The sequence below is a fragment of the Girardinichthys multiradiatus genome, chromosome 8 (assembly GCF_021462225.1).
Source record: "Girardinichthys multiradiatus isolate DD_20200921_A chromosome 8, DD_fGirMul_XY1, whole genome shotgun sequence".
NCBI classification, from domain to species: domain Eukaryota; kingdom Metazoa; phylum Chordata; class Actinopteri; order Cyprinodontiformes; family Goodeidae; genus Girardinichthys; species Girardinichthys multiradiatus.
In genome coordinates this window covers 39,185,009-39,306,904 of record NC_061801.1, presented here as the reverse complement: position 1 = coordinate 39,306,904, position 121,896 = coordinate 39,185,009, and the positions used below count along the sequence as shown (strand labels likewise).

Below are 121,896 nucleotides of genomic sequence, written 5' to 3'. Positions count from 1 at the left end.
GAAATGTATGACTAGCATGCAGAAAACCAAATCAAATAGGACCAACAAACTAAGAATACACATGCATCTTGGATAAATAATCCCCCCAAAAACAAATTTTTTCATTAATAGATTTTATTTCGAAGGAAGACTTATTATGATGTGTAGCTGCAGTATTTATACCATGTCTTCAAATTCATACAGCACCAGTTAAAAGAAAACACCTAGCAATTCCAACTAGTAGATGTTTTCAAATGTTTAAGTTGTACTGTATAGTTACATCACAATGAAGACATGGTCTATGTACATTGGAACACAATAATAAATAAATCCAAAAAAGTAACAAAGCTAAATTACACTTACACTTTGCTTATGTGTGGCAACAATTCCTTGTTTTCAGCAACAGCAGTGTTAAATTAGGAAACACAGACCCATTACAGAGATTAGTCTTTCTGTTGTGACCTGAACACTTTACAGAGTGGATCCACAGGTTTAAATATTAAGGTGGAAAAGTAGTTTTTAGCCATTTAATTCATGTTATATGCAGCCTGGGGCCATTATATTACCAGTTTAGCATTGGTTAGCAGAGTTTAGCAGCTGAAAAAAAGCATGCTTGTAGCACTACTTAAAAATTTGGGAAATGCTCCTTTGGCTTGATTGATGAATGAAGGGGCCCCAGCCATGAATAAAAAAAAGATACATTCCAACCAACATTTAAAACATAAATATCTTTGCTAACATCTTAAGAAAATTCTCATTTCACTCAACATATCGAAAAATAAGAGGTGGCCAAACACACATCCTTTCTAATCCAGTGGAAGAACAATAGCAGGTAATTTTGTGCGTATAGAAGCATCAACAAACGTATTGTAAAACACTGATAATGCTTAGAAGTAACTATCAGGGATTTAAAAATATGCATTTATGGGGATTTGTCATAAATGGCAACTGTGAAAAGCACTCACAGCTGTGAAATAATGTTCCATCTTTCCCAGAAATAAAGATTTTTAAACAAAGGCAACTAATATAAAAAGGTAACACGTTACCTTATTGATAATTTAAAAAAAACAATAAATGTTTTTTCTTAAGTGTTAAAGGCTAATTTATTAGAATTTGTATTCGAAATAGCCATGTAATTACTATGAATACTCTGTATAAGTAATTCTCTTGAGCTAATGCTTTGCTAAGACTTTTCAGTTTGCCAACAGTAAACTAATGGTTTGCTTTTTATCAGTTAGCTAAACTTTTTCCATTAGTCCACATTTGATTAGCCTTTTAAATGACCTTAAAATGCTTGCTGTTTTAAAGCTATATAAAATCTTTTTAGTTAGCTTGTAGACACATAAATCATTGTAGCCAACGCGTTATTTTAACTTTTTCAGCTTGCTGACTATTAGCCATTTCAGTAAGCTTCTTGCAAGCTACACATTTTTGGCTACTATGATGTTAGCTTGCTTTTCAACTTGCTAGCACCCATCTAAAATTGTTTCAGCCAGCTTTTTAGTTAACTTAGTAAGCAAAGCCTTCTCAGTTATCTTACAGTAAGTCAAACTCTTTTTAGTTTTCTTTATGTTAGCTAAAATCTTCCAGTTAGCCAAGTCTTACTGCCAACTGAACCTTTTTTAAGTCAGCTGAATGCTAGTTAAACCTTTTCAGTTAGGTCGTAACCAGCTAAATCTTATCAGCCAGCTTACTGTTAGATTTTTTTTAGTTAGCTTATAGCAGTGACATGCAGTCAGGGTAGGCAGCAATAAGAGAAACTCAATTTGTACATTTGACTGTTCTATACATGTTTTTTTCTGTATGATTTCAATAATTTCATGGTCAAATTTGCAAAATGCATGCATTGCTGATTCAAATATATGGGAAAAAGGTAAGGTGAGGCAGTGAATAACTGTGAGTCACCACCGAATGGATCTTCACTCGAAACAGGAGGTTTTAGAGAGAGGAAGACCAACTCCAGAGCTGGAAGATCTGCTTAAAATAAGTGGGAGAAAGGTGACCCACTCTTTTCAACTAGAGTTGTACACCTGAAAACAGGGTGGAGTCCACAGATTTGACTTGGCATTGAATGGGCAGCAGACTTTATACAAGAATCCACAACGCGAAGGTGAATGCAACCTGCTTCCATGAACTTCATATACAAATAAAGATAAGATCAAGCACAAGTTTCAATTTTAGTTAAAAAGCCAAAACAAAAGAATAATTTTAAATAAAACATTCTTTTTTTCTTGCTATGGAACTGTTGAACATTGTGGAATTGATTAAAGCATAATCAGAAGCTTTTCAAATAAATGTTTCAATTAAGGTCAAAATTGAAATATCAGTCTCTATTTTTGGTTCATTTATTTGTAAATCTGACTCCAAAGGAGTCTGTGCCTCACCATTCCTTAACTTTACTGCACGTCACTGGCTTATAGATAGCTGAACCTATTAGTTAGCTTGCTGCTAGCTAAAGATCTACTATAAGCTGAATCTGTTAGCTTCAACCAAGACTTTGGGGCTACATAAAACCTTTCAGTTTGTCTGCTGTGAGCTAAATCTTTGCAGTTAACTTACTGTTAGGTATTTTCATTTATGTTGCAGCTAGCTGAGGTTGTTACATTAGCTTACCATCAGGGAAGTTTTTCAACTGGCTTTCTGCTGTCTAAACATTTTAAGTTAGCTTTTTGTCAGCTAGATCTTTTCAGTTAGCTTGCAAGAGTTTTATTGTTAGCTAAACCTTTACAGTTTGTCCACCCCATCTGAAGATTTTCAGTTCATAATTTCGAGCAAGAGTATCAAACTGCTGGGTTCTTTATTCCTTAATTTAAATACTGAGAAGAACAAGTATCAGGACCACTGCGGTGGGTCAATTTACACTAATCAATTGATGTCAATAACGCACGCTGGTCTTGTGGAAGTTTGCTAAGACAAAACAGATGACTGGACTTCAGCCGATAGGTTTATAAGCAGACTAAAGTCAAGAATAGGTTTTAAAAGGAACCGCTGAGAGCTGCGCCTCGGAGCACCAGCTGGCTGACTGTTTAAAATAAAATAAAAAGGGCATATTGTTGACAAGCATCATATTTCAATTATATGTTGCTATTCAAGCTCTCAAAGGCTCAAGTCACAGCAGGAACAAGTAAATCCTGATGTCGATTTGACTTAAGCAAAGTCAGATTTCTGTTATCCAGTGTATAAAAGGCACAACGTTATGTCCTAAAGAAAAAAGTATGGAGCCCATGTTTTTACACGCTGGATCAGGGAACAATACCTGTAAGGTGTCTTAGAGCTGCAGCAAATCATGCCAATATTATGCATGACATCTTCAAATTAGTTTAATGGAAAGATCAAGCATCAAGCTAGCTAGTTAGCTGGGTGAGGCTTCTCAGTTACCCTCCACAGTAGAAACTGTTGTTGATGGATGGAACGGATAAATCTCTCTGGGACCTGTGAAGAAGATGTAGGCATGGCCGACTTAAACAAAAAGAAACTCAAAGAAATAAAAGTGTCAGAGTCAATTCTTTTTTTTATCTACACAGACTTCAACGAAAGGGAATCTGTAGAACCCTACAAATCAATGTTTAAATGAATTTGCAGAAACCATGCAGTCACTATTTCTGCTTATTCCAGCTGGGTCAACTGTGCTTGTTGATGAATAAAAGGCATTTTGTGTCTCCAGAATTTGCTTAATTGTAAAAAAAAAGGGCTTCAGCGTGTTTACGGGAGTTTCTGGTTGGCAAAAAAGGCCTTGGTCTCTCCACAGGTGGGGTTGGTGCACAGCGGGCAGCGAAGGGTCAGCTGCCGGGAACACGACTCGTTGGACCTCAGGTGGGACTGGACCAGATCTGCCAGGGCCTGGAAACAACAAATGACAGAGGGGTCGGGTTTTGTACAAATATTTCATATTTTAGACAAATTGAAGCAGCCTAATGTCTCCGAGCTTTTGATTCCAAAATTTTGGTACGTGTATGACTGATATTGCACTCTACTGCCTCCTGGTGCCCACGTGAGAAACACCAAGTAGTGAACCTTCAAAGCGTTCCTGCAGCTAGTTGTACATCTACAAATATTTGTAATTTTAGGTGCTCGCTGGTGGTACACTGAAATGTTTAGCTGAATAAGGTAGCAATGTTGTGAACGGTACATAGAGTTAAAAGGAATTATTGAAATTGCAAAGCAAATATGCTGAAATTGTGTAGTTATGTTTGTGTATGAAGATGTCCCAACTCGCTTTATTCTTTGTTTTGCAATGAGGGAAAAATACAACATTTTAAATAAAATGATTTCAGTCAAGTAATTTCCTTTTTTACAGATAATGTAAAAATAAAAGATGGATATTATGACACAAAATTATGTCAGTCATATTTATTTTACTATTTGTGTCATTCAGGTGGGAAAGTTCTATGCAGATATTGGAGTCAATCACATCTGCTAAAGCTAATCCCTCCTGTCACCTTATTTTTATAAAACCATTGCTCGGCATTTTTGGCCAATTAGGGAAGACCTAAAGAGCCAAAGCAGCTCTGGAGCCACAGCTTTTAGAACCTTGGCACAGACATATGAAGAATAAGAGTTTGTCATCTCACCTCTGCAGCTCCTATAATGTTGCTGTAGGCCTCCAGGCAACCTGTCTGAACAGTTTTCTTCTTCTCTTTATCAATTCTGGAGGAATGTCAAAGTTCTTGATAATGTAATTGTGCCACTGTAAGGGCTGTCGTCAATGCTAAATCTGACACCTTGGAAATTGATTTGTACTCTTCTCCTGACTGATACCTTTAGTATCAGTCAAAAGGTTCTCTGAAGCTTTTGGGAGGAAATGTGACTAAGCCAGCGTGAAGAAAAGGTCGACTAGAACAGCTGAACCTAATTTGGGGTTAATCAGAGGCCCTGTGAGTAATGAGCGATGGGAACTGACTCCTGTTTGAGTTCGAATAAGGTGGTTAGTTTGTAAACACAGCCACATCCCAGTTACAAGAGATGGCTTCTGATATATTACTGTATTTTTTTCCCTAAAGGATTTCAGTTTATTTTTCAGCTGAGTGGTAAAGGTCATAGGTCACATTCGAGGTTTAAAAGGTTCTGAAACGATCCATCTTGGTTGCATCATATAAACCTCACATTTTGACAGGGCTGGGAGGACTTTTTTTTTATATCTACTGTATTTGAAATCAGGTAGTTTTGTTCCAAAAACTATTAAAAAATATATATTACCTGTGGAAATTTAGTGGTTAATAACCCCTGGAACAGTTAAACTTGAACAAGGTTGGAATCTGAAGGAGGTTTTATAACAATATGAGCCCCCATCATCCAGCAGTCCTTACTGTGCAGACCCTGATGAACGCATTTTTCTTTATTTTCCAGCAGCAGCAGCAGCAGCAGCAGCTCACAAAGCAACTAAAAGCGCACCGAGGAAACCATCCTTCAGTAACTACCGACTAATCATCCTCTGGATATTGATTTACTCACAGGCCAACACTCGGAGACTTGGTGAGGGGTCTCTGAGCGCAGCGGGTCTGAGCAACCAGCCAGCCGGGTCGTTCAGTTCTACTGTAGTCAGCTTAAAAGGTTCCCATTGATCTGAACCCTTTCTTTAATAAAGCCTGGCCGCTGCAGCTGGATGAGCCGCCTGCTGTAAGGAAAGCTTCAGGGCTGACGATGGACCAGCGGAAGTGTTGCTCATCCTGCTGTTTCCTTCCTTTATGTTTCAGCTAAAACTCTTCGCTACCGATTAATTATCCAGCTGATTAAAAAGATGCGAGACCAATTTCAAATAAGGAAATACGACAGTTCATATGACCTAAAATTACTATGTTCTGTCAAATTCTGTTTATTTTTCCTCATAATGTATTTTGTTTCACAGTTTTTAGAGTTAGAATAATAGATTTTTCTGTCAAAATATTTTTCTGTACATTTTGTGAAAAAACAACAACATAAAAGCTATTTTTAACCAGTCAATTTAATAAAAACAGGAAAAATGTCTTGTAGAGAATCAGGTCTGTCCCCAAGTATTCCAACCTGAACACAAACCTCTCAAGAAATCAGAATATCATCGAAATATAAAACTCCTTCCATACAGAGTAATATATGTCAAACATTTATTTGTTATTTTAATTACGACTTGGAGAAAATTAAAAGTGAAAAATTAGAACTAAGAAATGTCATGTGTCCTACACAATCATAGGGAAGACTGCTGGTTGGACAGATGTCCAGAAGACAGTCACTGACACCCTCCACACGAGAGCAAGTCATTAAAAGGTCACTGATAAAGAAGCTGGCTGTTCACAGAACCCTGCATCCAAGCATATTAATTGAAAGTTGAGTGGAAGGAAAAACTGTGGGAGAAAAGCGGCCTTCAGCTCGTCTGCATTTTTGGGTCCGGTGTCTCTTGTCTTCCCCTAGGCAATGCTCCATCGAGTCTCTGTGAGGTTTAAGTCAGGCCAGTTTGCTGGCCAATCCACCTCAGCTATAACATCTACTGGTGCTGTTGGCCATGTGAGCTAATACCAAGACCTGCTAGAAAATGAAATCACCATCTCTATAAAGCTTGTCAGAAGAGGGAAGCATGAAGTGCTTCAAGTTTTTCTGGTAGATGGCTGCGTTGACTGTGGACCAACAAGTGTAGATGACATGGCATCCCAAATCATCATCAAATTAACTGTAGAAACTTCACAATGGATCCTGTGCCTCTCCACTATACCTTCAGACTCTGGGAACTTAATTTCCAAATACAAAAATTACCTTAGTCTGAAAAGAGAACTTTGGACCACTGAGCAACGGTCCAGTCCTTTTTCTCCTTAGCCAACCAGGTAAGATGCGTCTGATGGTTCTGGTTCAGGAGTGGCTTAACAAAAGGAATATGATAGTTGTACCCCATATCCTAAATATGTCCGTCTGTGGTGGCTCTTAAACCTCTGATCCCAGCTGAAATCCACGTCAAGGCTGCAGTTATACCAGGTGATTATGCAGTTTTTTCCTTCCACCTAACTTTCTAATAGTTTGCTTAAATATGATCCCTTTGTGTGCAATACAGAAGTTTCACTTTATTTGTTTAGATGCACTGGATTTTCATCACCTTTACCGAACGCCTCCATTATTGTCAAAACCTGATGATAGCAAGACTACAGTAATGTCCGCTCCTGGCCTTTGTTGTTCCATTTCTTGTAAAGCTTTGAGCAACGATTGGCCTCTGCCTGCAAGAATTAGGTTTTGTTCCTATTGCAGAAATAAAAGTTCTGCATTTTAATTCTGCCTTACTTTCTCCCCATGACGTTTATGTAATTTTGCTGATGTCAGCAGGATTCTTCCCATCATGGAAGTTTCTGGATCATTCCATCACTGATGTTTTTCCTACTAAATCTGTGTGTGTCGTTTCTCATCTTCACTTTAATTTCCTTCACACTGCATTTAACGAATATGCTAAATGTTGAGCAGTTTGAAGGTTACAGACCATCAAAGAATAATATGTAAGAAGATAAGAAGGTACCTTCATGAAGAGCGGGTTTCCATTCAGTGACTCTGCTCTCCTGATGTTCTCCACCCCGCACTGGAGAAACAACAAACAGCAGAAACACATGTTAATATATTTAGATTAAATCCCCTTTTTAATGTTTCTCATATTTTCAAAAGCCAATGAGCTGTTCCACTCAGTCTTCAGTAGCATCCTGATTGGTTCCAGACCGGTACCGATTCATAAGGTTGGTTTACTCCTTAATGCATAGCATCTCAAGTTATCTTTTCATTCTCTTTGGTCTTAACTGATTGTAAGTTTCTTATCTGCTGATTATGCATCTCTGGAGGTCCATCTGGCTGTTTGCGTTTCTTTTAAGGCTTGATTTTATTCCACAGCCTAACAGCAGCAGGTTTTATTTGAGGTGAAGTGGAGCTCTTATTGACCGCGAACCAACTGCTCACTGTTTCTGCACGTGGTCCGTCTTATCTGAGGTTCTGAAAAGTTCTAAACGACCACTTACACAGTTAAAGACAGAATTTGACCCTATAAACAGACAACACTCATTATTACCTTATAAATATTTCCACATGGACATGCTGAATGTCTCCTGGAGAAAGGTTTGATGGTCGGGGGGACAAAGATGGAGCTGACCAGCCACAATGACAGGTATGTTTACAGAGGTCAAAGAGAGTTTGTCAAAGATAAGAACACTGCACCAACTGTCAGGCATGGTGGTGGCAGCATCATGCTGTACTGGAGAACCTCCACTTCACCTTAAATCAACAGCTGGAAGGTTGAAGGTTGGACACAGTTGGATGTTCCAACAGGAGTATGGGGTAGACAAATCAGGCTAACATCAAGCTTCTGGAATGGCCTTCACCAACCTCAGATCTCAAAAACCAACCAGTTTAAATAAACTAGCTGGTCCCATATCCACACACAAAGTGATGCCAGAAGCTTGAAAGTGTCTACAGAAAGTGGGAGGTTAAAGTTCAGCTAGCTAAGACAGGTTCAACCAAACATGTAAGTATTTCTGACCCTGTGCAGATCTGAGAAAAGCAACAACAACGACGCCCCATACTGGAAATAAATCAGCAAAATGATGCTCATGAAGAGTTGGTGGAAACATCTGACCAGAGCAGCACACACAATATCCTGAATAATGAAACCACTGCACTATTCCTAGCTCTTTTACATTTTAATATGCATGATGACATCGGCTGTTTATAAATGACTCGAGAAGAAAAGGACAAAACACCTGAACACCGAGTGAAGCTAAAAACCAGCAGATCAGGAGCTGATCTTCAAAACTCAAAGTCCCTGTTTGTCTAAATTTAAAGTACTGATGATTCTTAAGTAACTTGAGTAATTATGTGCTGATTTTCCTGACTTATTATCAATGTTTGTCTACTTTTATTATTATTAGACATCAGGATCGCAGGTTTCTGGTGATCATTTCGTGGGTAAGAAGATGAAGCGTTTGGGTCGCTAATGTGGCTGTTGAAGCAGACAGAACAGGAAACTGAAGACCTTCAGAGAGTCTTTATTTGGTCCTCACCTCTTCGGCCAACACCTGAGCGTACTCGATGTCCAGCTCATGTAGCGTCTCTATGTGATCCGATGTGAAGGCGATGGGCACCAGCAGGAGGTTCTTCTTCCCTCGCTCACTCAGACCTTTAATCACCTCGTCCGTCTGGGGGCCGAGCCACGCCATGGGTCCTACCTGAAACACAGGAGACATGTAAGGTGCTGGAGGCATCAGGTCTGCCCTGGTTATAGGATGGCAGAGTTCGGTAAACATTTGGCGCCATCTTGTGGAGAACAATTGTTAAAGCATGACTGAGCAGCTCTGAGACGTAGAACATGAAATCTGGAAAGAAGGAACCAGTCAGCAGAGGCATAAGAAGAATCTCAGAGCCAAGATTTCTCCTCAATCCTGACAGGACGGAACCGTCCCAGTTTACCCACCCTGGACTGCCACACCAGTCTGTAGGGGTTACAGTGTCCCAGTCTCTCCATGACCCTTTGCACGGTGGCTCCCACTTCCTGAGGATACGGATCGCCTCTGTTTACAACCTGAACGAGAAAAACGAAGGAAAACAGGAGGTGTGTCAGAAACAGCGGCGGGATTTATTACAGGAAATACAGTTAGAGGAAGAGAACAACTGAGGCTGTAGTGCATGTTAGTATCAGAACCTGCATTACCTCTCTGAAATGTAAAGGGTACTTTTCAAGAACTTAAACATTTCTTTCCTGAAACTTGCAGGATACTTTTTCAAAACATAGAGGGTACTTTTCTCAACTTACATGTTGCTTTTTCATAATTCACAAATTACTTACAAATTACTTTCTTGGAACCAACACAGTTTTTCCCAGCACTTGCGACATACTTTTCCAGAAAATACAGGGTTACTATCTAGAGCTTACATATCACTCTTTCATAACGTGTAGCTTTCTTAAAACTTACAGCATAATATTTCAGAACTTATCCAGTATTTTACTGAATTGTAAAGTGTTCTTATCCAGAAACTTAAAGGTTGTTTTTTTTTTTTTTTTAGAACATACTTTACTTTTCGGTGCTTTTTTAGACCTTACAGTAGAGCTGAAACAATTAATGAGATTAATCATTATTAATCAATTATTGAAATAATCTTCAACTAATTTAGTTATCGAATAATCGTGAACTGGAGCACACAGACTCTAAAACGTGCCATTTGCTGAAAGAACAAACCACTCAGAGCATCAGTTAGGCCAAAATTGTCCAAAGAAATATACAAATTTTGCATTTAAGATGAAAAACCTTCTTTTTCTGTAAATATGCTCCATCCAGAACTCTTCCAGTGGCCTAGCTGTAGCTTCACCTGGTTCAGAATCCGTAAAAAATCTCCTATTAGGCACCTTTTGATATCAGATTATTAATCGAATAATCGATAAAATAGTCCACAGATGAATCGATTAGCACTAGCAGTTAGTTGAAGCCCTACCTTACAGGTTACTTTCCAGGAACTTACAGGGAACTTTGCTAGAAATTACACCTTTGATGGTACTTCTCTTAAACTTATAGGGTACCTTTGTGTAAGTTTGAATTATCTAAAACATACATGTTACGTTTTTTTTTTTTTTTTTCCTTACGGGTTACTTTCCTTACAGGGGACTTTTCTAGAGCTTCCACTTTAACTTCTAAAAAATACACTTAACTTCAACAGAAATTACAGGTAACTTTCCTGAAACATGCCGCATACCTTTCCCAAATATTACTTAAAGTTACCTTTCTAGAACTTTATTTTCTTAAATTGTACATGTTAGGTTTTCTAGTTAGTTTCCATGGAATTACAGGGAACTTAAATCTCTCCATAGGGCCCAGTTTAAGTTTTGATTGTAATGTGAATCACAACCAGTTCATTAAAAACCAAAGTTCTTACAGATCAGGATGTAATTAATAACCACCAAATATATTCGACTATTGCTTAAAGCGTTTTTATCGTTAGTATAACTAATCACACGTGGCTCTGTTTGACGCATCGGTTGCAGCTGGTAGACATGTTGATACCTACAGCCATGGGCAGCGAATGTGCCGAGAACAAAATGACAACATCTTCTCTCTTATCTTCTGGAAACTTCAGCAGCTCGTTTCTGATGTGTTCTGCAAAACACTGAACACAGAAAAAAAAAAACATTTAAAATCACATTTGACTAATTATTTCGCCTGATTTCCTTGTGATTTACAGTCCAGTTTTCTCCCGTTGTCATTGTTGCTGTGACAACGGCTCCCCTCAGGCCTTTATTACAAAGCAGCTTTAGAGGCCAACAAATTAAATCTAAATCTACTCCCTGACTCAAATCCAACACAATCACTTGTTCTCTTTATTTTCGTGCTCATTTGTTGACTCGTGATTAATGAAAACTTCAGATTCAGTCGATTTTCTGACGCAACAGACTAGCAGCTGTCGTTTCTAACCTCCACCAGCAGGGGGTGTGTGGGCCAGCGGTCGATGACGCTCCAGCGCATCTTTGGTCGCTCTCCTCTGTTTCTATAGTAACGGTAGATGGCGTTCAGACTGCTGCCTGTGGACAAAGAAAACCTGTTACTGCTTTGAACATCATACCAATGGTCCTGCTCCTGTTTGGAAAACTGGGAAAATTGTTGCGCTAAAACAAAATGAACATGGATTAGTTTAGATGCATTAAAGTCCAGTAGAACCGAACTGGTGCGGCTCTCAGAGCGAACTAACAGTACAGATGTTTGCCATGATCCACCAACCTGTGGTGGAGCAGCTGTACTGAGGATACTGAGTGAAGGCCACGGCTCGCTCCACTCCGTCCTTCTCCATCTCCTCGATGGCTTCCTCCGTTAGCGGGTTCACGTACCGGAAGCCGATGTAGAACTTGTGAGGAGCTGAGAAATGTTTTGAATTAAAGAGTTAATCCACAGCATGAACCCTTTTCTGGACCTGATCAACCGTACTTCAGGCTTTTGTAGCTGAATTGGAGTTTCTCTATGGACTCTGGCTGCTTTTTCACCTTTTTTCAGTCAAGTACCTGAACATATAAATGCTGAACAGACTCATTTTGAAGAGATTCCTAATGGTCAAGCAGATTCCTGATGCGGATCACAATCCCGATGGAGTGACCAGTCTGCACTGATTGACCATGCTCAACTCATTCTCAAATGAACATATTTAAGACTCTGAACAGGTTCTTAAAAGTAAAAGGATTTGTATTTTTGAACAGATTAATTATTTGGAACAGATTCCCCGTTGTCAACTGATCCAATCAGATTCCCAAATTCCAGACTCAACAAATTAGAGATAAAGACACCATTTATTTCCAGTCTGAACCCATTCTTAAAGTTGAACTGACTCACTAATCTGAACAGAGTGATTTTTTTCAAGAAAGTCTCCACTAAATATCTCTAACCAGGTCCTGGTCAGCAGTTCTCCAAGCTGTGGTCTTTCTCTGGGTTTTTCTTGGCTGCTTTTCTCTTCGTTTCGACCCAGTTCCTGAACTCCTGCAGAAACTGTTCTCATTTAACTCTTATCTAAAAATCATTCAGGCACTAAAAGGCTCCTAAACCAAAAAGACAAACCGGTGTTGTGTCACAGAGACCAACTTTTCTTCCCATCTAAGAAAAACCCCAAAGTTAACCAGAGTTTTATTCGACTCCCACATAGCAGGTAGCTAAAGACTTGTTCCTTTGTCCTTCACTCGTTCAGTTTTGTCCAACTTTTTAACAACGTCCCACAGATCAGACTGAAACATGTCAGGTTTTTGGAACCACATTGGTGCAAAACTGGACATTTCTGCTTGGAATCTGTTCTCTTTGACTGAAAAAGCAACAATAGTCTGAGAACATCAGAAAACCCGGTTGATAATGACCACTTCAGTTATTAAAGGAGAGTCTGGATGACAGGGATATAAATGTGTGCTGCTGTTTGAATGTCAGTTAATCTGGAGATATCTCGGTGCCCACGCTGAGCCCCCTGGCTGCAGCAGACTGAGTTGATATCAGTGAGGAGTATTTCAGGGTGTGAGCAGAACCTCCTTCATTATCTTCCCTCACAGCGCCTGCAGCGAGGTTATCTGACTGCACTGTTAACCGTTTCCAGCCCGAGACTTCGGGGTGTGGTGGTGGCTGCTGACCTGTGTTGGGGCTCGTTTCATCCAGCAGCTTCACCATGCCCTCTCCCTGCATGGAGGTCCAGTGTTTGATGGGAGAACCTCCTCCGATCTTACTGTACTGCTCCTGGATCTTCGGGGTGCGGCGCTTAGCGATGAATGGGCCGAGTTTACTGCCGAGTAAAGAACGTTACAGTGTTACGCCAGAATCACACAACTCTATAAACCTGAACAAAACAGTCCAGTTTTAACGTTCCAACCTGAACCACAGCAATGGGATTAAAGGTGCTTTTAGGAAGCTCCAATAAGCTGAAGAGAACCTGCACGGTTCTGTCTGTTGTTGTTGCAGGAGCAGCTGACATCACAAGTTGCTCCTGCAAACAACAACATGCTCAGTGCTGCGTGTCGGTGCTCACTTCTGAACGGGGAGCTTCATCAGATCTGTGTCCATGAAGAGCCTCAACAGGAAGTCATGAACATCTTCCAGTTTCTCTGGTCCTCCCATGTTCAGCATCAGGATTCCTGTTTTAGGTTTCCTGCAGAAAAAAATACATCCTTCAGCAGAAGATAGAAGATTCTGCAAAGTTTTCTATTCATCAGCCCATCCATTGGTGTCTCCAGCCACCTGTTGAATCTACAGTGCACTGGTGCATCCACCTGTTCTTACATCCATCCATTGTTTCAACAATTACAATAATTTATCCAGCCATCAATGTATCATCTATTCATTCATCAAACTGGTAAAATCCATAATGTTTTAGGTTTCTGAGGAGACTTCTGAAACAAAACTTGAGGTCTTAACGTGTCAACAGAAGAAGAAGGTGATGCCATCCTCTTTCTGTCTGTTTGGACATCAGAGGAGTTTCTCTTTGCAACTTTTTAACACAGAAAACAGGAAGCATTTAGAAAACAAGTAACAGGCAGATCCTCAGATCAGCAGATGAACCTGCAGCAGTTGAAGGTTTTAGATTTGAAGCTCTGGAGAAAATCCACATCAGAAAACTGTTAATCAGCATGTGGAGGTCCTGAAGAAACAGTGTTCAACTGGAATCCTATGATCTGCCCACTCTGTTTCCATCCAGTCAGGTTGGTTCAGATACCTGTTCTCCTGGGATTCTGGAGGTGCATTCTGGGCTAAAGCTGCAGCCGTGGATCGTCTCCTTAAAGTCAGACCGATGCTGCTCCTGGCAACTGCAACAGAGCATGAAAAACTCTTACTCAGATATGTTTCTTATCATTTATTATTCGAGTTTACGTTTAAGGTCTGAGTTTAATCAGTCGGCGCAGTATTTGTCCAAGAAAAGCAAGATTTTAACAGGGTTAGGGTTAAATCCAAACCAAATGTTCTAGTAAGAAAATTTGATTTAAAGCCAAGATTTTACTCAGGGGCTTTAAAGGCACTTGAATAAAAAAACGCTAATATTATTTGTTTAAAAATTAAATTGTTTATAACAAGAAAGTAAAAAGACTATTAAATATGTCCATTCATAGCATGTTTAAAGATTTCAGAAATGTTCTTGTTTAAAAGTTTATAAAATCTGAACAGTTTCTTGCAAGAAGAAAAATCCCCAATAAAAAGCAAATCTGAGGACATAGATTTATATTACAACTATCTGTGTCTCACGTGGTTATTTTGTTTTTTCTAAATGTTTAATTAAAAAAAATTTATATATATATATATAAATATTTTCAGCAGTCAAAACATTCACTGGTTCACCAATTATACACAGCTCCAAAAAATAAAGGGAACACTCAAATGTGGAAAAAGTGTAAAAACACACTAGAGGCTGATCCAACTTTGATGTAATGTCCTTAAAACAAGTCAAAATGAGGCTCAGTATTGTGTGTGACCTCCACATGCCTGTATGACCTCCCTACAACACCTGGAGATGCTCCTGATGAGACGGAGGATGGTCTCCTGAGGGATCTCCTCCCAGACCTGGACTAAAGCATCCGCCAACTCCTGGACAGTCTGTGGTGCAACATGACGTTGGTGGATGAGCGAGACATGATGTTCCAGATGTGCTCAATCAGATTCAGGTCTGGGGAACGGGCGGGCCAGTCCATAGCTTCAATGTCTTCATCTTGCAGGAACTGCTGACACACTCCAGCCACTTGAGGTCTAGCATTGTCCTGCATTAGGAGGAACCCAGGACCAACCACACCAGCATATGGTCTCACAAGGGGTCTGAGGATCTCATCTCGGTACCTAATGGCAGTCAGGCTACCTCTGGCGAGCACATGGAGGGCCGTGCTGCCCTCCAAAGAAATAGCACCCCACACCATTACTGACCCACTGCCAAACTGGTCATGCTGAAGGATGTTTCAGGCAGCAGATCTCTCTCCACGGTGTCTCCAGACTCTGTCACGTCTGTCACATGTGCTCAGTGTAAACCTGCTTTCATCTGTGAAGAGCACAGGGCGCCAGTGGTGAATTTGCCAACCCTGGTGTTCTCTGGCAAATGCCAAAGCGTCCTGCACGGTGTTGGGCTGTGAGCACAACCCCCATTTGTGGACATCAGGCCCTCATACCATCCTCATGGAGTTGGTTTCTAACCATTTGTGCAGACACATGCACATTTGTGGCCTGCTGGAGGTCATCTTGCAGGGCTCTGGCAGTGCTCCTCCTGTTCCTCCTTGCACAAAGGTGGAGGTAGTGGTCCTGCTGCTGGGTTGTTGCCCTCCTACGGCCTCCTCCACGTCTCCTGGTGTACTGGCCTGTCTCCTGGTAGTGCCTCCAGGATCTGGACACTACGCTGACAGACACAGCACACCTTCTTGCCACAGCTCACATTGATGTGCCATCCTGGATGAGCTGCACTACCTGAGCCACTTGTGTGGGTTGTAGAGTCCGTCTCATGCTACCACGAGTGTGAAAGCACCACCAACATTCAAAAGTGACCAAAACATCATCCAGAAAGCATCGGTACTGAGAAGTGGTCTGTGGTCCCCACCTGCAGAACCTCTTCTTTATTGAGTGTCTTGCTAATCACCAAAGATTTCCCCCTGTTGTCTTTTTCATTTGAACAACAGGATGTGAAATTAATTGTCAATCAGTGTTGCTTCCTAAGTGGACAGTTTGATTTAACAGAAGTTTGATTTACTTGGAGTTTTATTGTGTTGTTTAAGTGTATCCTTTATTTTTCTGAGCAGTCTGTACACACACAAGTTTTACATGGGCTACAAAAGCTGTATTATTTCAATGCAAACATGTGTTTTATAGATATAGATAAATCCCTGCGTTTAATTGCATAATAAATGCAAATATAGTTTATGATCCCCACGGTTACAGTACATCGCTTGGCCGCCAGGGGGCTTCTAAGGTTACGCAAGTTGAAAAGTGTGCAGTTGTGTAACAACCTGTAACATTTTATCGTGTTACTTCATTTCCCGCCGCGAGAACATGTTAACAGAACCGCGCTGCGTTCAATGAGCAGCTTATTGTCGCTAAATGCGGGATAAGGTCGTTATGTAACACTGAGATTAAAATGAAACACAGACTGGAAACTTCGACAAGGCAGAGAAAATCACCACCGGAAACAGTTTCTGTCCGAGGAGGGAACAAGAGCGGAACCGTTGAGCTCATTTTAAAACTTTTAAAACACACCAAAGTATTAAGAACGATAGCAGACTCGTTCTTTAGGCATCTGAAATGCTAAATAATGAACTGCTGATTTACATAGAGTTTTAACAGCTCAACAAGACAGGTTAAAGCGCTTTAAAGTGAAAGTGCAGCATTATTTTGAAAAACTCTCGATAGGAAGTTGTTTCATGTTTCTGACAGCTTGATGCTCTCACATGTAACGTCAATGTCAGCGTCCACAAAAAGCCCCAAATGGCAAAATAAAACAATTCAGAACAACGAGACACAGAATGCTGCACTTTGTTTTATCATATTATAAATCAGAGCTCAATTTAAAACACCGGAGCGCAGTTTTAGTTTGGTTACAATTCCTGAACATTCAAAGACTCACAGAGAAACAAGCGACCGGCGCTGCCCAACGCTGCCATCCTGCTGCAGTTCCTGTATCCCTGCTGAAATACGCTCCAGATAACTGCGCCCTCTCCGCTGGATCCCACGCGTGTCCCCAACCCACAGGACAAATTGAATCGTGGGTCAGTCCCGGTGTGAAACCCAGATTCCTTCAGCTGCGCCCGGCTGAAGGCGCGGACTTCCGGCAAGTTTAATACGATGACGATCACACTTCCGTTTGGAGACCTAAAAAATAAATTCGTAATCTAGCATGACGCCTCTTATTTATTTTAACTTTTTATTTAACTTACAGTCTTTAAATATGTCACAGCAGTGTAAATATAATGTTTGATTTATGTTTTATATTCAGCCCCTATTAGTCCCTGTAGGTATTTCATATTTTCAGCAGTCAAAACATTCACTGGTTCACCAATTATACACTGCTCAAAAAAATTAAAGGGAACACTCAAATAACACATCCTAGATCTGAATGAATGAAATATTCTCATTGAATACTTTGTTTGGTACAAAGTTGAATGTGCTGACAACAAAATCAGACAAAAATCATGAATGGAAATCAAATTTATTAACCAATGGAGGCCTGGATTTGGAGTCACACACAAAATTAAAGTGGAAAAACACACTACAGGCTGATCCAACTTTGATGTAATGTCCTTAAAACAAGTCAAAATGAGGCTCAGTATTGTGTGTGACCTCCATGTGCCTGTATGACCTCCCTACAACGCCTGGAGATGCTCCTGATGAGACGGAGGATGGTCTCCTGAGGGATCTCCTCCCAGACCTGGACTAAAGCATCCGCCAACTCCTGGACAGTCTGTGGTACAACGTGACGTTGGTGGATGGAGCGAGACATGATGTCCCAGATGTGCTCAATCAGATTCAGGTCTGGGGAACAGGCGGGCCAGTCCATAGCTTCAATGTCTTCATCTTGCAGGAACTGCTGACAAACTCCAGCCACATGAGGTCTAGCATCGTCCTGCATTAGGAGGAACCCAGGGCCAACCACACCAGCATATGGTCTCACAAGGGGTCTGAGGATCTCATCTCGGTACCTAATGGCAGTCAGGCTTCCACTGGCGAGCACATGGAGGGCCATGCTGCCCTCCAAAGAAATACCACCCCACACCATTACTGACCCACTGCCAAACTGGTCATGATGAAGGATGTTTCAGGCAGCAGATCTCTCTCCACGGTGTCTCCAGACTCTGTCATGTCTGTCACACGTGCTCAGTGTGAACCTGCTTTCATCTGTGAAGATCACAGGGTGCCAGTGGAGAATTTGCCAATCCTGGTGTTCTCTGGCAAATGTCAAGCGTCCTGCACGGTGTTGGACTGTGAGCACAACCCCCATTTGTGGACGTCGGGCCCTCATACCATCCTCATGGAGTTGGTTTCTAACCGTTTGTGCAGACACATGCACATTTGTGGCCAGCTGGAGGTCATTTTGCAGGGCTCTGGCAGTGCTCCTGTTCCTCCTTGCACAAAGGTGGAGGTAGCGGTCCTGCTGCTGGGTTGTTGCCCTCCTACGGCCTCCTCCACGACTCCTGGTGTACTGGCCTGTCTCCTGGTAGCGCCTCCAGGTTCTGGACACTACGCTGACAGACACAGCAAACCTTCTTGCCACAGCTCACATTGATGTGCCATCCTGGATGAGCTGCACTACCTGAGCCACTTGTGTGGGTTGTAGAGTTCGTCTCATGCTACCATGAGTGTGAAAACACCACCAACATTCAAAAGTGACCAAAACATCATCCAGAAAGCATCGGTACTGAGAAGTTGTCTGTGGTCCCCACCTGCTGAACCACTCCTTTATTGAGTGTCTTGATAATCACCAAAGATTTCCCCCTGTTGTCTTTTCCATTTGAACAACAGGATGTGAAATTGATTGTCAATCACTGTTGCTTCCTAAGTGGACAGTTTGATTTCACAGAAGTTTGATTTACTTGGAGTTTTATTGTGTTGTTTAAGTGTATCCTTTAATGTTTTGAACAGTGTATTAATCAACCCCTCAAACCAAAAAAACATCCAGCCAATAATAGAACGAAAACTATTTGCCTATTTTTTTTAAACAGAATGAACACATTTTATTTTGTTATTGAATCATATTTTTATCTGTAAGCTGCTATCGTCATTATGTTGCAATAAAATACATTGGAAGAATTGGAGCAAACTTCTAATAATAATAATGAGAATCATAACAAATGTTTAAAAGAATATATTTAAAAGTGTTTGCTTTTAATATGAAAATCATTTCGGCCATTTCCGGTTTAAACTCTGCTTGTTTGATGTTTACTTGTCATCAGTGTGGCGTCAGATGTACGTTTGTCTCTGTTCCTGTAGCCACGCCCACCTAGCTTGGTGAAGGTTTTTAAAACAAAGATCATCCGTTTTATTTTTTATTTTAGGAACAACACATGGAATCCCCGTTTTTATTAAACCCAAGAAATACGATACAAAACAGTTTTATTTAAAAGCTGAACAGCCTGATTTTCTAAAAAATACATAAAACACTTAATTAAACTAAAAATAACATAAATGCAAACAGGAAAATAAAGACATCAAAGTGTCAGGACAAAAATAAAAAAAAGGCCTTGGCTTTTAAATTGGAAAATCAAATATATATATATATCAACAAAGTCCAGAGACTCAGCCTTAAATTCACATTTTAGACACATAATCACAGTTTCCCAACTCGTCAGAGCAAACTTAAGAGGTAAACATTTCTGCTGTATTAATTTTTCTCATGTGTAAATTTTGGTTGATTTCTTAGGCAGGCATTTAAAAACAAAAGAACTGTAAAGACAAAATCAGAAGCATTCATGGACTGTGGATAGTTGCTTCACTGGAACGGATCAATTGTTCCACACATTTTGCACTTCTTCTGGTAATACTTCCTCCAACCTCCTTTAGTCAACATGACAACTCTGTCTTCTCCTAAAACCTTTCACAAAGTTGGAGCAACCGGGTCAAACTCCTACCACCTGAGCTACAGTCGCCCCTTTAGAGTCAGGGATCCTGCTACTGTGATAAAATATAATTTATTTTAAGGTTTATTAGAGTTGTGAAGGGAGCAGTTGAAAACACGTGTCTGCAGTCATGCTGAAGGTGGATTTTATCTCCTTTATCTGTTTTATGTTCAAGTCTAAACTAGACCACAAGATGCAAAGAAGCTATCCCAGTAGCTGTCAGGCAGGGCTTTTGTCTTCATCAGGAAGCTGCTTTTAACTCACTGACTACCTGGAACCGTCCACATTCCTTCACACACAGTGATGTATTTCCTTCTTCCTTTTAGGCTCTCTTCTTGTTCAGGCTGAAGCCTAAAGAGGAGCAAAAATAAACCAGCAGCTCCCCAAGAAGGAAGTTCTCACAAAAGAACCTGTTTCTTTGCTGGAGGACCATAAAGAAGTTGTGGTTTCTCTCATGAGCTTTGAGAAGATGTAATCAGCAGCATCTAGTGGCCGTTAGAGGAACATCAACTGAAGTACACAGAAAGTGAAATTTAAGACATTTCTCAAATATATATATTTTTTTCAGTCAACTCTAATTCTTCTCCCCCAGGATTACCTATATGTATTTCCATTTGAACTAATAAATATTATTTAAGGCGTCATATGATTCCTTTGCCGAGAACAAAGACCAGTTAAATTCAGTCCAGTTTAACCAGTTTTAGTCCAGTTAAGTCTTGCAGAGAGGTTTTAATCCAATTCAGTCCCATTTAAATTCTACCTCAGCAAACTGACGGGCTGCTTTAAATACATGGTATTTATGAACTATTTCAAGGCAAATATCTTTATAGCAGCACCTTCTGAGAACATTTAAAAATGTTGGACTTAATTCTACACTAGAGGGCGATATGCTGCTGCGAGTGTTGTTTTGAACTGAGGTTTACCAGTGGCAGTTGAGGAAAATTCAGAAATGGCCTTGGTTTATGACCTAATAAAAGTATTCTTCTTTGTTCTCCTGCAGCAGGCTTGATCTATGGCATGGTTCAGGTCAGATAGCTCTGTTTAGTTTAAGTAGAAGATACGTTTATGCCACACTGTACAGGGTTCAAATTAAAGTCAACATGTCTAGGAAGGAATTACAACAGGTTTCACCTCGGTCCTTCCTCTGCTGAGTCTCGGTCTCATGGAAATTTCCTTGAAGCTGTTGCTCTCTTACTTTGTCTAGTCAGAACGGTTTGGCAGGGCTGGTAAACACGACAACAATTACAAAGCTATTTCTAAGGCTTTGGGACTCCAGATACCGCAGATGGAGAAACATGGTTATCACAGTGGAGAACCTCGCAAGGAGTGGCTGACCTACCATTATTTCTCCAAGAGGGCATCACTAAGTCATACAGGAGGTCACAGAAGAACCCAAAACAACATCTAAAGCTCTGCAGGTCTCAGTGCCTCACTTAAGGTCAGATAATAAGAAGACTTGGAAAAAACAGCCTCAATGGGAGAGTTCCAGGGTCAGAACTACTGCTGACCCAAAACAAACCCGACAAAGGACCGTCTTACATTTACCAAAGCATTCCAGGAACTTGTAAAGATTCAAGCTGGCGATCTGCCTGCTGGGCTTTACTGCCTGACGCACCTCTGGTGCCATTATTCTTCCGATGGACAAGACACACTGAGGGTTTTTTGGAAGGTGTGCGTTGCGTTACTTCTCGAGTTAAACTAACCGCATTGCAGAAAAACAACTGACAATCATACTGGTGGTAGTAGGATGACCTGGGCTTGAGTTGCTGCTTAAGAACCTGGACAACTTGTTGGAACTTATGGAACCATGAACTCTGCAAAAAATCCTAAAGCAGAATGTCCAGGCAAGTTTCTGACCCACACTTGGGTGATCAGCAGGGTACTCATCCAAAGTACACCAGCAAGTCCACTTCTGAATGTCTCAAAGAAACAAAGATTTTGGAGTGGGCTAGTCAAAGTCCAGACTGAATCCGTAATTAACTTAGAACAACACGGTCCCGGTATGAGTCAATATATTGTGATTTTCATGCTTGTCTTTATCAAAGCTGGTCCTGAAGGTAAAACGGCTTCAACGGTTCTGTTTGTGCATTTTCACATTTACATGTAAAGGGTTTAAAAACCTCAATCTGTGTTTAACAATATATCTGCTCAGTGTAGAAAACCCCAGTTTAGACATGACCAGTTAAAGTGTTTTTAGATTTTAAGCTAGAGATGAAAACGAAAACTGTGAAATGGCTCTTTAGTTCAGCTCAGGTTCATAAAAGCTGCGGCGCACGGCCATGTTTCTGTACTCTGTTTAAAGGGGAGGTCCAATCCTCACTGGCTGGGCATGCAAGGCGCAGCGAATCTAAACTTTTTTGTCTTTTCAGGTGCTGGTGCCGTCCTCTGGTAGAAAGGCGCCCTGGGTGGAGAACCATATCACAAAAATTGCTGCTGGCTCCTGAATTAAAACAAGGTAGAGTTGACCTCTTGGGCCAACCAAGAAAAGACCTGAAATACTTTGAGGATCTCTCTGTTAGGAATCATTCTCTTTCTGGTCAAAACGTTTTTTCACCAATACGCCGTTTTTAAAAAAGTTTTTATAAATACTGCTCTACATGCAGCATTTATTTCACCAACTTCACCCAAACACCAGCTGTTCTTTTTTTCTGCAGCTTTGATGGGGTCTCATCTCTTTGCAAAAGTCTGTTTTGAAAAGCTGACGAAATGCAAATAAAAACATTTGAGTTGCGTAAAGAAAGCTTGAACATTACTGCTGTAATCTGCACTAACAGGCGGGTAAAGTTCCTCGTTAGGTATAACAGTCCACCAGAGAAGCAGCAGGCGATGCTCGTCACAAGTCACATAAACTCACTAACAGCTGACAGATTTTACATTATATTTATTGCAAAACATTCATTAAACCTAAATGTAGCACAGCAGCAGCACCTCTCCTCTTTATTTATCTGCTTGTTAAATTACTTTTGTTGAATTTTCTAAGCATTATCTTTGCATGTTTCTCCGTGTTACCGTTTCTCTTTTATGGATCATCTCAACTCTTCTTGTGCTTAACTCTTCCAGCTTCAGTAAAGAGACCTTTGAGAGCACCAAGTTGGATGTTTTTGGGAGGCCACTGCCTTCTGAGCTTCAGCTTTTCTAAACAAAACCTCAGCTCATATTTCTCAGAAAACAGTATCAATAATTTATCTGATTAATGTGGGCTGAGCTTTTGATCACAAATCCTTTCAGTCCCAAACCACACACCAAATTTATCCAACTTATTAACCATGCAGCTTTCAGATTAGTTTACGGATCTCTCTCTGCTGTAATCGGAGCAGAAAACAACAGTTGATGTAGTATACATTGATACTTTTTTTATCAAAGTTTATTCAGTTATAAAACTGTAACATCACATTCCACCAGGACTCAAACCAGGACACAGAGTCTGTTTATGTGACACTGCTGCAGTTTTCTGCAAGTAGCTCAACTCTGTCATGGACGACATGAGAGAACAGCACAACTTACAATTTTATGTCATTTTCTACACTCAAATCAACTCCAGAGGAAATAACAGAGCAGTTTCACTGCAGACATGCTGAGTTGAAGAAGCTCAGGTATAATGATATGTTTTAATGGGAGATGGTTCGGCATCTTCTCAGGACCCAGATCATTTGGTTCCGCTCGCTAAAAAGAGCCTAATCTTTAGCTTTTATAGTCAGACTGAATCCAACAAAGGTTTGACCTGTAGTTACATTGAGGAGAGCAGTCACGATTATGCAGGATTTCAAAATTTATCAAAATAAAAATCTAACTGAAACTTTAGTTTTTGGTTTATCATAATTGTTTTAATTTAAAATATGATCATAAAAGCATAAAACATAATTACCCAGAGGTCTGTGCTCTCATCTCCCTACAGGTGGCTTTACTTTCTTTTTAACCTGAATCCTGTCTTTGTTAATTTGATGGTTTGTTACTGGTCTGACTGGTGAGGTGAGATTTACTGGGAACTTTTGATAATTGCTGGAGAAATATAATAAAAACATTGGTTCTCCTGAAGGACCAGATCAACTGGTGCTAGAACCAGATCGACTGGTGCTAGAGCCAGATCGACTGGTGCTAGAACCAGATCGACTGGTGCTAGAACCAGATCGACTGGTGCTAGAACCAGATCGGCTGGTGCTAGAACCAGATCAGCTGGTGCTAGAACCAGATCAACTGGTGCTAGAGCCAGATCAACTGGTGCTAGAGCCAGATCAACTGGTGCTAGAACCAGATCAACTGGTGCTAGAACCAGATCAACTGGTGCTAGAACCAGATCAACTGGTGCTAGAGCCAGATCAACTGGTGCTAGAACCAGATCAACTGGTGCTAGAACCAGATCAACTGGTGCTAGAGCCAGATCAACTGGTGCTAGAACCAGATCAACTGGTGCTAGAGCCAGATCAACTGGTGCTAGAGCCAGATCAACTGGTGCTAGAACCAGATCAACTGGTGCTAGAACCAGATCAACTGGTGCTAGAGCCAGATCAACTGGTGCTAGAGCCAGATCAACTGGTGCTAGAACCAGATCAACTGGTGCTAGAGCCAGATCAACTGGTGCTAGAACCAGATCAACTGGTGCTAGAGCCAGATCAACTGGTGCTAGAACCAGATCAACTGGTGCTAGAGCCAGATCAACTGGTGCTAGAGCCAGATCAACTGGTGCTAGAGCCAGATCAACTGGTGCTAGAACCAGATCAACTGGTGCTAGAGCCAGATCAACTGGTGCTAGAGCCAGATCAACTGGTGCTAGAACCAGATCAACTGGTGCTAGAGCCAGATCAACTGGTGCTAGAGCCAGATCGACTGGTGCTAGAGCCAGATCGACTGGTGCTAGAGCCAGATCGACTGGTGCTAGAACCAGATCGACTGGTGCTAGAACCAGATCGACTGGTGCTAGAGCCAGATCGACTGGTGCTAGAACCAGATCGACTGGTGCTAGAGCCAGATCGACTGGTGCTAGAGCCAGATCGACTGGTGCTAGAGCCAGATCGACTGGTGCTAGAGCCAGATCAACTGGTGCTAGAACCAGATCAACTGGTGCTAGAACCAGATCAACTGGTGCTAGAACCAGATCGACTGGTGCTAGAACCAGATCGACTGGTGCTAGAGCCAGATCAGCTGGTGCTAGAACCAGATCGACTGGTGCTAGAACCAGATCGACTGGTGCTAGAGCCAGATCGACTGGTGCTAGAACCAGATCGACTGGTGCTAGAACCAGATCGACTGGTGCTAGAACCAGATCAGCTGGTGCTAGAACCAGATCAGCTGGTGCTAGAACCAGATCAACTGGTGCTAGAGCCAGATCAACTGGTGCTAGAACCAGATCAGCTGGTGCTAGAACCAGATCAACTGGTGCTAGAGCCAGATCAACTGGTGCTAGAGCCAGATAACCCGCTCAGAACCACATCTTTCTGTACCTAAAACTGCAGTAAATAATCTTTCTCTGTTGGGTCTGACTTTCTGTTAAGAATCAAAGTTCAGCGATTCGTCTCATTATTTCTGCAAACAGATGTCTGAATATAATCAACTGAATTTATAAACGCTGATTTCAAAACATTCATTGTAAGGGCTTTCTACAATGTCGATCAGCCTATATTTATGAAACAGCTATGTGAAACAGGAGTTACACACAGCATTTCAGGATTTATAAGAACCAGCTGGTTTATAAACAGAATCCCAATCAAGATTTATATATTCAGTTGAAGACATTGACTCCAGAGCTACTCTGCCCTTTTATTACCATGGAATCATAAAGTTTTTATCGTTTTTTATGTTTTTAAATTGGGCTTATTAGAAGCAAAAGGGAGGAATTTCAAATGTAGCACACAACATTTATGATTGGTTGCATCCATGACCTTACCTCCAGGACCCAGTGAAAACAGTTATATCTTCTAGACCAGCAAAGAACCGGTAATTTTTTGGTGCTGGGACTGAAAACACTGGCCCCAGTATGGACACCAGTTTAGTTACCCCTTCTTAAAAACAAGGCACCCCCTGTTAGTGCTTTTCCTTCTGTCAGAAGTCAAAATGTCTGCAGTGAAAAAGGTCTGCTGCCATCTTGTCACTTTGACCCCCACATTGCATAGCTTCGTAATCAGATGGACTTCACTAGCAGTCAAATCTCCACCAGGTTGTCAAACAATGATGTAAAGAGCCGTCTGAACAACTCAGAGAAGCATCACTACACACCACAGTGACGCATCATCGCCCCTGGAGGTTCGCTGTGGTATTGCAAGAAAGGACAATCTCCACTGTCTAGCATTGTTTCTTTAGACGTTGCTGGCAAAAAACATTCTTTTTATAAACAATTTGGGCTAAAATTGAAACAATTATCATCAGTTCAACCACTTCATCAGCAGCATAAGTTTGGTTGTTGCTGCATTTTTAAAGGACACTTATATTTCAGCCATAAAAACCGATTGTTGACCTGCTTTTACCAGCAGGACCAAACTAAAAGGTGTGGAGGAAAGAGAATAACATAAAAATCTCAAGTTTCATTTAATCTTAAATATAGACTTGATTTTTTTTTTGGGTGGGTGGGGCGGGATGTAAAAAATGTTTGGAGAATACAGAAATATGTCAAGCTTCAGCTCGCAGTCAGTCCTTCTGAGGCCTGTGTTTGTGAAAATATCTCTAATTACTGAAAATAACCAGCTTTGAGTTTGTCCACACAGCACAGCGTGCGTTGTCCCTGTGAGCCGGCACTGAGGCAGATGTGTTCGTTCTGGACAGGTCGCGCAGCCGTCACTCATCTATGAATGTCAGCCGGCCAGGTCCCTCGTTCTTCATCCAGCGGCGGTACCTCTTCATCTTTGGGTCGGTCGCCAGCTTTGCCTTCATCTCCTCCTCCCGCTCTTTCCTGTAAGCCTGGAAGAGGCACCAAGAAACTTTTCACCCACTGAATGAAAACAAGATTCAACAATAAGAAACAGAGACTGAGCAAGAATAGTCTCAATGGGAGAGCTGCAAGGCCAGAACCACGACTGGCCCAAAGGAACACAAACCATCTGCTGATGGTCCTCAGGACTTTTGGGAAAATATTTTCTGGACCGACAAGACAGAAGTGGACCGTTTAGGAAGGTCCACTTCTCCTAGATCTAGTTTCAGAAACAGAGCATCATATCTAGTCAAACATGGTGGTGGCAGCGTGATGGTCTGGGGTTGATTTGCTGCTTCAGGACCTGGAAGACCTGCTATAGCAGAAGATCCAGAATGAAAATGTCCAGCCATCTGTTTATGACCTTAAGGTCTGGCTCATTTGGATTATACAGCAGGAAAATGATCCGAAGGACACCAGCAAGTTCACCTCTAAATGGTCTAGTTAAAGTCTTAACATAAATCGGATTGAGGTGCTGTGGCATGGCCTTAAACAGGTCATTCATGCGGGAAATCTCTCCAATATGGCAGAATTAAAATAATTCAGCAAAGCAGAGTGAGAAACGTTTGACTGAGACAAATAATTTAAAAAAAGGAAATCTGCAGGGGGGGGCAAATACTTTTACACACCAGTGAACTTGGTCAAAAAGGTCACAGACATCCCATAATATGAGGGATGTTAAAGAAGGTTGGATTTGAAGCTCAGAAGGTAAAAAGATCTGGTTCTAGTGGTCATAAAACAATAATCCCTGATTTAATGAGTTAAAATGTGTCTGTAATTATGGATGAAGTAGATTTGTCACGGAGGACATTTTAAACCGTAAGGTAAGCAAGGAAACACAAGCAGACTTATGTTTAAGGAGAAAAGGTGCAACTTCAATGAGGACCTACCTCATAGTTCTCTTTGATCCAGAGCTGTTTCTCCAGGAACGTCTGCTTGGTGTTTTCCTCCAGGCTGTCAAACTGAGCCTGGGACATCTTCATGTACCTCCTGATGGAATCACAACACTGAGGTCAGAATCACGCTGAACCCAAGCAGCCGGGGCGGCGTCAGCCTCTACTGACCTGATGAGGTAGAGCTTCTCCTCTTCTCCGTAATCCTCCCTGCAGATGGTGAAGCGGTACATCCAGCAGACGCACCACGCCACGTAGCTGCTCAGGTAGTATGGAAACAGCACGATCTGGCACAGCAGGATGTCCGACAGACTCGGCTTCTGGTAGCCTCCCTTGATGTCGATCTTGTTCTTGATGATGTCACGGATAACCTCCTCCTCCTGCTCCCGGATCTCCTCCTTGGAGCGCCGGTTCTTGCCCTTCTCCTTGGTGCGGTTGAGGAGGCCCTGCTGTTTGGCGATCTCCGTGGCCTGGATCCGGTACTTGGGGACAGTTACCAGGTAGTTGATGGCTTTGTTGTAGCTGCTGCACCAGCTGACGTACTGAAGAGGAGACCAAACATGGGTTATCCTGGTCACGTAAGAAACTGGGATGAGATGTCCTGGAGGAAACACTGTTGGTTTCATGGATTTACCGGAACTGAGGAAAATCCTGAAATTATTGTAATCTGTTAAAGTGGTCCTGATCTGCAGTTCTCCAGGGCTTCTGGAGGAGTTTCAGAGCTTTTTCTCTGTAAACTGTTTGTTTACAGTATGAAAAGGAAGCAGAAAGAGATAAAATGGCAACGCAGGTACAAACTGACCCAGATTCAACCATAAATGTTCAAACTCATCTGTGAAAACGTTGTTTTACGTCATCAACTTAGTACCACGACCACTGAGCAGAAAGACAAGAACATGCTGCAGGTTCCTGGGTGGAGGCGGTAGCTGTTAATCCGACAGATAATGAAGGAAATACGAGATTATTTGGGATGCTGGATCAAAGCATCCGTCCCTGACCGCCATCTCAGTGCTACTGAAAATAGTAGATTTCCATTTTAATAAATCTGATTTACAGGAAGGAAAAAAAATAATCGGGCATTTCCATATCTGACCTGCAGATCATTCGTCATAGTGGATAGAAAAAACGATACACTGCTGGGGGCTGCATTATACACTGCTCAAAAAAATAAAGGGAACACTTAAACAACTCAATAAAACTCCAAGTAAATCAAACTTCTGTGAAATCAAACTGTCCACTTAGGAAGCAACACTGATTGACAATCAATTTCACATCCTGTTGTTCAAATGAAAAAGACAACAGAGGGAAATCTTTGGTGATTAGCAAGACACTCAATAAAGGAGTGGTTCTGCAGGTGGGGACCACAGACCACGTCTCAGTACCGATGCTTTCTGGCTGATGTTTTGGTCTGGAGACACCATGGAGAGAGATCTGCTGCCTGAAACATCCTTCAGCATGACCGGTTTGGCAGTGGGTCAGTAATGGTGTGGGGTGGCATTTCTTTCCATGTGCTCGCCAGAGGTAGCCTGACTGCCATTAGGTACCGAGATGAGATCCTCAGACCCCTTGTGAGACCATATGCTGGTGTGGTTGGTCCTGGGTTCCTCCTAATGCAGGACAATGCTAGACCTCATGTGGCTGGAGTGTGTCAGCAGTTCCTGCAAGATGAAGACATTGAAGCTATGGACTGGCCCGCCTGTTCCCCAGACCTGAATCTGATTGAGCACATCTGGGACATCATGTCTCCATCCATCCACCAACGTCACGTTGCACCACAGACTGTCCAGGAGTTGGTGGATGCTTTAGTCCAGGTCAGGGAGGAGATCCCTCAGGAGACCATCCACCGTCTCATCAGGAGCATCTCCAGGCGTTGTAGGGAGGTCATACAGACACACAATACTGAGCCTCATTTTGACTTGTTTTAAGGACATTACATCAAAGTTGGATCAGCCTCTAGTGTGTTTTTTCCACTTTAATTTTGTGTGTGACTCCAAATCCAGGCCTCCATTGGTTCATAACTTTGATTTCCATTGATAATTTTTGTCTGATTTTGTTGTCAGCACATTTAACTTTATACAGAACAAAGTATTCAATGAGAATATTTCATTCATTCAGATCTAGGATGTGTTATTTGAGTGTTCCCTTTATTTTTTGGAGCAGTGTATTTTATGTATGAATTTATCAAGATTTCCAAAGTGTTTTATAGTCAGAATGAAAACTATTAATATGCATGAAAAGAGATTTGTATTTTTAACCTTCACTGAAACCAATCAGGGAATAAAGTCTACCAGAATAAATGTTTCTCCAAACCTTCTCAGGCCTGGAAACACCTGAGAGCAGATTCCAGAGCCCTCAACATTTCGAAGGAATATTGATTATTCCACGTTTTCCGCTAACGGCTCTTTGGAAATCACTTTGTTTCCTGTCCGTCAAATGGTGTTTTCGGTGGTATTTTCTGTGACAGCCTGCTGCTACCAAAGAGGTTCAAAAGTCCCAGTTAAAAAAGGGTTTGTTCCTAAGCAGCCGGTTCATCTAGTTTACGTCCAAGAACTGGACAAGAACTAAAGGACGAGGCAGCCAAAGTCTGCAGAAAACCTTGGGAAGACCTCCAGAATACCTGAAGAACTGTCGATCAAGAGCACAAGAAAATCTGTATCTCATGAAGAAAATCTAAAGGAACGAGGAGCTGGATCCGGACGTCTGATTTGCTCATCAGATCCTAACTGGACAAAAGAAGCTGCCGCTTCCAACGCAGCGGTTCTACCTGGACGGCAGAGATGGCACAGATGGTGACGAGGATGACGATGCGGACGTCCACTTTGGGCGCAAGCCGCCTGCGGTAGTAGGCGTAATAGTGCTGGTAGTACTCCTCAGGATGGTCCAGCATGTAGTCGTAGTCACGCCGCGTGTCCTCATCCTGTTGGCAAACCAAACATAAATCACTTCAATCAGAACCAGTAAGCTGGAGCCAGTTTAACCACTTTAAAGAAAAATGAAGAACAAAAAAAATGTTGCCTGAGGTTTTACGGCACTAATTGATCTGAAAACCTTCAAATAGAAAGAATATAATGTAATCACCATGAGTGGCTTTATTTTAACTTTAATTGTTCACTTTTTTGCTCAGATGAGATCTTTGACTGATGGAGAGTAGCTCCATAAATTAATTTGTAGAGGGGTCCTCCAACACGGCTTCATCATCAGTGTGAGGACCTCAATAAAACAGGAGTTTTGGCAGTTTGCTGCTCAGAAGCAGACAGGTGTGTATTAGCACTATGCCAGGGTGGACAGAGAACAGCAATGGCATCAGAGAAGCAACTGCTGCTGCCAATTAAATCTAAAATGGGTTATAAGACCATTTCCAAACTATTTGAAGTCCATCATTCTACTTAGAGAAAGATTAACCTCAAGTGATAAACATTTCAGACAACTGCCAATGTTCTAAGAACAGGACGTCCCAGCAGATTCAGCCCGAGGTCAGAGATATGACAAACAACCCAAGAGAACCATCTCAGACTCTACAAGCCTCAGTTAGCAGGTTAAAGGTTAAAGATCATGACAGGACAGTATAAGACTGAACAAGTATAATTTATTTGGAAGGGTTGAAGGAGAAAGACTTTCCTCTCTAAAACCAATATGCCACCACAACCTATATGAATGAAGCAGCTGATATCTGGAACAATGTTTTTTGGACAGATCAGACCAAAGTAGGGATGTTTGGCTATAATGCTCAGCACCAAAGCATATCATCACAAACATACCAACTCTAAAGCACGGTGGTGGAGGGCTGATGACTTGGGCTTAGGCAGCACCTGAGTCAATAATAAACTCCTCTGTATTTTAAAGTATTGAAGAGTCAAATGTGAGGCTATCTGATTGTTGAAGTCCGGTCCAAAGTGGGTCATCAACAGGATAATGATCCCAAACCCAGCAGCAAATCTACAACATACTGCTGAAACAGAAAAGAATAAAAGGTGTTGCAGTGGTCCAATCAAAGACCACACCTCAAGCTGACTAAAATGATGTGGTAGGACCTTCAGACAGCTGTGCAGGACTCTCAATGACCTGAAGCAGCCTGAAGAATGGGCCAAAAGTCTCCCAGAAACATGCTGGACCATGGAGGTAACTGTTACAGACCTTTAACGTCTCATAAGCTGTAGCTATCAGCAGGAACTTGTTGTGAGCGGGTTCCTCCTCTCCAGGCTCTTCGGGTCGGTATCGGTCCGGGTGGTACCGGCGTGCCAGCTGTCGGTAAGCCCGGGCGATCTCTGCCTTGGAGGCCTCCCGGGTGACTCCCAGCACATCGTAGCAGACCTCCGTCCCGCAGTACAGCCCCTCCAGCAGCGCCGTGGCCGTGGGCAGCGAGGACACGGAGAGCAGGAGTACCGTGAGCCGCCACAGGCAGGCCCCGACCCCGCCGCGGTTCCGCTCCGGGAACAGATCCATTTCTGCCCGTTCCTGCTGCTGCTCCCACACGGAGCTCCAGGTGCCGTCGCACGCTGTTTACGTCACAGAAGCGCCGGAACAGGAAGTTGAATCCGATCAAATGAAAGTTTCCTGTTTGGCCTTGTCCCAATACTCGCACTTCCACCCTTGTTTCCCTGAATTGTTCCAGTTGATGGTTCGAGTCCGTAGTGTGACCCAATTCTCCAGAGTGGTCCTTAGTCCCGCCCCCTTTGTGTCCCACATCCGCCCTTCGGCGAAGCCCGCATCGAAGCGGACTTCGCCGAAGTATATTACCCACAATTCACTGCTGCAGATGACGTTCTGAGCAAAAACCAATCACAACCGTCAACGTAACCAGCCATCAAATCAGAATAATAAGAACTGTGTAAACTTTAGACAGCATGCCGACAAATATATATTTTCACTGGTTTTCCAGCCTCAACATTGTAAGAAACCAGTGGGTTCAGAGTGAGTCTGGGCAGCCAGTAGGTCATAACACTGACGTTAACTTTCAAACAAACACTGACGCAGCGAGAGTCTGGTGTAAAAACCTCCTTCGCTTCCTGCACTTTATTCTCCTCAAAACAATTGCTTGTTGCAGTTTTAAATTATTTTTTTTTAGCAACAAGACTGTGAAAACAGCGCTGGTTCCCGCCCTTTTTGATGGTGCAGAGGTGCAAGTCGATGACGTAACTCCTACTGTCCCAATTCTCCAATTTTGCACGCTTGTAACCTGCGCACTTCAACCCCTACATGCACTTGTACAAAGTACACACTTCATAGAGGGGCGTAGGGTGTAGTGTGGGTATTGGGACAGGGCCCTGATGTATGTAAATTACTCCACTAACCGTGTCTCCTGGTCCGGTCTGGTTCACTAGAACTCACTGATACCATTGCTGTAGTTCGGGTCTAAACAACAAAACATTTGCAATTACAACAAAACAGTGTGTGAGCACACAGCTCTGAATAGACGATCTTTGATTTCAGGGTTAAACGATGTCGATGCATCCTCTCTCTCGCCACCTTCAGTTTATTTATATAGCGCCAATTCACAACAATGTCGTCTCAAGGTTCTTCACAAAGGTTCCCACTGATGGTCATTGTTATACTAAAAACCACAATGATTGGGATACCTTTCTCTGTCATATTGATTATAACCATTAGAAAAGAGAAGGGGTCATACAGGTAGCAGAAATGGAGGGTGTGTTTGCACCTCAACCATAACTGAGCCGGTTTAGGCTAAACCTTACTCCCCCTTACTCCATCCAACAGGGAGGGAAGAAGACGGAGGTAAAAAATAAGGAAGATAGCTCAGGATAAACTAAGCCACTCTAACTATAAGCTTTATCAAAAAGGAAAGTTTTAAGCCTAGCCTTAAAAGTAGACAGGGTGTCTGCCTCACGGACTAAAACTGGGAGCTGGTTCCACAGGAGAGGAGCCTGATAACTAAAGGATCTGCCTCCCATTCTACTTCTAGAGACTCTAGGAACCACCAGTAAACCTGCAGTCTGAGAACAAAGTGCTCTGTTAGGAACATATGGAACAATCAGATCTCTGATGTATGTTGGAGCTAGATCATTAAGGGCTTTATATGTGAGGAGGAGAATTTTAAATTCTATTCTGGACTTAACAGGGAGCCAATGAAGGGAAGCTAATACTTATACAGGTCTAGGGTCAAGAAAAGAGCTGCCGAAATCTCTGCAGACCCCACACACCCTGCACATAAACTGTTCAGAGCTTTACCTTGAGGCCGCCGCTACAGAGCACTGTTCACTAAAACCAGCCGCCACAGAGACAGTTTCTTCCCCTAGGCTGTTTCTCTGTTGAACATTTAATAGAGTACAAAACAACAGCATACAGATGTTGCAAATGCACCTTTTTATTATATATGTGTATATTGTACATTGTAAATTTGTATATTCTGTAATGCAAAAACAAAACAAAAGAGCAAAGTGTACCGGAGTCAAATTCCTTGTTTGTATGTACGAACTTGGCAATAAAGCTGATTCTGATTCTGATCAGTAAGATTATTGAAAAAGCTGTGTTTCAGCAGTTAAACAACTTCCTAACAACGACCAACCGCTTCGATGTCTTCCAGTCAGGCTTCCTGCTCACCACAGTACAGAGACTGCTCTTGTCAAGGTGTTCAATGACATCCGTATAAATGCAGACGGTGGAAGAACCACAGTGCTGGTATTATTGGACCTTAGTGCAGCATTCGACACTGTTGATCACTCCATTTTATTAGAGCGTCTGGAAAACTGGGTCGGCCTTTCTGGTACAGCGATCAACTGGTTTAAATCCTACTTGAAGGACAGGGACTTTTTTTGTCAGTAGGTAATTTTACATCAGAGACCACAAAAATAACATGTGGCGTTCCCAAAGGGTCCATCTTAGGTCACACGCACAGGAGGAGGAAGAGAAGGAGAAGCAGCACTGTGACGTTCACCTATGATCATCCTAAACTTAGCTTTTCTACAAAGATCAGCCATAGTGCAGCAAGAGAGAACACCTACCACAAGGAAATCAAAGCCGCATATACCACACTTTGAACTGGTGACATGTCCAGAGTCTGTCATAGGCATCTTGCCCTATGACCTCTGGAGATTGACAACAGCCCCTCCGTGACTCCGCAAGGAAAAACGAGTCGGATACGGCATGGATCGATGGATGAAATAATATTTTTAATTGTATTCCAGTCTTTGAGATGCATCTATATGTATGAGTGTGTGTTGCATTCATTGACATCAAGTTAAAGTCAAAGACTGATTCAGAAGGATTTCTTCTGAATGCAGCTGTATTTTTTATCTGTTCATGTTGGATGGGAAACAACATAACTATTAGATGCCAAAGTTTGCTCAGTTACCTGTGTGATATTTTTTAAATTACTGCTCCTCTATGTTATAGATTCTGATGTGGTTCTGACTGCAGCAGCGGCCCAGTTTTTATGTCACAGATGACATATGTGGATACAGTCTGTGTGGCTCTATTTTTACCTCCGGTACCTGACAGAGAATCTGCGTCTCATCCAAATATCAGCACTGTAAATCATTCATAGGATATACCGGCTGAACGTATTGTTCAGTCTCTTCTGTTTACTCACTTTCTGGAAATCACAACTTATTTAAAGAGTCAGAAGAAGATGCTGATGTTTTCTAAATTATTAAACTGAAAAGGCTGCATAAGTCTGTACAACTTGTTTTAAAATAGGAAGCACAATTAAAAACATGTCGAAGTGAAAGAAATTAGAAAGAAACTGTCCGAGATTAGAGAATAGTAAAGATATTTCAGCTACTTAACTTTAGCCTTGTGTTGGAAAGTCCACAGATCAACTCCAGATTCTTCCTGGATTGTTGGAAGAAGTTGCTCTTGGAAAACATATTAATCCCGCTCTTTATCCATGGCAATGTTTTTGGGCAACTGTGGGAAATGACTTAATTTGCAGACATAGACTACTTTGTGTCCTTTGGTAATTATAAACCTTGGAAAACAGATATTAATTATGGGGTTCCTCAGGTGTCCATTCTCAGGCCACTTTTATTTAACATCTAGATGCTTCCCCTCATCAGTCATCAGTATACAGTGACTGTATACTGATGACTCACAACTTTACATCTATGAGTCACCAGATAACCACATCCCACTACAGGCATTGAGTCAGGATGTTCCTAATATCAGTGAGTGGATGGGTCTGAGTTTCTCCCAGTTTAATGTTGAAAAGTCCAGTTTTTGTCCAAAAATGCAAGGATGGAGATCAGTGTTTAACTAGAATCTATGGGGATAAAGACCACGGAGCATTTAAGCAATATGGGTGTGGTTTTGGACTCAGATCTAAATTTAGACAATCACATAAAATCCATTACTAAATCAGTTTAGTATCTTCTTAAAAATATTGCCAGAATAAAGGGTTTCCTGTGAAAACAGAACAAAGAAAACTGGGGCATGTCTTTATTTTTATTAGATTAGATTACTACAACAGGGTCTTTACCGGTCTCTGGAAAAAAATCAACCAGGCAGCTGCAGCTCATCAAAAATGCTGCTGCCAGAGTCCTGACCAACAACACGAAAATGTATTATGTCACACCAGTTCTTATATCACTGCACTGACTCCCAGCTTGTCAAGGAATACATTTTAAAATTTAGGCACTAAATGGTCTTGGGTTGAAATACATTTATGTGTTGCTTATCAGTTATGAACCATGTAGACCCCTCAGGTCTTAAGAGACCTGCTTGCTCCGTGTGTCCAGGACCAGAACTAAACCAGGTGAGGCAGCATGTCGTTTCTATCCTCCTGGGCTCTAGAAGAAACTCCCTAAAAACCTGAGATGTGTAGAAACTGTTGGTTCCTTTAAATCAGGACAGAAAAAAATGTATTTGATGCAGCTTTTGATCAGAACATTTTTTAAGTTTTGAGCTCTACATTTGAGCAAAGCTTAAAGATTTCTGTTATTTTAATGTTTTTCCTTTGATTTCCTGAAAAGCATTTTCTATTGTCTTGTGTATTCAAGCTTGAGCTTGAATGAGAAGCAGCATCACTCATGGGTTTGAACAGGATGTTTCACTGGTGGAACCACGTAGAACTCATGGTGGATGTTAGTCTTTCTCTGCAGATATCCCAGTCAACCAAAGTAAGGAATCATCAGAGAAAATAACTCTGCTTCAGTCTCCTGATGTGCTTCCTTTTACTTCCTGAAGAATTTCAGACTCTCCTGGCTGAATTTCTGAGACAGAGGTGGCTTTTTTGTTGTTCTTCTTGCCCAAACGTGTTCACTTCACCGATCGTACAGATGCACTCACACCTACCTGCTGCCAGTGTTCAGCAAGCTCTGCACCTTAAAGTTCCCTTCAGTTTCTTCAATTTAAAAAATAAAGCTGTGTTAATTCTCATTTGTTCCCTTCAGTTTAAGGCTCAGTCTTTCAATTAAGGAAGTCAAATATCACAGTGTGTGTTTTACAGTGTGGAGTCACCGTGCTGAAATGAGTGTAGGTCCTGGGCACCACTAACCACCCTTTGGATCTGCTCCTGTCTAGTCAAAGAGTTTCTCTGTTGCAGTTTTCAGTTTTTTTCAGGAGATCATGTGATCAAACATTGAGTTTTCAGAGGGTAATTCTTGTGATGTATCATCATAATGAACATGAGTAATGGGTTCATTTATCTGAACACCAGAAAGACGGTCAAAGCAGTGAACAAGTGGAGTAAAGGTCAGATATCTGGAACATATTGACTACAGAGATTCCTTCAGAGAAAAGCTCTCATATTTTATATTTTTTATATTTTATACATCCAATTGTGCATATGTGGGATCAGCTGTGGGCCTCATACTGTAAGGTGCGTACATGCTTGTAAAACTTAAATAACACATGAGGAATGTGATCATATTCAGGCTCAGCAACAAGCTGCAGACCCCTGACAGAGACTTTCATGAGAGCTCAAAAAACATACTGAGGGATAAATGTGTCCAAACCAGGGTTTGCTCCTGGCTTTAATTCTTAAATTAAACAGACAAAAATAGAGACCCCTTCTTAAAATGGCACAACCTACATTTATATGGGGTAATACACCTTTATTTAGAGGAAAGATGCCAACAAACACAGAGTAAATTCATGACGCTTATTTCGTGCAAATGTGTGCAAAGACTTTGCACATCGCTTTAAGTTTAAAATTGCGCACACAGTAAGATCTCGTAAAATAACAAAACCTTTTAAATAAGGTAGTCCATCCATCTGTTTCTTCAACCTGGATGGATCCATCCAGGGCTGGATGGATGGATGTCATGTTTTTGCACTGTTGGAGGAAGGATTGGGACACCCAGAGCGAACCCACGTACCATCTAGTGGAAGAAAAACCTCACCCAGGGATTTGAACCCAGGACCTTCTTCCTACAGGGCAATGGTGCTACAAGCTGCACCACTGTGCAAGCCCCTGATGTATAATGCATTTATATTAATATCTTTGATTTTTTCTCTTTGATGAATAAGCCTAAAACGGACTGGGTCTGCAAGTAAACTAGTGCCTAGAACGGCTGTGTTCAGGGCAAGGTTACTATGTTACACCATGAGGTCACATGACCAAACAAACGTGAATGAATTATTTTGCAGCTGGGTCTTCTCTGTTGGTCGTGTCCATCTCAGTGTCTCCACTGGACAGAGCCACTGGTGTTTCAACTGTTTCAGTTCACGACAGGCTAAAGCTTTGGTGGATTTTGGGAAAGTTCTTAGGATCCTGACCGATTTCCATCCAGTTTCATCTACAGTGGCAGCATCATGCTGCGGGACTGATTTACTACTTAAGTCTTACCTGTCCATTAAAAATTTAGGATTTTTAATTGATCATCACATGACTTTTAATTATTATATTTATTATATTTTAACCAAACTGAAACGTTTACTGGGATTTTCCTTGTTTTTCTTTTACTGTAAAACAGAAACTGGTGTAAAACAACTTTTTGACTATGGTGATGTTCACTGTCTCCAGATGCTAATAGTGTGTACCATGGCTCACTGAAACTCATTACTAACTCAGCCCCCTAACTCATCACCGTACCCTCTATGCTAATGTTAACATGATGGCCCTGTGTGTCCATCATCACAAAACCATCTTGTGCATCACCCTATCTCAGCTGTCTTGTATTTTAATACAGACAATGGATGTTCATGCTGTTCCCAAAGTTCGAACTGAACTAGGCAAGTAATCATCGTGGTTCTCAGCTCCCAAAACTTGGAATCAACCACAAACTGATCTTCAACATAAAGCTCTGGAGACACTCAATGAGTTTAAATCGTTGCAGTCTATGTTACGTAGGCCTTCTTGACCAGGTCTCTCTTGTAAATGTTCTCTCCGTGCATGTATGGGTTCTCTCTGGGTACTCCGGCTTCCTCCCACAGTCCAAAAACATGACTGTTGATTGGTCACTCTAAATTGTCCTTAGGTATGAATGGGTGTGGGCATGGTTGTGTGTCTCTGTCTTGCCCTGCGATAGACTGGCGACCTGTCCAGGGCATACCCTGCCTCTCGCCTGTAGAACGTTGGAGATAAGCACCAGCTCCGTGACCCTGTACGGAAGAAGTGGAAATAAAAAATGGATGGATGGATAAAGCAGGATAACATTAAGCTTATGGGATGGCCTTCTAAAAGCTCTGACCTCAACCCTGTTGAAAATCTGTGAGCAGAGAAAGTGCTGATGAAGGTGCAACTTGTAGAGACATTTAGGTGAACATTAGTGAGCCAGTGTATAAAATGTGCGTGTGCTGTAGTTAGGGGTTGGGGTGTATTTTTAGTTAGTGCAGCCCCTCACATCTATCAGCTGATTATTGGCTCTCAGAGTGTCGGTATAAATTAGCAGAACTGTCAGCAGCGTCTCCACACAGATTTTCACCGGTGGAAAGTGCCGCAGCTCCGTCCCTGCAGGAGGTCTCACATTTAGATTTCATTATGATCTAACTCACAGACTCAGTGTGGATGTGATTGCAACAATAACCCCTCTGTGGGTCTATTCCTTGCAGGAGGTCTGAACCTGGCTGAAGATGTCCAGTGAAAAGAGTCTAGAGGTGGTGGGGTGCGACGCCTCCATCATGAAGAATGTTTGGGAGATCAGAATGAGGGAATATGGACTGAGGATGCGTCTGGAGCAGGAGCGTCTGGAGAAGAGCGCTCTGCCCATGTGAGAAATATTTCATCTGTGAAACTCTGGTACAAAAAGCTAAAGGAGATAAAACTAATTTTAGATTTGGATTAAATATTTTTAGCTGTAAAATATGAAAAACAACATCATACAGACGCACACTGTTGTGCTTCTGCTGATATTTTCTGACACATTTTAAAAGATAATTGATGTTAAAACATTTATCATCATCAAACTTCTTCATTGTTCTGATGGTGATGCCCAAATTATTACTCACAATCAACCTTGACTGAATATTTCTCACTATGCAGCATTTTTAAGCTGAACTGCAGCCTTCATCCTATTTAACCGCTGAGATGATCGTCTCACAGCCTCCGTAAAGAAACTGGGCCCAAACAGCACCAATCTGTCGACATCAGCATGTTTTCAATGCAGTTCTGAAAAAACTGCCCAGAACATTCTGCTGTTAGCTATGTGTCAGCTCTGATATCCAAATGTTCATCCAAACTGCTTTGACATTTGCAGCTCTGATATCCAAACTGTGAGGTTGTAGTTTCATCCTTCAAACTTCGTCGTATCAGATTGTTTCTGACAAAACCTGCAGTTGACCTTCTCTTCACATGGAAATTTATGCCCACCTAAATTAGTTCTCTTGTTGAAAAAGTACTAATTCAGACAGGAAACTCCTAAATCATAGTTTGTTGGTATTTGGTGATCTTCCAGTGCTTGTTTTTTATTAGCTTAGAGATTATAAAAATTTTAACAGCTACAGTTCTTTGCAAAAGTTTCCTAATTTCTTTTGTATGCCCTTCCAAACAGTCAGATGTTCCTCTAATCTTTATAAATGGTCTTCATCAACAGTTCTCTGGGCTTTCTGAAGGTCTTCCAGTGGAGTTTAGATGCTTTCCCCCTTAAGTTTTGTCCCTTTCTTGTATCTTAACATTCCCGGTCCTGAACATATTTTCATTACTGAGGACATTCCCGACACTGAACAGATTCTTGACACTTCTCAAAGTGAGCTTGGTCATCAGTTCTCCAATAGTTCTAAAGGTCTTTCAAAGTTTTCTTTGGACATTCACCACTTTTTACATTTATTTACAGTCCATTTCTTGAATCTGACAATTTTTTAAATGCTGAACAGATTCCTGGTGCTGAACAAAATCCTAATTCTAAAGAGACTCGTTGTTTTTGAATAGATTCTCGACTCTAAACAGATTTCCTGACTCCATTTATTGTGGTGAAAAGGGCTCCAGGCTTTCTAAACATCTTTCAAAACGTTTTTTGGCTTTTTTCTTGACCCAGTTTCAGTCCAACACCTTATTATCTTATTAATTAATCTTAAACTCAAGGGATGAACCAGTGTTTGGTAAAGATTCTGATCTTTATGATTTTTCAGCAGTCTGGCAGAAATGCACAATTTGTTCCCATTTCCTAAGTAAAATCTGTGACAAATCACAAAATTAACACAGTTTACATACTAAACTCGGGATTTTTGCTCCAACCATTCCCAAAAAACTGTCAGGTGAAAACATGGCATATAGTAGCTAATCTGAAGGAAGATGCATCTCTCAAGTCCAGCGTCAGGTCTTTGCTTCATTATTTTCCTGTTTCTTGATCATATAACTTTTAAATGCTGTTTATCTGCTGGAGACTTCAATACTTTTTATGACACACACTGCTCACTGTCACCACATGCTGCTATGGTCAACTACTGGACTGAAGCTGCGTACCAAAGCAGCAAAAGTCCAGAGAAAAGCTTTAAAGGGCATTTAATTAGCCTGGAAGACTGCTACAATCAAAAACCATTAAAGATGACCTTATTTCTACTGAAATTGATTTATTATTTGCATTAAATGTTTTTACTATCATTTTGTATTTCTTTCTTTACGACCCTGGTTATCAGGGTGTACTTATTATTATCCCAGTCCCAGTGGGTCTAGATCAGGTCTCTTGTTTAAAGGCAGCTGTATTTTATCCACCTCTAATAGAGATCAGACCTGTTAGTAAAAGCTGTAGACAGTAATTTATCCATATTAATGTTTTATGAAGTGTGAGGAACCTTCTGCCTTAAAATAGGTATTTATTGAAATTATTCTTTAAGGGCTGATTTCTCAGGAACATCATGATGATAAAGAAATCAGGATCTCCAGAGCAGGAAACCTGATCCACCAGAACACTAAAGGTCACCAGTTAGCTTTGCCACCAGATCTCCATAGAAGGTTCCTGTCCAAGAATGCATTGCATGTCTCGACTTCCAGAGCAGCCTGAAGAGCCGAACACATTTAGGTGTAATGAATACTTGGACACAGTGACACAATGATTTATGGTGAAGACTGTGAGGCTGCAGGTAATGTACTGTTTCAAGACTATTTTTGCAGGTTTTAAACCGTACATTTCCTGCACTGACTGTAATCGGTATGCAGTGGGGATGCAGAAGGAAGTAGTCTCCTCAACACGCTGACACACATTGACTCTGTCCTGAGTTCGCCTCCTATTTTTTTAGTTATTTGTCCCATATACTGACAACCGGTACTTGTGATCATTGGTAGTCTAAAGGTGTTGACCCCAAAATATAAAAAAAACAAAAAACTCTGGCCCATTTAAAGTGCCCTAAACCAATGTCTCCAACCCTGCAATCCAGCGGAGGCTAATAAGATAACTAGCTAATAAGCTAACGGCTAATGACTAGCTTTTTCACAAAGCTTAAAGTGTCTGTGCATGCCTTTGCAGAAATTGAAAGAAAAAATCTTGATATTGAAGAAATTGGGCAGTTATTGACATTATATTAGGATTAAAGACGTGATAAAAGACAATTGTTACACAAAATAAGCATATTTCGATGATAAAATTTGCAAGTCCAAAGTCACCTGGAAATGACGTTCAAGGAGAATTCTCTGTTCATTGATTGTGTGAGTGTCAATGATAAACAGTTCAGTTAGAAGCCAAGTAGCATTAAAAACAGCATAAATATGGTGAAACAGTGCATTGCTGGTGGTGGCAGCAATACTGCGACAGCAGTCGTTAGTCTGCACTACTTTCCTGAAGCAAACAGGATAAGAGCTGCTTGGATCAGAGCTGGAAAACTGACGAGGGACAGATGGGCTGGTTCCACCAAGCACAGCCAGTTGTGATCGGAGAGATCCACTATATATCCAGAGAGTGGTGGATTTTCAGCAGGTCAAATATAACATAAACTCTGCTAATTGGTAACCTGTGTCTGAATTGGTCCGTTATTAAAAGCTGAAGGCCTGTACAGTAATACCACAAAAAGCTGAAACCGGTGTAAAGAGATCACAGAGCAAGGGTCGACACAGATCACTCAAAACATCAAGTCCTGACATCTAGAAGATATTACTCCATCCAATCAAGAACATTCAGAGTATGTCACAGCTTAAATCTTTAGCATAAAGACTTCTGAAGTGCCAATAACACCTGTGACAAGACAACTGCAGCCTTGTTTTAATACAATTAAAATAGCAAAAAATATATAGTTGTTAATTATCAAGGCATTTGAAAATATGCAAAGACATAAAAACAGTTCGGCTGTAGGACAAACCTGGAACTCAAACACCAATCATTTGTTCCCTCGTTTAATTAGATCTGAAGATAAATATAATTGTATTTTTGCTTGTGTTGAGTGTGATCTCTGTAGTCTAATCACCTAACAGCAGGACTGTGGGCTGTCAGATGGCATGCTTACTGTAGCTTCAGTTTACCCCTCAGTAACGTTACCTCACCATACAAAGGCTGTCATCATGAGCCTGGATATTAACAGAACAGCCATACTCTGCTGTGTTCACATCTCTATGTTTTACTCCAGAACAAGAAATCCAGCATTATCTCTACACCGTACAGATGTTCTGGAGTACAGACTTCCTTTGTGTTGATTGGAGAAAGAATCCCCTTTGAAAACAGACAGTCCACCAACCTAATCAGCACAGCTGGCAAATAGATCTCAGAAATGTCCAAGATGCCCTAGGAAGGACCGTTTTCAGGAAAAATGCTCCAAACAAGAACTAAACCACTCTATAATAATTAGAAAAAGGTGTTTAAAAGGTTGACTTATCGAAATATTCCCAGAAAATTTAGGCTGGGAACAGAAAGTTTCAAACCAAGGTGTTGGACCATTTGTTTGCTGAATATTGGACCATTTGTACGTTGCTGGTCGCCACTGTGCCTTCCGGCGTCATCAGCCATTTTTGTACCCCAGGATAGTCCGCTACTACAAATACCAGCGGGCACCGCGGCTGATAGGACGGGGGCGTCGGAGGGTTCAAGGAGACGGAATTGGCATCCTTGTTTTTGTTCCAGTCGACTGTTGACGATCCGTCATATCGTTCCTTTTCGTCAAGGAGGCCAGAGGACAAAACGGACCGCTCTCCTGAGTTATCCACGGATGCGTGGAAACTTTTACCCCTCCTTTTCCTCTCTCTTCCTCCAGAAGACTATGACCAAGTAATCCCGTTTTGTTGTTTATTTCTATGAGAAATAGCTTGGGCAGGATAGAGTAGGATTTTAGGGCGATTTAGAATTGCCACTTATAGTCTAATGTGTTCTAAATTGTATGTCCATGCAATATTTTATTGAAACTTTGATTGTTGTTGGACATCTGAAAGCCGCTGTGATTTTCAAGCTGTGTATGTTTTGCTGTGTTGTTTTAACACCTGAGAGCAAGATCAGGGTACATTTTATAGTTGGACCGTTAGAATTTCATGGTGGAAACTCAACATCTCTTTGTCTACATCCTGCGTGTTGTTTTCACTGGTTTGCAGCCAAAAGTTTTATCATCCTTTGTTCGCTGAGCTTCCAACTTTGGGGGAAGTTTTTGGCTTCAGAACCTTTGGGGGTTGTGTTACACTGAGCTACATTTCGGCGAGGCCGCTCCCAAAGCTCCGCTCAACACCATATTATCAGTGGTTTGCCATAACTGCTGGTTTGATTTTCATACACACTCAATGGTGTTTTGTTCTGTTTTGTTTTGTTTAGTTAGATATTTTACCCTTTTATGTAAAGCTTTGCATGTTTGATTAGGTGAAGATTATTGAATCGGAAGAGCAAGTTGTATCATGGCTGTTGATTTAATAAATATTCACATAGATAAAGAGAGGGCGTTTGTGTTTATTTTGTGCGAGAGTGATTTGTCAGTCAAAATAAGGTCAAAGATCCTCCACCTAGGTGAAATGGTTGATTAAACAGTGACATCTATTAATAGTTATCAATTATTACTGATAATTTAACAGTTGTAATTATCAAGGGCTTTGGGCCACAAATTACAACACCAGAGGACATCTCTGATTTCGATTAATAAATAAGGATTTTTGATTAAGGAATTAATTTTTCACAAATTATGATTTTAAATTATAATTCTTGATAAACATTAATTAATCAATAATCATAATCCTAACAAAGGTTTAAAATTGCATTCTAAATCAGTCAGAGAAACCAGCATTGCAAAAATATTTGTTTTATTAACTTTTTTGCATATTTTTCCTTTTTTTTTGTTTGCACAGCATCAACAAGGACTGGGCGGATCGCATGACTACCAAGACGGGAAAAAACAAAAAAGTGGAGAGAAAAGCTAAACCTTCTGATAGTCAAACAGACGACAATGTCTGGAAGAGCAAGCAACCACTGGTTCCTCAGGCAATTCCTCCTGGTAGAGGTTCTGGTCCCTGTGGCAGACCAGGATTCCCGGCAAGAAGCTTTTCTGCTCCAACCTCAAATCTCAAGGACAAAAAAGGGCAAGACAAGATTTTCAACAAACTACAGTTACTTATGTCAGTCACTCAAACTCAGCCTTCATCCCTGGTGTGGGGTAAGGCTTGGAAGTTCAACAAGTCTTTACCATCACCAGCAGAGGGCTACAGTGGAAGCACTGACTGGGGGCAGTGTTGGATGTTTGCCCCCTATCAACCTCATTCCGAAGAAGGTAAGCCTTGGCCACATGAGCCCAAACTGGTGAATCCACAAAGTTTTTATCTCTGGAGAAAAGCCTGTTACAGTATAGTTGAATCACAGCAGCTAGACCAGAATATACCCACTGAAGAATGGCAAACATCCTGGAAAAGATTCAATAAAATCAAGAAGGATTCTGCTGAAAATGATGAGAAAGTCTTCAAACATGGATACTTCACTTCACTGGTGGAAACCCAACACCGAAATGAAATCTTGAGTTCACTAGAGTGGAGTGATTCATGGATGTCCACCAAGACAGCAGACCAGCAGGATTTGAGCACTGCTCCAAAAGAAGGTTTATTGAATGTGACTGTTGTTAACAACAAAGATGTGGAAAGAGAAGGAAGTCCAGAGTGGGAGGAATGTTGGAGGCTTCTCAACCACCATGGCAGCAACAGTTCCAAGCTTCCTCATCATCAAAAAGATCACAGAACAACAGCAGCTGCCTTCAACAACCAACAGAGTTACTCTCAGAACTACGATCATGGCCGTGGCTTTGACGATCACACCTTTGCACCTCATACGAGAGACCTTCAGTTCTACAATAAATTTAAAGCAATTAACGACTGGAACAAGTCATGGGAGATACTAAAGAATAACTCAAAACCTTGTGCAGAAATAGATAAAGTCCTTAAAACCTTACCGTCAAAGATGGATGTTGAGACTCAAAGGGTGGAGAAGATTCCTCAGGTCAATAACTCAACAGAGAAAGTAGACCCACGGCTCGAGCAACTAAGACACAATGTGATACATCACACAAAGAGCGAACTAACCCAGTCAAAGCTACGTCTTCTGAAGCACCTGCAGAAAATCCTGCTACCTTCAGAATGGAGGGATTCTTGGAAGGTAATAAAACACAGAATGAGACAGGAGAGGAGAAGGTACAAGCTGGATCCTCTGAAGCCTTTCAGAGAGTCTGAGAAAGGGGAAGACTTAAAGCCCAATGCTTCAGAGTGGAAAGACTCCTGGAAGTTGACCTGCCTGCCTCTGAATCTGAACCCTGAGCTGTGGCAGCAAGTTTGGTCCACCACAACACAAATCCGGGTGAACTGGGAGAGGCACCAGAATGAGATTTCAGTGGAAGAATTTCCTAAAAATGGCCCAACAACTGAGCAGATTTGGGGAGAATCCTGGAAGTTCTCAAGGTACCAGCATCGATCAGAACCTGCACAAGGCAAGGAACAAGTCGGCAAAGGGAAGTCAAGTGTTCTTCATAACTCAAAGAAACATGAAGCTTGTGCCAGGTCCATATCAGATTGGCAAAATGCTTGGATGGTCACAGAAACTCAGCTGAGTTATGACAAACCCTCTTTTGCACTGTGGAGGGAAGCTTGGAAGTGTTCCATCAACCACACACCAAACTGGACTGGTCAAGTACCTACAGAGAAGTGGGTGGATGAGTCCACTGAAATCCAACACCCAAAACGTATAAAAGGGGCTGAAGCCAAAATGAGCAGCTCATTTGACAACAAGATATTTTACCTTGAGAAAGACTGGAGCTCTTCATGGACTGTTAAATCCCTTCTAAGCTACCAGCCAAGCAAAAGTATCTTAACTCAGCAGCAACATCCCATTATGAGTGAGTATGGGTGTAAATGGGGAAAATCTTTCAGGGTTGCCAACCCAATGCCCCAACTGGTTCAACCCTGGAAGGAGTCTTCCCAGAACCCTGGTTACTACCTGGTTTTATGGTCAAGAAGAAATAAGAAACAAAACAACAACAAATCCAACCTAAACAAAAGCTTTGCATCTGCCACATTGTGGGCAACTTCCTACCGATTCCTGCAGAATCCCAAAGCTCAGTTTAAAGACAAAACTATGTCCAAAGATCTCAGTGATCCAAGGGTGATTTTTACAACAAAGATCAAAACAACGAAGCATTTATACTATGACAAGGAGAAGGAGAAACAGTCCAAGAGGAAATGGGCAGGATGCCATCTCCTGGGTAAAACCCAACTTCCTCTTAAGAAAGGGCGTGGTTCAAACAACAAGCCTAAGCCTGAAGACAGTTTCAATAAGAATTTCCTGGAGGAATGGGGGGAGTCTTGGAGGTTCCTGGTCCGTCCTGAAAGCCTAAAGAAACAGATAAGCTTTAAGCCTCTCTTGGGTTGGGATGGGTCCTGGAAGTTCCTCCTTCCACCAAACCACAAATGACCTAAAGGCAAAATATATAATAATATTTTATTTGCATTTTATTTGCATTTTGTCCATGAAAATAAGAATTAAATTTTTGATCGAAAGCTAACAGCAGCTATGGAGGGTTTGCTTGAGACAAAGAAATCAGAACAACAATGTAGTTTGGAATAACGGTTTATGGAAAAAGGCAAAAGGAAGATGGATAAGCATGCTAGGAGGAAAACTGTAAGTGTAATGTAGCATTTTAATATGAGAATATTATAATACTTTGAGAAAGAGAAAGCACCGATGTTTATGACGGTACATGACATTGTCTGATAATGAAAGTGAATATAATGCCAATTTCTGTTTCTTGATTAAAGGAGTAAAAACAAACAGTGTCATATGTCTTCATTCAGTGTGCCATGTTATTGCAGGAGTCATTTGATTGCTTTGTTAAATCTGAGGCATTTTATGGGTTCTTGGTTCACATTGCTTCACTTGCTTTTGTGTCAGAAGCAAAAAGAAGCCTAAAACCAAACTCACAATCTAAGCAAATCAGTAAGACCTAAAACCAGTTGAAAAACATATCCAGTTGGTTTTTTGGAGAGTCGTGGAATGAAGAGTTGCTGCTCAGTCAGCTGTATCATAACAATTTGAAAGTTATAAAAACGAAGGTTCACTGACTCCACCTGGTGGAAAGATCTACTAATGTCAGGCAAAGTTCTGTTCGTTGAAGGTTTTGCGGTGTTTTTCCCTTTTATTGAACTTCCTGTTTTATTTTGACTCCTGTCTCGTTTCAAAGCACTTCACTTCCTGCGATGCCCTCCTTCAATCAGCTTCTGCCACATCCTACTGTTATCCACCTCTGTCTTGTAGGGGATTATGATTATTGATTATAAATACTTATCAAGAATTACAATCAAAAATTCATAATTTAGAAGAACTAAATTCTAACCAAAAATTATTTCTTATGAATAAAGATCAGAGATACACTCTGGTGGTGTGATTATTGGGGTCACAGCACTTAATAATTACAATTAGTGAAGCCATTCTCTGTATGTGCGTCTCGACAGCGGCTATTAGCCAGTAGAACGGCAGGGTCACTCCCCGGACGCAGAGCATCTAGCAGCCAGCCCTTTAGCCACTAACAGCTAATAGCCCCAAATCTCGAACAAAGGGTTGTAAAACTCTGAGGCGGGAGCTCGGTGGAAAAGACCCCAAGGGTATTAAAATGATAGAACGAACAATGGAGTGGCCAGGCCATGAGGTCCAGACTACAGTCTGTTTCGAATGAAAAACTTCCAAAGTTCAGCTTTAACACCTGGCTGATTGGCAATCAGCAGCACGAACGCATCCAAACTTGAGTGCAACCGCACTTTGCTGTTTATAAGAATACAGACAGCAATTCAAAACAGTTCAGGATAAACACTTGAATCAATTTGCATGCAACAAGTTAATACCTTGGATTAACTAGTGGTGATACTAATTCACCTTAACTATGCCTCCCCTGCCCAGACCTCTAAATACACCAATCCGATTTAACATCAGAAGAACAAAATTATTTTGACGTCGTCGATTTCTTCTCTTCATCGGCTTGAGGATGGGTCATGGGTCTGGAGAAAAACAGGGGAAGACCTGTAGTTGATCAACTCCAAACGGTGAAGTTCTCCTCTGTCCAAAATGGAGAAAGTACGAGGAACCATTGCAGTCAACTGAAACATAACCTACTAATAACTGGGTTTCACCTGCGCCTGGGTCAGAGTTTTCGCGTCTGAAGGTCTTTGATCAGGATATGGATCTTCTGATCTTGTATCAGACAGATTTCCAGCTTTCAAGCTCTTCCAGGAATGGCCAGTGTGGAGGAAAAGTAAACCTGCTTCTATTCTCCAGAGATGTGCCTCCTAACGTAACGTAATGTTAAAACTTTGTTTCCTTGGGTTTATATAAACTCTGGTGATGTCAGAGTTGCGACTCCTGTTGAGCTGCTGAGCAACATACTAACAGTCATTTACCTGACCAAAATGGAGGATGACCCAACAGTCTCATTGTTCTAATTTGTTTGTTTGCCTATTTATTCCTCACCCCGAGCAGTTTCCTTTGCCAATTCGTCTTCGTCCCTTGTGTCAAGCTTTCCAGGCTTCTAGTGATTTTTAACCCAGCTTGTATTTTGGATTTTCCTCTCCCTGTGTTTGGATACTTCAGGTTGGATTGGATTGGATTTCTGTGTATCAACCTTGGACTATATTAAAGGTTTACTGCTTTTATGCCACTGTGTTGAGCCTTGCATTTGAGTCCTCCTCCCTGTGCCTTACACCATGGAAGATATACCGTAAGTCTAGAAATTAACCCAGCAGTGATTGGTGCTTTGTCTAACTGCACAATCAATCATTTACTTCATGATTGTAAAAGAAACAGATTTTATTAGTTTTTTATAAATATATACTATCTAGCTTTCTTGTTTTAAATTAAAATGACACCCTTAATTTTAATTGTATTCTTTGGTTTTAGAACATAGGAAAACATCAAAGATCAATAATAAATTTTTCAAAACGACTGAGTCCATTCCACTGTCTACCATGCTCAAATAGCACACTTTATGAGATAACGCACTAGTCCTTTTAGTTGTCTTTATATGTTATATATCCCAAACTTCATGTCATTTTTGGTTAAAGTGTGGCTTGCCGATTCCTATTGTAACTTCTAACTCATAAGTCACTCTAGACCAAACAAAGACAACCAGCCATGCAGCCTGTCATTCTCGCAGGACATTTAAGAAGATTAGCATCACTAGTTAACCCCATTTTGTCATTCAGTGTTTGGACATAAGAAAGAGGCTTTAGATTGGTGCAGCTTCTCCAAACATCTATCACCAAAAGGCATAGGATTATTGTTGTAATTATATTTAGATTATAATTTATATGAATGAACAAAAAGAAAATAAACAAACAAAAAGCTTAAAATTTACATTTCAGTCCTAGTAAAAGAAAAGAGGATCCTTTCTAAATTCGTGGGTCTAAATTGTAAAAATAATCTAATCTTTACCAAGTTTTAAAAATTTTATTTATATTTAACTTTGTGTTTATCAGGTTCATTTTTTGAACACCGTAACACTGGAAGATACAGCTTAATTTTCTGTGCAACAATCTGTTTGTGCATCCAACCACTAGATGGCGAAATTCTCCACAAGTTGACTTGAATAAATTTCATTGTATTCGTCGGAGGGATAAACGTCACAGCTGATTTAAACACCTTAAAATAAACAGATGGACCTTCAGTCATACAGATAAAACCTATTGTGTTTGTTCTGGATCTCTACTACACTGCTGCACAATCTTGCTTTTTAAAATAACTAAAATAAAGGGCTTTCTCCTATTAGAAATAAGAAATATGTAGTTTGAAACTGGTTGGTTCTTTTATGTTACTGCATAAAAAAATGGGGTTTCAGGTAATTCACAGGGCAAGATAAATTACACAACAGTGCTCTCTAGTGGCAATCTCAGAAGGCAGCTTTCGTACAGTGCAAGTAAATTCATAGGGAAACAAACAGTCCTAAGATGAGCAAAATTAAATACATTTCAAATAAAGAGATAAATGAAAAAAAAAAAAGAAATAAACAGAGTAGATCAGATCACGGTTTAATAAGCTCTAACAACAGTGTTAAAATAAGTACCTTACCTCTAGTGATCTTTGTCAATATCAACAAATTATATCCTTTTTAACACTTAAAACACCTTGGTAGCTCCACCTGGGAGTACAATCCTGAAGAAAAGACCCAAAACAAATTTATTTTCTGGTAAAGTAAAATTTTTTCCCTGGGAACAAATGTATGGAATCTAGTGTCTGGTTGTAGTAAAAATAGTACTAAGGTCCTGCAGCAGCTTTCTGACATCAACAGCAAAGTGATCTGGGGGTCTTATTATAGGTGAAGGAGGTCTCCTGCTGCACAGCGGCGTAACATTTACTGCACATGCTCAGACCACACAGAGTCGACAATAAACACTTGGATGTGTCAAAGACAAAGTCTAAAGCAGAGATCTTTAGCAGTTTCATTTATTACAGCAAAACCTTTCTTCATTTCTTTAATTTTTTTTTTTTTTTTGCTGTGCAAAAGTCTCTTTCCAAGCAGGCAGTCTTTCTTTTCCTCTTTTAAATGGTTCTTCATTAACAGTTCCCAGGACTTTTTGAAGATTTTTATTCTGACTGGCTGCTTTTTCACTCATTCTCAGTTCAGGACCTCACCATTTTCAGCTGTTTGTTGTTTGTAACTCTATAAGAGATAAAAAGGCTCCTAAACCCAAGGGAAAAATCAATGTTATGTCGACACATAACAGGCATCTTAGCAAAGAAATGGTTTTAAATGGGATAGGCTCTATGTTGACAGCAGTCTGTCACAAAGACATGCTTCCATTTCTTCCCATCACAGAGACACACAGGGCCAGGCACACACACTGATACATGTAAGGGCAGTTTAAAGTGGCAATTTACCCAAACATGTTACATAACATGTTTTTGGACTGTGGGAGGAAGTCGGAGTAGCCTGAGAGCATGCACAGGGAGAACTTGCAAACGTTATGCAGAATCTTGGTCCTCTAATCTAGATTCAAACATTTTTGTTGCAAGGCAACAGTGAGAACAACTTCACAAAAAGACTATTTTGTCAATATCACTATAGGCTTAACTGGTTTATATAGTTTATTACACACATGAAGTTTGTGTTAGTACATTAGATAGTTTGAAACTGCTGCTTTTCTACCTTCCTGTAGCAGCTAGCTGTGCCGTGATGCTAACAGTAACTTGTATGAGAACAGGAAACAGAAACGCTGAAGCTCTGTTTCTGCTGCATTGTTTTTGTTTTTCCTGTTCACTAATGGTGCTACAGCAACAACATTCCTGTTTTTTCCTTCTGCCTTTTATACCCACAATGTTACAAACTGCCCAGTGTGGCAGATTAAAATTCATCGTTATCATGGCATTAGACCTTGTGCATAATTTGTGTTTGTTACTACGGTAATGAAAAAATAAATGAAGAAATAACACTAAATTGATTATTTTGTATAAAACAAACTGTGCATCTGTCCATCATTTATCACAAACCTGTTAAAAAAAACTTGTCACAAAGCAACTTTAAATGACTGCTACTCTATGAATATCTGTGCAATGAGTGGCCTCCTGCCAGGCAGTGACAGTGTGTAAGGTCAGGTCTTTGTCTGGGCTTCTTCTCTCAAGACGCTGAGCGACTAGCAGCACCCCTGCATGCAAAATTAGAAACTTAGAGAGCGACCTGCAGCTGTCCTGTTTGTTGCACCTGTTGAACAAAGATTAATTTCACTAATGTGTTTTTCATATAATCCTCGTCTCTTCTCCGCTGGCTGCTTCACCCCGGCTCTAAATTTAGAGCAGCAACCCTGGATGTGTTGTAATGTAAAAATAGGAGGGGGGAAGCCAGCTCGGTGAGAGCAGTTATTCAGGACAGACTCCAAGTAAGTCGGTCAAACGTAGAAGTGAAAAACCTCGTGAAGACAGAGTACAGTCAGATACACGGAGATACATTCAGGTCTCTGCAGCTTAAGCACCGTAATATTTAAAGAGGAATGTAAAAACAAGACGGACTGAAAGAGAAGGACAAAGACAAGTGAGTCAGAGGAGAGGTTTTTTTTACCTAATAATGTTTATATTACCATATTTGATGTTTTCAGTCAGTTTTTATTTGATTCTAGTATTGCATGTTGTTGAAAAAAAATAGGCAGGACATCTTCACACTAAGGGGCTGACAGTTCTACTTTCCAGCAGACACTTTGAGGTGCGATTGTATGAAATGTGCTGGTGTTCTAGCGCTTCAAACTGGGAGAGCGGCTAACAGAAATGGTTTAGTTCAGAGACTACAGAGAACCAAGTCCTGAGAGCTAATTATGGCAGTTTTCATGCTGTGTTTTTCAAAGACTATAGATCAATATGGCTTCCTCATGCTGAACCTGGACAGATGGACCAAAACTGTGTAAAATAAAGGTCATTTAAAGGCACATCATAATAATGATGAAGAACAGTCGTGTGCATTTAACCAAAGCTTACTTTGTCAAGGTTTTCAACACAGGTTTACCACAAAATAGCTATAAATGTTGATTTTAGGTTGAAACTTTTCTTTCAAACCCTTTAAATTGATTTGTGTCAAGAAATAAATATGGCGTGACACAGAGGTCTGCCATTCAAGTGAGGCAGATGTTGTGTGTGATCTCCCTAAATAAGAAGATGGAAACAAAAAAATAGCTCCTGGTCTAAACCTATCCATATTTACAAATAGTCCAAAAAACATCTCCAAAGATCACTGTTAGAGAAGAGCTGCAAAGAGGGGCATCTTGGGGTCACCAAGTCTCCATAACTACCATTAGATACTGTAGGAATGATGCCACGGAAGAGTTTGTTTCGTACTACTGTCACAAATATAAACACGTGGAGTTTTCTGATGTCTACTGGAACTTTAACTGGAACTGTGAGCTTTGGTCAGACGAGAAGGAAATGAAGCTTCTTAAGCAGCAAACACTCCAGGTTGGTCTGTTGTGAAATAAAGGATTGTGTGGAAAAGCACATCATGCCCACTGTGAAGTACAATGGAGGATCTGTGATGCTGTTTGTCTCCAAAGACCCTGGAGACCCTGTTAGAGCACATGGCATCATGAGCTCGTTGAAATACCAGGATATTTTAATCAAAAATCTGGTGGCTTCTATCAGAAAACTGAAAGCGGCTCATAATGGGGTCCATCGGCAGGATAATGATCCAAAACATCCAGCCAAATCAACACAGAGATGGTTCAGCAGACTCTAAATCAACCTTCTTCCATGGTCACCTGAGTCCTTCAAACTAGGCCCCGCCGAAAACCTGTGAGACGAGCTGAAGGGAAGAAGGAGTCAGAGTCGAGTCAGGAGTCTGCGTACAAAGTATTAATAGCAGGGGTGCCAAATCAATATTTGGTGTGACCACCCTTTGCCTTCAAAACAGCCTCCATTCTTCTAGGTACACTCGCACACAGTTTTTGAAGGAACTCGGTTGGTAGGTTGTCTCGAACATCTTGGAGAACTAACCACAGATCTTCTGTGGATGTCAGCTTTCTCACATCCTTCTGTCTCTTCATGTCATCCTAGACACACTCCATGATGTTGGGATCAGGGCTCTGTGGGGCCAGACCATCACTTCCAGTACATCTTGTTCTTCTTTAGGCAGAAGATAGTTCTTAATGACTTTGGCTGTATGTTTGGGTTCGCTCACTTAGGATTTTGAAAATTGATAAAAATAAACAATCATCATTTATATTTCTGAAAGCATTCTTTGTTTACAGCATTTTTCACACCTGCCTAAAACTTTTGCTCAGTAGTGTATATATATTTCTTAATATTAATTTTTTATTGAAACTTTGAAGGAACTAAATTTATGAATGACATCAAACCCATTTTAACTATGTCTCAGTCACTGCTGTTATCATTAAAGGTTGATAACATATTTCTCTATGCTTTCTAAACTCTGTAGCTACACATTCCAGCCTGAATCAGTCAGATCAGACTGACGAAATGTAAATAAAGTATTTTTTTCTGAGGCCGGCATTCTGAAAGAAACTCCAACTTTCCACCTCAGATTTGTCCGCCAGATTATTGTTTTCCAAATGATGATTTTTTAAATTTATGTTTCTTTATCCATTTACACAGGCAAACAGTCTATGTTTTTGTAAGCAGAAAAAGACAAAACAAATATTGCTGATGTCATTTATATCTGAGAACTTCCAAAGTAAACGGAAATCAGCGCTGTGCTACAAACCAAGCACCTTGCAGGCTTTATGCTCCTCAGCATAAACCTCTCCTGAACTCCTAGACATTTATGTTAATTTTCATTTTTTATAACTTTGGCTGTGTTGATGCAGCTGCATATTTTCAGGTGCATTTTTATTTTGCTGTTTTCTATAAAGTATTTAAAATAAAACTCAGTTTATCAGTTAAGATTCTTTGTGTTACAGATTTTATTCACTGGCTTTATGTTGTCCGCTCAGTGGAAGATGTTTAGTTTGCAGGGAGGGCCTCTCTGAAAGCAGATGGTGAAGGATCCCTGAAGTCATCTTCTAATTTTATGACAACTTCATTCATTAAGACGGATAAAGCTGAAATCCAGTGTAAATCCTCCAGACAGTCCTGGATCGAGCCTTGTGACGTCAAGTTTAAACTTAAAAACCTCATGCTCTTTCACATTCATATTTTCAACTAAAACTTTTTGCATACATAAAATTTACAATTTTACTGTTACATAAATTCAGCTGGCAAACCAAATGATGGAATGATGAAGGTGAGCAGAAACGTTGCTCTGGTTCTGGATCAAAGGCGTTTCAATATCATTGGCTTCAGATGAAAAACTATACTTTTGTATTTCCATCTTTCCCAGTTTGGGGGTTGGAGGGGGGTTGTTGTTGCCGGGCAGTGTTTAATTATAGAGCGCCGCTTGTTGTTTTTTGTCACAGTCAGATGAGTCAGACATTACGAAAACACTTCCCTCAGAACTGGACCCAGACTGGAATTATGTGCCGATCCATTAATCGTGTGATGTAGCAGGTCAAAGAAAGAGAGTTTCCCAATGCTAGCTGAGCTTCTTTTATATTCCTGCTACAGGTTGAGTTTTTTCACAGATCATTCTCTGAGTTGTTGTTGCTTTTCTACTTCAGGTTCCTGGAACTCTAACAGGTTTTACAGAAGCATATAAGCATCCTAACACAATTTCCATAATCAGGAACCCCAGTATCAACAAACCCCAGACTCCAGACCAAGCAAAGATCCTAATACTACTACTAACTCCAGCATTTTTCTTCTAACTAGCAATCTACAAATATCCTCTTAGTTTTTTTTTCTTTTTATTAAAATGTCAAATTTCTAATAAAAGGCAAAAAGTTTACCAGATGTTGCTCCCACAAAGCAGTGGGTCCTATGCCTTCTTTTGGAAATGAGGCAAAATATAACCTGATTTACAGTCTAAATTACATAATTAATCAATATGAAATAATTCTCTGCTTCCAGTACCATCCTTAACTTTGCAGACGACATCATTGTGGTTGGACTATTCTTGGCCGAGGACAAGTCAGCATACAGGGATGAGGTCCAAAGACTGATAGTCTGGTGCTCAGATAATTACCTGTATATGAACGCTAATAAAATCAAGGAGATGGTTTTTATACTACAGGCAGAGACGTGGCTTGGACCCTGCCCCACTCTACGCCACCAGGCTGTGTGTAGGGAGACTGGAGTCCATTAAGTTCCTTGGGGTCAATAAACAAACACAGCCACAGTTAAGGAGATGGTAGACTGTGAGTGGGCTGTTCGAATGTTTAGGCATTCTGTGTGAACAAACATCAATTGGATTGGTCAGTTGACCCTGTTTTCCTTCTGTTTTTCCTCTCTTTCTTCACTTTCGGCAGTTGAAAGGCAGGACGGAAAGAATGAAGGGAACGCGTTCTTCACTTATGAAGTTGGTGTTTCAGAATTATCAGTGAAAAAGTAGCTAATCATTTAAAACATAAAGATACGCCCATGGTGACATACCCGTCTATGATGTGTTTCGCTTTACTGAGGTGACGCCTTCCCTTACCTTGGATATGCCTTTCCTTGTTGCAGATATACTTGCAGTTAAGAGAGCCCATCAGAGACTCCTCTTGCTCAGAGTACTCAGTAGGACCAACACAAAATAAAATACTGCTGGAGTCGTTCTACAGGGCTGCAGTTGAGTCTATCCCCATGTATGATCTTACGGTGTGATACTTAGAGTGCTCTCCTGTAGATAAGAAGTGTCTTCAGAGTGGTAAGGACTGCAGAAATGATCATTGGCTGCCAGTTGCCACCTCTGGAGAACATTTCTACCACATGCTACCTTAGCAGAGCACCAGGATGGTCACCATCTGTTTGAACTGCTGCCCTCTGGCAGGAGGCACAGAGCAGCCAAGGCTCACAGGAAAATAATGAAAGATAATTATTATTCCAAAGCCATAAGAATCTCAATAGTCAAATTTATTTGATTAATGTTCTGTTACATTGCAGTCTGAGAAAGTTGCTACTGAAATTTCATAATAATTATACTGTAATACTCTTTCACAATGACAATAAAGCTATCTATTTATATGTGGCTCGCAGGAAACACGATGTTGTCCAAAAAGGAAGAGAAGAAATCCTTCAGCAACGGACCTTTGAGAGACCAGTGGGAGAAGAGAGCCCAGAGCATGGCAGACCAGTGCAAACAGGAGGCTGAATGGAAGCAGAAAAGCTCCCTGAAAGTGTGAGGATCACAACTTTTATTTCTACACAACTTACTGTATTTCAACCATTCAACAAGTGGCTTTGGATCCTTATGTCCACTAACGCCAGTTGATGCATATACCGCACATACTAAGGGTCCTATTGGATGCAACTGTTGCCATGTAGAGGTCAGAGTTAAGCCGAATTATGCAAAAAGTTGCACATTGTATTCTAAATTCCTACATTTACATCTATTGTATGTGCTATATATATTTAATTTAACAATCTATATATATTTTAATCTGCTTGACAGGAAAACAATTTTTGTTTTATATCACTATATAAATTCAGGCAGTAGGCGGTTCATAAAGACAGTGACTGAAATAAATGTATCTGGACTTAAATTTGGTCACTTTGTTATTATGTTAAGTGCCATAGAATAACTTTTGTTGTTATTTGGAATTAAATACATAAAGTAAATAAAAAGAGAATTAGTCCTTTCTACATCTAGCTGATTGACCACAGTTGTTTTTTGTCAAAACATTGAAATATTTACACAAGGAGAAAAAAAAAATACCAACAGTGGTTTAAGAGAAGCTAACTTAGTTGGTTTTGAGTAAAGTCTGAGACAGAACAAACGGGACTAAATAATGCCAAATAAATACTACAGACAAAGATCAGGGCAATACACAATAACAACAATGTCATCACCATAAAGGTGTAAACAGTAACATTCTGGTCTACAGTGGTGATGTACATTTTAAAGAGAGAAAGACCAAAAACAGAACCTTGAGGCACATTTTTGTGACATAGTGCAATTAAATACAGTTATGGCTTTAATCATATAGGACAAACATCAGTGTAATACTGTTTATTATTGTGTTACGGATATTTGGCTGCTTATGTATCAATTTAGGCACTTTGGCAACCCTGGGTTTTCTTAAATGTGCTACATAAATGAAGTGAATTGGAGTGGATTGAAGAAGCAGACAATGTCCAAAGAAAACTTTCAGAAAGTGTGGAACCTTTCTGACAAAGAAAATATTGAAAGATTACATAATGGGAAATATTAAGAAATGAGTAAAGGGCACTTAGTCATGGGAAAGCAATGATTTAATAATCTCTTCATTATCTGATAGATTGTTTTTATTTCCTTTTATTTTGATCCACAGTCTTTTCTCCAAGTGGACTTATCACTGGTCTAATGGAGACCAGATGAAGGATGAGATTTCTGACTTCAGGAGGGTTACAAGCCAAACAGATGAAGAAGATAAAAAGCCTAAAATCAAATTCAAAATTGTTCCTCCACCTCCAAAACTCAAGGCTGAGCCTTCTCCTCTCCCGCCACCACCCCCCAGGAGGTCTTCCTCCACCAAACCTCACAGGCAAAAACGCAAAGTGGAAGTAGATGTGTTTCAGTTGTGCTGGAGGGAGTCCTGGATGAGCCTGAAGCCTCCAAAGTACCTTTACCTAAAGGCCAAAGAGGCTAAAGAAAGGAGGACATGGCTGATGACCATAGAGTGTCCCAAAAGCAGGAAATATACAGCAAAGATGTGCGGATGGGACACTGAATGGAAGGGCCTGATTAATAAATGGAGTCATTCCTGGACGCAGGTGAGGCTGGTATAAGCAGGGGAGTTATATGAGGAACGGAATATTTTCTTCTAGGTTTTGAAGAAGGGACACAGACCTAGAAAACACAAATGTAACACTTAAATGTTTCAGTCCACAAAAAAAACCTTCACAGTACACAAAGGCAACCTGAGTAAAAACAAAAAGCAGTTTTCAAATGACCCAACGACTGCTGGAGATAGGCCTCCCGCGACCCTGCAAGGACAAGCGGTTTATCGACAATGGATGGAAATTCATTCATTTGGGGAACAAACCTGTCCAAATCATTCTGGCCCTGTTTAAAATAGTAATTACCTCCTAAACCGTATAACTGCTTGTTCCACCTTTGGCAGCAACAACTTCCATCAAGCATTTGTAAGAACCGGTAATGAGTGTTTCATTATTCTGGAGGACTTTTGACCCACTCTGCTTTGCAGAATTGTTTTAATTTAGACCAGTTGGAGGACTTTCCAGCATAAATGGCTTGTTTAAGGTCATGCCCCAGAATCTCAACTTTATTTAAGTACAGAATATGACTAGGCCTTTGACTAAACCTTGATTTTATTTGGTTTTTTTTTTTTAGTGCATCATTGGTGGACTTCTTGTTGTGCTTCACAGTACCGTCCTGCTACATAACCCAAGTGAGCTTGAGTCTAAGCTCACAACCTGATGGTGAGACATTCTCCTTCAGGATTTTTCTGCTACAGAGCAGAATTTATGGTTCCATCAATAACGGCAAGTCATCAAAATCCTGAAGCAGCAAAGCAGTCCCAGACCATTATAATACCACCACCATGTTTGACTGTAGGTATATTATGATGTTTTTCTGAAATGCTGTGTGTTACTTTTAAACCAGACGCACAAGTTTTACAGAGTCCTGCTAATGACCCAAATATTTGATTCAGGTGTGTTTAAGTAGCGATGCATCTATAAGTTGCAGGCCCTCGAATGACTGGAATTTGACGCCTGTGTCTTAACTGAACCAAGTGAAGCATCGAGTGCTTTAGATGTTGTTCTGGGTTCGTTTGTGACCTCCTTGATGAGTGATTGATGAGATCTTGGAGTAATTTTGGTAATTCCTTAATTTACAGGTCCGGCATTGATCAGGCCTGGGTGTGTCCAGTAAAATTAAACTAACAATTTGTTCAATCACATGGTTTAACAAGGAGGGTAATTACTCTTTCACAGAGGGCTAGGTTGGCTTGGAGATCTTTTTTAATATTTTGTTTTGCAGCACTAGTAACCTTTATTTTTCTCATTTTTTCTGAAAGTAAGCTGACAGGAAATGGGGAGGAGAGAGGGGGAAGATATGCGGCAAACATTGATGACTCTACCCCTGCACCACCATCGCTCCCCGGTTGGCTTGGATTTTAACTTGTGGTCAATAGAGCTATGTTTAAAAGGGGCGACTGTGGATCAGTGGGAGTCATTTTGCAATTGGAAAGTTGTGGGTTCGATTCCAGCTTCCTCCTGCCACATGTCGATGTGCCCCTGGGCAAAACACTTAACCCCAACACATCTACCAATCTGCGAATCGATTTATGAATTTGTGCGTGTTTGTGAGTGCAAATGGGTAATTGTGGCTCTAGTGTAAAGCACTGAGAGGTTGGTATGACTATGAAAGAGCTACATAAATTTAGATTTCATCGTAGCACAGATGTAAACACTACCTTGCAAATGGTCCGGGCTTTAAATCTTGGACTGGAGTCTTTTTGCATGTTCTCCCCATTGATTAGTAGGTTCTCTCTGGGTATTCCGCTTTGCAAAGATGTCTCCTTTTTTGCCAGCTCTTTTTCTTTAAATAAGCAAAGTAAAAGTTTATTTATGTAGCACGTTTTCACAGACATATGTACATATACAGCCATGTACAATACAGAAAACAAAACATAATACAATCATAAATACATATCATAAAGTGTCACAATCTGCCTCTTTTAGGTTTTCAGTTTGATCTTTCGGTTTTCTATTCGCACTGCCATTTTCTTCGGTTCTATTTCTGTTCATTTCAGGTTGATTAGATTAACCATTCATTGTTGTGTTTAAATTCTTAGATTCATTTGTTAGATATTTTAGTTTCCTTGCGGATCTGTTTCTTCCTGTTTATGTTGTTTAAGTTAGTTTCTTTGTTTACTTGTTTTGTTATTTCCCTGAAGTCATTGCTCATCTGTATTAATCAGCCTCCCTCCATCAGTTACCTTGCATTCCTGGTCACCAGCTGCCTCATATTCCTCCTGATTAGTTCCCTAGGTTCCTTGGTCCATTGTCTTCCTTACCTCAGTATTTATTCTCTCTGGGTTTCTATTTTCACTTCTGGATCGTACTGTTTCTTACCTAGCTCCATGTCTAACTGTGTTCCTTAAACCAGCTCTATTTGTAAGTTTCCTTATTAAAAGAAGATTTAGCTTACCATGCTGCTCCCAGGCTCTGGACTGCATGTCGGTCCTAAAGAAAATTGTCCAAAATATGATAAAAAGCTTAAATCTAACTAAAAGCTTCCTGGAATAAAAATGCATTCAGTTGCTTTTTTAAAGTATTCACACAGTCCAAACTCAGTGGGAAGATAGGTAATTCATCGGGTGAAGTGGGTGTGGGGGCCCACTGAAAGGTTTTGATTCAATAGCCTCACACTACAGGTGCAGCTATTTCTTTGAATCAGATTGAATGTGGTGATGATGGCATTTAGCCCAAACGTGTTTTGCCTTTCTGCCCACATCAAACATAAAATGGACACAGAGTTAGTGCTACTTCTTAGTATTTTCAACAGTCTTGAGAATTTGACTATTGTCCCAAAGAACAAAGACTGGGAGCAATGCGTTTGCCTTTCTTTCTGCATTTTCAGCATCAAGTAATGCAGCTTTGTAAATTTAAACATATAATTATCACAATGATTGCATCATTTGATGCATAACATTGTTTTTATGTGTCATGTTTCTCAAATAAACTTCAAGTGAATCAATAAGAGCCTGTTATGCCTGGAGATCAATCTATGTGGGCCATATTAGGATGTACTGTACCATCCTAGAACTGATGGTTCTTGTTTCCACTTTAGAGACATGAAAACAGAAGGTGCCTGGCTCAGATTTCAGGTCTATGTGTGGCTTGCCTTGTAAAATCAACCTAAATGAAATGTTTTCTCTAAACTGTTCTTGTTTCCAGGTGAAAAGTCCTGCTCAGTCAGAGCACTCAGAGGATAGGGACTTTCAGTGGGACGCTCTGTTTGAAAAAGAGTTGGTTAGTAAGGTGGAAGTCGGAGAATATTCTCTTCCTGTCTGGGCTGGAACTTGGAAAATCATGAACTTTCCCTTCAGGCAGCAGAAGAAGAACTGGGACTGTGGTTGGGAAAACTACCAACAGGATTCGAGCGACAAATTGGATAAATTTGACCTTATACAACTACAGATGGATCAGGTGGGGATTGTTGTTTTTCTCTGCAGTTCATAGTTTTAGCACCAAATCTGAGTGACCAAAGAAAACCTGTGTTCTGATCATCAATTAGGACGAGCCTGAAGGCTGGGTGGATTCATGGAAACTATCCAGAGCACAGTTTGCTTTAGAAGATATAACAGACGAGATTTCAAGTTCTTCCATTTCTGACGCCACATTCAGAATAAGCATAAACGACTGGTTGATGCCAGGATGGAGCAAATCCTATCTGCTCGCTGCAGCTCCTCCTGAGGAATACGAAGAACGCCAGAAAAGCTGGAGCTCCTGTTGGGGATACCAGCAGCAGATCAGGTAGGTTGCTTTCAACTTCTGTAGTCAATACTAACTCCAGATATTTGATTCCATTGGTTCATGCCCATCCATCCATGCATTCAGTCTCAAAAACTCCCAAACATGTTGTTTCTAGGAAGTTTTTCCTGCTTTATCGTTCCCATTTCTTCAAAATGTCATTCTGGCAGTGGAGATAGCAATCCAAGAGAGTTGCAGGTGTTACATTCTCCCATTCTTCATGCAGAACACATCTTTAGATGTCCAACAAAATGTTATTGTCCCCAACATCCTCTGTTACGGTCAGGTCAGTACTGCATGCCAGCCAGTCCAGTGGCTGTACCCTCTTCTTCCTCAGCCATGTCTTAGGAATGTGTGGAGATTGGTGTTCTCCATGCTCCTGTTCCTGGAATAGATGTAATTTTGAAGGTGGCAGATGTTGTTCTAAAAGCTCTGCTGGACTTTTATGCATTATTGCTATCATCAGAGGAGTGGAAATGAGCTTTTAATAGGACACTTCAGACCATCACAGAGGTTGTTTTGATTGGTAATCCCCTGGGAACCAGGACCAGGACCTTAACCCCTTTCATTTAACCCAACAAGAAAACAAACAAGAAAGATAAAAAGATAATTCAATAAATTATATTTTGAGCCGTTTCTTAAAGTCAGATCTGAGTTTTTCTCCAAGCAGGAAGAAGCTTTCTGCTAGAAATAAATGTACTGCTCTCTGAGTTGAGTGGTGCAACTGTAGCTCAGGTGATAGGAGTTTGTGGGTTGCTGGTTCAAAACCCCCCCCCCCCCCCCCCCCCTCTGTCCGTCTCAATCATTGCGTCCTTGGGCAAGACACTTCACCCTCCTTGCCTGCTGATGTTGGTCAGAGGGCTCGGTGGCCCCTGTCTATGGCAGCCTCACCTCTGTCAGTCTGCCCCAGGGCAGCTGTGGCTACAGTGTAGCTCGCCACTGTCAGTGTGTGAATATGTGTATGAATGGGTGAATGACTTATTGTAGTGTGAAGCACTTTGGGGTCTCTGGGGACCTGATAAAGCGCTGTAAAAGAGCAGGCGTACAGGTTGTGTTGTTGAGAGATGGCTGACATGTCAGGAGGTGAAGAAACTATTAAAAGATTTTTTTCGACACCAAGGCGGGGAGATAATTCTGGTTTTTCCGGTGCTTGAGGCTTCTAGAAAGGAGAGCAGCAGTTTGAAGGCGGTTACCGGGAATGGTTGATCAAAAGGAGAATTAATTGGTAGAGAAGACTTACAGTTCTGGGCGCGATGGAACGCTCTGAGGGAGGGTTGAGATTCTGGTGGCGAGTCTTGTAGTGGGATATTACTGGAACTTGAGCTGGTGAATCCGTGGGAGTGTTGGAGAGCAGGAAGAAGAGGCTGGAGCGGACAGGTGCTGCAGAGGATGGCAGTAGAAAGATTTTCCAGAAACAAGCTCATCATCAATGAAGTTGAGTGGAGGCAAAGTGGCTTCATAAACCTCGGAAAGGGAGACAGCGAAGGAGGACTTCAGGTTGGAAGAATTTTAAAAAAGGCTAGAAATTACCTGGAGATATAAAGGAGAACTTGGACTTTGAGGGCTTGATTTTACCAAGCCCTCACGTTCCTTAAGAACGCTGCAGCAGATGATTACGCCCACCAGCGGAGCTCCTCAGGAGAGACAGGGAAAAACTCACCCACACAGGCTCAAACACACACACACACACAATCGTGACAATGGCGGGACAGAACTGGAGATTGATGGATGGACCTTGTTGTCTACAACTATTAGCTCATTGCTGTCATCTGTTGTGGTGGAAAAGCCTGAGGGTAGCCTTCAAGATGCCTTCTGGATGCTTCCCTTTGGAGATTTGTCAGACTTAGAGGAGACCCCAGACCAAAACAAGAAGTTGATGAAGTGACCACTTATCTCCGTTGTACTAGGAGCATTCATGGGATCTCCAGTGAGGAGCTGAAGAGGATCTCTGAGGAGAGGGACATATAAGTCTCTGTCCTAAACTTAATAACTGTGCACTACAACATTGGATAAGTGGAACAGGATGAATGGATGGATGGATGGATGGATGGATGGATGGATGGTCAGGAGGAAGATCAACTGTAGAAACTCTTAATGTTATTATTCATAGCCTTGATCTGATGTTTTTATTAATCTGATCAGTTCTCAAACTAAACTGACTTTTTCCATAGATGGAGTGAAGCTTCCATCTTCTCCCATCACCAACACAGCAACCAGCTGACCAGGAGACGGAAAACCATAAACCTCATCCACACATCCGGCCTGGAAGAGGAAACCACTGATTGCAGCGAGTGGACGGAGGCCTGGAAGGCTCTAAAAAGACAGACTAAACTGGATGTCGATGATGAGCTAGAGGCAGATGAAACAATGGATGAAACAGAGGATGAGGAGGGGGATGAAGCCGTGGACAATCAGGATGAAGAAGAGGATGAAGGAATGGTGGAGGAGGAGGAGGAGGAAGAAGAGGAAGAGGAGGAGGAGGAGGAGGAGGAGGAAGAGGAAGAGGAGGAGGAGGAGGAGGAGGAGGAGGAGGAGCAGGAGGAGGAGGAAGAGGAGGAGGAGGAAGTTTTCAGTCAGAATAAAGAGGACAAGGAGGAAAGGAGCATAAAAATATACCAAGACTTTAACAAAATAATGGAGCAGGAAAAAGAGGATGATGAGGATGAAGGGGTGGATGAGGAAGAGGAAGAAAACCATAATCAGAAAGCAAAAGACAAAAAGGAAACAGACAGAGGAGAAGTGGAGGAAGAGGAGAGCGAAGAAAATGATGGGAAGGAGACACATGAAGGTGTCCGAGGAATGAAGGAGAGGGATGAGCAAGTAGCTGAAGAGGAGGAAGATGAAGATGAAGAAAAATGTGACAATGTGGAAGATGAAGAGGAGGAGCTGGAATACAAATCCACCGAGAAGACGGCAGATGAAAAGGTCAACGAGATGGATGAGGAGGAAATTTATGAGGAAGAGGAGGAAAATGCCAAAACAAGAGAAACAGACAGTCCAGATCATGTACCTGACCAGGTGAAAGAGGATGCTGAAGAGGAGGAGGAGGAAGAGGAGGAGGAAAAGGGATACAATCAAGCTGACAATGAGGAAGAAAGACAGGAAAATGACACAGCATTAAATGACAAGATGGTGGAAAGGAATACCACAAAAGGAGGAAAAGAAAAGGAAGACCAAACCGATGATGAAGAAGTTGAGGAGTTTCAGGATTTTGATGACGAGAGCGGTGAAATTAAAGGAGATGAAGAGAAGCAGATAAATCAGTCAGACAAAGAGGAAAAACATGAGGATGAGGAAGGAGAGGAAACGGATGAGTATGAAGATGCAGATGTGAAGGGTGAAGGACGAGAGAAGGTAAAAGCAAAAGAACAGAATGAAGACTTAAACCTGGAAGAGGATGAGGAAGAGGGGGAGGCAGAAGAGGATGACAAAAAAATACAAAAAGAGGAAGAAGAGGAGGTTAAAGATGGAAAAAAGAATAAGACAGATGGCAAAAAGGAAGACGCGGATGATAACAGCCCGGATTTAGAAGATGAAGAACAGGAGAAACAGGAAGATGATGAAAAAGAAGAGCAGGAAGGAGAGGAAGAGGAGGAGGATAAAGACGGAAAACAAAAGAACGACAAACACAGCGAAGAGGAGGATAAGGAAGTTTACAGTCCAGATCTAGAAAACGATGAAGAACTAGAGAATGAGGAAAACGATGAAGAAGAGCAGGAACTTAATGGGGAAGTGAAGCCTGCTGAAAATGACGATGAAGAGGAGGAGGATGAGACAAAGGAAAACAAAGATCAGAAGGATGAAGATGCAAACATTCACAGTAAGAAGATGGAAACCAAACACTGGCCCAGCAGCTCAGAAGATGAGGATGACAAAGAGGAGGAGGAAGAAGGAGAAGAAATAGATGAACATGAAAGCTATGAAGAAGAGGAGGGTGAAGAAGTAGACGAGGAGAATGACAACGAAGATGGTGAAGAGGAGGACAGTAGTGTGGAGGTGAAAGAAATCAATGAAGACAAAGATGAAGCTAATGAGGTAGATGGGGATACTGATGAAGAGAATGGAAAAGCTGAGAAACAAACTGAGGAAGAGGAGATTTATGGAGATGAAGTTGAAGAGAATGAGAGAGAAGACCAAAACCAGATGAAGAAGAAGCGGAAACAAGTAAAAAACAAACCCGACGCTCCGCTTCACCTGCAGTTCCACAAACTGAACGCATCCTTTCCCTCCTGGAAGTGGTCATGGATGGTCGCAGTTGCTTACAGAGGAGGAGCCGAAGGAGCTGAGGAGGCAGACGAGGAGGAAGAGGAGGGAGCGGAGTGGCAGGCTTGGAAGGAATCCTGGAGAATCTGTCGCTGGAGGAAGCTGGATGAGGACGAGGTGATGTGTTTCTCCTCGGAGCACCGAAGCCGTCAGGACGTGGGACTGATGCAGGAAGCTGACAGAATGCCGAACAGGGAATGGGCCCTGAGCTGGAAAATGAACACAGTTAAAGGGGAAGATGAAGAGGATGAAGAAGATGAAGAGGAGGAAAGCTGAAACTTTATCAAATATTATTAACTGAGACATTTTCATGAATGTTGAGGAAGCTGAGGGAGCATCAGCAGCATTCAAATCCTTTAGGTCTGTTTTTTTTTACCATATGTGAATGTAAAATCACATAATAGAACCAGAACTTTCCCAGAACTTACAAGATACTTTCCAAGAACCTACAGGGTACCTCTTTAAAATGTAGAGGGTGGCTACTTTTCCAAAACTTACAGGGTACTGATCCAACTAGCTGTAGGGTATTTTTCTAAGGCTTACAAGAATATTTCCCAATAGCTCATGGGGTACTTTCCCTGAATTTACAGACTACATTCTCAGACCTTACAGGGTACGGTTCCGGTTCCTAAAGGGTACTTTTCTTCAACTTACAAAGCGCTTTTTAAGAATTTACTAGATACTTTCCCAAACCTCACAGGATGCTGTTCTAACTACCGGCAGGGTGTTTTTTTTCGAGCTTACATAATTATTTTATAAAAACATACTTTTCTTGGACTTTTTAGGCTACTTTCATCAAATTAAAGGTTGGGGGGTACTATTCCAAATCCTATAGGATAACTTTCTTAAACTTAAAAGATACTTTCTAAGAGTTTACCAGGTACTTTTCAAAACCTTACAGGGTATTGTCCTAGGTAACTGTCACAGTACTTTCTGGAACTCACAGGGTACTTACAGAGGAATGGAGATGGAGACAGGGGGTGAATATCCTGTAAGTTCTGGAAAAGTAACCATCCTTTCATCCTTTCTCTATACCCGCTTCTTCTGTACAGAGTCATGAGGAAGCTGTACAGCAGTCCATGGGCGAGAGGTGGGGGTACACCCTGGACAGGCTGGAAAAGTAACCAATTTCAGAAAAAAAAACCTAATAAACAAACAAAAACCAATGGTCCCCTGTAAATTGCCGGATGTTACCATGTATGATTCAATAAAACAACCTGTAATTCCAGGAAAGTAGTCTGTGAGTTCTTGGAAGATAAACTTTAAATGCAAGGAAGAGTTTCTGTGAGTTTCAGGACAGTAACCTCAACATTTCAGGAAATTATGCTGTCAATTCTGGTATGGTAACCTGACAAACATTTCCTCAGTTGCAATAAAGTAACCTGTAACTTCCAGGAAAGTAATCTGTAAGTACCGGGAAAGTACATCTCAGGAAAGTGCACTGAGAGATCTTGGAAAGTACCCTGTAACTTCTGGGAAGACTTCCTGTGAGTTCCATGAAATGAACCCTTACGTTTCAGGTTAACTGCAGTTTTTTCAGAAAAATTACCCTGAGATCTGAGAAAATAATCTATATGTTAGGGGAAAGTAACCCGCAAGTTCCTATAACTTCCAGGCAAAAATATTCCTTACGTTTGGAGAACGTTACCTATAAGTTCCAAGAAAGTTTCTTGTGAGTTCCAGAAAGGAAACTTTTGAATTTCAGGAAATAATCCTGTGAGTCCTGTGAAAGTAACCTGTACTCTTTGGTACTGTGACCTGTAAATTCCTAGAAACTATAGGCAAATTATTGTCTGTTTATAGTTTTACAAAAATGTACATTTTACATCCAAACATTTAATAAATTTTAGATAATAAAACATATCTTGTCTCATTTTACTCATCCTAATGTAATGTTCTAAAAGAAAGAAATACAAAACACCAAAAATAAATTCCTTCTGGTGGCTGTTCTCGATATGTCAGTTCCTTTCAAATTCAATGATTTCCTTCCTCATCATCTGTTTGCATGTTGACCAAAGTACATCCAAACTGCTCCCTTCCTTCAGGGTGAGTAGCTGTTTTCTGGAGGTCAGTGTATTTGGTAAATCATTGCATCTGGATGCTGAATAACTGGGTATATACTGGTTCTTGTAAACTGCCTTCAGATCACATTTGTTGGCCCTATAAAAATAAACAGATTAAAAGACTGACAGGAAATAGCAAAAGAGAATGAGGGAAGAGTTAAACCTCTGTAGAATATCTCCCTCTGGTGGTGAGACTGTGTTATTGCGTCCCATTGTATTTTACAACAGCTTTCCAAGTTTCTGTCTTTAGGCTTCCAGATTGATTCTGCTTCCAACCTTACTGCCTATAAACAAACTTTTTCAAACCCCTGTTGTTAAAACTTTGTGCAAGCTTTATGTTTTACTCTCAAATATAATTTAATTCAATGGTGTATTATCATCCAAAACCTTTTATTACAATTGATTCCTCTTTTCTGTTGATTCAATTATCACCTCTGCTCAAACTAAAACATCTCTAAGTGAACTCTTGCTGGTAGACAAAACGTATTCATATGATATAATCATGTCTCCCTATTCTAAAATAAAATAAAAATACTTTAAATCAACAGGTTGTGAAGGCAGGTATGTGAAACTTCCTCCTTGGCAGGTACAAAATGACACAAACATCTCATCACAGACAGCACCATTTGGCAGCTGGAAAAGTTTGAAGTAACCAAACCAGCAAAGGAATAATATAGGGAGAGGAGCAAATGACACAATGCCACAGATTTTGATGATGCAGGCCTGTAGGAACAAATTTTAAAATGATTGGTTTCACAGGAGAGAAAATATCTGACCTAAACCATCCTGCATCAGTAGGAGAATCTTGGTGCTTCATTTTGGAAAGGATCACAACATTCACGGTAAGTTAAGAGGAAGGAAAAAACGGCATAGAAAAAGGTGCACAAGCAACAGTGGTCACAATCATGAGGGGATTGTGATTATTTTGGTTAAAACCAAAGCCTAAATCATCAAACATGTTCTGATTGGTCTATATTGAGTTGCTGGCAGATTAGCCAATCAGATGTCAGGGTCTATTTTACTGACATAATTATCACTTTAACACAATGTATTTAACATTATATAGTTTGTGTATTTAATAAATAGTTCACACATGAATGTAATCAGATATTTACTGTCTCAATCACATATTTAACATTGAAGGATTAAGGGTTTCTCAATTATTTCCAGTTCACAATTCCATACTTTTTCAGACTTTATTTTCTGGTATTTTTCTGTCAGTTTGTGGCAATATGGACATCTGAGTTTAAAACATTCACTCATATGGTTTTTATTATTCATTTTCCACTAATGACAAAACTCGTTGCTGAAGCCAGCATCAGGATCAGCAGAGCGATAAAGGACTAATGCTGTCACGATTGGCAGATGTTTGAGTTTTGCCAGCTGCTCCTGCCTGCCCGTCTACATTTGGGCCCTACTCCTACAGTGAAATCTAGACAAACATAGATCAGTTAAATCTGTAATACTCAGAAAAATCTGGATTTTAAATCAGAGGTGCACCAATCAGTCTGCAAAAGAATGAGCCAGATTTCTCTTGATCAGCAGCACTGCAGCAGTGTTGAAAGAAAAATATATTTGTTTGTTTTCCTATTTGTGAAAACTTCCATAATTTCTCTATAACAGCATCAACTGACATTATGTACTCTAATAAGTTTATTAATTTATTACCATTCTCTACATGCTCATCCAGGAGGAGTGAATGCTGCAAGTCACTGACTGGATGCAATCTGCTGGGTTTCCTTAGATAGAAAAACTTTTTATCCAATTTGAATAAATAACTGAATCTGACTGAACTGTTGAATGATTACGATTAATTGGAATGTATGAACCTGACTGTTGTGAAGAGCCTTGAGACAACATGTGTTGTGAATTGGCGCTATATAAATAAAACTGAATTGAATTGAATAAGGTTTAGAAAGCTACACTTTGATGCTTAAATAGGACAAATCTGTTAATTCCCTCATTTTTTGTTGGATTGTAAACTACTGCCTCTGCCTGCGGCACGTTTTGCAAAAAAACAGACAAAATAAACAACTGAAACCACAGAACAGCATTGTTGGATACATTACCGGTCAAAAGTTTTAGAAGTTTTTCTCACTTAATGAGTCTCTTTATTTTCATGACTGTTTAAATTGTAGATTCTCACCAGAGACAACAAACCTTTGAATGAAAACACATGGATTTATATAGTAAACAAAAAGTGTAAAATAATTCTAAACATTTTTACATTTTAGATTATTACAAAATAGCCTCCCTGGTGGTGAGTTGGATCCGCTGGAGGAGGAGAAAGCCAGACAGACTCGGCAGGCCCAAGCGCATAGTGAGGGTCTGCTGGGAACGCCTGGCGGAGCCCTCGGCCAGAGATGTATTCAACTCCCACCTCCAGGAGAGCTTCGACCAGATCCCGGGGGATGTTGGAGACATAGAGTCCGAGTGGACTATGTTCTCCGCATCTATTGTCGATGCTGCTGCCCGTAGCTGTGGCCGTAAGGTCTGCGGTGCCTGTCGTGGCGGCAATCCCAGAACCCGGTGATGGACACCGGCAGTAAGGGATGCTGTTAAGCTGAAGAAGGAGTCCTATCGGCTGTGGTTGGCTTGTGGGACTCCTGAGGCGGCTGACGGGTACCGTGAGGCCAAGCGTGCTGCGGCCCGGGCTGTGGCAGAGGCAAAAACCCGGGCCTGGGAAGAGTTCGGTGAGGCCATGGAGAAGGACTACCGGTTGGCCTCGAAGCGATTCTGGCAAACCGTCCGGCGCCTCAGGAGGGGGAAGCAGTGCTTTGCCAACACTGTTTATAGTGGGGGCAGGAGACTGCTGACCTCGACTGAGGACATTATCGGGCGGTGGAAGGAGTACTTCGAGGATCTCCTCAATCCTGCCATCACGCATTCCCTGGTGGAAACAGAGGCTGGGGACTCGGGGTTGGACTCTTTCATCACCCAGGCTGAAGTCACCGAGGTGGTTAAAAAGCTCCGCGGTGGCAAGGCTTCGGGGGTGGATGAGATCCGCCCTGAGTACCTCAAGTGTCTGGATGTTGTAGGGCTGTCATGGTTGACACGCCTCTTCAACATTGCGTGGCGGTCGGGGACAGTGCCTCTGGACTGGCAGACTGGGGTGGTGGTCCCCCTTTATAAGAAGGGGGACCGGAGGGTGTGTTCCAACTACAGGGGGATCACACTCCTCAGCCTCCCTGGTAAGGCCTACGCCAGGGTAATGGAGAGGAGAGTCCGACCGATAGTCGAACCTCGGCTTCAGGAGGAACAGTGTGGTTTTCGTCCCGGCCGTGGAACACTGGACCAGCTCTATACCCTCTACAAGGTGCTTGAGGGTTCATGGGAGTTTGCCCAACCGGTCCACATGTGTTTTGTGGACCTGGAGAAGGCATTCGACTGTGTCCCTCATGATGCCCTGTGGGGGGTGCTCAAGGAGTATGGAATCGGGGGCCCTTTATTAGGGGCCATCATGTCCCTGCACGAGCGGAGCAGGAGTTTGATCCGCATTGCCGGCACTAAGTCGGACCTGTTCCCAGTGCATGTTGGACTCCGGCAGGGCTGCCCTTTGTCGCCGGTCCTGTTCATAACTTTTATGGACAGGATTTCTAGACGCAGCCAAGGGCCGGAGGGGGTCTGGTTTGGGGACCAGTAGATTTCGTCTCTTCTTTTTGCGGATGACGTGGTCCTGCTGGCCCCCTCTAACCAAGACCTACAGCATGCGCTGTGGCAGTTCGCAGCCGAGTGTGAAGCGGCTGGGATGAGGATCAGCTCCTCCAAGTCCGAGGCCATGGTACTCGACCAGAAAAGGGTGGCTTGTCCTCTTCAGGTTGGAGGGGAGTTCCTGCCTCAAGTGGAGGAGTTTAAGTATCTCGGGGTCTTGTTCACGAGTGAGGGAAGAATGGAGCGGGAGATCGACAGACGGATCGGTGCAGCTACCACAGTAATGGGGACGCTGTGCCGGTCCATTGTGGTGAAGAGAGCCGAAAAGCAAAGCTCTCAATTTACTGGTCGGTCTACGTTTCTACCCTAACCTATGGCCATGAACTTTGGGTCATGACCGAAAGAACGAGATCACGGATACAAGCGGCTGAAATGAGCTTCCTCCGTAGGGTGGCCGGGCACTCCCTTAGAGATAGGGTGAGGAGCTCGGCCATCCAGGAGGAGCTCGGAGTAGAGCCGCTGCTCCTCCACATCGAGAGGAGCCAGTTGAGGTGGCTCGGGCATCTATACCGGATGCCTCCTGGACGCCTTTCTTGGGAGGTGTTCCAGGCACGTCACACTGGGAGGAGGCCCAGGACACGCTGGAGGGACTATGTCTCTCGGCTGGCCTGGGAACGCCTTGGGCTCCCCCTGGAGGAGCTGGAAGAGGTGTCTGGAGAGAGGGACGTCTGGGCGTCTCTGCTGAGTCTGCTGCCCCCGCGACCCGGTCCTGGATAAGCGGAAGATGACGAACGAACGAACAAAATAGCCTCCCTTTGCTTCGATTACTGCTTCACTCTCTTGGCGTTCTCTCCATGAGCTTCATGAGGAGGTGGCCTGAAATGGTTTTCCAAAGAGTTTTGAAAGAACTTCCCAGAGGTTCATTAAGAGACGGCCGAAGGTTAATATTTCAGTCATCACAGCAAAGGGTGGCTAGTTTAAGGATTCTAAAATATTACATATTTAAAGTTATTTTACAATTTTTGGTTTGCTACATAATTGCATGTGTGTTCATTCACTGTTTTGATGCCTTCATTGAGAATCTACGTACAATGGAAATAGTCATAAACCTAAAGAAAACCAGTAAATGAGAAAGGCGTTCTAAAACCTTTGACCAGTATTGTACATCCATCCATTTATCCAACCATCTGCCCATCCATCCATCTGGTCACTGGGCGAGAAGCAGGGTACACCCTGGACAGGTCACCAGTCCATCACAGGGCGCAGGACAAACAACCATGCACACACTCATACCTAAGGGCAGCGTAGAGAAACCAAATAACTTAACAGTCACGTTGTCGGACTGTAGAAGAAGGCGGAGTACCCAGAGAGAACTCATGCATGCATTGGGAGAACATCCAGGAACTCCATGCAGGAAAATCCCAGGCCGGCATTCTAGCCCAGCAACAACTGCACCACCATGCAGCCCTAAAGTTTATGAAATAAACTAAGAGAGATACACATCCTTAAATAATACAGGATGTTAACCTCTCTGTTGGCTGGGGGTTCCCTTACTGAAGCTGAAATCATATTTTCTGTCCACTAAACTGTGATTAATTTGGGTATTTCTGTTTATTTTCTGTTTATTTTTTGTGAACAAACACAAAGAACAAAGACAACCTGTTAAGATTTAAACACATTTACAATAATAGTCAAAAACTGAAAGTCAACATTCCAACACCCTCAAATCATAATTATTATTATTATCATAAATAATAAGTAAAGGGAAGGGGTAATGATACATCAGAGATATACTGTAGCAACTTTTATATTCAAAATACTGACAGGTCAGATGTCACAAACGGTGAGAGGATGGGACGACCAAGCAGGAGATACACAGTAAATCCTTGACTCACAGGAGCCGAACTGCTCATATGCTCCAGAAACGGCAAAATCCTAAAATATCTGAAGACATCGTTACTAAGATTACAGCGTATTTATTGAAGGTGCAAACAGGAAACCACATCATTTAGCCAGCAGTTAAAGAGGGGTCCGAGGCCGATTTTCACTCTCTGAGGATGACAAGTTTAGACACAACCTTACACAGGCACAGGAAAGACACTCTATGGGTATTTTTATTTGAAATAAAAACTCAACAGAAAATAACTAAAAGCAGCTAAAGTAAAAAGAAAGCCTTTGAAAGAGCTTGAAAGACCAAAAGTAGCAAAACCTGATAAAAAAAATATCTGTCAGTTTTGAGGGACAATATGAAGAATAGAAGGATGGACTGAAAGTTTTGCTCAGATTTTTAAGTCACTGGGGTAATTGTTGCTGTTAACAAGCAGGACTCATTGTTATGATATCTAATGATATTTAATGCAGACTTCCTGCAGCAGTGAGTGAAAAGACAGCAGGTCTTCATCATCTTCCTGACCTGCTCAGCAGAGTCTTCCTCCTCCTGCAGGCTGGGAGCTTTCGGATGCAGATGTCTTGTTGCAGGTGGTCCCTCCTGCTGCTCCTCTATTAGCTGTGTATTAGCATCTGCTCAGACGGCTTTGTGATGACAAAATGCCCATTTCCACCTCACTTTGTCCCTCTGTGCTCAGAGCAGAGGGAGAATGACCAAGTGGGGGAACGAGGGAGGCGGTTTTGGTCTGGGTCAGAACTGAGGTGATCTTTTCCAAACATTCACAGACTAGCGTAAATCTGTAGATGTGTGTATGCTGTAGACAGATATAGGAGCACACAGTCTCCTTGAATATAAATGGAACAGTTTACTGGACTGAATCCTTCTGACTTTTACACAAGAAGATGAATTTGAGACAAGATAAGAGAATCTTAGCTGTTATTTCAATGTTCCTCGACCCAGTGTCCTTAAAAGGTGTACACAACCATTCATGTGAAATTCAGTTCATTAGAGGGAGGGTACACCCTGGTCAGGCTACCAGTCAATCAACACACACTGATACCTAAGGGCATTTAGGGAAACCAGTAAACCTAACATGCATAATTCTGGACTGTGGGAGGAAGTCGTAGAACCAGGAGAGAACCCATGCACAGGGAGAACATGCAAACTCCATGCAGAAAAATCCCACACCAGGATTCAAACCCAGGACCTTCTTGTTGCAAGGCAACAGTGCTAAGAACTGCACCACTGTGCATTTGTGCAAAATGATCAACATATTGATCAATCCATGTAACGGCTGGAGATGTTGCAGCCGTTACATGGAGATGTTGCAGCCGTTACATGGAGATGTTGCAGCCGTTACATGGAGATGTTGCAGCCGTTACATGGAGATGTTGCAGCCGTTACATGGAGATGTTGCAGCCGTTACATGGAGATGTTGCAGCCGTTACATGGAGATGTTGCAGCCGTTACATGGAGTTGTTGCAGCCGTTACATAATAAGCAGAGGTCTCTCAGGTCGGCAATCCATCACAACACTGGATCATCCCTTGAGTTTTAGGAGCCTTTTTATACCAGAATGATTCATAAGTAGCTTAACTAACAACAAACAAAACATTTCTCTGAAAATGGTCAGGGGCTGGAGAGGAATGGAGTGAAAAGTATCCAAAGAAGAACTTTAAAAGGTCTTCAGAAAGCCTGAAGAAGTGGTCAGGCTGCTTGGAATGGAGTTTAAATTACGTTTAAACCAGGACTTTCTGTGCAGTTTATTTGCATGCATGAAAGGTTTCTGCATGTTTTCTGTTGAAGAGTCTTTCCTGTTGGAAGCAGCTGGTTCATTTACATCTGACTGGATGGGTCAATGACGTTTGCATACATGTGGAAGAATGAAAAGACAGAAAAAGGGGCAGGGTGGGGGTTACAAGCTACAGCCAAAACTCCAGAGAGGAAGAAAAAACAGATTTTCCAGCCAAAAATAAAACCAAAGAAAAGATAGAATTTACTCTGAAGAAAATACTAAGAGATATTAAAATAAAGACAACAATCTATAGATTTAAAGGCTGAACTAATTGTTATTCATTTAAAACTTGAAGGGAGTTTTTCCTCTCCACTGTCGCTACATGCATGCTCAGTATGAGGGATTGCTGCAAATTCAACGCCAGTGACTGTCCACTGTCTCTACATGCTCATCCGGGAGGAGTGAATGCTGCAAGTCACTGACTGGATGCAATCTGCTGGGTTTCCTTAGATAGAAAAACTTTTTATCCAATTTGAATAAATAACTGAATCTGACTGCACTGTTTGATAGTTAGGATTAATTGTAATGTATGTACCTGACTGTTATGAAGAGCTTTGAGACAATATAAATAAACTGAATTGAATTGAATCAGACAAAGAGTTTTTGTTTTTAAACTCAGTTTTCTTTTAATTCACATGATGCTGAACATTTAAATTCAATAGAAACAGAATCATCCTTCAAGCTTTTAAAGGAAATAAAAAATGAAAGAAAAGTAGACATGTTGCTGTCCTAACCCAGATATTTACTATGACGGGTTACTGTTGCAACCTTTCAAAGTCATTTCAATAAATAATCATTTGCAGCATTTCATTACTTTATTTTTCTCCTTTTAATAATTCTGTAATAATAAACTCATACGTTTGTTAAACGGTTTTCTGGGTTGAAACACACAAATTTCTCCTGCAGAATCAGCATCCTAACACCGTGAGGTCGTTTCTTGTTGATTCCAACCTGCAGACAGGCGGAAACAATCAGAAGGGGCGGGGCTTCTGGCGCCCCTCCCCCTCCTGAATGGATATCACCTGGAGAGCAGAGAGGAGGGATGATGTTTGCTTGGAGGAGCACAGGAGCTGGATTCCGTGCTTCTAGATGTTCTTCAGTTTTCCCACAAGTGCGGCTGACAAAACCTGGGACTCGGTTTATTGATTCTGATTTTTATTTTTTTGAGGGAGCAGCAACTGATCTCAGGAATATTTGCGGATAAATTTCACAGAGTGTTCTTAATTTTGAGTGTTTTTAATTGTTCAGATTAAAACTAAAAGGATTTGGAATTTTAAGTATTTTTAAAACATTTTCTTCTATAAGATGAGGCAGCCGCAGAAGTTCAGGTGAGTCCAGAGACAAAAAGAAAAACTAAAACACGTTTTTTTGTTTTCCTCAAACTTTAATTCATTTAAATAATTGTTCTCCTCCCTTTACTGTCTTTCAGAGCGCTGTTCTGTGTTGTCTGGTGTCTCCGGTGTGTTGCTGCTGCATCTCTGCCTTCTGCAGGTCGGTTGTATAACATCACCCTCCGTCTCCACGCTAAATATTACATAATACATGCCTTCATGATGCATTCAAATATACCTCTGTAAGCAAGCAATGCATCTTAATTATTTTTGCACTATTCAGGAGATTTTGAGCGAAATCTGCGACAAGCTTCAAGCGTTGAGCAAGAGTAACAACTTGCAGAAGAATCTGCTAAAGTTTGCTGGTAATATAGATGTTTACCGTTAATTGTACCTTTTTAAATATGAATTGTCTCGTTTTCAAGATGTACTTGAATGCATCATGAGGCGTCCCCTGTAACTTGTTGACCATAATAAAACCTGCAGACATTTTCACATTCACTGCGTTAATTTAAATTCATCACCGGTTTAACTGGTTTTTAAGCCATTTACACCCAGTTTGGGTCCAGGTGGCGTCTGGTTTCTCCTAATTTGCACATCAGTCAGATGTAATAATGGGACCTTTTTCAGAAACAGTCAGCAGGAATGTGAGGGTTGTTCACAGATAAAAAGAAACCCAACAAGGGTTTGGCCATCAGGATTTGGTTTTTAGTTTTCAACGGTAAGTCGCTGATTTAACCCTAAATGAGACCCACTCACCCTGCTTCTTCAGAGTCCTAAAGGTCCAAATTTGTCAGCTGTGTTTTTTTTTTCATTATTCTGAATTAAAAATTTGATGCAGGTGATGATTAGTTAATTCCTCTGCCTTACTTATTTTAACCTGCCATTTTCTTTCAGACCCGGAGGGAAGCCACCACCCTCCCTCTACTGCTGCCCCATCTTCTCCGTCTCCGGTGATGCAATCCTCCTATCCCTCTCAGGAGTTTCTGACTCAGTTTACCCAGGTGAGCTCTCCAAACAGCGGGGACCGTAAACACCGGGATGCCAGTGCTGTGATGCCCTTCATCGGCCTCACCAGCAGTAAGTTTGCTTCTACACACACAGGTGGAGGCGGATTCAGAAGCTTACTTCACACAGATTGTTTGCACAAAAACGTGCTGCTAACATTTCTGTAGTTTGGAAAAATGCATGAAAACCCTGCTGATTTTTCTAAAACTGGTCAGGAAAGTGAAAATGTACATTTGCATCAATGTTTTTGTAGGAGAAAGAAACAAAAAATAGCAGATTTTCTGTTTTAATTTGGCTCTACAACTCTAACGAGGGTCTGGATGTTGCATCAGTGGAGTTTTAGTGTTTTTCTGTTATTTTCAGATGTTTGTTCAGACTCTTGTTGTTTACTGATGTGAAGCGGAGGAGTGCTGCTGGAATGTGCTGCCAGCTGCAGACTCTGGTTTATTTCACAGATACAGTGGAGAGGAGCTGCAGCAGCTGCAAGCGGAGCTCTGACTAAATCTGCTAATAAAAACCCATACAGATCAATGAATGGTATATATTTACATCCAATAAAACTCCAAAACTATAAACCAAACCAAGCCAAATTATGAGTGTTAGACAGTAACAGGCCGTTAAATAGAAAAATCAGGAAATAGATGGATTTAATGTCAACATACCTTTGGTGTGCATCTATGTTAGAAAGACTGCATGTGTTGTACTCCGTAAAACTTCAGATTCAGATAACTGTTCTCCATTTTCCTTCCAGGGATCCAGAATATCTTGTACTTTCTTTAATTGAATCTGGATGACGGAACGGTTTGAAAGACAGAAACTAGGATTTTAGCTCCAAAATGGTTATTTTCAAAAAGCTAAAATAAATAAATAAATAAATAAATAAAAATGGGGCATTCAGTAGATCAACTGAAGAATGAGGCAACTTCTTAGATTTTTCAGAAAAACTGATTGACCAATTTATAACGGTAAGAAGATTTAGTTTAACATGCATATTTTTTCTTAAAAAATAGAAAGGAAACAATATTTTGATGGAAATACACAGTTAGCTTAAGTCAGCCTACTTTATCCTATTATTTTTTTAATTTAGCAACTTTTTGTCTTGGCTAACATAGTTTCAAGCTGGGAAAGTCAAAAGCTTTCCAAGCAACCCAGAGTTTAGTATCTTATACGGCTGCCGCCTATATAGAAGATGGCTGATAAACTATTCACTGGTGCTTCTAGTGGTTTCGGTGTCTTTGAACCAGGCACAAATATAATGTAAATATCTTCTTGTGAACATGTTCCTTTTATGTTTAAATGCATAAATGGAAAGAATTACATGCTTTGAGCTTGGGTCAAGCTTCAACATTCAAAACAAATTGAAGCTTTAGCTGAAGTTGTCAAAGGTTATCTCAGTTTAACGGGCCTAATCTTTCACCATGAAACTTGAAACAAAATCACAAGATCCAATTAGCTTTTCATGTTTCTTTTTTTAAACAATTATTTTGCGTGATGTTGAGCTAATGTTGTCACATTCACCGTTCACTGATGAACATGGTAGGGCCGATCTTCTTAAAATCTTTTCAAAGTTGCAAATGTATTTGATAAGTTCCCAAAGTCAAGGGATGGAGGAGCAACTTAGCAAGGAAACACCTAAGTTTGAAATGGATAGTTACAGTGATACATTTATTACCATTTTATTTACTTTATCTGTTAAAAAAAAAGCAAATATGACACCTTTTGTCAAATAGGATTTCCATAAGGATGATTCCTAAAGAGCTGTTAGCTAAAAGTTGGTAAACAGCAGACAGAACAAAATGACTCTTAAGTCCTTTGTCAGGTGGATTTTTTTATTTTCTCCTAAAGACGTGTTTTCCTGTACTGTAGTTTTTTTTTAGGCCTGACAATTTTTATTTTAGCCCTAATGTTTAACCTTATATTGTACAATATGTCATTCTGAAGAGCTGGACTGAAAACATCAACAAACAAATCCAAAGAAAACCTTTTAATTTCTTTAGAAAGGCTGGAGATCTATTGACCAACACCCCTTTTTAAAAGAAGCAAGTCTCACTGCTTGAAGGAAAATGGATAGAAACAAGGACTACATCAATATTTTAAATACTGATGGAAAACACATTTTTTCCCACTTCACTGAGACAATAAATTGCTAAAAACAAATAGAAAAGCAGGTTGATATTTTTATTGTTTTTAAGGTGCTGAGCAGAGTCGCAGCTGCTGTAAGAATGGAGGAACGTGTATCCTGGGCAGCTTCTGCGTCTGCCCCCCATTCTTTACTGGGAGGAGCTGTGAGTACGACACCCGAAAGAGGTAAACAACCAGAAAGTTGTCTAGGTTTTCAGTGGCTATTAACACCAGGTATCATTTTGTTTCGATCAGATTCACAGGCCTTGTTGAACTATTGAAGTGCAAAGATTCCCTATGGCTCATTAACTTGTTCTGCTGAGAAAAACAAGGTTACCTCCTGATTTATACTTTTGTCTGATCTTTCTGTTTCAGACAATGTGATTTTATTCCTCATGGTGAGTGGGTCCAGAAAGGCTGCTCCTATTGTCGCTGTTTCTACGGCGTCTTACATTGCTTCCCTCACATGTTCCACAAAGACTGTGGTAAGAAGGTTTACACACATTACGAGAAGTAGCATCTGTCCTTATGTAATCTAAAAATGGCTCCACACAGCAGTTATGCTGAGAGTCTGCCAGCTTTGCATTCCAAGAAAAGCATCAAGGTTGTCAAATGTGTTAGAATAGGATAAGAATGCTCATCGACACACATTACATGAATAAACGGCCCAAGGTTTGTCATGAATGACCTGTGGCTTAGTGCACTGGGTTTGATATGGGACACACGGTAACTGGTTTGATTAGAAGGGTACAGCAACACTTAGATTAAGGATGGACACCCTCTACTACACAATCTAACAGACACCACAATGGTGACACATAGTCTACTGATAATCACTGAGGGAGGGAACATCCATTGCATTGGAGTCCCAGATATAAAACTATGTGACCTTCTATTGAGGCTCTTCGTCATCCTCTAACAAACGGCGACGGTCCGAGATGGGAGCCTCTGCGCTGATCTCTAATCATTCCTCTGCCTAATTTAGATTAAAAGAGCTAAAAGTTAGAAACTGGTTGAGAGTCGTTCCTTTAAGAGTCAGGGTTATATGGAGTGTGATCGCTTCTGGGGACCAAGGACTGGAGAGACTCCGAGGTGTCAGACCTCCAGCTGCGTGCGGTAGCTCGGACAAATGTTTTATTTTAGTTTTTAATTCTGTCACTTCATCCCCCACGATGAGGTTCCAGTAATCTCTGAAGGGTTTTGTAATCTCAGGTGTGGAGGAGCAATCAACACCCACAGGTCACTGTAAAACCTGCCATTCACACGTTTCACCCTAAAACAAAACATTTTCCTTCTGAGTGTAAATGGAGTCTGAAAGACTTTGCCCCACCTTCTCATTTACAATTCAAGGCTTTATCTCCCTAAATGGCCTTCTCTTTAACTCCTCCTTGACAAGGTCTTAAAATAGAACCACGTGTCCTGCAGACTTAAGAAACCTTAATCTAGTTTGCGCTGAAGCACTTCCTGATGAATCTTTCTTATCGTGTCCAAAAAGTTTTAGTTTTGTATGGCAATATGTCAAAAGTCTTAATTGTTGAATCCCTCCCAAAAGGTTTTTTTTGTTCACTGAACCAACATGAACTTATGTATGGTTCATCAGAACTGATCCAAAGTTTCTCTATCTACAAGTCAAGGATCCATCAAGTTATCCTGAAAGCAGCACAGTTTGCAGACATTGTTGCTGTGTCAGGCAAAATACTCCATGATTCACTGGACCAGAGTCCATCAAACACGCTACTGCTAATGTTAGCATGCATTAGAATGCAGTCATCATGTTATTTATCATGATTTTTCAAATTTGTTAAAATACCAAGAAGTACAACTTCTCGCACATCCCAATTGCTAAATTGTTTGTTTCCACTTCTCCCTGAGCCAACAGAGCCTGTTCATTTTAGCATTAGCTTGTAGGAACATGAAAATCCTGAGCTAAATTGTGATTATGAATTATATTTAAAAAATACCCAATACAACCTATAGTAGCTTACAGAGCTCGCTCTTTGTTTAAGGCTAATTAATGTTAACATTATTATGTTAGCTCATAATAATGTTAATTTCTGACATCACACGTTAACATCCACTGTTAATTGTTGTAATTTTTCATTTTTAATCTTATTAAAATGTCCAAGCACAATAATTAAACCAAGTCAACTCCTTCTCCGCCTGAGAAGACAGAACAAGCTAACATTAATATTAGCTTGCAGTAGCCTGTTACTGGCAACATCCACAGCTAATTATTGTTATTCTTAAACTCTTTGAAAGGACCACTGGGTAATACTCACATTTTTCCTAAAATTGAAAGTTAGTATTGAGTTACAGATGCAGACCATACAGCAACATGAACAACTAAATGAGCTCTGAACCATAAGATTTACGGTGTTTGCATTATATTTTTGGCTAATCCTGTCCATTTTGAGATTTATACAGTTGTTCTATAGTCTATTGCTTGTCTTTAGGTGACCTGTAACTGAGAATTTGAGATCTTAAACTGTTCTTCATTTTAACTCTACTGTATTTGTTTTGACGCTTTTAGGTTTGAGCACTAATAGAAATATACAATTTTTAGCTCATATTGTTGTGTAACCCTCCTGAGACTCCGGACATTTGTTTAATTTAAAATGTCATTTTTAACAACTTTGGCCATGAATATGCAAATGACATAAAATCTGACCAGCTGTGTATTTTGGAGTGAATTTAGGATTTTTCAGTTTTTTTGTTTTTGTTTTTTTGTTAAGTGTTTTACATTAAACAGAACATTAAGCATCCCTCTGGCATGTTTTTTAGCCATTGACTAACATTCAAAATGTATTGTTTTACATTACAATGTGATATCCTTGGTGTTAAATTCCCTTGAAAATATCTTGCTTTATTCATGTACTTTGCATCTACTTCTATATATGGAATGGATATAAAAATGTTAAACAACTTTATGCAAAAAGTAAGCTTTCATCATAATTGTTGGTGCCACTTTTTTAGCTGAATACATTTGGAAGCATCTTAGCTAGATAATCCAACACTGAGTTCTCAGTGAAAAGATGCATCACTTCCTTCAGTCTTCATTCCAAAATTGAACGCGTTTCAGACGTGTAGAGCGCAAAAGCTTTTCTTGTCCAGTCTGGGAGATAAACATGTATCTCTAAGACCTCGAGCAACCGCTGAAAGATGAGATAAGAAAAGCTATGTTTAGCGAAAGTGAACCCCAGCGAAGGTACAAATAACAGATGCTGAACTACAATCAAGATGGCTCTAAAGACGTGATATTAAATGCTAAGAGGAATGTGTGGGATTTTAGTCTCCAATGTTATTTTTTCATTGTCTCTCCAGATGACTCGGACGAGGAGGTGCGTTGGTATCATTCGTCGGCTGTCAAGATGCTTCCTCTCAGCTGTTTCCTGTATCTGCTGCTGCTACTTCCTGTACTGCTCGTGCTCCGATGCTCTCCCTGAATCCGAGACCCAGCAACCTCCACCGGGAACTCGGTTTCTCTTGGTTTGAAAGCAGACGTGCGGCTTTCAGGTGCATCCAGAACGAGCACGGTCGCTTGGATTTTATTCTCTTCTCTGCTCTAAACTGACCCATATAGGAATGCATAAAGCTTGAGGACCAATCAGATGTTAATGCAATTTGGATGTTAGCGAGAACACGTAACCTGGTGTGTTTTTATGCAACCATCTAAAATGTTTCAACAGTAAAAGCGATGACAGTAGTTCTTCCCTTGACCTTATAAAATAAACCCTGCTGTGTGTTTGTCTCAAAGATTTAAATGAAATGAAGGAAGCTGTACATAAGATTTTTATGGAAAATATTTCTTTTTTTGCGAAAGAAAATACTTTCTGTTATTCTTGTTTAAAACTTGCACAAATTGATCCAATGTGACACTTTGCCTTTTAAATATAACCCTAATGTGTTTAATTAATGCCTTATTTATGTTGCTGTTGCTCAGGGTTTTGTTTTAAGGGAATTTCATTTAAATTTTTGAATCAGATCTATTGAAGCCGACCAGTTGAACTTTCCGGTCCGGGAGCATTTTGCTGTCTTTCCCAGTGTGTCACTCTGTTATCTGGAGGTATTTCCAGAGGAGAGCCGTTCTCTCCTGGCTGTTATCTCCACAGTTTACTGATGAGGTTTAATTTGATTATCTGCTGCTTTCTTATCTTAAACAAACACAAGAGCTGCTGTTCTGCAATCCGTCTGCTGGTGCTGCTGCTCCAAAAAGTAAGCAGCAGCATCAAAATAATGAATGTTTTTCTATTATTTAACATTATTTTCTAATATTTAACACTATGCCTAAAGAAGTTTGTTTCCAAAGGCCCATAAGGAGATCTCACATGTGGAAAACTGCAAATGTAATGATTACTTTATGAAGTAATCCAATGATAGTGAAGCTGCTAAAATGATTTTTATACCCTGTCTTGCAAAGTATTCATACCTTTATCACATTACAACCACAAACCTCAGTGTATTCTGTTGTAAATTTTGTTCTGTTAATTGGAAGAAATGAAGCACAATAAAACATTTTTAAAGTTCGAAATGTGGAAACTGTGGCATTCATTTGTATTTACCCATTTTTAATCTGATACCCTGAATAAAGTCCAGTTCACCCAGATGTCTTCGGTAGTCGGGTACAGTTGTGGAGAAGTTAGAAGGAAGATTAGCTCATTCAACTCTTTTAACGTTCGTTTTAGTTTTAACAGCACGTTTAGTCTGTTTAGTTTTGGACACATTTTTGTTATCTAGTTTTATTTGAGTAAAATAAAAAGACATGCAGGAATGCATGCTTTGGTTGCCTCTTTCATGTTTAAATAAAATGATCTAAGTGAAAACATGAAATGTTCCTATCTGCTATTTTCTTTATTTTCAGCATTAACATTTGTTTGCATTTAGCAACAAGCTGCAGAATCTCCACCTAAAACACAGGACTTCCACCTCATGGTGGATGCTGCACCGTCATTGCCTGTACTGCTCCAGAAGATTGAATCTTCATCGTTATTTTTCCATCCTGTCCTGCTTTTTAGCACAAGTATATCTGATCTGATTGGATTTCATCTTCTTAGATATTTTCTTCATGGTCTTTATCTTAAAATGTCTGTCATTTTTATATCAGTTTTCTAGCAATTTCCTCTTGAGGTGTTTTCATCTGAAGAAAATGTTCCTGATGCCATCTCACAGAGCTCTAAAGATGGAAAGAGTACAGGACCCCTGCAGACCTGAATGTGGTGGAAGTGTTTCTTCAGCAGGGACAGGAAAGCTGGTCACAGTTAAAGCACCAGGATGTCAAACTTCCCACGTTACGGTGAAATGTGATCTTAATTTGGCGCATGCTCTCCTTCTATTGCAGATATGCCCCCTAGGATGTTGTTTTTATAAAAAATTCACCTGATAGCTTAAAGGCAAGCTAAAATCATTTCCAGAACCACACATGGAAAATGCAGAGAAATGTGTAACAGCAGTATTAGCTGGATGTAAAATTTGGTTATCATATGGTATTTTATTATTTTGCATTCATTTGAACATGCTGACAGCCTATCTGGCCATAAAAGTTCACTGTCCACAAAATAAGATTTGGAGTTTAGAACAGGACTTTCTGTTTAATCTGCGTATTCTATGGAAATCCTTCAAGGAATCTGGAGGAACTTCTGCCACGTTTAGCTCAGGTTGAACAAGAGGTGTTTAGACAAACAGAGGAAGCAGTTTTGGTTTTACAACATAGAGAAATTAGTGGAAAGATCCAACAATATGCATACAAAATGATGAAAAACTAAAGAAGAATCAGCACCTTCTCTGCTGTGATGCAACTTTCATCCCAAAGGCCATCCGACTCTTTTCATGGTTTATCTGGAAGTTCCCCGTTCATGCTGGCCACTTTCATTGCCATAAAGTCCTGCTTGTCTCTCTCTGCTCCAGCTTTTTCTTTATGGGATTTTTCTAGAGATCTCCAGCTTCTGTCCAGCCATACACAAATCTCAGCTCTCCTTGGAGATAGGTTGAGATCTTATTTTCACACAGATCAACCTGCTTGTCTTTCCTCTGCAAAGCCTTCGATAGCTTTTGTTTGGCTTCAACTTTAAATAAAAGACCCAAAACAGAGGTTTTTCTGCAGCAGAGGAACACAAGGAATGACTAATGGGGATGGGAAGGATGAAGCAGGAAGTCCTTTCCCCTGTTTAATCCCACAGTAATCAGAGTGTAATCTCTCCATTGTCAACCAGCCGACTCCTCATAACAAGTTAATTAAAAATGGTTCACAGCCTCAGAAGTCAATCAAAAACCAAGCTGTTAATGTGAATTTGGCTATGGTTTGTCTCCAGGTCAGACGTCCAGCTGTGTTTCTGCACTGAGGAGTCTCAAACTTGGAAACTGCAGCAAATGAGTGTAAAAGCTGTTGGTTTCCCTGCAGGGGTGGAGGGGGGATTGGAGCAGATTTAATGAGCTGGAAGAGAACAGAGCCAAAGCAGCAGGAGGCAAGGATGGATTTAAAACAGATTAATAAAGATGGAAATGAGAGCAGGAATGTAAAACAACTCTCTGCACCTCCTCCCATGACTTCAGGAAGGAGGTGCAGACGTTCGCCTCTCGTTGAAGGAGACACATAAACAAATAAACGGCTCAGAAAACATTTGACTTCTCTGTGTTGATGTTGGGCAAAGAAAATAAAGTGATAAAAAGATGATGGATGGATGAATGTAATTAGGAGGAAACAGTTTGTCTCCTTGGGGTCCCTACATGTTGTGCTCCACCTGTGTCCCTTGGACAAAAAAAAAAAAAAAGCATCGGTAAAGATTGACATAAAATATAACGCATCAGCACATCTTTTGCTATTTGTTTTCTTCATGGATTCCATCATTATCCTCAGTCTTTGCCACACTGAGCAAATCTTTATGAATTTGTTTGACTTTTTAACTCCTTAAATAACAGTTCTGACGCATTTTTATCAAAAACACAAAAGTTGGGGTTGTTTTTCGCATCCTATATGCAAATTCCTGGAGCCTCGCAGCAGCAAGGATTCTGATCAATGTTTATTTTTTGTACAAAATCATCCATCCGTCTTCTATACCCGCTTCTTCTGTACGGGGACAGGGGAGCTGGTGCCTATCTCCAGCGGTGATAGGCAGGGTACACCCTGGACAGGACAGCAGTAAATCACAGAGACACGCAGGACAAACAACCACGCACACACCTAGTCATATCTATGGGCAATTGAGAGCGACCAATTAACCTGACAGTCATGTTTCTGGACTGTTTGAACCCACAACCTTCTCACTGCAAGGCAACAGTGCTACCAACTGCACCACCGTGACACGCAGTCCACAAAAATCATTCAAAAATCATTGAAAATTGTATCTTTTTTCATCCCATACCTACAAATTAACACATTTAGAGTACATTAAAAATGTCCTCATTGTGAGGAAAACATTAAAAAAGAAAACTTTGAGAACTCTTGCTCTCGGTGGAAGACACACGTTTTCTCTCCCTGCCTCCCTGCTGATCCCTGCTTCTGCGTTTTGTCTGTATTTTTCTCAGAGCCTCGCTTTGCATATCCTCCAAACTTTTAAATTATGGATTTGGTCAAGTGGTCTCTCAACGTAATTGGTCAAAAAAATTTTTTTTTCCTACGGGAAGACAGGGTAAAGGAGACCCTCTTGTCCATATGGGACGTTCTTCTCTAGATACACAATGGATTCTTGGCAGCAGTGGAAGATTGTGTGCTTGACTACAATGTCTGTTGAGGACGTTGAAGATGTGTACATATTTGGACTTTTGATAACAGGATTTCTGCTTTTTGGAGTTGGTGGTTACCTGGCTTATCGAGTGATTCCCAAAACATGGGCAGCTGTTCAAAGCGTTCCAAAGCTGCCTGCGATGTTAGATGGAGTCTGTAGAGCGATCAACACTCAGACTGAAATGTTAAGAGAGCAGAATCGCAAGCTGGACACGATTCTTCAACAGAATCGCAGCCTGGCAGCAGTTGGAATCAGAGGTTAAAGGATATAATCTTGGAGAAGTTGTACGCTCCAGATCTGCAGAAAATACCAGAAATTTGGCTATTTGGATTCACAATTGAGACATACCAATAAAACTCTTAAGGTAGTTGGAAATTCACAACTGCCTGAACCACAACATTTATTGTTTTTCTAAATCTGGCGCCCCAATGTGGTCTTGGCAACTTCTGCTAACTGGCTATCGACAAAATATCTCCTGGATGTTATATAAACACGACGCTCTTCCCCAGCACTCCCCTACCAGCTGTGTGCTGATAGGACTATGCAGCCGATTGATAAAACCTCCACCTCTCTTCTCAAGGACAATGGCACTTCTATCAGTGTTGACAGTCTAATTCTTGCAAACACACTCAGACTTATACATTCACACCCTCAAGATTCCACCGTACCCTTGCTAAATCTTGACTTATGTTTTTTGTACTATTTCAGAGTCTATTCTGATCAGAATAGAGTCTGAAATATGATTTTTTCCTCCTATCTTACTTTACCTAAATGTGTGATTTCATTACTTTTCATAGATTTTCAGATTTCTCAGAAGGATTACCAGCAAAAACCAAATATTATTAGTAATTTGCACTTTAGCTGCTCTTACACCAATGACCCAGCTTTCTTAATTAGACTACAATGGACTGTTATTACTCAGTTCAACTTCAGTACCAATAAAAGCAATATATTATTAGCACCTGAAAATGTGGATTAAAGCTGTTTTGTACCAGTGATTCAGCTTCCCTTAGAATTCAGTGGAATGATGAGACTATCAATATTATCATCTTCTTTTAGCATAAGATGCTTTATTATTAAGAGTGGCTCGGAACCAATTTCTACCAGTAAACCCGGAAGGATTATTAATTATTATTACTCCCAAGGATTATAAGTGTCATTTGATTTGTTTTTCTGTGTCTGTATCTGTGTTTATTTTCTTTGTGATTGTGTTGTAATTGTTCTTCCTCATGTACAGCGCTTTGAATGTCTTGTTACTGAAAACCGCTATATAAATAAACTTACCTTACTTTACCTTACCTTACTTGAACAACAATAAAATAAAAAATAAAATGAAATTGCAATAGTACTTGTGTGTTTAAAAAAACGACACATTCAACATGAGAGAAATTGGTACAAAAATACTAAAGATTGCTCTATTTAATTAAAAAGGCAATAATAAAAAGCTCAAACTCATTCAAATTAGACAGAGAGTGTCGATTTTAAAGTCTTGGTACACATTCTTGGTTGGATTCAAGTCTGTACTTTGACTAGGCCATTCTAACACATGATTATGCATTAATCTAAACCATTCCATGAGGCTCTGGCTGTATGTTTAGGGTGGTTGTCCTGCTGGAAGGTGAACCTCCACCTGTCTCAGGTCTTCTGCTGCCTCTAGCAGGTTTTCTTCCAGGATTGTCCTGGATTTAACTCCATCCATTTTCCCATCAATTCTGATCAGTTTCACTGTCTCTGCTGAAGGAAAGCATCATCACAGCATGATGCTGCCACTGACATGTATCACTGGGGAAAGTGTGTTCAGAGATTAGTTCAATTCAAGTCACTTTATTCACCCCCTTGTGTCCATTTCTTGGTAGGTGTGCAGTTGGTCCATCCTCTCTAGGGGTTCAGTGGATGTGTTGAACAGAGCTCTGCGGGATGTTCAAAGCTCGGGATAACGTTTTAGAACCTAACACTCCTTTAAACTTCTCTACAACTTTAACCCTGGTCTGTTAATTAAATGGCTGATTAAATTACTAATGTCTTCTGAAGGAAGTTGGTTGCTTGTGTTTTACTTAGCAAGGGGCTGAATACAAATGCAGCTTTAATATAGTTCCAAGTTTGACAAAATCTGAAACAGTTCAAAAGGTTTAAACATTTCTGCAAGACTGCTTGTGTTTGTTCGAGGCAAGCTGCAGTTAAAAGCTCTCTGCTGAGATCTACAGACGAATCCCTGGAATAAACCTCATACAGCGTTTGGTTTCTATATTTCATTATTTTACCCACAATCACCTCTTTATACTTAATGTCACAGTAATTTCAGAGGAAAAGGACATGGGGGGGATGAAAGAAAAAGTTAGAAAGAAAAGTTATGAAAGAAAAGTTAAAAGAACGCATCTAGACTTTGCACAGAGGAAGTACAACCTTTCACCCACCAGGGAGAGCACCTGGTGTGGAGTAGAGCCGAGGATGCGCTGATTACAGATAGTACCACGATGGAGGCATGGATGGATGGATGGACCCTATTTTTGAGAAAACTAAGAATCCAGTTTTTTCACAAAAACCAAAAACTTTTTTATAACATCCACTATCAGTGAAAAACGGTTCAGTCCAGTTGATATATTATGTCCTCCCAGTCAAACCAAGATGAGTGACTGAAGAAAAACAGAACATTTGCACAGTCTGATGATCTGGTGCTGCAGTGTCAGGTAAAGCTGCAGGGGTGGTGGCAGTCAGAACCTCTGCTGGACATTTATAAATCCACCATGGGTTTACTAATAAAGTAATTATTTGGGATGACAATGAATTTGTCCAGCAAGCAAAAAGCTTTTCTTGAAGAAACAAAGATTAACTTAACAATATGGCCAGCAAACAGACTATCTCGATCCAGCTGGTAGTTCTTTATGATTACTGGTGCATGATAAGACTTGGTCTTGCAAAGCTGATTCGTCAGCTGCTATAAGAAACACATGTCGTCTCAAGGCACTTGACAAAGTAGGGTACATACAGGTCCTTCTCAAAAAATTAGCATATTGTGATAAAGTTCATTATTTTCCATAATGTCATGATGAAAATTTAACATTCATATATTTTAGATTCATTGCACACTAACTGAAATATTTCAGGTCTTTTATTGTCTTAATACGGATGATTTTGGCATACAGCTCATGAAAACCCAAAATTCCTATCTCACAAAATTAGCATATCATTAAAAGGGTCTCTAAACGAGCTATGAACCTAATCATCTGAATCAACGAGTTAACTATAAACACCTGCAAAAGATTCCTGAGGCCTTTAAACTCCCAGCCTGGTTCATCACTCAAAACCCCAATCATGGGTAAGACTGCCGACCTGACTGCTGTCCAGAAGGCCACTATTGACACCCTCAAGCAAGAGGGTAAGACACAGAAAGACATTTCTGAACGAATAGGCTGTTCCCAGAGTGCTGTATCAAGACACCTCAGTGGGAAGTCTGTGGGAAGGAAAAAGTGTGGCAGAAAACGCTGCACAACGAGAAGAGGTGACCGGACCCTGAGGAAGATTGTGGAGAAGGGCCGATTCCAGACCTTGGGGGACCTGCGGAAGCAGTGGACTGAGTCTGGAGTAGAAACATCCAGAGCCACCGTGCACAGGCGTGTGCAGGAAATGGGCTACAGGTGCCGCATTCCCCAGGTCAAGCAACTTTTGAACCAGAAACAGCGGCAGAAGCGCCTGACCTGGGCTACAGAGAAGCAGCACTGGACTGTTGCTCAGTGGTCCAAAGTACTTTTTTCAGATGAAAGCAAATTCTGCATGTCATTCGGAAATCAAGGTGCCAGAGTCTGGAGGAAGACTGGGGAGAAGAAAATGCCAGAAGTCCAGTGTCAAGTACCCACAGTCAGTGATGGTCTGGGGTGCCGTGTCAGCTGCTGGTGTTGGTCCACTGTGTTTTATCAAGGGCAGGGTCAATGCAGCTAGCTATCAGGAGATTTTGGAGCACTTCATGCTTCCATCTGCTGAAAAGCTTTATGGAGATGAAGATTTCATTTTTCAGCACGACCTGGCACCTGCTCACAGTGCCAAAACCACTGGTAAATGGTTTACTGACCATGGTATCACTGTGCTCAATTGGCCTGCCAACTCTCCTGACCTGAACCCCATAGAGAATCTGTGGGATATTGTGAAGAGAACGTTGAGAGACTCAAGACCCAACACTCTGGATGAGCTAAAGGCCGCTATCGAAGCATCCTGGGCCTCCATAAGACCTCAGCAGTGCCACAGGCTGATTGCCTCCATGCCACGCCGCATTGAAGCAGTCATTTCTGCCACAGGATTCCCGACCAAGTATTGAGTTCATAACTGTACATGATTATTTGAAGGTTGACGTTTTTTGTATTAAAAACACGTTTCTTTTATTGGTCGGATGAAATATGCTAATTTTGTGAGATAGGAATTTTGGGTTTTCATGAGCTGTATGCCAAAATCATCCGTATTAAGACAATAAAAGACCTGAAATATTTCAGTTAGTGTGCAATGAATCTAAAATATATAAATGTTAAATTTTCATCATGACATTATGGAAAATAATGAACTTTATCACAATATGCTAATTTTTTGAGAAGGACCTGTACATTCCAATTAATCCTAATCAACGCCTTTATTACAAAAAATTGCTAACCAGGGGATGGTTTTTAAAATTTGATAGGGACAAATATTTTACATGACATACTATAGCACTTTTAACAGTTGTTAATTTGCAATGATTGTCCCTAATTCATGACTTGTTTTTTTCTCAATGTTTTATGGGCTGGAAAGCAGTTTGATTGTCAGATTAAAATGAAAGCGGGGGGGGGGGGGGGGGGGGGGGGGGGGGGGGGGGGGGGGGCAAAAACAATTGGGTACAGACATGCTGACAGTTTAGCCAGCAACAGTTACTGTACCGTGTAATCAATATGCTGGACAATCACGAAAGCCAATCTTATCAGGAGCCCTTATTTTCAAAGTGCCTTACCCTCCTAAAAATGAGAGGCAGTTAGCCCAAAGTAGACTTCAGCCCTGGAGGAAGCATCTCCCAATCACAGTCAGGGGACCAGAGAAGGGTGACAACTGGCATTCCATCATGCTGTATGAAGTGTGAAAAAGTTTGCCGATAGAATATGAAAAGGCAGGACACATTGCCCAAGTTAAGTTTTTGTGCTTTGCTACCTTTAGCCAGCATGCTATGCTTACCAAGACTTCCAACATTTTAAGCAGGGAAGCAAATCAGGAGTCTACTGAGATGCAAACTTAATTGAATGTTTTTATTTAAAAGTAAGTTGACACGTTGTGGGAGGCGTCGCTTGACACGTTGTGGGAGGCGTCGCTTGACACGTTGTGGGAGGCGTCGCTTGACACGTTGTGGGAGGCGTCGCTTGACACGTTGTGGGAGGCGTCGCTTGACACGTTGTGGGAGGCGTCGCTTGACACGTTGTGGGAGGCGTCGCTTGACACGTTGTGGGAGGCGTCGCTTGACACGTTGTGGGAGGCGTCGCTTGACACGTTGTGGGAGGCGTCGCTTGACACGTTGTGGGAGGCGTCGCTTGACACGTTGTGGGAGGCGTCGCTTGACACGTTGTGGGAGGCGTCGCTTGACACGTTGTGGGAGGCGTCGCTTGACACGTTGTGGGAGGCGTCGCTTGACACGTTGTGGGAGGCGTCGCTTGACACGTTGTGGGAGGCGTCGCTTGACACGTTGTGGGAGGCGTCGCTTGACACGTTGTGGGAGGCGTCGCTTGACACGTTGTGGGAGGCGTCGCTTGACACGTTGTGGGAGGCGTCGCTTGACACGTTGTGGGAGGCGTCGCTTGACACGTTGTGGGAGGCGTCGCTTGACACGTTGTGGGAGGCGTCGCTTGACACGTTGTGGGAGGCGTCGCTTGACACGTTGTGGGAGGCGTCGCTTGACACGTTGTGGGAGGCGTCGCTTGACACGTTGTGGGAGGCGTCGCTTGACACGTTGTGGGAGGCGTCGCTTGACACGTTGTGGGAGGCGTCGCTTGACACGTTGTGGGAGGCGTCGCTTGACACGTTGTGGGAGGCGTCGCTTGACACGTTGTGGGAGGCGTCGCTTGACACGTTGTGGGAGGCGTCGCTTGACACGTTGTGGGAGGCGTCGCTTGACACGTTGTGGGAGGCGTCGCTTGACACGTTGTGGGAGGCGTCGCTTGACACGTTGTGGGAGGCGTCGCTTGACACGTTGTGGGAGGCGTCGCTTGACACGTTGTGGGAGGCGTCGCTTGACACGTTGTGGGAGGCGTCGCTTGACACGTTGTGGGAGGCGTCGCTTGACACGTTGTGGGAGGCGTCGCTTGACACGTTGTGGGAGGCGTCGCTTGACACGTTGTGGGAGGCGTCGCTTGACACGTTGTGGGAGGCGTCGCTTGACACGTTGTGGGAGGCGTCGCTTGACACGTTGTGGGAGGCGTCGCTTGACACGTTGTGGGAGGCGTCGCTTGACACGTTGTGGGAGGCGTCGCTTGACACGTTGTGGGAGGCGTCGCTTGACACGTTGTGGGAGGCGTCGCTTGACACGTTGTGGGAGGCGTCGCTTGACATCATTTCCACTTCATTCATCTCCAGTTGTACTTTAAACAAACAAACACACATGAATTGAGCTGCATCTTGAGGCTACCTTATTCATGTCCAAAATGTATTGTAGAATCTGCAAATCCAGGACATCTGTTCTAAACTGCAACATGGTTTACCTTCTTTAACTTTTTGTTTCAACCTGGAATCCAGTGACTGGAGAAAGACTATTACCCTTCTTAAAGAAGGGTCATTTTCAGACATCACTGCAAAACACAAATCAAATTAGCAGTAGAATAAAGTGCTGGAAACAGTTAAAAATCAAAAAGTCTACTCACAGTTGTGCTGCTGCTTAGGTCCTCCATTTTGATTAATTGGTAAGCAGAATCCTGTGAACAGAACAGTTTAAGGAATGAGGCCACATAACCCTCATAAGTCATAAACAGCAGTAACACTCCCAGCCACACAGGTTGCCTCATTAATACCATCTTGACATACATTAACATTTTATCTGGTGACCAACAAACTTGAAAAATAAGGTACAAACCATTCAGCCACAGAGCTGCTGCACACACAATCAGGACAGAAACAGCTCCCATGATTCCTGCCTCAAGGAGTTACCATCTGAGGTTTTAAATAGAGCCATCAGCAGGAGGCACAGCTGCAGGGCATCAACATTTAATTGGCTGTCCTCTCAGAAGCACAAAATACTCTGTGCTTGAGATCCAGGCCTTCATGTGACATGCATGTTCTGCTGCTTTAGGTAAATTGTTTTTATTGTTTTACAGCATGTTTTCATAAACCACTTTGATTAAGGAAAAAGATGATTACTCTGAACATTTAGGGTTAAGAACCCTGAGATAACAGAGAAAAGCAGGTGGAAATAAAATGCTTAAATATGTTATGTTCAGACTGCAAGACGTTCTGAAGCTTTAAACAGACAAAATACTCAAAATACACAAAGAGTCTGTCTTATGATTGTTACTGTTTTAGTGACAGTTGTAGAGGCATAAAGCTGTGTTTGAATAAATTAAAAGTGTTATTATTGTGTTTACCATTATAAGATGAATTCTGTGAATTCTTTCTTCTGTGCATAAGGAAACAGGCCTGTCTGGAAACAGATTACATTAGGGAAAAATTATTGGCGAGAGGTAAAGACTGATGAGTTTGTTATTGCAGGAAATCTTGTGATATTCTGACTCTGCCAGGCCAGTGTGACATGGAATGATAAGAGCTTGCATTGTGTTTTAGTTGGGAAGGTTTTGATATCCCTAAAGTCCTGCCAGGTCAATTTGACCTGAGAGTTTGCATCCAGATAAAGTCATGAGAGTGTTATTATAAACTGTCACATAGGCCAATCTGATGTTTTCCAGATGTTTGGCTGAATGTGTGTTCTCGGAAAAATAGAGAAAGCAATGTTGTGGATGCCAGATGTATTACGTAAATGAATATGATGTATTTCAGTTGGTCAAGAGAATCCAAATGCACACCAATGCTGTATAAAAACCGCCCCGTAAAGACTGAACGGGAGGGAGACTTCTGGAATTGTTGTGAAGATGTTGTTTGTGCGCTTTGAATAAAGTTCCCTCTCGTGAGGATGGTTTCAAGGGAGAATATTTCTGAGGAATGTTTTAATTAGTTTGGCTCAGAGATCAGACCGCTCGCTTCCAAACAGTTAAACACAATGTTTAACAAACGTTATTTAAAATCAGCAAAGAAGTCACAAGAAATGTTTGTTTAGAATGAACAGGTTTGTCTAAATCGAGACCATTATCGTCATTATCATCATTAAATAGAGACCATTATCATCAATGTAACCCAATTCCTTCCATCCATCCATCCATCCATCCATCCATTTCACTTCCAGAGCCATAGCAATGGGTGGGGGGTTCCTATGTCCAACAGCAATTGGACCAGAGGTAGGTGGACTCTGGACACGTTACCAGTGCAATGCTTTATTTATTAATTTGGTTGGACCCAAACATCTAGGTACCAACTAAACAAAGTAGGGTAATTGTAAAATCTCACAAAAATAAATAATCTTGGTAGAAAGTAAATAACTCAACAGTTGTTCTTTAGAGAAAAAACCTAAACTGTCCTTTCTTCCTGATCTGGCAGCCTTGAGGAAAATGAACAAATTTCTCTGTTCTTGTGGAGAGTGTACAGGACTAAATCTGTTGGATGAATTTCAGTGTTGCCACATTATTCTGATGTAATTTTAGCTGTATCATAAAACCTAAAGAAGGAACCTCCTTCTATGTGCTGCTGATATAAACTACCCGGTTTTCTAACATGTGAAACAGTGTCGCTGAACTGAAGAGTTAAACTCAGACCTGACAGCCAGCATCAACCGTATCGACTGTCAGCTCAGAACATTTTCTGTCTGCTCCCCGCTGCTCGGACTGAATCCTGCTGGTAAACGGACCCCTGCAGAGCATTATGGGAAAGGGCTGGACTGGGGCGACATGCATCGGTTCATATCTCAGCGTGAGACTCAGTTAAAAGAATACACACAAACACACACACAGTTAATCTTTGGTCTGATTTTTATAATTTCCCACTTCATGGTTTTTCTTGCATGTTTTGGTTTATTTTTCTCTTCTGTGACACGTAAAGTGAAACAAATGTGGAAATGTTTATTAGGGTTAAACTTCTTTAACGAGGCGCCATAAAACTGATTTTACAGAAACATCAGTGGGTCTGCTGATGGTGTTGCTGGTAAAAAACGGTCCAATCATTGAGGCCGCATTAAATGCCAGGTTTAAATCTGTCCACTTGTATCTAAATTAACACAGATATCAACTCTCTACAGCAGTGCTTCACAGTTTAAACATGGTTAATCCAGGTATTCCTGATTTATGTTGCATAAACATCAATACACAGCAGGATGTAAAACTGAAGACTATTTTTCAATAGAATGATTCAACATTTTGTAGACTGTTACAGATATATTATAAGTGATTAGCTGCACAGCCAACATTAAGCATTAACTACTGGAGAAAGATTCAGAAGGTGGACAAATGAAACAACCAATGTCCTCACTGATCAACAAATGATCATTAGTCCAGCTGATCAGTCGTGTTTGTTTGTGTATGTTGTGCTGAAATCTAAAACCAGCTGTCTTCTCTGACACTGAGTTTAAAAAGCTGCAGCTGAAGCTAATCTAATTTCCTCCACAGCCACTTTAATGCTGCTTTCCTTTCCATTGTGAGGATGCAAACACTCCAGCTGCATGCGTGTGCAGCTTGTGCACAGATAAAGCCTGTGCACCCAGAGCAGCACTGCTGTAAAGCTCAGAAACCCACCTCAGTCCCCTGTTCAGCTGATTCATATTTAATTCAGTTTTGATTTTATCCATAAAACTGTAAAGAGACTCCCTGACGGCACCCTTCTCCTCTCTTTTATCAAATCAACGGAACAATGAGCTGTTCTCCGCTGCTCTGTGTTAGGAGAGATAACTAATGTGTTCAGCATTCATTCACATCATTTAGCCAGATAATCAGATTGAAACTGACATTTTCCATCCAAAAGGTCAACTTCACTGAGTCATCGGAGTTAAAAAAAAAAAAAAACAGGATTTTCAGGCATCAATTCCTTTCTTCGACTCAGGCTCCGAGGGGACGATTGTTTCCATATTTCACATTTGGTCAGGCACTGAATTGAACTGAATGACACTAATCTCGGGTGCCACTTTAAAGTGCTGGTGATTTACATCTTTTGTGCCGCTGAGCTGGAAGTGACTGTGGAGCACTCATGTTTAAAATTTGCAGGTTCTTTATAGCAGTGACTTTTTTATCTGAAGCAGCGCCCACGGACATTTCTCTCGATATTACCTGGATTTATCTCTAAAAATGCTCAGGCGTAAGCAAACGTTGCTGCTAAGTGATTATTTCTTCAGTTTTACCTTGTAAACTCTGGGGTTTGGCTCTAAAACGTTCTCCTAACCCCCAAAACAAATCTGCAGCACACAGTTCTGCATATTAGACACTTTATAGAACATGAGCTGCTTTCCAATCACGTACAGTAAACTTTAAATTGCATTGCTAATAGCAGTTAGCTCATTCAATGACAGAAAATTTCACTGGATTTTTAATGTCCAAGTGGAAATAAGAGCGATATCATTCTTATTTCAAAGTTTTGACTTGTGAAGCAAACATGTAACAAAATGCTAATGTTAGCTTGCTAAAGCTAGCATTCCAGCCTTACAAATCATCTTGCTTTAGCAGTCCTGCAACTGTCAGGATCGGCTGTAAATGTAAAATTTTCTTTGTCTAAAATTGATTGATTTCTACAGTTTAATTTTGGTCTATTCAGATTGTTAATGTAGACTATTTACTAAAATTCTACAAACTGTTTTTCTGTTAAAAAAAACAGCGGCTCAGTTTAGCCAAGGACACATTTAAAAGGTGCACCACCCTTAGTCTAGATGGAGAGACATAAGCAATGACCAGAAGCAACTGTTGCTGCTTGTCGACCTGGGAAGGGTAATAAGGTCATCTCTAACTACCTGAAGCTCATCCAAGGTCAGAATCTCAGAAATAACCCAAAACCCTCCCAGACTCCATCTCAGACTCTACAGGTCTCAGTTAGCGGGTTAAAGGTCATCATGGGATGGTTACAAAAAGAATGAACAAGTATGGCTCTTCGGAAGGATTTAGGATCTTGGACCACATCCCCACTCAGAAAACCTCAAATGTCCACCTATCCAAAATCATTTTCAGTGGAAAAAAATGACTGAACCCCTTCATGTTTAACTGAACCTGATTTTGTTGACATGGTTTTTGAAAACCCAGTCCTGTGCAGGATTTATTTGATCTTCTGTGATGTTGATTCAGAACCCCACTATGTTTCACATAGCAAGGACCTCATTGGAAGCTTTATTGTGAACCGGTGAGCAGAGCTCTGCCAAATTACTCCTAAATGTATATCAGTGGTCTGCATGTGTGGTCACGGCCCCGAGTCCAGGTCGGGAAGCTCTGCGTCAGGATGAGTCGCAACAAACATGTGATCTGTCATTGAGAAAAGGTGAAGAGTCCTGTAAGTGTGTGAGGGTAACCGACCCGATCCGACACCAGTCGCGGTCAAACAAACATGTTTGTCTTTTCTGAGGCAGATCTGGACCGACCCAACTGAAAACATCCCAAAACTGAATGTGTTGTTTGAATTTTTATCTATAACAATTTTCTCCACTGTTTGTTTCTTAAGAGCATCAGTAAATATTGATAAATGCAGTGATGAAGTTTAGTGATAAAAACATCACATCCTTTATTTAATGGTCCTTTATTTAGCATGTTGCTCTGTATATGAGAGGAAAACATTCATACTTCTTAGACATTTAGTTCTGACAGGAGATCAGACATATTAAACATAATAAAACAATGTACAAAGAGTGACCTTAAACAATAGTTGGGTGTCTTTATTTATATTTCATTGGATTTTCTTTTATAGAAGTAGTATTACAGCAATCAAACCCTTATAACTGCTGAGCAACCTTTTGAATATTTCATATAGTATTTTGATCATTTATCTTTGGTGATGAGCTCCAGGGCTTAAAGGTTGGAAGGCCTCTTTCCCATCACCCTAATCTTTACCTCCATCAACAGTCTGAACTCTGGCTGGGCTGCTCCTAAAACATTAATATTACTTCAAGTCAGAAGAAACATCTTGGCCAAATAAAAGTTTACTGCCAGGCGTATGAACCATTTTAGACTTAACTGTAACACCATAAATTACCACCCATGACCCACTTTCTCTTTAGTTTGTCAGATCATCTGTTTGCATTTTCCCACTGTATGCAAACTTAGACGCATGTTTTCAGGCGAACTACATTTGGTGTGTTTTGGTCTCTACAGTCTGTATGACCTTTTATACTTGCCAAACGAAGGGGAGGAGCCGAACCCTGCTCTGCAGAGTAGACAGCATGTTTCTACTTCACTCGATTTATCGATGTCCAGCACACTCTAATTTAGTCTGTGGGCTATGTTGGCTCAACGTCCATTTTGAGCGGAAACTCGATGCTATTACACCTCCCAGCATGCATCGCAGCTCAACAGGTATCGCAGCTCTGATGTCACTGGAGGTGATCTTTGTAAGGGCTTGCGAAATGCTGCATGCTCTTTTAATTTTCATCCTATTTCCAGCCGTATCTTGCCGGGACTGTGCTCGGAAGTGATCTTTGATCAGAAGCTAGCAGGCAGGTTTACTTTTCCTCCACATTGGCCATTCCTGGAAGAGCTTGAAAGCTGTCTTATATAAGATCATCAGAAGATCCATATCCCAATAAAAGACCGTCAGCCGACACCCCAGCGAAGGTTAAAACCCAGTGGGTTCCCCAAGGAGACGGATTTTCTCGTTTGTTTCAGCCGACTGCAACGGTTCATCATATTTTCCCCGTTTTGGTGAAGGAGAAGGAGGTGACCGTTTAGTGTTTGCAGACGCATGGCCCTTGTCACCCATAAGTTATTCCCTTCCTTGAAAGTCCACTCGCCACCATGTAAACTCGTTTTGTTTTCTACATGTAACACTTTTGGTTTCTAGTCTGGGCAGGGTGAGGCATTGTTAAGGTGATCTAGGTTCACCATTAGTTAATCCAAAGTATTAACTTGTTGCATGCAATTTGAAATGTTTATGTTGAACTGTGATTGCTTTTGAATATTGTCAGACTGCTAAGTGCAGCTGAGCTCAGCAAAGTTTAAATGCCGGTGCATGTGTACTAGAGGCTGACATTTTTTCGGGAATCCCACAGGTCACCTCCCGTGGGATGGTAGACAGCATTAGTAAAGATCACGTGATTGGGACAGTACAGGATAAAAAAAATGAACGGGAGCGGGAGCTAACCAATAGGAGGGAAAATAAACTAGGATCAATTGTCTTTGGAAATGTAAAACTGAGACTTTGTTATAAACTTAAAAAAAAAAAACGTAGGATCAACGCCATTGTGTAGTTTTTTCCAAGAAGCCTATACTATAATGCGAGTCAAACGAACTACACGACCCACAAGCCAACAGTGTTTCTGATCAATGTTTTTCACCTGCGTTCAGAACGCAGCAATGGAGGGAGCAAACGCAGGTGGAGAACTGGACGTGATAAAATTGGATTTGCAACGTAAAGTCAGAAGTAAAGACTTATCTATTAAACTTATAGAGCTGACAGAAAAGTCGCAAATATTACCGAACTTCAGGAGAGTTGAATGTAGCGGTTTTAACACGCAGTCGCTGCTTGTAAAATGTGTTTAGTCGTAATCAAGTTCACCAGTGATTAAGGCAAATTCTGGATTGAATCAGCCCTGCATCTCTTCATTCATCAAACGAAAACTCTCTGACCAACAAAATTGCTCGCATGTGGACTAAAGATTTAAGAGCCAGTGCCACAGTAGATGGGAAAGGCTTCATCAAGGGAAGATATTAAATATGTTGTGAAATAGAAAAAAATTGAATGTACCATTAAATGTACAATTTATTTAATACATCATTAAATATTAAGTGTACCACTAATTACGTCATGTCGTCTTTAAAATTATACTTAATTATTCAGTGGCAAATTTAATTGCATAATAGTCCATTTCATGATATAATGGTACATTTATTGTTTCTAATGATGTACTAAATAAATAAATGGTACCTTTTTAATTTGATGTTACATTTCTTTCATTTACTTCACTTATGGGACATTCACAACATTTATTTATTTAGTGATGATTTTATTGTATTAATTTTGTCCAGTTTGACCCTCCATTCTTGATGCCTGTATAGGAGGTAATGTTAGAATTTAAATCAGGTGTTCTGGAGCAGACAAACATCTAAAACTTGCAGGGAAGGGGTCCCTGAGGACCAGGGCTGTGAACCATTGAGGTACAGTTTCTAAATTATGAAGGTTTTGTCTTTTTGTCCTTTTGTTCAACAAGTACAGTTCTCTTGCTAGGTGCATTTTTCTTTTGTTTCGTTTGAAACATAAAAGTAATGTCATTGTTCAAAGGAAACAATCACTTAATAAGTAAAATACAACTAAGTACATTTTGTTTATTCAACTGAGATAGACATGGTCTGTTTCCTTGTTTGATATTTTATTATTTCTTCATTATTATTCTTTTTACTTTAACTGGCCTTTACTACAGCTAAAAACAGGGACCTAACTGGTCCTTCAAACAAAGACATTATCAAAAGACTAAATGAAGAAAACAAAAATGGGAGTGGCACAGGAGTGGAAGTCGTTCTGAATGGGAGCGGGATGGGAGTGGGAGTCAATTTACCAGGAGTGGGACGGGACAGGAGGGAAAATCCACTCCCCCTCTAATGTGTACCGTGTTTTAATCAACTGAGTCCTGACCCAATTTGAAGTTAAAGTGGACTTTAAAATAGACTGAGCCTCGAGTTCATCTTAATTGTTTCACCGTTTATGGCCTTTGTGTTTTTCCACTGGGCTCCTGCCTTGGGGGGTTTTATGACTGTGTGCTGGAGTAGTTCTGTTGGCAGATAAAGAGCCGAACTGCTCCCGAAAGCGCTGCCTATTTGGAAACTCCACCATCTCACTCTCCACAGACTGTGCTTAACAGGACCTCCCAAGAACCTCTCAAGTATTCAAAGACTCCCTCACCTTGCATTACTTACCTCCTCAGTCTTCTCCAGTCCTGTGCTCCCAGACTCTACCTTTCTTCCCCTGGTGGTTCAGTCATCTCCTCCTGTGAGCAACACATTCACCTCTGGTAACAATATTCATATTATCTCTCTGGACTTACCTGTCTCCCCAGTTGGTGAATTGCCGGTCCTGGTTCCCCTGACATATCTCACCCCTGTGTAAATAAACCTCTTTAAATCCGTGATATTCTCCTGAGTGTAATTCTATATGTGGGTCAAATCCATTCCTAGAACTACAGGTCCTTCTCAAAATATTAGCATATTGTGATAAAGTTCATTATTTTCCATAATGTCATGATGAAAATTTAACATTCATATATTTTAGATTCATTGCACACTAACTGAAATATTTCAGGTCTTTTATTGTCTTAATACGGATGATTTTGGCATACAGCTCATGAAAACCCAAAATTCCTATCTCACAAAATTAGCATATCATTAAAAGGGTCTCTAAACGAGCTATGAACCTAATCATCTGAATCAACGAGTTAACTCTAAACACCTGCAAAAGATTCCTGAGGCCTTTAAAACTCCCAGCCTGGTTCATCACTCAAAACCCCAATCATGGGTAAGACTGCCGACCTGACTGCTGTCCAGAAGGCCACTATTGACACCCTCAAGCAAGAGGGTAAGACACAGAAAGAAATTTCTGAATGAATAGGCTGTTCCCAGAGTGCTGTATCAAGGCACCTCAGTGGGAAGTCTGTGGGAAGGAAAAAGTGTGGCAGAAAACGCTGCACAACGAGAAGAGGTGACCGGACCCTGAGGAAGATTGTGGAGAAGGGCCGATTCCAGACCTTGGGGGACCTGCGGAAGCAGTGGACTGAGTCTGGAGTAGAAACATCCAGAGCCACCGTGCACAGGCGTGTGCAGGAAATGGGCTACAGGTGCCGCATTCCCCAGGTCAAGCAACTTTTGAACCAGAAACAGCGGCAGAAGCGCCTGACCTGGGCTACAGAGAAGCAGCACTGGACTGTTGCTCAGTGGTCCAAAGTACTTTTTTCGGATGAAAGCAAATTCTGCATGTCATTCGGAAATCAAGGTGCCAGAGTCTGGAGGAAGACTGGGGAGAAGGAAATACCAAAATGCCAGAAGTCCAGTGTCAAGTACCCACAGTCAGTGATGGTCTGGGGTGCCGTGTCAGCTGCTGGTGTTGGTCCACTGTGTTTTATCAAGGGTAGGGTCAATGCAGCTAGCTATCAGGAGATTTTGGAGCACTTCATGCTTCCATCTGCTGAAAAGCTTTATGGAGATGAAGATTTCATTTTTCAGCACAACCTGGCACCTGCTCACGGTGCCAAAACCACTAGTAAATGGTTTACTGACCATGGTATCACTGTGCTCAATTGGCCTGCCAACTCTCCTGACCTGAACCCCATAGAGAATCTGTGGGATATTGTGAAGAGAACGTTGAGAGACTCAAGACCCAACACTCTGGATGAGCTAAAGGCCGCTATCGAAGCATCCTGGGCCTCCATAAGACCTCAGCAGTGCCACAGGCTGATTGCCTCCGTGCCACGCCGCATTGAAGCAGTCATTTCTGCCAAAGGATTCCCGACCAAGTATTGAGTGCATAACTGTACATGATTATTTGAAGGTTGAAGTTTTTTGTATTAAAAACACTTTTCTTTTATTGGTCGGGTGAAATATGCTAATTTTGTGAGATAGGAATTTTGGGTTTTCATGAGCTGTATGCCAAAATCATCCGTATTAAGACAATAAAAGACCTGAAATATTTCAGTTAGTGTGCAATGAATCTAAAATATATGAATGTTAAATTTTCATCATTACATTATGGAAAATAATGAACTTTATCACAATATGCTAATATTTTGAGAAGGACCTGTATGACAGTTATTAATGTACCCCTTTTGTAGAATAGTGCATGTTTAATTAGGTGAGAAGTTGTTGACCAAAAGAGAGGGTTTTTTTTCTCCTCCTATGTCAGTCATTTCTACCGCTTATTCCATAGTGGGTCGCAGGGGAGCTGGTGCCTATCTCCAGCAGTCTATGGGCAAGAGGCAGGGTTCACCCTGGACAAGTCACCAGTCCATCGCAGGGCAACACACAAACAACCATGCACCTAAGGGCAATTTAGAGTGACCAATTAACCTACCAGGCATGTCTTTGGGAGGAAGCCAGAGTACCCAGTGAGAACCCATGCATACACGGGGAGAACATGCAAACTCCATGCAGAAAGACCTCCGGCTGGGAATCGAACCCAGGACCTTCTTGCTGCAAGGCAACAGTGCTACCAACTGTGCCACTGTGCAGCCCTCCATCTATGTCACTTTACCTACATGTGTGATTTCATTACTTTCCATAGATTTTCAGATTTCTCAGAAGGATTACCAGCAAAAGCCAAATATTATTAGTATTTAAAAAGTTTGGACTAAAAATGTTTTATACCAGTGACCCAGCTTCTCTACTTAGACTTCAATGAGCGCCTGTGACTCTTACTATTTGAATGATGGGACCACAACTGCCTCATACCAGAGACCTCAAGGATTAATATTATCCTTTTTCTTCTAGCACAGGATTAATTCTTACCTCAGAGGACTTAATGAACTAATTACCTCTATTAGAAAGATTGGATTAGAACCAGCTCTTACCAGTAAACCCTCAAGGATTATTGATGTCATTTGATTTGTTTTTCTGTGTTTGATTTTCTGTATCATTGTAAATGTTTTTCCTCATGTACAGCACCTTGAGTGCCTTGTTGCTGAAAAGCGCTTCATAAATAAACTTGACTTAACAAATTTTTCACATAACCAAAGAGACAACATTTGTGTAAGAGTGAAAATAAGGTTGGTGTTTCACACGTTTTGGTAAAACGTTTGATAACACAATGACATTTAGTGTGGTTTTGGTTAATTATCAATTATGAATGATAAACTAATGGTAATTAAGTGCTATGAGCGCAATAATCACACCAAGAGAGTATATCTGATCTCTATTTGTAAGAAATTATTTGTTAGAATTTATTTCTTCAGAATTATGATTTTTAATAATTTTTCATAAATATTTATAATCAATCATAATCCCTTACAGCTACAATAGCAAATATGGATGAATCTTTAATAAATACAGAGACATTGAAAGTGTCACATCTAGACAGGGAGTTATTGAAATGCAACACGCCTCTCTCGTTATGCTGCTGCTAACTTGTTAGCTTTGTGAAAACTACAGTAGTTAACTTTTGTAAAATGTATTTTCTACATATTTGTGAAAACTGTTACTCTATCCTGACTGTAGAATATTGCCCCTTTTCCACTGGCTCGATTTGGCCAGCCTGGAACCGTTCCGCATGGCTATGCACATTGTGTGTTGCATTTCCATAGACCTGATTTCGCTCCGCTGAAGGGAACACGTCCTGGAGGCGCAGCTTTAAAGCATCATGTGTCGTGCTGCAATACCGCGAATGAAGCACTGCCGCGACGTGCGGTGAAAACTTTGTCTGGTCACTTGATCGGCTACATCAGCAAACACCTTTTCATTCCTTGTCGCCCCATCCAGCTGCTGCTGAATATTGCAGTCTCCTATGATCACCAGAAAAGCTTGCACCTCATCGTTGCTCCAAGGGGTGACTTTTCCGGATGACTCCATATGTTCCGCTCACTCGCGTGAATACACGTTTGAAAATAACAGTTGGGTTTTTTTTAAGCTGGTCGACTCTTATGGCTGGCCACACCCACGCCCAATCAGTGAACAGCCGTTTGTTCATGTCACGTACAGTACCGACTCGGCCTCGCTTAGCCCTGCTAAAAAGGAGTTACCAAAAAAGTAGGTACCGGTACTGAAATAACAGTCATGGAAATGCTCGCAAAGCGAGCAGAGTGGAGCTGAGTCAGGCCAAATCGAGCCAGTGGAAAAGGGACATATGAGACAGATGGTTGTGAAAAAAATCAAGCTCCTCTGGCTCCTCCCAGTGGTTCTACTGCCATTTGCAGAAATACAGCGATCCCGTTCAAAAACAACCAGAGCCAGGAGGAATTTCTTAGCAGTGTCAATCACACTGGTTGCTCACACCCCTCCCATGCACAGTGCGTATCGTCCTTCAAGCTAAAGATTGCCAGTCTGCTGCAACTATAATAACAGCAAATGATACAGGAAAATGCCAATTTCTCAAGTTGCACCTGCTCAGAGAACAAAGACAGGTAAACAGAAGAAGACCGATGACGAAAAGCAAGCTGCACGTTAATGGCAGGCTCCGCTGTGGAGGAAGAACTAAAGCACAGCAGAGAGCAACAGGTAGCGACCTGTAAGGTGTGCTTCTTGAAATTTTCAGGCTAAGTCCACGGTTTCCTCAGAATTCCCTACAGCAGCTTCAATTATGTATTCTTTAAAGGTTTTTAAAGAAAACATGTGGTTGCTGTTCATGAGTTTTACAATGTTTGTAAAACATGGTAAATCAGGCCCTTGTGAATCACTGTATCAGGGATCTATTGAATGGGTTTAACTGAGGGTAAACAAACTCAGAGTTGGTTATCAGCTGATCTGGAATCAAAAAGTCAAAGTTCAGGTGTAGACCCTGAGTTTGTTGTACCTCCTTTCTGGGATACCCTCTGGTCATCAGGGACCTCATCACTCTGTGTTCTTAGAACCGGAACTAAACAAGGTGAGACTGCATTTAGTTTCTATGCTTTACAGCTTTGGAACAAACTGCCTGAAAACCGGAGAGGTGCAGAAACTGTTGGCTCCTTTAAATCAGGACTGAAAACATAACCTTTTACTGAAGCTTAGCCATAAAGGCCAAAGATTTCTTTGTCATTTCTGTCATGTTTTAGCTTTTTATTTGTTTAATTTTTATCATTTCTTTACGTTATTATGTCTCATATTTTTATGTGATTCTTGAGTCTTTTTGGCATCAGGTGATTTTGGTTTTGGTTTTGAATGAAATTATCTTATGTAAAACTGCAATAAAATGTTCAAGGCTGAACAATGACTGAAGGCAGGATACATTTCTATTAGTTCTTTTTATTTGATCCCTTTATTTTGATCCTTTCACAAGTGTATATCAATGTAGCTGAAGTCCCAGATATCCAGAGCTCATTTTTCCTCCATTAGGTGCTAATGGGTGAGATTACTTTCTGCATTTGTTGTCGTCTTTCCTCAAAGAAACACTGCTGCTATTGATTCCTCTGATTCAGGCGCAGCAGCCACTGCTCCCTGAGCCTGACAGGAGAGAGGAAAACAATGGAACGGCAGTGAGGAAGTACAGAGAGAATCAGCTGGAAGTGCATCACATGAATGGAAAAATATTTTTATTTAAGTTAAATTACACTGTAGTAAAAAACAGCTGAGTTTCAACATGGGTTTACAGTCTTAATTTAGATTTGCTCGGCCGCATTAAATGATGCACATGATAGTGAATCTGTAAATGAAGAAACCAACAAGTAAAGAGTAAATGAGGGTGTTTGGTTTCACACTCGCTGGAAAAAGAACAGGTCCGGTTGGTCAGTAAAGATTGAGCAGGAGAGCAGGGAAAGCCACCAAAGCTGCGTCTGAAGAACAACCTGCTGATTTTCATGCTTCATGTTCATAATACGTGTAGACTGCCGGAGAAGGTGGGACATCCAGTGGTCCCTGGTGCCGAAATCACAGAGGGAGGAACAGGAGAGGGACAACAGAAGCTCCTGATGTCTCACAGATGTCTTCACAATGAGACACTCTTCATTTAATGTTGTTGCAACGTTTTCAACATACATGTCCTGTGTAGGTGCAGAATATCCAGATGTGTTTCTGAGATCTCAGTAAAGTTTTTATCTAGATTTGTTCTGAAAAATGTAGAGGTTTAATTGTGGATTTTGTATTTTTTTTTCCAACATCAAAATGAGTCTTTTTCTTAAGAATATCTGACATTACTCTGATGTTTTTCTGGGAAAGTTACTCCCATTATGTTTTCCTCTTGTCTGTACTGGTTGTGGAAGGTTGATCCTGGGTCACTGCAGCAGGATAAGTTGTGTTATGGAAAGAGGAAGGAGGATTAATTAATCGGGTTGGGTCCGTGTTGCTTTGTGTCGAGCTGATTATTCTGCTGATCTCCGGGATTCAAACGTGTCCGCGCTGCCTCTAATCAACATTCGCAGACAACGAAGCGACAACAGACAAACAAGCTGCAAACATGGCCGAGGCATTTAATGAGCCCATCCAGAACCGGCTCTCGCACACAGAGAGAAACTGTAATAAAGTTTCTTTTTAGCGTTCCCTTCCTCTCTGACTCCACGGCAGCAAGTTCATCCAGACTGCCATCAGAGCTTGTTCACCTGCCAGACCTTCATTTCCAAACACTCTGAAGTAATACAAGGAAGACATATTTTACTGTTTCATCCTGTATTTGACAAAAACCAAACCAAGGTTCAGGAGCAGTGAGTGAAAACTAAGTCCACCCCATGATCCAGCAGCTTGTGGAACCACCTTTAGCAGAATTAACTCTCTGGCCGTTTTCTGTCTTCATCAGTTTCTCACACTGTCTGGTAGGAACTGGGTCCCACTCTTAGAGGTCTTTGTTTTGGCACAGCTCTCTGAAGGTCCAACCATAGTGTTTCAATCAGGTTGAGGTCTGGACTTTGACTTGACCATTACAGCACCTTGATTCTTTACTTTTTAATCCACCCTGTTGTAGATCTGCTGCTGTGTTCGGGATCATTTTTCTGCTGATGACCCAGTGTGAATCAAGCTTCAGCTGTCGGACAGATGGATTCACATTTGACTCTGTAGCACACCAAATGGCTGCCAAACAAGCCCACATCATCAGCCCTCCACCACCGTGCTTGACAGTTGGTTTGTGGTGTTAGTGCTGATCGGCAGTGTTGCTGCTGTGTATTATGGCCAAACATCTCTACTTTTGCCTCATCTGTTCAAAGCACATTGTTCCAAACCTCTTGTTCTTCATTCAGGTGCAGCTTTGGAAACCTAAATCATGCTGGAATATTATTTTTGATTAACTTTCAGATTTAACCTGCTAACTGAGGTCAGTAGAGTCTGAGATGGAGCCCTAGTCGTTCTAGTCATTTCATTAGTCATTGTTGGACGCATGTTGGAGCTTCCTGGGACTTCTGGGAAGACTGGCAGCTATCTTCCATGTTTTCCACTTGTGAATAATCTTTCTCTGGGTACACGATGGGCTAAGTAGAAATGGTGGTGATATCTTTCCGCCTCAACATTGTGTTAAGTAACTCCAAAGCAGCAAGCTGCCAAAGTTCCCGCTGTTACAGCTCACATTGAATAAGATCAACTTGTAAATCTGGCGAAAGGAGTCTACTTAGGGTTTTATGCTATACTTATGTATTTTGGTTTAGTTTTTGTCAAATAAATATGTGATGTTTATCTGAGGTTGAATTTGCCTCATTTTGAGACGTGATGAGGATATAAATGGGTTAATTAGCATCAATATAGAGCTTCTGTCAGATGTTTTCCAGGTTGGGTTGAGATCAGTAAGACCATTTCTAAGTAAATCCCTGGACCCCGATTCAATCAGACGTATTTTCTGACCGTGAAAGAGCGCTGCTCCTCATGCGGCTCTCCTCCTTGTCCATCTGCTCGCTGTGCTGAAGGATCCGCTGCTCCCAGAACCGCCTCAGTTTCTGATTGTCATGAATCCGAGCCACACTCATGACCAGGAAGGATGTGACGGCAAGTATGACAAAAAATCCACAGAGGTAAAGCATCTCGGTATGTTCACTTTGGTTTTGTAAGGTTCTGTTACTTACTGCTAATTTTTTGTTGTTCTTCTTGTAATTCACTCTGCTCTTCATGTTCTTCATCTCCTAGTTTAATTCCTCCTCTTCTCCCCACCGCTCAGACCTCTGGAACTGACTCTATCCTTTGGTCCTTTAATCTTTCCTTTATGCATTCCTTTTATTTTCTTATTTTAAAACACTGGCTTTCTCTTTTCTTTTTCCGATCTTCTCACTAATTATCTGTTTCCAAGTAATCTTTTCTCCAGCACTTAACACTCCACACTCCGGTGATCCATTTCTCTTAGTCACTCTTCAAAATAGGAAAGATGAGAGAACAGGTCATTCAAGTAAGGCAAATGTTTGTTCAGAAAATGGCTTCAAGAAATCAGAGCAATAATTCAAAAGAGTAAAACAACTGGAAGTATGACGAACAAGGCTGGATGGGGACCAGTGTTTATCTACTAACACACGGAGAGAAGGATGGTGAGGGAGACAAAAACATCTCCAAAGCTCGCTGCAGCTAACAGTGGCATCCTGGGGTCATCGAGTCTCAATAGCATTCGATTGCCATCTCCTGGTGGTTTTAGAGGCGTTCCAGGAAAACATCTTCCCTGTCCTACATGTGGAGTTTGCTGAACATCTGCAGGGACTATACTGGAACTGTGAGCTTTGTTCAGATTAGCTACTAACATGCCAGGTAGGTCCTGCTGGGAATAAAAGATGAATACATGGTGTCCGAGCTACCGCACCCTGTTGGCGGTTAGACGCCTCAGAGCTCCTCTGGATCCTCCCCAGAAGCGTTACCACTGTTTACAGTCACTTTCTCTAAAAAGGAATGACTCTCAAACTGTTTTATTGTAAATAAGGCAGAGGACTGGTTACAGAGATCAGCGCTGAGGCTCCCGTTCTTAATCCATTTGGTGATGAAGTAACGAAACAGCCCCGACAGAAGGTCACACGTGGTTTTTATGTCTGGTACTCCCGTCCAAGGGATGTTCACTCCCTCAGTGTTTATCAGTAGACTATGTGTCACCATTCTGATGTCTATCTGATAGTGTGTGTGATAGCAGGGGTCCAACTCTGAATTTAAACTTTATATCAGCCTGCATCCTTATGACGTGCATAACTGAGGATTCTTATCCTATCCTAACAAAAGTGAAAACATTAGCATTTATACTTTAGCACTATGGTGTGTGTATGAAAGCTCATCTATAGGTTATAGTAAGCAAGGTTATTTCTAACAACGGGAAAACACCTTACTGCCACTGTTAAGCACAGTGGAGGATCAGTGATGCTGTGGGCCTGTTTCTCTACTAAAGGCTCCAGGAATCTGGTGGGACTGCAGGTCATTATGGACTCTTTGAAATGCCGGGACATTTTAAACAAAAATCAGGTGGTCTCTGCCAGAAAATGTTAACATGGGGTCTTTCAACAGGATAATGATCCAAAACATCTATTAACCTCCTACTATGATCATCTCAGCCCTGCAGAACACCGGTATCAGGATGTGTGTGAGTTCTCTTTTCCACAGACGATCTCTGTTGGGGGCGCAGCTGACCAGTGGCAGGCAGCCTGGTCTTGCTCGCCCGCTGCTGTGACTGGGAGCTGAAAGCCGATCATTCAGTGCCTGATGATTCCATGCTGTTGGTAGAATCAGGCCCCAGAACCTTTCTGAAACTGCTAGTGTTTGATCTCTTCCTAGTTACCTTCGTGCTCTCTGTGTCTTCAGGTTGAAAGCTTCCTGGCAATCCTGGATTCCTTCTCAGATGCCTCTGTGAGTTTCCTCTGGATCCTCCCTCACTCCACGATCATCCATTGCACCTTCTTCACCTCTGATTACCCTGCCTGACCACTCTCCAACACAGTATCCATTCCTCTCAGAGATCCCAGAGAACTCAACAGCTCATAATCACTCAGATCCTTGCATGTCCTCCAACGTCTCCCTCCAGCCTCCAAAAGAGGAAGCCAAACAACTTTCCTTCAGCCAATTCACTGCAACAATCAGTTGTCCATTTCACCTCCACTGACTGCCTCGCTCTCTTCCAGTTGATGCAAGACCATCCTGGACCCCAAGTTCCTATCAGTCCATTTCTTACCTATTCTGTATATGTTGTAAATAAATCTTTACTACTCTCGATCTGAGCCTTGCTGATGGTTCTGCATGTGGGTCGGGAAATTATCCGCCATGATAACCGGTGGGCTGAGCTGAAGAGTGACCATGCAAAGAAGGACTGAACATAGTATTAACAGTGCCGATTAAGTTACATGAATATTTACTTCCTAACATGTTTATTTATATAAAAGGCAGCAAATCAGTTTTTCTGGTAATTTATGATGGAACATTTCTGTTATTTTTTACAAACAGAGGCTTTTTTAGCAAGTTTTTGGGGCACCCCAGCTGCCTGAATGTTTTCTGTTTTTAGCTTTCTATTCATCCCCATTGACTGTTTCCCCTAAATAAAATGTAGTTGGAAAGAAACTTTAACTTTTTAACCTTGATACAAACATCTATGGACAAAACCGAAGCATGACATTATATGTAAGATAATGTCATATATGAAATGAAAATAATGACAGACATGTTACATGATAATGAGACAAGCATATAAACATGCTACAATGCAATAAAAAAACACCAGACATCTTTCATCCTCTGATCTGGAACCGACCATCTCTGATTGTTCTGCTTCGTTCATAGGTCAGAGAACGGATTAACACCCAAACACTGCAGTCAGTCACACGGATCAGCCAAGCGGCACCAGGATCTGATCAGCAGCTTTAGATGTCTTAACACTCCCAGCATAGCACAGTCTGGATATGTCTGTTTATCTGAGTGACAGACCCCACTCACCCACTCTTATTACCTCCCCAGGACATCTGCTTTTATCCGTGACCTTGCCAGGACCAGAGACAAAACGTCTTTGCTGTTGGGTAAAATGGGACCTAAAGTCAGAACAGTGGTGAGGTTGGATACACAAGACCTGCTCACAACAAGACAAGCAGCCTTTAACCTTCTCTTCAACATGCAAAATGTGTTTTGTTTTTTTCAGATAAATTGAGATTTATTTATTTGAATATTAATTCAAGTAGCAACACTGGAGCACATTAAAACTCACTTACAGGTGCACTAAATGAAGCCTAATTTGAGCATTAGCATATTGAGCTCCAGCCCAGTTATTAAACCAATAAAATATACGTTATTGTTTTATGCATATTTAATAGTTGTTTGATCTGGTTAACTTATTGTGTTTTATTGTCATGCCTTCTGTTTAGCCATTTTTTAGCCAAAATCTGTTATTTTTAAACGGGTTTGTGAATATATTTTCTTTCAGTTAATCACACGTTGCTGAACCATTTCTTTTAATTGTGAAATTAGAATAAAGTAAAAGACCTTTCCAGAATACTTCTAATTGAGATATAGATGATAAATAAAATACACTAATTAATTAATAGATGTACATATAGTAAGATGAAACACAGTATTAAATATTATTATCTCTTTTTGTACAAGTTATCATGTTACTATTTAAAGATATTTCAGACATTTTTCTTTGGAAATCTAAAAGAATTTGGGAGTTGTAGGACCATTTGCTGCTCAACAGTGCCATCTAGAGGTAATCCTGTGCAATCACAACAAATAAGCCTGTCACTTTTAGGGCAGCTAAACCCGTTTAGATGACAATATAGTTGCTCTCTGATGGAAATCCATGTTATATTTTTATGAAAAACATTTTATACAGTATCCAGTGTTCAGCAACCTAAAAGACTCGGACAAAATGTTTAAACTCAGGCACAACACTGATTTCTGAAGCAACTTTTAGATTAAGAATAAAACCTTCCAGTTCCTCGTGTTTCGACATAAAGTTTGACCCAGAAACAATAATGGTTAATTCATGATTTAGCAAAGGTTCAGACTCTGGTTTGGATATTATATTCTTCGTGATAAATGAAATAATCATTTAATTGAAAATAGCTTTCTTTTTTCCCTCAGTTTATTTTTGATGTTGAAATATTTAAGTGAGACACAAAAAAAAAAAAAAAAAAATGCAAAAATAGAGGAAATCAATGTAAATATAGTTTAAGTTTGTAGGTAAGAGGTTAAATAAAATCCTCTCTCCCTTCCATTAATGGTATATAGTCTGGAAACCTCCTAATTACAAGGCTTCAGCTTAGTTCTTGGTGAAAAGTACCTGCAGGAACCTTGAACTGACTTTATTCAATGTATCTTTCAGGTTTTGTGTTGTTTTTAGGCTTAGATGTTTATAAAAGCTATTATCATCCAACCTGCTCAGATTTGCAGTACGTCCCCTTGTGGAGAAATTAGAAATGATTACAGGCAGTTCAGACCTTTTAAGCTCTGTTATTATCAGGTTTGTTTTGTTTAGTCTGCATCACATTGCTGTTTCAGCTGACAGATTTTTACCAAATCTTTCTAGAATTGTAGTAAAATGTAGAGTGGTGATACTACAAATAAAGTTATCCAAATTCAAATCTTTTAATTTCATGAATAAAATACAGATATTTCAATGCACTTTAGTCCATTTTGTTAGTCCAGTTAATAGACCACATAATTGATGAAAACTGTGGTTATATGCATCTTTTGGAGCAGTTTCAGCAACTACACACAGGCCTGATCAGTAGAATAAGGAAAGAACTTAAACAGAACTTATCTGTCAACATGAAGTAGGCTAAATGATCTTAGAAAACTACATATTATGGCCTAATCTAAAGAAATTCATGAATACGTGTAAAACAAAGTCTCTGACATTTATCAGTCTTGAAAGGGTCACAAGTCGTCAAGGCTTTGGGGCTCCAGAGAACCACAATAGGAACCAAATGGATAAATCATGAAGCAGTGGAGAGCATTCCCAGGAGTGGTCGGCCCACCAAAATTACTCCAAGAACTCCTCAATGACTCATGCAGGAGGACCCAGAACAACATCTAAGGTTATGCAGGTCTTACTGCCTCAGTTAATGTCAGAGGTCATGATTCTCTGATCAAAAATAAGAAAGAGAGACGGAAAAAGGGCCTCCATGGGAACGTTCCAAGGCTAGAACCACTGCAGACCCCAAAAAGCTTTTGGAATGACCTAGTCAAAGTCAGGTTTTAATCCAACAGACATGTAATGGCATTAGCTTAAACACCCACACTTAAATCTAAAGCCTGAAACCCTCATATATTGTTAATATATAGATACTACAAGTAGATATAGGAAAATATTGTTGCAGTAAATCTGTCATATATCAAACTATTTTAGAACGAAATAAATGTAGAACCCAGAGAGAACTGGACCTGATTTCAGAACCGAGGCTGCATGTTCAAGTCTAAATGTAACCAAGATTTAGACTAGGTGTTTTTGTTTAGTTAGACCACATTCTAACAACTCTGTCGTTAAAAGTTCAGTTACATATTCAGCACAATCATTTATAAATGATACATTTCTGTAATGATCTGAGACATTTAAATGTGATAGAAAAAACACAAAACAAGTCTGTAAGGGGGCGAATACTTCTCACACACGTTGAACAGAAAAGCGTATAGGTGTCATGAGTTCTGGTTGGGCCAACAGTGAAGCGTCCTGACAAAGTCCAAGTTTGGGGTTGCTTCTCCTCCAAGGGAATGGTCTTCATCTCAACGTTCATCGAGGCCTCCGCCATAAATAACGACTGAGATAAAAAAGGTTTTCTAATTCCGTAAATTTTGATGGATGTCCATGTATGTCTGCAGTTGTGCCATACTCTTTCCTTTTTAGATGATGGATTGAGCAGATCTCTGTTAGATGTTCAAAGCTTAACCTAAGTCTACTATAAACTTCTCCAGAACTTCCTCCCTGACCTTTCTGCTGTGTTCCATGGTCTTCATGATGCTGCTTGTTCTCTAACCAACCTCTGGGGCCAGAAACAGAACAGATGGACCTATATTGAGATTAAATTACACACAGATTGACCTCTATTAAGTGACCTCTGAAGTCCATGGGTATAAGAGTAAGGAGCTGGTTACAAAATGCATGCCACACTTTTCAGATTTATTTTTTATGTTATTTATTTATTTTTATTTTGTAAAAAAATAATAATAATAATAAATAAGAAGAATCAGGTTGGTTTAACTCATAAAAGCCCAATAAAATGAAAAATGTGGAAAGGTTTAACGCGGATGAATCCTTGAGTGTGGAATCCATAACCATTCCGGACCACATGGTGGCGCTTCTGCGCAACAAGCTCAACAATTAGAGGAAGCCGGAAGTGAGGCGGTGGTGTTTCCGTGCTGTTTGTTTTCCTCTCGTCGGTGTCAGAAGTTTGTCTTATTCGGTTAATCATGGCAGTCAGCGCTGTCCACCTGGAGTCTGACGCCTTCCTGGTGTGCATGAACCACGCGTTGAGCACGGAGAAAGAGGAGGTGATGGGTCTGTGCATCGGAGAGGTGGAGCTCTCCCGGATCGTCCACATTCACTCGGTGATCATTCTCCGCCGCTCCGACAAGAGGAAGGACCGGGTGGAGATCTCCCCGGAGCAGCTGTCCGCTGCCTCCACTGAGGCGGAGCGGCTGGCGGACACCACCGGCAGACCCATGAGGGTGGTGGGCTGGTACCACTCCCACCCACACATCACAGTGTGGCCCTCCCACGTTGACGTGCGGACCCAGGCCATGTACCAGATGCTGGACCAGTGCTTCGTGGGGCTCATCTTCTCCTGCTTTATCGAGGACAAGAACACCAGGACGGGCCGGGTTCTCTATACCTGCTTCCAGTCCGCACAGGCGCAGAAGGGGTCTGAGTACGACCGCGTGGAGATACCGGTACACGTGGTACCGCGCGAGGCGATCGGGAAGGCGTGTCTGGAGTCCGCCGTGGAGCTGCCGCGGATTCTGTGCCAGGAGGAGCAGGACACCTACCGCAGGATCCACGGGCTGTCGCACCTGGACCCGGTCACCAAGATCCACAACGGATCGGTGTTCACAAAGAACCTGTGCAGCCAGATGTCCGCCGTGAGCGGGCCGCTGCTGCAGTGGCTGGAGGACCGACTTCAGCAGAACCGGCAGAGCATCACGGAGCTCCAGCGGGAGAAGGAGCGGCTTCTGCGGGAGCTGGCTGCGCTGTGAGCCGCAGGACTGGTGTCCGATAATGGATGCACTGTTGTCTGATTGTTCAGACAGGACTCCAACCTCTTTCTGTCACCAGTCTGTCATTACTGCAAAACATGTTTTTATGTAAATAAAAAGGGTTCAGTTTAAGCGATCTGTGCAAAAGTCTTGAGTCGTCCTTAAGCTATGAGTCTAATCATGTTCTTGGACTGTGGGAGGGAACCCACGCATGCACAAGGAGAACATGCAAACTCCACGCAGAAAGAGCCCAGGCCAGGTTTCAAACCCAAGACCTTGTTGCTACGAGGCATATATGGTTGTAACAGAAGGGATGAGATAGAGGTCAAGAGTTGGGCAAACTGATTTTATAGAGAAAAAACTGATGTTGAGGGAAAAAAGTCATTTTTGTAACCAGCAGTAATACAATAACAGATAACATCACATGGTATACGTAAACTATATCTTAAAACATGCATTTCCCCCCCCCCCCCAGCTACTTTCAACCCATTAAGTTCATAATGGTCATAACATTTGAGGTCTGTTGTATTCTTGCTGAGTTTTGACCTGCTGTCACTTGCAGTATATTTTGGGTGTTCAAATAGAAACACTTAAATTCCAGTAGATGTTTCGACTGACCTGAACAAATCTAACCGGATCTGTGAGTACAGCTGATGAACCCAAACCTGAAAGGTTGTGAGAGTGCTGTCCTTGCTTCTAACCACAGCTGCTGGACTGGTTTAGCTTGTTTAAATCTGTGTAGAAGGATCAGTCTGGAAATATATTTGGAGAGTGAAGATTAAAAGCAGAGTTTAAGCAGAAATGCTTAATATGTCAGTGGTTTACATGGAGAAAATCATGCAGAATGCGTCTCTGCACAGCTGGGTCTCTGAATAATTGGAAACATAGAGCTGCAGAGAAGAAAATGAATCTGTAAATTTAAATCAAGATCCCATTCTTCACCCACCATGCAGCTCTATTTCTTAAACCTGTGGGCAGCTGATGGTCATTTCATTCCTGACTTTTCACCACGGGATGTTTTTTTACCAAAGATTCATCTATTCAAGTTTTCTACCTGCTATGAGAACCAACAATTTAAAGTAATTTTCTAGAAATAATGTTATATGACTGATAAATAATATCTAACAACAGAAAGTCAGTGACAGCTACTATGGTTCAATCAGATGTACTAATCTGTCATATTTTAGAAGAGTCAACTGGATCACAATAAATGGGATTTTAGTGCTGTACAATATTTCCAGATAACAGTTTATAAGTCAATTAAATCACAAGTAAGATTTGAGAATTTATCTCATAATTCATGACAACACGTGACTACAAAGAGGAAAACTGATACACTGAGGTTTCAGAACATGGTTAAAATTATTTGTTTACAGATATAAAACAGAAGCAGCAAGGTCCGCAATAACAATTCTTCTCTGCGTGACCCAAAACCCTCCAATGTGACCCTACCAAACTCCATTAAGTTCTGGTAAGGGTATGTAAAGTACCGACGAGGCTTCTTTTGAGCTTTCTGTTTGGGACACTCAGGCTGCTGATTTATTCAAAGCTTCGGTACACATTTACAGGCTCAGATAGACAGCAACTCCATGAGTGAAGCTGGTGTTTTACTTTCCTTTTTACAACAAACCTCCGCAGCTCATTGTATCCTCATCAGTTACCCGCCGGGTTAATCTGCTAGAACACTTTAATCCTTATCAATTAGAGGGTTTCAACATAGGTCTTTTTCCTAAATAATTACAGTAGTTTTTGGATTAAAACCTTCCAGGAAAAATTACGCTTTTCATTTTGTTCATGTACCATTTTATTTATGACAGAAAACTTTATAACATTAGCTGCATTGCTCTTGCACCACCTACTGGAGGAGTTCTGGCCAGTTAGAGGCTCCTTGTTTCCAAATGGATTTATCACTGGTGGGGGTGGGCAGCAGGGTCATCGGAGCCAGTCGGCCACAGTTGTGGGGCAACACAGGTCCTCCTTTAGAGGACAGCAGGCTGATGTCTTTCCAGAGAGCTTCAGCCTGCTGTGATTGTTTTGTTAACCTGACTTTCTGAAGTGCCTTGAGACGACATGTGTTGTGAATTGGCGCTATATAAATAGTACAAAGAACAAAGTATAAAAAGTACAGAAGTTTGGACACACCTTCTCATTCAAAGAGTTTTCTTTATTTTCATGACTATGAATATTGTAGCTTCACACTGAAGGCATCAAAACTATGAATTAACACATGTGGAATTATATACTGAACAAAAAAGTGTGAAACAACTGAAAATATGTCTTATATTCTAGGTTCTTCAAAGTAGCCACCTTTTGCTTTGATTACTGCTCCGCACACTCTTGGTATTCTGTTGATGAGCTTCAAGAGGTAGTCACCTAAAATGATTTTCACTTCACAGGTGTGCCCTGTCAGGTTTAATAAGTGGGATTTCAAGCCTTATAAATGGGGTTGGGACCATCAGTTGTGTTGTGCAGGAGGTGGATACAGTACACAGCTGATAGTCCTACTGAAGAGACTGTTAGAATTTGTATTATGGCAAGAAAAAAGCAGATAAGTAAAGAAAATCAAGTGGCCATCATTACTTTAAGAAATGAAGGTCAGTCAGTCCG

At 41.2% G+C, this 121,896-nt stretch overlaps 7 protein-coding genes and 2 long non-coding RNA genes across 10 annotated transcripts; 4 read left to right on the top strand and 5 right to left on the bottom strand.

Annotated features, from left to right (window-relative positions):
* Nucleotides 1-3,472: 3,472 nt before the first annotated feature.
* Nucleotides 3,473-17,202, bottom strand: fech (ferrochelatase). The gene is made up of 11 exons (XM_047372992.1): nt 17,005-17,202; nt 14,131-14,221; nt 13,447-13,566; nt 13,055-13,203; nt 11,676-11,810; nt 11,373-11,479; nt 10,969-11,067; nt 9,383-9,490; nt 8,973-9,137; nt 7,448-7,507; nt 3,473-3,819 (listed from the first exon to the last, which is right to left on the bottom strand). Exons 1-11 carry the CDS (start codon nt 17,039-17,041, stop codon nt 3,682-3,684), a joined length of 1,209 nt encoding a protein of 402 aa, XP_047228948.1. The 5' UTR covers nt 17,042-17,202; the 3' UTR covers nt 3,473-3,681.
* A 5,652-nt stretch (nt 17,203-22,854) lies between these two features.
* Nucleotides 22,855-26,213, bottom strand: LOC124872346. Its single transcript, XM_047372234.1, has 3 exons — nt 26,201-26,213; nt 24,167-25,387; nt 22,855-24,040 (listed from the first exon to the last, which is right to left on the bottom strand). The coding sequence occupies exons 1-3, from the start codon at nt 26,211-26,213 to the stop codon at nt 23,967-23,969; spliced, it is 1,308 nt and encodes a 435-aa protein (XP_047228190.1). The 3' UTR covers nt 22,855-23,966.
* On the bottom strand, nt 25,683-32,514 carry dnajc25 (DnaJ (Hsp40) homolog, subfamily C, member 25). Its single transcript, XM_047372941.1, has 5 exons — nt 31,916-32,514; nt 30,546-30,698; nt 27,953-28,323; nt 27,779-27,878; nt 25,683-26,878 (listed from the first exon to the last, which is right to left on the bottom strand). The coding sequence occupies exons 1-5, from the start codon at nt 32,222-32,224 to the stop codon at nt 26,756-26,758; spliced, it is 1,056 nt and encodes a 351-aa protein (XP_047228897.1). The 5' UTR covers nt 32,225-32,514; the 3' UTR covers nt 25,683-26,755.
* A 7,057-nt stretch (nt 32,515-39,571) lies between these two features.
* LOC124872758 lies at nt 39,572-48,312 on the top strand. Its single transcript, XM_047373075.1, has 3 exons — nt 39,572-39,635; nt 39,728-39,885; nt 45,357-48,312. The coding sequence occupies exons 2-3, from the start codon at nt 39,749-39,751 to the stop codon at nt 47,953-47,955; spliced, it is 2,736 nt and encodes a 911-aa protein (XP_047229031.1). The 5' UTR covers nt 39,572-39,635; nt 39,728-39,748; the 3' UTR covers nt 47,956-48,312.
* A 5,062-nt stretch (nt 48,313-53,374) lies between these two features.
* Nucleotides 53,375-70,387, top strand: LOC124872167 (glutamic acid-rich protein-like). Of its 2 annotated transcripts, XM_047371902.1 has the most exons (6): nt 53,375-53,551; nt 58,072-58,213; nt 59,346-59,787; nt 62,941-63,192; nt 63,281-63,519; nt 65,688-70,387. In XM_047371902.1, the coding sequence occupies exons 2-6, from the start codon at nt 58,080-58,082 to the stop codon at nt 68,053-68,055; spliced, it is 3,435 nt and encodes a 1,144-aa protein (XP_047227858.1). In that variant the 5' UTR covers nt 53,375-53,551; nt 58,072-58,079; the 3' UTR covers nt 68,056-70,387. The 2 variants fall into 2 exon arrangements, with proteins under 2 accessions (XP_047227858.1, XP_047227859.1); XM_047371903.1 differs by lacking the exon at nt 59,346-59,787 and having other exon boundaries at nt 53,376-53,551.
* On the bottom strand, nt 61,277-64,807 carry LOC124872168. Its single transcript, XR_007039209.1, has 3 exons — nt 64,757-64,807; nt 62,192-62,226; nt 61,277-61,579 (listed from the first exon to the last, which is right to left on the bottom strand). It is a non-coding gene; the product is annotated as an uncharacterized LOC124872168 (long non-coding RNA).
* Nucleotides 70,388-78,214: 7,827 nt separating the features above from the next.
* tdgf1 (teratocarcinoma-derived growth factor 1) lies at nt 78,215-86,158 on the top strand. Its single transcript, XM_047372017.1, has 6 exons — nt 78,215-78,503; nt 78,605-78,666; nt 79,404-79,586; nt 81,707-81,821; nt 82,011-82,120; nt 84,957-86,158. The coding sequence occupies exons 1-6, from the start codon at nt 78,481-78,483 to the stop codon at nt 85,076-85,078; spliced, it is 615 nt and encodes a 204-aa protein (XP_047227973.1). The 5' UTR covers nt 78,215-78,480; the 3' UTR covers nt 85,079-86,158.
* A 9,745-nt stretch (nt 86,159-95,903) lies between these two features.
* LOC124872251 lies at nt 95,904-96,486 on the bottom strand. The gene is made up of 4 exons (XR_007039233.1): nt 96,423-96,486; nt 96,214-96,264; nt 96,055-96,141; nt 95,904-95,934 (listed from the first exon to the last, which is right to left on the bottom strand). It is a non-coding gene; the product is annotated as an uncharacterized LOC124872251 (long non-coding RNA).
* Nucleotides 96,487-118,382: 21,896 nt separating this feature from the next.
* On the top strand, nt 118,383-119,425 carry brcc3 (BRCA1/BRCA2-containing complex, subunit 3). The gene has a single exon (XM_047373074.1). The coding sequence runs from the start codon at nt 118,507-118,509 to the stop codon at nt 119,287-119,289; it is 783 nt and encodes a 260-aa protein (XP_047229030.1). The 5' UTR covers nt 118,383-118,506; the 3' UTR covers nt 119,290-119,425.
* Nucleotides 119,426-121,896: the final 2,471 nt, after the last annotated feature.

Coding starts and splice junctions, on each gene's coding strand:
- brcc3 (XM_047373074.1), top strand. CDS start 118,507: ATGGCAGTCAGCGCTGTCCACCTGGAGTCTGACGCCTTCCTGGTGTGC.
- tdgf1 (XM_047372017.1), top strand. CDS start 78,481: ATGAGGCAGCCGCAGAAGTTCAG. Junction 78,504..78,604: donor AGGCAGCCGCAGAAGTTCAG/GTGAGTCCAGAG, acceptor ACTGTCTTTCAG/AGCGCTGTTCTGTGTTGTCT. Junction 82,121..84,956: donor CATGTTCCACAAAGACTGTG/GTAAGAAGGTTT, acceptor TTGTCTCTCCAG/ATGACTCGGACGAGGAGGTG.
- LOC124872167 (XM_047371902.1), top strand. CDS start 58,080: ATGTTGTCCAAAAAGGAAGAGAAGAAATCCTTCAGCAACGGACCTTTG. Junction 58,214..59,345: donor CAGAAAAGCTCCCTGAAAGT/GTGAGGATCACA, acceptor TTTGATCCACAG/TCTTTTCTCCAAGTGGACTT. Junction 59,788..62,940: donor GGAGTCATTCCTGGACGCAG/GTGAGGCTGGTA, acceptor TCTTGTTTCCAG/GTGAAAAGTCCTGCTCAGTC.
- dnajc25 (XM_047372941.1), bottom strand. CDS start 32,224: ATGGATCTGTTCCCGGAGCGGAACCGCGGCGGGGTCGGGGCCTGCCTG. Junction 28,324..30,545: donor GTGCCATCTCTGCCGTCCAG/GTAGAACCGCTG, acceptor TCTCCTCTTCAG/TACGTCAGCTGGTGCAGCAG. Junction 26,879..27,778: donor GGATCAAAGAGAACTATGAG/GTAGGTCCTCAT, acceptor TGCCTCTTCCAG/GCTTACAGGAAAGAGCGGGA.
- LOC124872758 (XM_047373075.1), top strand. CDS start 39,749: ATGTCCAGTGAAAAGAGTCTAGAGGTGGTGGGGTGCGACGCCTCCATC. Junction 39,886..45,356: donor GAGAAGAGCGCTCTGCCCAT/GTGAGAAATATT, acceptor TTGTTTGCACAG/CATCAACAAGGACTGGGCGG.
- LOC124872346 (XM_047372234.1), bottom strand. Junction 24,041..24,166: donor AGTTGATCTGGTTCTAGCAC/CAGCTGATCTGG, acceptor TGGTTCTAGCAC/CAGTTGATCTGGTCCTTCAG.
- fech (XM_047372992.1), bottom strand. CDS start 17,041: ATGGCAGCGTTGGGCAGCGCCGGTCGCTTGTTTCTCT. Junction 13,567..14,130: donor CCAGAATCCCAGGAGAACAG/GTATCTGAACCA, acceptor TTTTTTCTGCAG/GAAACCTAAAACAGGAATCC. Junction 7,508..8,972: donor CTCAGGTGTTGGCCGAAGAG/GTGAGGACCAAA, acceptor TTGTTTCTCCAG/TGCGGGGTGGAGAACATCAG.